We start from the raw sequence: 144,179 nt of genomic DNA, 5'->3' as shown, positions 1-144,179 counted from the left end.
TAGTAATGGAGAGGCGTCTATAAGACACCCCCATTACTAACCCCATAGTCAAAGTTAAAAGAAAACACAAACACCCAGAATAAAGTCCTTTAATTGAAATAAAGACACAATTCTTTATTGTTCTAAATTAAACCATACTTACCATCACGCCCATTCCAGCTGAAGCCAACGATCTCCTGCAATAAAAGTAAAATAATAAAGCAACCTCATCCTTACCTTTCCATGGTTCCCAGGACAGCTCCAGCTCTGCTACATCGAGATGACAGGCTGGACCGCAGCAGAACGCTGCCATCCAGCCTGTCATCCCGCAGACACTGAGAAGCGCAGGCATGCTTGCGCTCCTCAGTGTCTCTCTGTGACGTCATCCAGATGAGCCGAGTTCATGTCCAATGAACTCAGCTCACCTCATGCACGTCACTGACAGCGTGGGAAAATTCTCACGCTGAAGTGCTGAGTGCAGGAGAATTTTCCCACGCTGTCAGTGACGTACATGAGGTGAGCTGAGTTCATTGGACATGACCTCGGCTCATCTGGATGCCGTCACAGCCAGACACTGAGGAGTGGAAGTATGCCTGCGCTTCTCAGTGTCTGCGGGATGACAGGATGGATGGCAGGGTTCTGCTGCGGTCCAGCCTGTCATCTCGATGTAGCAGAGCTGGAGCTGTCGTGGGAGCCATGGAAAGGTAAGGATGATGTTGCTTTATTATTTTACTTTTATTGCAGAAGATCGTTGGCTTCAGCTGGAATGGGCGTGATGGTAAGTATGGTTTAATTTAGAACAATAAAGAATTGTGTGTTTATTTCAATTAAAGGACTTTTTTCTGGGTGTTGTGTTTTTTTAAATACTTTACTAGAAATTCATGGTGGTCATGTCTAATATTGGCATGACCCCATGAATTTCGGGCTTAGGGCCAGCTGATAATGCCAAGCTGGCCTTAACCCCTTTATTACCCAGTGAGCCACCGCACCAGGGCCCTGGATGAGTTGGGTACAGCGCCAGAAGATGGCGCTTCTATGAACGCGCCATTTTCTGGGGCGGCTGCGGACTGCAATTTGCAGCGGGGGTGGCCCAGAAAGCTTGGGTCTCCCTGCGCTGCGGATTCCAGCCCCCAGCTGCCTAGTTGTATCTGGCTGGGCACAAAAATAGGGCGAAGCCCCACGCATTTTTTTTTTAAATTATTTCATGAAATTCATGGAATAATTAAGAAAAAAAGGGCTTCCCTATATTGTTGTGTCCAACCAGGTACAAATAGGCAGCTGGTGGTTGGGGGCAGCCCATTCCTGCCTGCTGTACCTGGCTGGACACAAATATAGTGCGAAGCCCCACATCAATTTTTTTTTAATTATTTCATGAAATAATTTTTTTAAAAAAGGGCTTCCCTATATTGTTGTGTCCGGCCAGGTACAAATAGGCAGCTGGTGGTTGGGGGCAGCCTGTTCCTGCCTGCTGTACCTGGCTGGACACAAATATAGGGCGAAGCCCCACGTCAATTTTTTTTTAAATAAATCCTTTATTTTAACACTAAATGACATTTGAGGAGTTAATAAAGATGCAGTCCCTAAATTATTATTTATTTTTTAATTAATTTTTCCCAAAACTTTTGACGTGGGCTTCGCCATATTTTTGTATGCCAGCCAGGTACAGCATCCAGCTTCTATGAACGCGCCATTTTCCGGGGTGGCTGCGGACTGCAATTTTCAGCGGGGGGGCAGAAAGCTTGGGCCTCCTTGCGCTGCAGATTCCATCCCCCAGCTGCCTAGTTGTACCTGGCTGGACACAAAAATAGGGAGAAGCTTCACGTATTTTTTTTTTTTAATTATTTCATGAAATTCATGAAATAATTAAGAAAAAAAGGGCTTCCCTATATTGTTGTGTCCAACCAGGTACAAATAGGCAGCTGGTGGTTGGGGGCAGCCCGTTCCTGCCTGCTGTACCTGGCTGGAAACAAATATAGTGCGAAGCCCCACGTCAATTTTTTTTAAATCATTTCAGGAAATTCATGAAATAATTAAAAAAAATTGATGTGGGGCTTCGCCCTATATTTGTGTCCAGTCAGGTACAGCAGGCAGGAACGGGCTGCCCCCAACCACCAGCTGCCTATTTGTACCTAGCCGGACACAACAATATAGGGAAGCCCTTTTTTTCTTAATTATTCCATGAATTTCATGAATTAAAAAAAAAAATACGTGGAGCTTCGCCCTATTTTTGTGTCCAGCCAGGTACAACAAGGCAGCTGGGGGCTGGAATCCGCAGCGCAGGGAGGCCCAAGCTTTCTGGGCCCCACCCGCTGCAAATTGCAGTCCGCAGCCGCCCCGGAAAATGGCGCGTTCATAGAAGCGCCATCTTCTGGCGCTGTACCCAACTCATCCAGGGCCCTGGTGCGGTGGCTCACTGGGTAATAAAGGGGTTAAGGCCAGCTTGGCATTATCAGCTGGCCCTAAGCCCGAAATTCATGGGGTCACGCCAATATTAGACATGACCACCATGAATTTCTAGTAAAGTATTTAAAAAAAACACAAACACCCAGAAAAAAGTCCTTTAATTGAAATAAACACACAATTCTTTATTGTTCTAAATTAAACCATACTTACCATCACGCCCATTCCAGCTGAAGCCAACGATCTCCTGCAATAAAAGAAAAATAATAAAGCAACCTCATCCTTACCTTTCCATGGCTCCCACGACGGCTCCAGCTCTGCTACATCGAGATGACAGGCTGGACTGCAGCAGAACGCTGCCATCCAGCCTGTCATCCCGCAGACACTGAGAAGCGCAGGCATACTTCCACTCCTCAGTGTCTGGCTGTGACGGCATCCAGATGAGCCGACAATGAACTCGGCTCACCTCATGTACGTCACTGACAGCGTGGTTGAATTCTCCTGCACTCAGCGCTTCAGCGTGAGAATTTTCCCACGCTGTCAGTGACGTGCATGAGGTGAGGTCATGTCCAATGAACTCGGCGCACCTCATGCACGTCACTGACAGCGTGGGAAAATTCTCACGCTGAAGCGCTGAGTGCAGGAGAATTTTCCCACGCTGTCAGTGACGTGCATGAGGTGAGCTGAGTTCATTGGACATGACCTCCGCTCATCTGGATGCCGTCACAGCGAGACACTGAGGAGCGCAAGCATGCCTGCGCTTCTCAGTGTCTGCGGGATGACAGGCTGATGGCAGCGTTCTGCTGCGGTCCAGCCTGTCATCTCGATGTAGCAGAGCTGAAGCTGTCCTGGGAACCATGGAAAGGTAAGGATGAGGTTGCTTTATTATTTTACTTTTATTGCAGGAGATCGTTGGCTTCAGCTGGAATGGGCGTGACTGTAAGTATGGTTTAATTTAGAACAATAAAGAATTGTGTCTTTATTTCAATTAAAGGACTTTTTTCTGGGTGTTTGTGTTTTTTTTAAATACTTTACTAGAAATTCATGGTGGTCATGTCTAATAATGGCGTGACCCCATGAATTTCGGGCTTAGGGCCAGCTGATAATGCCAAGCTGGCCTTAACCCCTTTATTACCCAGTGAGCCACCGCACCAGGGCCCTGGATGAGTTGGGTACAGCGCCAGAAGATGGCGCTTCTATGAACGCGCCATTTTCCGGGGCGGCTGCGGACTGCAATTTGCAGCGGGTGGGGCCCAGAAAGCTTGGGCCTCCCTGCGCTGCGGATTCCAGCCCCCAGCTGCCTTGTTGTACCTGGCTGGACACAAAAATAGGGCGAAGCCCCACGTATTTTTTTTTTTTAATTATTTCATGAAATTCATGGAATAATTAAGAAAAAAAGGGCTTCCCTATATTGTTGTGTCCGGCTAGGTACAAATAGGCAGCTGGTGGTTGGGGGCAGCCCGTTCCTGCCTGCTGTACCTGACTGGACACAAATATAGGGCGAAGCCCCACATAATTTTTTTTTAATTATTTCATGAATTTCCTGAAATAATTTAAAAAAAATTGACGTGGGGCTTTGCACTATATTTGGGTCCAGCCAGGTACAGCAGGCAGGAACGGGCTGCCCCCAACCACCAGCTGCCTATTTGTACCTGGTTGGACACAACAATATAGGGAAGCCCTTTTTTTCTTAATTATTCCATGAATTTCATGAAATAATTAAAAAAAAAAAAACGTGGAGCTTCTCCCTATTTTTGTGTCCAGCCAGGTACAACTAGGCAGCTGGGGGATGGAATCTGCAGCGCAGGGAGGCCCAAGCTTTCTGCCCCCCGCTGAAAATTGCAGTCCGCAGCCGCCCCGGAAAATGGCGCGTTCATAGAAGCTGGATGCTGTACCTGGCTGGCATACAAAAATATGGCGAAGCCCACGTCAAAAGTTTTGGGAAAAATTAATTAAAAAATAAATAATAATTTAGGGACTGCATCTTTATTAACTCCTCAAATGTCATTTAGTGTTAAAATAATGGATTTATTTAAAAAAAAAATGGCGTGGGATCCCCCATAATTTTAGTCTCTAGCGGAGGTTAAGCAGACGGCTGGGGCAGATGTTTGAAGCCTGGGAAGGGGGTAAAACCCACGGAGCTTCCCAGGCTACTAATATCAGCCCCCAGCTGAATACCTAGCCTTTACTAGCTATTAAAATGGGGGACCCCCCCAAAAAAAATGACGTGGGGTCCCCCGTATTTTAATAGCTAGCAAAGGCTAGGCAGACAGCTGGGGGCTGATATTAATAGCCCAGGAAGGGTGCCATGAATATTGGCCCCCTCCCAGGCTAGAAACACCAGTCGTCAGCCGCCCCAGAAATGGCGCATCCATAGGATGCGCCAACTCTGGCACTTAGCCTCGCTCTTCCACGCTGCCCTGGTGCGGTGGCAGGGGGTAATAGTGGTGGGGTTCATGTCAGCGCCAGCTGCCATGAAGCCCAGGTTAGTAATGATGGGCGTCTATAAGACACCCCCATTACTAACCTACAAAGTGTTAGAAAGAAAAAACACACTACACCAAGAAAAAAATAATTTATTTGAAATAAAACACACAATTTTATTTAATTCTTAGTTTACTAAAAATAATAGTTACCTGTCCACGTTCCTGCGCTGATCTCCCATGCACAGCTGTCACATCTGGAGATGGTGACAGCTGTCATGGCTGCTGTAAGCTCACGCTGCCGGGAACACGTCCGCTCCCGGCAGCGGGAGCCACTGACTGAGGTCACCGGAGTGCATTCAGGCAGCGCAGCTCCGGAGACCTCCTTTACGGCACTGCTGTACCGTGGGAATTTCTCACGATACAGCAGGGCCGTAAAGGAGCTAACCGGAGCAGCGCTGCCTGAACTCCGGTGAACCCTTACGGCCCCGTCATTCTAGCAGCGGCAGCGGTTCAGAGCGGTCACATTCTATGTGGCTGCTCTGAACTGGAGATCTTCGTGGGACACTTGTGGACTGCTACGGAGGGGTAAGGATAAGGTTGTGGTTTATTATTTTATATTTTATTACAGGAGATCGATGGCTTCGGGGAATTAGGTGTCTTGGTGAGTATAGGTGTAGTTTATTATTTTTTACTTTATTTTAGGAGGCGATCGGCGGGGACAGGTAATGTATGAACTAATTTATTTTAGGTAACCACTGGCCACCAATGACATGTATCTAACATTTATTGGGGACACAGTAGGGCAATTTAAATAGCAGGATCAGGCTGATGGGAACTACTGCTCCCATCGAGCTGATCCTGCTGGCAGGAGTGGACGGGGGACAGACATAGGCCGATGGGAGTAGTAGTGTCACATCGGCCTATGTCTGCCTGCACGCACACACACCGCACACACCCGCACACATCGCACAGACACCGTGCACACCCGCACACATTGCACACACACCCGCACACACACCCCGCACACACACTAATCATGACGGGTCTGGGAGGTGAGGCTGACCTGTGCGGCCGTGGGAAAGTTCATGTGAGTTCATGCAGTCAAGCATGAACTCACATGAACCCTCTGAGGGCAACGCGGCGACTTCAAATGAACAGCTGATCGGCATCACCTGATACCTCAGCTGTTCATTTGAAATAACCGGCGGGAAAGCGCAGCACAGAACGGGAAAGCCGGCGGTGAAGTCTTTTCACTGCCGGCTTCCCCGCCCGGGTCCTTCACTCCCCGCTCCTTGGAGCTGCGCTCCCCGCCCGGTCCTAACTTACGATCGGGATGGGAGGTGGCGAGGGGAGCGGAGGATCGGGGTGGGAGGCTGCGGGGAAGCAGTATGGGGCTGTGTGATTGTTTAAAAGCCGGCGGCTTTATACCGCCCGCCGGCTTTTAAACAATCAGGAGAATTCTCCCCCGCTGGGATGGCATTCTGATGACAGGCTGGATCGCGCTGCCATCCAACTTGTCATCCTTCACAGACACTGCAGAGCGCAGGCATTATGGGAACTTCCGATTCCGGTATCCGATATTGTAAAAGTATCGGAATTAAGTATCGGAATTCCGATACCGCGAATATCGGCCGATACCCGATATTACAGTATCGGAATGCTCAACACTACTTGTAATATGTCAGTGTTTGGAAGCCGTCCCTTTAATTGCTCACTTCATAGCCACACACACTATATTATATATATATATATATGCATGTATATATACACACATTGACTTGAAAAAGTATTCATACCCCGTGAACTACACCCACAAACTTAAATGTATTTTATTGGGATTTTATGTGATATGCTAACACAAAGGAGCAAGTATTTGTGAAGTGTAGAGGAAATTATACATGGCTTTCTAAGTATTTTAAAAATATATATCTGAAAATTGAGACATGCATTTGTATTCAGCCCCCTGTAGTCTGATATCACTTAATAAAATATGGAGTCCAGAAGACACATAATTCATAAATTGAGTCCACCCATGTGTAATTTATTCTCAGAATAACTACCGCTGTTTTGTGAAGGCCTCAGAGGTTTGAGAACATTAGGGATCAAACAGCATCATGAAAACTGAGGAACACACCAGACAGGCCAGGAATAAAGTTAGGAGAAGAGTAAAGCAGGGTTAGGTTATAAAAAAAAATACCCCAACATCTCACGTAGCACTGTTCAATCCATCATTCAAAAAGGGAAGGAGAATAGCATAGCTGCAAACGTACCAAGACATGACCATCCAGATAAACTGACATCCCAAGCAAGGAGGCACTAATTAGAGAAGCAGCCAAGAGACCCATGTTCACTTTGTAGGAACTGCAGAAATCCGCAGCTCAGGTGGGAGAATCTGTCCACAGGACAACTATTGGGCCACAGCCCCACTATCAGTATTTGGTCAGTATTTTTTCTCAGAAGTGGGAGCCAAAACCAGGTGAGGAACAATCAGAGAAAATGTATAATAGAAACAAGAGCACCAATTCTGCAGCTTTCACCCACTCCTGGTTTTGGCTTCCACTCCTGAGAAAAAATACTGACCAAATAATGATAGTGGGGCCGTGGCCTTAGTCTTATACTCCACAAATCTGGCTTTTATGGAAGAGTGTCAAGAAGAAAGCAATTTTTTAAATCGAGGCATAACAAATCCTGTTTGCAGTTTGCAAAAAGCCATGTAGGGGCACAGCTAGTATGTGGAAGAAGGTAATTTGGTCAGATGAGACAAAGATAGAACTATTTGGGCCAAATGCAAAATGCTATGTGTGGCAGAAAACTGACACTGCACATTACTGTGAAAACACCATCCCTGCCGTCAAACATGGTGGTGGTAGCATCATGCTGTGAGGAAGCTTTTCTTCAGCAGGGACAGGGAAGCTGGTCAGAGTTGATGGGAAAATAGACAGAGCTAAATATAGGGCAATCCTGGGGGAAAATCTGTTTGAGGCAGCTAAAGACTTGAGACTGGGGTGTAGGTTCACATTCCAGCAGGACAACGACCCTAAACATCCTGTTGGAGCTACAATGAATGGTTTAGATCAGTGGTTCTCGACTCCAGTCCTCAAGGCCCACCAACAGATCATGTTTTCAAGATTTCCTTAGTATTGCACAGGTGATAATTCCATCACTTGTGCAATACTAAGGAAATTCTGAAAACATGATCTGTTGGTGGGTCTTGAGGACTGGAGTTGAGAACCACTGGTTTAGATCAAAACATATTCATGTGTGTGAATGGCCGAGGCACAGTCCAGACCTAAATCCCATTGAGAATTTGTGGAAAACTTGAAAATTGCTGTTCACAGACACCTCCATTCAATCTCACTGAGCTAGAGGTAATCTGCAAACAAGAGTGGGCTAAAATTTCAGCCTTTAGATGTGCAAAGCTGGTTGAGACATACCCCAAAAGACTGGCAGCAGTAATTGCAGCGAAATGTGGTCCTACAAAGTATTGCCTCGGTGGGTCTGAATATAAATGCACGTCACAATGATCATATTTATATTTGTTAAATATTTAGAAAAACAAGTATTCTTTCCTTTACACTTCACAAATACTTGCTACCTTGTGTTCGTATATTACACAAAGTCCATTTAAATACATTTAAGTATGTGGGTGTAAAGTGAAAGGATGTGGAAAAGTTCACAGGGTATGAATACTTTTTAAAGGCACCGTATATATATATATATATATATATATATATATATATAGTTGTCAGCTCTATTTCTTTTCCCTTTTGCCCCACGTTCTAACGATGTGGAGGATTTTACACCTGTGCTCTATATAGAAACCTCCGAGCTTATCCTGAGAACTTTAGGTCATAAATTATAGTTTTTGGAAGCTTTTTCTTGATATTCCTGGCTACAACTCCAAGAATCAAGTTCAACAACTTTCACCGATGTCCTGGAAAGGAGGGACGGAGTTATCTTCAGAGAGAAATCTATCTGCGATATTTAGAGCTACCTGTCACTTTTAATAGGCCATGTTCCATGATCTAAACACGAAAATGAGGTGTACGCTGTCAGAGCTTCTACCAAATGATGTACGATTAACACATTTTTTTCCTGAGCTATCTTTCTTGCTCTCCAGAGGAGGACTTCTAATCAGTTTCTGGCGGTCTGGATAGCAGGAACACATCATTCTCGGGGTAAGAGTGTTTACACAGGCCTCGTCCTCCATAGAGGAGCTGGAGATGTGTGAGGGAGAAGGATGACTAGCAGATGGATCTGCTGTGGCTTATGGGCTCACAACACTCATCCATCCCTTGGGAACTATTTAGTCACAGGAAATGAGGTATAAAGTGCAGCAAATGAGGCAATCAGAAATAACAGGTACTTTATTCAACACAATCATTTAATAAAATCTCATTCTACAATTTATGGCCAAAGAACGGCCTGGACTCACCGGGAGAACCAGCAGACGATTATCTTCTTCCACAACTGACTTTAAAATGTAATTTCATTTTAGTTATAGAGTTACCATCATTTTATTTTTTTCCCCCAATAAATCAATAGTACACGTGAAAGTAAAAAAAAATTGTAATATATCTTATCAGAGAAATCTGCTTCTTTCTCCTCCTCAACTGCTCATTAATTCTCAGTTCAAGGGTAAAATGTGTCTTCAGTGAATATAGACTTTCCCATTACTGAGATGGGAGATGACAGTTGGTGCTCATAAAGTTCTATGGAGAACTGTAACTGCCGTTTCAGAAGAACTTGGAGCAGAATGTCTGTGTCGGCCTCTAGCCCCTCTCCCTCTCTATAGAATCTTATGAGCACCAACTGCCATCTATCTCAGTAATGTCAAAGTCTGTTTTCACTGAATGCAGATTTTACACATGGATTGAGGGTGATAAATCAGTCAAGGAGGAGAAAGAAGCAGATTTCTCTTATAAGACATATTACAAAGTTACTTATTTTCATGTGTAATATTGATTTATGAAATAAGAATTAAAAATAATTAAAACAGTTGCACTTGGACTGACCTTCCCTGACGAGTTTCTGCCACTGCTGCCGTTGTCTGGCATTGGCTATGGCACTGTCACGTCGACAGCGCAGGAGTCCAATCAAAGAGCTCAGTGACTCTGCTAATATAGAGGAAACGCCCGGCTCAGAGCTGCTGAGCTCACTGACTGACACTGTGAACTAAGCAGTTGTCATCGCACATGTAAAATGTGAGGGGTATTTTATGTTATATTGGTTTTTATTGAACCGAATAGAATGAAACGCAGGAAAGCAAATGAAATGAGGACATAAGACCACAAAGCACAATAAACAATAACAAGTGAGATGGCAACAATGAGGGAGAACAAAAAAGAAAAAATCTGTCAGATCATTATAATGATCTTGTCATGGGTGTGTCAGGTGTAATAGACAGTCGCTCTGGATCTAGCTGTAGGTCACTGCGCTTGTCATTGCAGACACCTTCTTAATCCTTCTTCCTTTAAGACCCAGCGACGACCTCCCTCCTGCTGCTTTGACACACCCCTGCATGGGAGTTAAAAACCCTCAGTTTGCTTCAGGCAATCGTCGGTGTCAGGGATCACCACAGCGACGACACCGGGCAGATCACACAATATCTCACCATGCCATCACTGTGTCACGGCTTTCGTCCAGAATCGCGAGCACATGGTCCAGACTACTCGCTGCGTAGGTATCGGCAAGCGACCAGTGAGCGTATGGCGTCACACCTCTGGGTTCCAAAGAATGGAATACGTCTTTACGCCCTCCGTACGGTCACTGTCAGCTTCACGATAGCCTGATTATTAATATTATTCGCTGCAACCACCGGCCGAGTTTAATATATAATACAGGCCTGGCCGGACGCCTGCGTTTTGGTAGCGTATATGGCTTTGGGGAAGGGAACGATTACAGGACAAAAGAAACAGAACTATTAAATTTTATATTTAATCCAAAAGGGAGGCAGCGTTTAAGAAAAATATATACAGGGATGTTACAAAAGAGACATTAAAATACATAAGCAGTTACGCAAATAAAACAGGATAAAAAAAAAGAGAAACTTACACTATAAAGACCGCTGTGATTATTCAATATAGGTGGAGAGGAGGCGCTCCGTTTAAACTGTTATTGAACAGGGTCCTCCGCTATGATAGACATATAGTCCTGGGCAAATAACACGGCTTCAGCCTCAACAAACTATTTTATGCTGAAGGGAGAGACCCCCCTGTGATTACATCACAGGGGCTGGACTCCACCCTTCAGATTTCTATTAAAAACCTGTCTTTTGGGATAACTCATCGCGCGTTGATCCCAGAAGCCCAAAAGTGATATCATATTTTCTATTATGATTTTACCTTCATGTAGAGACCACACATTGCATAGCTGCAGTCTGTTATTCTGGTGTTTTTGCGCTACAGCTCCCTGATTCTGCTTACAGCCATGGAAAACTATAGATACATTCCTTGGCTGTCCCTGCCACTAAAAATATAATTCCCGTTATTGTCAGACGTATGAAACTTACAATATTTCATATTTCGTTTCGGAGTCGAAGTGTCTATAAACTTCTTTTTGAAGCTCGGGAAACCAGCTTTCCCAGTTACATACAAATTATGGCAATCCTGCATTTTAATCACCCCCTGCGTCTTCCAGGGACAAGATGCTCGCATTTTAAGTAGCTTGGTGACACCTCTTGGCTGCCATTTGTTTATGTAAGCTCTTACTCATGGCTGTGTTAATTGGGGCTTTGTGCTGGGCAAAAGGGGAATGAGGGAGAAATAGTCAATATCTATGACAGACTTTCAATATTCCTCAATATTTCCCTCACAGTCGGTGATACTTCTATGTTCGCTTGTGCATGCTTGGAGCACTAGCTGTTGGCTGGCTTCTTCTCTGGTGCCCTTGGAGGACACTTGGCGTTTCTCCTCTGGTGTCTGCTCAAGCTAAGTTAATCCCCTTTGTTTGTATCCCTTGTTGTCTTTAGTTTGTAGTGGGGCATGACCAGTGCTCACCCCTCCCTATCTAGGGCAAAGCTCTAGGGATATACAGGGTTTAGGATCCTGCTCGGCGATTGTTGTGGAACCAATATAGGGACAGTAGGGTAGGCAGGGGGTTATTAGATCTGCTTAAGGGTCTCCACTCCCTCTTTCCCTAGTGTTTGGGCTTCCTCCCCTCTTCCCTTCGTGTGCACTTAGTCTTTCCCACACCTTGCGTGACATTATCACTGGCCGTGCAAAAATAGAGGGAAAAAAAAAAAAAAACTGACTCGTGGTTTTGTGTGTGTGTTTTTTTTTTTTTCTTTCTCCCTTGGTTCATGGATTCTGTTGCAGAGCTGGCAAAGCAGCTGCACAAGCTGTCTCTAGAGGTGACTGACCTCCGCTATGAGGTTCAGCAGCAGCAACTGCAGGTCCCTAATGTTGGGGTCTCTGCGGGTTGGCCGGTTCAGCTTGAACCCAAGGTTGCCCTCCCGGACAGGTTTTCAGGAGGTAGGGACAAGTTTTTTGTGTTCAAGGAGGCTTGCAAACTGTATTTTAAACTTCGTCCTTACTCATCTGGAGGTGAGGAGCAGTGAGTAGGGATTGTGATCTCACTACTGCAAGGAGATCCTCAATCCTGGGCTTTTTCTTTGCCTCAGGGCTCGGTTTGTCTCCAGTCTGTGGAAGTTTTTTTCGGGGCTCTAGCCCTCATCTATGATGACCCTGACCGAATCTCCTTGGCTGAGTCCAGGTTGCGTCGCCTTCATCCGGGCAGTCAGTAGAGACGTACAGCTCCGAATTCCGCAGACGGGTAACTTATACAAAATGGAATGACCCAGCTCTCAGAAGCCAATTTTGGCAGGGCCTTACTGAAAGGTTGAAAGATGCGTTGGCAGTGTATGAAACCCGACTCCTTGGAGGCTGCCATGTCTTTGGCCATACGTGTTAATAGACGCCTTCAGGATAGGTGGGTGAGACCACCTTCTCTGGAGCCCTCTTTTCGGGGTAATTCCCCTTTCCCGAGGTAGCGGTCTGGGGGTGAACCAGTACTGGGAGAGCTGGAACAACCCATGCAGTTAGGGGGTGCCTCTGCATCGTACGTTTCCCAGGAGAGCCTCAAAAAAAAAAAAAAGGGCGCGTTTTTTTGTGGAAAAAAGGGACATTTTATTGGGGCCTGTCCCTCGATTCCTAAGCAAAAGGAGACCTGATTAACCCTTGGTAGTCTGGAGTTGGATAATCAAAGGGTGTGTTTATCATCAACCTACAGTTCTCGGTTTGTCCTGACATCAGAGGTGGTGCTAGAGAGCAAGATTGAGAAAATTTCTGTTTGTTGACAGTGGAGCTGGAATCAGCATGGTTGATGCAGAGTTTGTGAGAACTCTTGGTCTTGCTTGCTGTACTTTAGCTAAGCCCATTCCCATCTTCGCCATCGACTCAGCGCCACTTGCACAGAAAGCTCTAACTCAGATTGTACATAATGTAAGACTGAGGGTGGGGTCAGTTCAGTGTGAGATAATCCCTTGCTATGTCCTGGACAGTCTTTCCACTCCAATTGTACTTTGTCTACCCTGGTTGGTGAAACATATCCGTTGGTGAATTGGCAATCCAGAGAGATCATTGAGTGTGGAGATTACTGCCATGATAACTGTTTAAACATATTCCTTTCTACAGTCTCTACAGCGACCTTACCTGCGTTTTTGTCTGGTTTTGAGGTCTTTTTTTCTGAGAGGGGTTGCAGGATTTGCCTCCTCATCGTGCATATGACTGTCCTATTAACCTCACCCCCGGAGCTCAACTACCAAAGTCCAGACTGTATAATCTTTCTGGCCCTGAGAGACAAGCCATGAAGGATTTGATTACGGAAAGTCTGGAGAAGGAACATATCAGACCCTCATCTTCGCCCCTGGTGGCAGGGTTCTTCTTTGTGAAGAAAAAAGATGGCGGTCTACAGTGGGTACGGAAAGTATTCAGACCCCTTTAAATTTTTCACTCTTTGTTTCATTGCAGCCATTCGGTAAATTCTAAAAAATTCTTTTTTTTTTCTCATTAAAGTACACTCTGCACCCCATCTTGACTGGAAAAAAAACAGAAATGTAGAAATTTTTGCAAATTTATTAAAAAAGAAAAACTGAAATATCACATGGTCATAAGTATTCAGACCCTTTTCTCAGACACTCATATTTAAGTCACATGCTGTCCATTTCCTTGTGATCCTCCTTGAGATGGTTCTACTCCTTCATTGGAGTCCAGATGTGTTTAATTAAACTGATAGGAATGGATTTAGAAAGGCACACACCTGTCTATATAAGACCTCACAGTTCACAGTGCATGTGAGACCAAATGAGAATCATGAGCTCAAAGGAACTGCCCAAGGAGCTCAGAGACAGAATTGTGGCAAGGCATAGATCTGGCCAAGGTTACAAAAAAATTTCTGCATTACTCAAGGTTCCTAAGAGTACAGTGGCCTCCATAATCCTTAAATGGAAGAAGTTTGGGACCACCATAAGTCTTTCTAGACCTTGCCGTTCAGCCAAACTGAGCAATCATGGGAGAAGAGCCTTGGTGAGAGAGGTAAAGAAGAATCCCAAGATCACTGTGGCTGAGCTCCAGAGATGCAGTAGGGAGATGGGAGAAAGTTCCACAAAGTCAACTATCACTGCAGCCCTCCACCAGTCAGGCCTTTATGGCAGAGAGGCCCGACGGAAGACTCTCCTCAGTGCAAGACATATGAAAGCCCGTATAGAGTTTGCTCAAAAACACATGAAGGACTTCCAGGCTATGAGAAATAAGATTCTCTGGTCTGATGAGACGAAGATAGAACTTTTTGGTGATAATTCTAAGCGGTATGTGTGGAGAAAACCAGGCACTGCTCATCACCTGCCCAATACAATGCGAACAGTGAAACATGGTGGTGGCAGCATCATGTTATGGGGGTGTTTTTCAATGGCAGGGACAGGATAACTGGTTGCAATTGAAGGAAACATGAATGCGGTCAAGTACAGAGATATCCTGGATGAAAACCTCTTCCAGAGTGCTCTGGACCTCAGACTTGGCTGAAGGTTCACCTTCCAACAAGACAATGACCCTAAGCACACAGCCTAAAATAACAAAGGAGTGGCTTCAGAACAACTCTGTGCCCATTCTTGACTCGCCCAGCCAGAGCCCTGACCTAAACCCAATTGAGCATCTCTGGAGAGACCTGAAAATGGCTTCCCACCAACGTTCACCATCCAATCTGACGGAACTGGAGAGGATCTGCAAGGAAGAATGGCAGAGGGTCCCCAAATCCAGGTGTGAAAAACTTGTTGCATCATTCCCAAGAAGACTCATGGCTTCATGGCTGTATTAGCTCAAAAGGGTGCTTCTACTCAATACTGAGCAAAGGGTCTGAATACTGATGACCATGTGATATTTCAGTTTTTCTTTTTTAATAAATTTGCAAACATTTCTACATTTCTGTTTTTTTCAGTCAAGATGGGGTGCAGAGTGTACTTTAATGAGAAACAACATGAACTTTTTATAATTTACCAAATGGCTGCAATGAAACAAAGAGTGACAAATTTAAAGGGGTCTGAATACCTTCCGTACCCACTGTACGTCCCTATTTAGATTTCCGGGAATTAAATCAAATTACCATCCTTTCCATACCGTCTTCCTCTGATTCCAGATTTGTTCAGCTAGGTTGTGGGAACTAACGTGTTCTCCAAGTTGGATTTAGGGGAACATACAATCTGGATAGAATCAAAGAGGGGGATGAATCGATAACAGAGTTCAATACCCCATAAGGGCATTTTGAGAGTCTGGTTATGCCTTTCAGTTTGACCAATGCACCTGCGGTGTTCCAACATTTCATTAATGATATTTTGGATCATTTGGTGGGCGGGTTTGTGGTGGTCTATCTGGACACATCGCGGGCATGTTAAACAGGTGCTTCTGATATTAAGGGATAACAAACTATATGCCAAACTAGAAAAGTGTGTTTTCGCCATCCAGAAGGTGCAGTTTTTGGGGTAGCTGTTTTCATCTTTGGGTTTTTGGATGGATCCAGAGAAGATCCGTGTTGTCCTTGATTAGGACCATCCCGAGAACCTGAAGGCTCTACAGCGTTTTCTGGGCTTTACTAATTTTTACCGGAAATGTATCCAAAATTATTTGGTAATTGTGAAACCCCTCACTGACATGACAAGGAAGGAGTCTGATCATTCTAAATGATAGGATGCTGCCTTGCAGGCTTTTTCCTCCCTAAAGAGCAGTTTTGCCACTGCACCTTTACTCAGTCAACCAGATGTTTCCCAATCCTTTACTGTAGAAGTTGATGTGTTGGAGGTGGGAGTTGGGGCTGTGTTGTCTCAGGGTCCGTCCCTTGGTAAATGGAGTCTGTTTGCTTTCTTTTCGAAGAAATTATCTTCAGGTGAGAGAAATTATGATGTGGGAATAGGAAACTTTTGGCGATTAAATTGGCGTTTGAAGAATGGCGACATTGGTTGGAGGGGTCTGTCCATCCTATTACTTTTATCACAGACCATAAGAACCTGTCATATCTTCAACAGGCTAAACGTCTCAATCCTAAGCAAGCTAGATGGTCCCTGTTTTTTACTAGGTTCAATTTTGTTGTCACTTTCCGTCCAGGGGTCAAAAACGTCAAGGCTTATGCTTTGTCCCAGAGCTTCCCTGGTGGTGGTGACCATGAGAACCCTGCCCCAATTTTGCAGAAGGGGGTAGTCATTTCGGCATTGTACCCTGAACTGGAGGGCGAGGTGTTGGAGGCTCAGGGGAACAGCCCTTCCTCCTGCCCTTCAGGAAGGTTATTTGTACCATCTAATCTGTGCTGCAAAGTAATTAGTGAACATCACAACTCTGAGTTTGCTGGTCATCCAGGTGGTAAGGCAACTGCGGACCTCCTTTCTCGTCGTTTTTGGTGGCTGGGGTTGCGTCAGGATGTGATTGCTCGCGTTCTAAAGTATCGCATACCCATCCGTCTGGTACTCTTGTTCTGCTACCTATTCCTAGCAGGTCATGGACACACTTGTCCATGGATTTTATTACTAACCTACCGGTATCTGCAGGCAAAACGGTGATTTTGGTGGTAGTAGATAGGTTCAGTAAAATGGTTCACTTTGTCACATTACCGGCACTTCCAAATGCCAAAACTCTTGTTCATGTGTTTATAAGTGAGATCGTGAAGCTTCACGGGGTTCCCTCTGATGTGGTGTCAGATCGGGGGACCTAGTTTGTTTCAAAGTCCTGGAAGGCATTCTGTTCTCGACTGCAGGTGCAACTGTCCTTTTCCTTAGCCTTCCATCCTCAGTCAAATGGGTAGACCGAACGCATTAAGCAGAATCTGGAGACTTACCTCAGGTGTTTTGTCTCCGAAAACCATGAGGATTGGGCGTCTTACTTACCGCCAAGACTCTACCTGCAGGTCGCAGTTCTTTGGTGCATACGGTTTCCATCCACAGTCTGGTACTTTCAGTGGGGGAGGGGCTTCAGGAGTTCCTGAGGAGGAACATTTTGCTTGATCTCTCTCTCTCTCCTCTGTGTGGCGGGGGGGTTGAGTAATTTGAAGATCATGGGAGACAGGATCAAATGTATGGCTTGCAGGAAACGCTCACCAGGTCCGGACCTCAGTGTGAATGACTTTGTGTGGTTGTCTACCAGGAATATCAAGTTGAAGGTTCCTTCCTGGAAGCTGGGACCTAGATTTATTGGTCCCTATAAAATAACTGCCGTCATTAACCCAACAGCGCTTCGTCTTGAGATACCTCAGGTCCTTAAGATCCACAATGTCTTTTACAGGTGTCTGCTCAAGAAATATGTAGAACCTCTTGAGTCCTCTCCCCTACCGCCACCCCCAATCATGGTTGATGGTAATTTGGAGTTTCAGATTTCGAGGATTGTAGATTCTCGTCTCCAACGTCGTTCCCTACAGTACTTGGTGCAGTGGAAGGGTTATGGTCCAAAGAAAAGGAGGTGGGTTTCAGTATCAGAAGCGAATGCCCCCAGGTTGGTTCGTGCATTTCACACCTCTTATCCTGAGAAAACTGGTCCTAAGTGTCCGGAGGCCACTAGTAGAAGGGAGGGTACTGTCACGGGTGTGTCAGGTGTAATAGACTGGATCTAGCTGTAAAAGGTGTCTGCGCTTGACATTGCAGACAACTTCTTAATCCTTCTTCCTTTAATACCCAGCGGCGACCTTCCTCCTGCTGCTTTGACACACCCTTGCATGGGAGTTAAGGAGTTAAAAACCCTCAGTTTGCTTCAGGCAATCACTGGTGATACTTCTATGTTCGCTTGTGCATACTTGGAGCACTAGCTGTTGGCTGGCTTCTTCTCTGGTGCCCTAGGAGGACAGTTGGCGTTTCTCCTCTCGTGTCTGCTCAAGCTAAGTTAATACCTTTGTTTGTCTCCCTTGTTGTCTTTAGTTTGTAGTGGGGCCTGAGCAGTGCTCACCTCTTCCCCTCCCTATTTGGAGCCAAGCTCTAGGGATATACAGGGTTTAGGTTCCTGCTCGGGGATTGGTGTGGAACCAATATAGGGATGGTAAGGTAAGCAGGGTGTTATTAGATCTGCCAAGGGTTTGCAAACTCCCCCTTTCCCTAGTGTTTGGGCTTCCTCCCCCTCATGTGCACTTAGTCGTTCCCACACTACTGCGTGACAGATCTGAAGGAAGGAAACAAGACCCAGTATAACAGGCCATAGTGTACCCAGAGTCCAGACTATACCAAGGGTTAAAGCGGCCTAGACTTGATTATACCCTGGGAATATTATGGCCTAGGCCATTTTATACCCCCTCATGCCAGATTATGCCCCCTTGATATCAGCAGCGTTTAGTGATATACACAGTTACTTAATTTTTCAACATTCAAGTTATGTGAGAAGTTAACTGACTTAACCCCTTACTGACGTATGACCTAATAGTACGTCATGGTGACCTGGGCCGATTGGACCAATGACGTATTATTAGGTCATACGGCGATCGCACCTGCACACAAGCAGTGCGGGGCGATCGCCGCCAGGTGTCAGCTGATTGTCACAGCTGACACCCGGTGCTATGTGCTGGGAGCGGTCCTGCACATTAACCCCCTCAATGCTGAGATCGAAGTCGATCGCAGCATTGCGGTGGCAAGGGGAGGTGATTGGGATACTCACCTCCTCTTCCGGCCTCCAGCGCTGTCCGCTGCGGCTTCCCGGATGTTGCCATGACGATCCGATGTCGTCATGACATCTGGGTCACCAGACAGCAGGAAGATTCTTTGGTCATGCGCAGTGCATGACCAAACTATCTTCTCCCTGTGCAGCGCTGACTGCCTGTATAGCACAGGAATGGTGCAGCATTCCTGTGCTATACAGGCGATCAGAATAAAAAAAAGTGAAAGTCCCAGAGTGGGACAAAGAATAAAAGTCCAAAAAGTGTTAAAAAATGAAAAAAAAAAATTGTAAAAATATTTAAAAAAATAAATAAAATAATCCAATGTACCCATCAATAAATATTATGAAAAAAAACAAAAAAAACAATAAAAGTACACATATTTGGTATCGCCGCTTCCAGAACGACCTGACCTATAAAACTGTCCCACTAGTTAACCCCTTTAGTGAACACGGTAAAAAAAATAAAATAAAAAACCAAGCAAAAAACAATGCTTTATCATCATACCGCCAAACAAAAAATGAAATAACTCGCGATCAAAAAGACAAATATAAATAAAAATGGTACCACTGAAAAAGTCATCGTCCCGCAAAAAACAAGCTGCCATACAGCTCCATTAGCCGAAAAATAAAAAAGTTATAGCTCTCAGAATAAAGCGATGCAAAAAAATATTTTTTCTATAAAATAGCTTTTATTGTGTAAAAGAGCCAAAACATAGAAAAACGATATAAATGTGGTACCGTTGTAAACGTACTGACCCTAAGAATAAAGCTACCTTATCAATTTTACCACAATTGCTGGTTTTTGTTTATTCTGCCTCCCAAAAATCAGAATAGAAAGAGATCAAAAAATGTCAAGTGCCTGAAAATGACACCAATAAAAACGTCAACTCATCCCGCTAAATACAAGCCGTCGAATGACTCTGTCTGCCAAAATAGGGAAAAATTATAGCTCTCAAAATACGGCGATGCAAAAACTAGATTTTGCAAAAAAATGCGTCTTTTAGTGTGTGACAGCTGTCAATCATAAAAACCCGATATGATTCTGGTATCGCTGTAATCGCACCAACCCGAAGAATAAAGTCGTGTAATCACTTATACCGCACGAGGAACGGCGTAAAAAATAAACTCTAGGGTTAGGGTTAGGGATTTTTTTTCAAAAGTAAAAAAAAAAAGACGATCTGGCGACTAGTGTTGAGCGCAAGCGCTCGCTACTTGAGTTTGCATCGGGTGCTCAGGAATGCACGGAGTATCGCGGGTGCTCAAGTGACATGCTCGAGTCTCCACCCCATATGCTTCGTGGCCAAAAAAACCTCGCGTGGATTGCCTGCCATGCACTAGCGTTCCAAGCATGGTTTTTTTTTAGGTGTCTAATAACCATGAAACATGCAGGTGGGGACTCGAGCATGTCACTCGAGCACCCGTGATACATGGTGCATACCCGTGTACCTGATGCAAACTCAAGTAGCGAGCACTTGCACTCAAGACTAATGACAACTTATTAAATATGATGACCTAATGTTATGAAATTCTGTGTCGTACCTCTGGATTCAAAATGTTCACTATACCCCTTGATAAAATCCTTGAGGGGTGTAGTTTCCAAAATGGGATCACTTGTGGAGGGGGGAAGGGGGGGTTCCACTGTTTAGGCACATCAGGGGTTCTCCAAATGCGACATGGCGTCCGCTCTCTATTCCAGCCAATTTTGCATTCAAAAAGTCACACAATGCTCCTTCCCTTCTGAACTCTGCAGTGCGCCCACACACTGTATTTTCCCCACATATGGGGTATTGGCGTACGCCGGAGAAATTGCACAACAGTTTTTGAGGTCCATTTTCTCCTCTTACTCTTGTAAAAATAAAAAATTGGGGCTAAAACATTATTTTTGTGGAAAAAGTTTGATTTTTTTATTTTCACAGCTCCATGTTATAAACTTCTGCAAAGCACTTGGGGGTTCGGGGTGCTCACCACACATCTAGATAAGTTCCCTGAGGGGTCTAGTTTCCAAAATGGTGTCACTTTTGGGGGATTCCACTGTTTGGGCACATCAGGGGCTCTCCAAACGCAACATGGCGTCCGCTAATTATTCAAGCAAATTTTACATTCAAAAGTCAAATGGCGCTCCTTCTCTTCCGAGCTCTGCCGTGCGCCCAAACAGTGGTTTTTCCCCACGTATGAGGTATCTGCGTGCTCAGAGAAAATTGCACAACAAATTTTGGGGTCCATTTTTTCCTGTTACCCCTGTGAAAATAAAAAAAATTGGGTCTAAAGTAACATTTTTGTGAAAAAAGTTAAATGTTCATTTTTTTCTTCCACATTATTAACCCTTCAGGTGCTTCACAGGAATTTTTGTAAAGTTCTTGAATGTGGTTTTGAGCACCTTGAAGGGTGCAGTTTTTAGAATGGTGTCACTTTTGAGTATTTTCTGTCATGAAGACCCATCAAAGTGACTTCAAATGTGATGTGGTCCCTAAAAAAATGGTTTTGTAAATTTTGTTGGAAAAATGAGAAATCGCTGGTCAACCCTTATAGCTCCCTAATAAAAAAAAATTTTGGTTCCAAAATTGTGCTGATATAAAGTAGACATGTGGGAAATGTTATTTATTAACTATTTTGTGTGACATATCTCTCTGATTTAAGGGCATAAAAATTCAAATTTTGAAAATTGCTAAATTTTCAAAATTTGCCAAATTTCCGTTTTTTCACAAATAAACGCAAGTGATGTCGAAGAAATTTTACCACTATCATGAAATTGTTTTTCGTGACGTATTGTATTTCATGATAGTGGTAAAATTTCTTCGACATCACTTGCGTTTATTTGTGAAAAAACGGAAATTTGGCAAATTTTGAAAATTTAGCAATTTTCAAAATTTGCCAAATTTCCGTTTTTTCACAAATAAACGCAAGTGATGTCGAAGAAATTTTACCACTATCATGAAATACAATACGTCACGAAAAACAATCTCAGAATCAGCGGGATCCTTTGAAGCGTTCCAGAGTAATTACCTCATAAAGTGACAGTGGTCAGAATTGTAAAAATTGGCCTGCTCATTAACGTGCAAACCACCCTCGGGGGTAAAGGGGTTAAATCTTAAAGTTCTAAACACAGACTTTTATTAATTGAACCAGAAAAATAATAGACTTACACAACGATATGAGGTAAAGAATAGAGATGAGCGGTGTTCGACTAGAACTGTTCGCCAATCTCAAATTCGAGCTGTTTTGGGTGGTGTTCGAGTTGTTCGACGAACCCGAACGATTTGCAAAAAATTCGGCTGTTCGAGGTTATGTTCGATAACTGTTCGTGCACCAAAAGCGTGTCCTGCATGTCTGGCGCTATTTAGAGCACCAATCATGCAGGGATTGTCTGCCACTCACTGTAATGTCACGGCCATGGTGGTTGTGGCATTACAGTGATTGCCCAAATCGATGGGAACAGTGCTCACAGTGAAACATGAAAAGCCGGCAATTCAGCAGCGGCATACACCGGTACCCGACAATTTAGAACCGAAAGAATAGAGCTTCACACATAGATTAGATAGATAGAAACATGTCAGTCACATATATATGAAGTACTGTGACAGTGTTGCTTACTGTACTTGTCATTTACTGCAAAGGATTTATTAAAAAAAATAATAGTGTTTTCATGCACCGTCTCTTTAAAAAAGCCGGCCGGCAATTCAGCATCTGTACCCGACAATTTATAACAGAAAGAATAGAGAATCACACATAGATTAGGTAGATAGAAACATGTCAGTCACATATATATGAAGTACTGTGACAGTGTTGCTTACTGTACTTGTCATTTACTATTAAAATAAAGGATTTATTATTAAAAAAAATTGGCGTGGGGTTCCCCGTAATTTTAGTCTCTAGCGGAGGTTAAGCAGACAGCTGGGGCAGATGTTTGAAGCCTGGGAAGGGGGTAATACCCACGGAGCTTCCCAGGCTACTAATATCAGCCCCCAGCTGAATACCTAGCCTTTACTAGCTATTAAAATGGAGGACCCCCCCCCAAAAAATGACGTGGGGTCCCCCCTAATTTAATAGCTAGCAAAGGCTAGGCAGACAGCTGGGGGCTGATATTAATAGCCCAGGAAGGGAGCCATGAATATTGGCCCCCTCCCAGGCTAGAAACACCAGCCGTCAGCCGCCCCAGAAATGGCGCATCCATAGGATGCGCCAATTCTGGCACTTAGCCTCGCTCTTCCACGCTGCCCTGGTGCGGTGGCAGGGGGTAATAGGGTTGGGGTTGATGTCAGCTTATAATGCCAGCTGACATCAAGCCCAGGTTAGTAATGGAGAGGCGTCTATAAGACACCCCCATTACTAACCCCATAGTCAAAGTTAAAAAAAAAACACAAACACCCAGAATAAAGTCCTTTAATTGAAATTAAGACACAATTCTTTATTGTTCTAAATTAAACCATACTTACCATCACGCCCATTCCAGCTGAAGCCAACGATCTCCTGCAATAAAAGAAAAATAATAAAGCAACCTCATCCTTACCTTTCCATGGTTCCCACGACAGCTTCAGCTCTGCTACATCGAGATAACAGGCTGGACCGCAGCAGAACGCTGCCATCCAGCCTGTCATCCCGCAGACACTGAGAAGCGCAGGCATGCTTGCGCTCTGCAGTGTCTGGCTGTGACGGCATAAAGATGAGACTAGTTCATGTCCAATGAACTCGGCGCACCTCATGCACGTCACTGACAGCGTGGGAGAATTCTCCTGCACTCAGCACTTCAGCGTGAGAATTCTCCCACGCTGTCAGTGACGTGCATGAGGTCAGCTGAGTTCATTGGACATGAATGAGCTCACCTCATGCACGTCACTGACAGCGTGGGAGAATTCTCACGCTGTAGCGCTGAGTGCAGGAGAATTTTCCCACGCTGTCAGTGACGTGCATGAGGTGAGCTGAGATCATTGGACATGAATGAGCTCACCTCATGCACGTCACTGACAGCGTGGGAAAATTCTCCTGCACTCAGCACTTCAGCGTGAGAATTTTCCCACGCTGTCAGTGACGTGCATGAGGTGAGCTCATTCATGTCCAATGAACTCAGCTGACCTCATGTACGTCACTGACAGCGTGGGAGAATTTTCACGCTGAAGTGCTGAGTGCAGGAGAATTCTCCCACGCTGTCAGTGACGTGCATGAGGTGCGCCGAGTTCATTGGACATGAGCTTGTCTCATCTTTATGCCGTCACAGCGAGACACTGAGGAGCGCAAGCATGCCTGCGCTTCTGAGTGTCCGCGGGATGACAGGCTGGATGGCAGCGTTCTGCTGCGGTCCAGCCTGTCATCTCGATGTAGCAGAGCTGAAGCTGTCGTGGGAACCATGGAAAGGTAAGAATGAGGTTGCTTAATTATTTTACTTTTATTGCAGAAGACATTGGCTTCAGCTGGAATGGGCGTGACGGTAAGTATGGTTTAATTTAGAACAATAAAGAATTGTGTGTTTATTTCAATTAAAGGACTTTATTCTGGGTGTTTGTGTTTTTTTTAAATACTTTACTAGAAATTCATGGTGGTCATGTCTAATATTGGCGTGACCCCATGAATTTCGGGCTTAGGGCCAGCTGATAATGCCAAGCTGGCCTTAACCCCTTTATTACCCAGTGAGCCACCGCACCAGGGCCCTGGATGAGTTGGGTACAGCGCCAGAAGATGGCGCTTCTATGAACGCGCCATTTTCTGGGGCGGCTGCGGACTGCAATTTGCAGCGGGTGGGGCCCAGAAAGCTTGGGCCTCCCTGCGCTGCGGATTCCAGCTCCCAGCTGCCTAGTTGTACCTGGCTGGGCACAAAAATAGGGCGAAGCCCCACGCATTTTTTTTTTAAATTATTTCATGAAATTCAAGGAATAATTAAGAAAAAAAGGCCTTCCCTATATTGTTGTGTCTGGCCAGGTACAAATAGGCAGCTGGTGGTTGGGGGCAGCCCGTTCCTGCCTGCTGTACCTGACTGGACACAAATATAGGGCGAAGCCCCACGTCAATTTTTTTTAAATTATTTCAGGAAATTCATGAAATAATGAAAAAAAAATTGATGTGGGGCTTCGTCCTATATTTGTGTCCAGTCAGGTACAGCAGGCAGGAACGGGCTGCTCCCAACCACCAGCTGCCTATTTGTACCTGGTTGGACACAACAATATAGGGAAGCCCTTTTTTTCTTAATTATTCCATGAATTTCATGAATTTAAAAAAAAAATACGTGGGGCTTCGCCCTATTTTTGTGTCCAGCCAGGTACAACTAGGCAGCTGGGGGCTGGAATCTGCAGCGCAGGGAGGCCCAAGCTTTCTGGGCCCCACCCGCTGCAAATTGCAGTCCGCAGCCGCCCCGGAAAATGGCGCGTTCATAGAAGCGCCATCTTCTGGCGCTGTACCCAACTCATCCAGGGCCCTGGTGCGGTGGCTCACTGGGTAATAAAGGGGTTAAGGCCAGCTTGGCATTATCAGCTGGCCCTAAGCCCGAAATTCATGGGGTCACGCCAATATTAGACATGACCACCATGAATTTCTAGTAAAGTATTTAAAAAAAACACAAACACCCAGAAAAAAGTCCTTTAATTGAAATAAACACACAATTCTTTATTGTTCTAAATTAAACCATACTTACCGCCACGCCCATTCCAGCTGAAGCCAATGATCTCCTGCAATAAAAGAAAAATAATAAAGCAACCTCATCCTTACCTTTCCATGGCTCCCACGACAGCTTCAGCTCTGCTACATCGAGATGACAGGCTGGACCGCAGCAGAACGCTGCCATCCAGCCTGTCATCCCGCAGACACTGAGAAGCGCAGGCTTGCTTGCGCTACTCAGTGTCTGGCTGTGACGGCATCCAGATGAGCCGAGGTCATGTCCAATGAACTCAGATCACCTCATGCACGTCACTGACAGCGTGGGAAAATTCTCACGCTGAAGCGCTGAGTGCAGGAGAATTTTCCCACGCTGTCAGTGACGTACATGAGGTGAGCCGAGTTCATTGTCGGCTCATCTGGATGCCGTCACAGTCAGACACTGAGGAGCGCAAGCATGCCTGCGCTTCTCAGTGTCTGCGGGATGACAGGCTGGATGGCAGCGTTCTGCTGCTGTCCAGCCTGTCATCTCGATGTAGCAGAGCTGAAGCTGTCCTGGGAACCATGGAAAGGTAAGGATGAGGTTGCTTTATTATTTTTCTTTTATTGCAGGAGATCGTTGGCTTCAGCTGGAATGGGCGTGATGGTAAGTATGGTTTAATTTAGAACAATAAAGAATTGTGTCTTTATTTCAATTAAAGGACTTTATTCTGGGTGTTTGTGTTTTTTTTTTAACTTTGACTATGGGGTTAGTAATGGGGGTGTCTTATAGACGCCTCTCCATTACTAACCTGGGCTTGATGTCAGCTGGCATTATAAGCTGACATCAACCCCAACCCTATTACCCCCTGCCACCGCACCAGGGCAGCGTGGAAGAGCGAGGCTAAGTGCCAGAATTGGCGCATCCTATGGATGCGCCATTTCTGGGGCGGCTGACGGCTGGTGTTTCTAGCCTGGGAGGGGGCCCAATATTCATGGCTCCCTTCCTGGGCTATTAATATCAGCCCCCAGCTGTCTGCCTAGCCTTTGCTAGCTATTAAATTAGGGGGGACCCCACGTCATTTTTTTTGGGGGGGTCCTCCATTTTAATAGCTAGTAAAGGCTAGGTATTCAGCTGGGGGCTGATATTAGTAGCCTGGGAAGCTCCGTGGGTATTACCCCCTTCCCAGGCTTCAAACATCTGCCCCAGCTGTCTGCTTAACCTCCGCTAGAGACTAAAATTACGGGGAACCCCACGCCAATTTTTTTTAATAATAAATCCTTTATTTTAATAGTAAATGACAAGTACAGTAACCAACACTGTCACTGTACTTATTATATATGTGACTGACATGTTTCTATCTATCTAATCTATGTGTGAAGCTCTATTCTGTCTGTTATAAATTGTCGGGTACCGCTGCTGAATTGCCGGCCGGCTTTTTTAAAGAGACGGTGCACGAAAACACTATTATATTTTTTAATAAATCCTTTACACTAAATGACAAGTACAGTAAGCAACACTGTCACAGTACTTCATATATATGTGGCTGACATGTTTCTATCTATCTAATCTAGGTGTGATTCTCTATTCCTTCTATTCTAAATTGTCGGGTACAGATGCTGAATTGCCGGCCGGCTTTTTTAAAGAGACGGTGCATGAAAACACTATTATATTTTTTAATAAATCCTTTACACTAAATGACAAGTACAGTAAGCAACACTGTCACTGTACTTCATATATATGTGACTGACATGTTTCTATCTATCTAATCTATGTGTGATGCTCTATTCCTTCATGTCTAAATTGTCGGGTACCGGTGTATGCCGCTGCTGAATTGCCGGCCGGCTTTTTTAAAGAAAGCGTCTTCTGAGCAGTTTGTCAGCTTTTGGACACCTTTGAAGGTGTTTTCTATGTGTTCCTATGTGTTTTTGTTTGCCTGCCATTGGTTTTAACGGTGTTCGACGAACAGTTCGACGAACAGTTCCTCGAACATCCCGGTGTTCGACGAACCGAACCGAACCCGAACACTACGGGGGTGGCTCAACACTAGTAAAGAATCCTACTGCACTTCTCAGTAGTTACATATTAAAAGCAGCTGTGTCTGAGTATGATAGAAAGAGATCTGCACACTTTTTAACCAATTAGACACCAGTGAAGTGATAAGATCAAGTTACAATTGCATTCCAAGGTTTTTAATTTAATGTGTAAACACTACTGAGAAGTGTGCTACTCATCTTTTATCTTTGTGGAACTGTAACATCTAAGTCATTACAACAAACATCACACATCTCAGATGTTAGACTTCCACAAAGATAAAAAATGACTACCACACTTCTCTGTAGTATTTACAAATTAAATTAGAGGGTCATAGTTTGGCCCATGCAATTTTACACCCCCAGGTATAGTTTGGCCTAGGACAGTTTATCCCCCAGGGTATACTCGGGCCTGGGACAAACAATGCCCGGGTTTAATCTGGACAGGAGTTAATTTGGCCTATTACACCAGGCCCCGAAATGTGTATTTGTTGCGTTGTTCATGATATGAGGATTTAGCTATAACATTTGATAGGATAAGACCAACGACTCGGCAACACGAAGTCGTATTACTATATATTAGAATCTCCTACACCCTGATCTTCTTCCATAAATTTAAGTATAAGTAGTCACCAGACAATAAAATGAAAAGAGCAGGATAGAGAAGAGAGATAAAGGAAGAGTAAAGAATAGAAGAAAGGACTAGGAAGCAAGAAAGGAAATGTGGAGAGTATTCCTCCGATTCCGAACTCTACAGGGAAAGCACTTGACTGAATGGCCCATCAGTTCACTGCAATCCCATGCTCCAAAAATTGGATCCATGGTAGCCTAGTCTTCTCAAACAAGGCAGCCCTATCTAAGAGGATACTTCAGAGCTTCTCACCACTGATGAGCAAATTTATTAGAGTGGACCTGAAGTCTACTACAATTTTACAAAAATTTCTATTCTCCAGATCAGATTTTTTTTGCAATTCACGCTGACAGAAGATTTAAAAAAAAAAAAAAACAAATACAAAAGACTAATACCTCACTGCTTACATCTCAGGCCACCTCTGCTGCTTGTTGTCCCCCACAGGGTCCTCGATGCCTCTTATCGGAGCTGCACGCTGAAACCCAGGGCTTCTTCTTGTTAGGATGGGACATCTCTGCACCTGCGCGTTTAAAGTCACAATTGCACAAAATGCACCCAGCCTTACAACACACACTCAAGACCGGGCATAAAGAGGTCCAGAATGGTGGCACAAGGATCGTATGGGGGGGAAGCGACGTATTAGTTTGATTTTTCTATAATAAGAAACATTCAATTCACAGAGAATAAATCTGCTGAGAACCAACTTTCTCAGTAAAATCTACATGAATTGGGAAAATTCAAAGCATATCAGAGGCACCCTCATCTCTACTTTTCATTAACCCTGAGCCATGAGTTTCAATTTTACTCAAAGTTAATCGAAGATGATCAGCAATTGTGATTCCGGCAGAAAAGAACATACAGTGCATTGTGAAAGTATTTCGCCCCCCTTGAAATTTTCTACCTTTTGCCACATTTCTGGCTTCAAACAAAGATATAAAATTCAAATTTTTTTGCGAAGAATCAACAAATATTGGATATTTTAAACTTTTTTTAACAAATTCAAAACTGAAAAGTGGGGCGTGAAATATTATTCGGCCCCCTTGAGTTAATACTTTGCAGCGCCACCTTTTGCTGCGATTACAGCTGCAAGTCGCTTGGGGTATGTCTCTATCAGTTTTGCACATCGAGAGGCTGAAATTCTTACCCATTCTTCCTTGCAAAACAGCTTGAGCTCATTGAGGTTGGATGGATGGCGTTTGTGAACAGCAGTTTTCAGCTTTCCACAGATTCTCGAAAGGATTCAGGTCTGGACTTTGACTTGGCCATTCTAACACCTGGATACGTTTATTTTTGAACCATTCCATTGTAGATTTTGCTTTATGTTTGGGATCATTGTCTTGTTGGAAGATAAATCTCCGTCCCAGTCTCAGGTCTTTTGCAGACTCCAAAAGGATTTCTTCCAGAATGGTCCTGTATTTGGCTCCGTCCATCTTCCCATCAATTTTAAAAATCTTCCCCGTCCCTGCTGAAGAAAAGCAGGCCCAAACCATAATGCTGCCACCACCATGTTTGACAGTGGGGATGGTGTTTTGGAGGGTGATGAGCTGTGTTGCTTTTACGCCAAACATATCGTTTTGCATTGTGGCCAAAAAAGTTCGATTTTGGTTTCATCTGACCAGAGCACCTTATTCCACATGTTTGGTGTGTCTCCCAGGTGACTTGTGACAAACTTCAAACAAGACTTTTTATGGATATCTTTGAGAAATGGCCTTCTTCTTGCCACTCTTCCATAAAGGCCAGATTTGTGCAGTGTACGACTGATTGTTGTCCTATGGACAGACTCTCCCACCTCAGCTGTAGATCTCTGCAGTTCATCCAGAGTGATCATTGGTCTTTTGGCTGGATCTCTGATCAGTCTTCTCCTTGTTCGAGATGAAAGTTTAGAGGGACGGCCGGGTCTCGGTAGATTTGAAGTGGTCTGATACTCCTTCCATTTCAATATGATCGCTTGCACAGTGCTCCTTGAGATGTTTAAAACTTGGGAAATCTTTCTGTATTCAAATCCGGCTTTAAACTTTGCCACAACAGTATCTTGGACCTGCCTGGTGTGTTCCTTGGTCTTCATGATGCTCTCTGCACTTGAAACAGAACCCTGAGACTATCACACAGCAGTTGCATTTATACGGAGACTTTATTACACACAGGTGGATTCTATTTATCATTACCAGTCATTTAGGACAACATTGGATCATTCAGAGATCCTGCACTGAAAGTAAAGGGGTCAAATAATATTGCACACCCACTTTTCAGTTTTGAATTTGTTGAAAAAGTTTAAAATATCCAATAAATTTTGTTCCACTTCACGATTGTGTCCCACTTGTTATTGATTCTTCCCCAAAAAATAGAATTTTATATCTTTATATTTGAAGCCAAAAATGTAGAAAAGTTCAAGGGGGCCAAATACTTTCACAATGCACTGTATAATGAGGCTAGTTTTTGGGTGCGTTTCGGGATATCAGGTAGAAATCTGATGAGTAACTCCTCCGAGCAAGATTGGGAAAGGGAGACAATGGTGACTAAGGTGTATAAGGTAACAAAAGCGAATCCAAAAGCGTTGTACACCAAGACCGGACCATCAGATGTCCAATAGCAAACCCTCACTCTAGTCTTTCATAGATCTATACGTTATAATATACCCTGCGTTGAGTGACTGCCATCCTATCCCGACTTCAAAAGGGATACAGCATTAAAAACTGGGCGAAGATTGACCACAGCTTATCTGTGAGGTATAAAACTCATCTGATTGGGATGAATACACTTCGATATAAAGGAATTCAAACAAGTTGCAAATATTTTGGCACAGATTTTAAAATTGATAAATAATTAAATTGGCAGATCATTTTCTGCAGTTATTACTAAAGTAACAAAAGCGCAAGAGGCGGTGAAACGCGCGTCGAGGTGCATAGCAGCCTACATACCCCCCCCTCTCACCATGGCCACAGGTAACAGATATAATTACTAAATATTTCATACTTATGGGTCACCCGTGTGGTGCATGACAGCACATATACTTTCTCCAATTTTGGCTACAAGCAATATATACTTTAGTAATTAAGTGTGCCATTTTCACAATATACCTGTGTGGCCATTTAGGTGATGTTGACTAACATTCAGTAGTCTATGGGAAAATGTAACTTCATGCTACAATAACTTTCCTATTATGCTACATAATAACATTTTTTTTGGTATCTTATGCAGTATGGATATGGTTGATCATAGAGTTATTTTATTACTATTTAGGATTTTGTGCAATTTAATCCTGATCATATACTGCATGAAACCCATATGATATTATATACATGATTGTTATTGGGGTGTATGGATTTTTTTTTTGTTCTGTGTATCTATGTCCCACAATATGTAAGTGATTTTATTGCCACAATAGTCTTTTCTACTGTGACTGGTTATTATATATTTACTCATTAATAACATTTCTGTTTTGTATACTCTTGATCTCATTGCTCCTTCATGGTCGCTGTAGGTTTATATCCTTATTGCGAAGGGATCCTTCTTCATTTTTTTGAGAAGAACTATTTTTTATTTCATACTTAGGAAACTGGAGCCTGGTGAAGGCCAGAGTCACTGCCATCATTGCACTTTTTTGATAGATACTGAAGTAATGCAACATATTGTACCAGTGATGAAACAATCGCAGGTTCAAGTTCCCCAAGAGGGTTATAAAACAAAAGTGAAAAGAAGAAAAATAGTTTAAAAACATTTAAAAATGTAAAGAAAAAAAAACTACATGTTCAAATTATCTTCCTTTTCCAAATCTAAAAGGAAAAACAAAACAAAAACAAACCAAAAGCATATTTAGTATCGTCATCATTTTTCTAAAAGATAAAAACAAAAAAAACCCCACAAACTGTGTTTTAAAGAGAATCTGACAGCATGATGTAGGGACAGATACACTGATTTCAGCAACGTATCACTTACTGGGCTGCTTGCTGCAGTTTTGCTAAAATCCTTGCTTTATCTGCTGCAGAGCTGTCTATAACCCCACCCAGCACCACTGATTTCTGTGTACATTGACAGAAAATTGCCAATCAGTGCTGGGGGCATGGCTGGACTAGGAGACACCTAGTCCTGTAGTGATAATAGTCTGCTGATAAAACACTGATTTTATTGAAAAAACAAAACAGACCAGTAAGTGATACATCACTGGTATCAAGGCTTCAGCTCCTACAATGCGCTGCTCTCAGATTACATCGTAAAAAGCTGCCGACAGATTCCCTATAAGTGGCTTAACAAACGGACACTTACACATACATAGTTTACAAAAGTAAGTGTGAAGGCAGCCTTATGAGCTGTTGGGGATGTCACTGTAAGGCTAAGTTCACACGACCATTTTCAGTCTGAGTTCTGTCCATGACACAATTGACAGCACTTGAACCAATGTTATTCAATAGGACTGTTCAGATGAGTGGGTTTTTTTTTTTTTTTCTCAAGCCAATTGCATGGAAAAAAAGCAGCATGCACTAGTCTCTTCCTTATGTCGGATGAGACTCATTCAAGTCTGTAGGTGCATAAGAAAAAAAAAAAAAAAGAATCTAGCATGGATCTGATTTTTACAGATAAAACGTTGTAATGTAAGGCTATGTTCACACATGTTTTTTTTTCTGCAGCAAAACCTGATCTCTTGCCAGGAGGTTGTTCAGGATTTTTCTTGCCTTTTTTGTGCATTCTGGGTTTTGTCACAAAAAACACTGAAAAACCTGACACGTCTTTGGTGCATTTTTTCCCACCACCCATTACTTCCAATGGGTGAAAAAACACTGAAAGAAGTGACCTGCTCTATTTTGCAAAAAAAAAAAAAAAAAAAAACATGGTGTGCATGAGATTTCTGGAATCTCATAGACTTTGCTGATACTGTAAAACACAGCTGAAAATTTGCATAAAAAAATGCTGTGTGAACATAGCCTAACACTGGAAACTGTACTTTGTTTTATAAATTTTAATAACTGCTCATCTATGAAACAGAGGCCATATGGATGACGATACAGAGGAAAAACGGTCCACATTTTCTGGATGAAACTTGGCCAATATTTTTTCACATGTGTGTGAATTAAGCCTTACAGGGGCGCTCTGTTACCGATATTCTCAAAATATAAGTTTGCCATGCTAACTCAACCCTCTGACCACACTTGGTAATGTCAGAAGGGGGTGAGACATCAAGTCCACAACCTGTGACTGAATTACATCCTATACAGGGATTGAATAACCACCAAATGTCCCCCGATCTTGGTCCAGAAGTAAAGAATATCCATTACACTAAACATATAGACATGACACCCCAAATAATGATCTAAACATCACTCAGCTACAATACAGTGGCAATTAAGGGCTTGGGCAGAATTTGTAAAACAATGGCCACTTTTTTTCCCCCCAAAAAATAAATAAATAACCCCACAGCACTACACGGTCCTCAGGTTGTGTTTCATATTGCAGCTGAGCCCCATTCACTACAATGGAGCTGGGCTCCAATACCAGACAATCCATGGACCCTATTCTTCTCCAGCTCATTGGTGGTCTAGGCATAGAGATGAGGCTTTAGAATAGGGTCCCATCTAAGTGTTTTCTTGCTGCTGGTAGATGGGCATACGGGATCTGATCAAAATGTCTGCAAAGAATCTCGTGATTTTACATATGTAGCAATAGTTGAATTCATGTATAAAATGTTTGCGAAGTGCTAACGCATAGTGTGAATTGCAGCCACAAAATAATTGCATGTGTTCTGTACATGTTAAAAATAACTTTAAAGTTACAGGAATCTACTACTGATAAAACTACAGCAAGCAGCCCAGTTAGTGACACATCCCTGGAATCAGGGACTCTGCCCTTATATCATGCTGCTCTCAGATTACATGACAAACCTGCTAACAGATTCCTTTTAATTTGGGCCTGGAAATGATTAAGTTTGGTTTGTCCAGTAGTTGACAACTCCTTTAATGCTGCATTCACACAGCAAAGGTTTTCCAAAATTAGCTGATTTTGGAAAGGTATCGCAAAACAAAAAACAACCCCAAAACATAAAGGAGGATGGTTTTTACCATGAAAGGCATTTATCACCTATCCATAGGATGATAAAGGTCTCAATGTTGAGAGCCAAACAGGTGTATATATTCAGGATTGAAAAGAATAGCAGCGATTATCTGCAGCACCATTCAGTGTCCATGGGACTGATTTAAGTAGCTGAGCATAGTGCTCCGCTATGCCCATCAGATCCACAGATGCATGAAGGAAGCTGTGCCCCCTCATTTCATTTGTAGGTAGATGTGCTCCCAGTGGATATTCTCACCTAACACAGGAGCTGTCAGGAATATGGAGGTAAGAAGAGGCTGCTCACACTGCTGTCCACCCTGTCTATCTGCTCTAATACTGGAGATACCAGGGGTGGTATTGTAAGTAGAGGCTGTTCACCCTGTCTATCTGCTCTAATACTGGAAATACCCGTGGTACTGAGATATAAAGAGGCTGCTCACACTGCTATCCACCCTGTCTATCTGATCTTATACTGGAAATACCAGGGGTACCGAGGTAAAAAAAGAGGCTGCTCACACAGCTGTCCACCCTGTCTATCTGTTCTAATACTGGAGATACCAGGGGTGGTATTGTAAGTAGAGGCTGTTCACCATGTCTATCTGATCTAATACTGGAGATGCCATGAGTGCTGAAGAAAGAAGAGGCTGCTCACACTGCTGTCCACCCTATCTGAATGCTGAGCGTCTGCTGTAACCTGGAGATAAACTATATCATGTACGGTCACAGCAGCAGAGCTTCCTACTGCACATGCTCACAGGCACCTACGTACTGTCATTCTAGTGCCGGTCCCCATCTGCGCAACAAGACAGAGGTAAATTAAATGTTCCAAAGTGATTACCTCCCAAAACTATAAGATTGATTTGCTAATTAAAAAGGGATAAATGATTTATGACTCTTTTTTTTTCCTTTTCCCGGAGAACCACTATAAGCACTGGCAGTAGTTTTTTGGACAGCATGGTCTAAAATGAATGACAGCTGTGAGAATATGCATAAATGATGATTGAAAAGTTTTCTTTATTGGCTCTATTGTAGTAAAGAGAGCGGTACAAGGGCTCAGAAAGTTCAATCCTCCGATGTGTACATGAGGAATAAATATTATAAAAAGACTTCTGGACAGTGATGGGATATCATTTCTTGCCCCATTCCTCCTTTTCTTTCCTCTCGCGGACTACTTCTCTAATGTATGGCTGCAGATATGAAACATCCTATTGGGGGAAAAAAAAACAGAAGTTGGTAAATAAAGGAACTTACCCTGCAATACATGAGATACCGGACAGAAGTCTCAAATGACGACCGTAACATCAGCCAGAAAATGGAATTAGGTCAAATGGATAATAAAACATCGGAAGTAAAAGGGTAAGGGCTCTTTCAGACGTCCGTGATCATCGGTCCGATCTTGGATCGCAATCTACAGACTGGATGAGAGTCTCCCAACCTGAGCACAACAGCTTCATATATTTCCTTTGCATAGCGATCTTACATCGAACTGATGATCATGAACATCTGAAAGAGCCCTAAAAGATTTCAAACGGAGCTTCACCGGGCGCTCATGTCCTCTGTTCTCGTAATTGGTCAGGGTGCTCTCCAAAATGTACAAGTGCTTCTCACAAAATTAGAATATCATCAGAAAGTTAATTTATTTCAGTTCTTCAATATAAAAAGTGAAACTCATATTATATAGAGTCATTACTAACAGAGTGATCTATTTCAAGTGTTTATTCCTGTTAATGTCGATGATTATGGCTTACAGCCAATGAAAACACAAAAGTCATTATCTCCGTAAATTAGAATAATTAACAAAAAACACCTACAAAGGCTTCCTAAGCGTTTAAAAAGGTCCATTAGTCTGTTTCAGTAGGCTCCACAATCATGGGGAAGACTGCTGACTTGACAGATGTCCAGAAGGCAGTCATTGACACACTCCACAAGGTCCCAGAGTTCCCATTTTCATTTGGAAATCAAGGTTCCAGAGTCTGGAGGAAGAGTGGAGAGGCCACAATCCAAGCTGCTTGAGGTCTAGTGTGAAGTTTCCACAATCAGTGATGGTTTGGGGAGCCATGTCATCTGCTGGTGTAGGTCCACTGTGTTTTATCAAGACCAAAGTCAGCGCAACCGTCTACCAGGAGATTGTAGAGCACTTCATGCTTCCCTCTACCGACAAGCTTTTTGGAGAAGGAAAGGTTATTCTCCAGCAGGACTTGGCACCTGTCCACACTGACAAAAGTACCAATACCTGGTTTACACACAACAGTATCACTGTGCTTGATTGGCCAGCAAACTCGCCTGACCTTAACCTCATAGGGAATCTATTATAGAGAATCTATGGGATATTGTCAAGAGGAAGATGAGACCCCAGAGCCAACAATGCAGACGAGCTGAAGGCTGCTATCAAAGCAACCTGGGCTTCCATAACACCTCAGCAGTGCCACAGGCTGATCGCCTCCATGACACATTGCCGCATTGATGCAGTAACTGATGCAAAAGGAGCCGCGACCAAGTATTGAGGGCATTTACTGAACATACATTTCAGTAGGCCAACATTTCGGATTTTAAAATCATTTTTCAAGCTGTTATAAAGTATTCTAATTTACTGAGATAATGACTGTGTTTTCATTGGCTGTAAGCCATAATCATTAACAGAAATAAACACTTGAAATAGATCACTCTGTAATGACTATATAATATACGAGTTTTACTTTTTGTATTGAAGAACTGAAATAAATTAACTTTTTGATGATATTCTAATTTTGTGAGAAGCACCTGTATATCCCTAGTGTGGTAAATGCACCTAGATCCTTAATTAAAAAGTAAACATGCCCTAGGATAAACCGAAATAGTACAGCACCGGACAATGGAGAAAACAAACATTTTTATAAAGAAAAAGTTCAAGAGATTGCAAAACTACTATCAAAAAGTCCTCATGCAGCCTCATTGATCGAAAAAATTAAACTGTTATGCGTCTCGGAAAATGGCGGATTTTTTAAACACATGTATCAGTTTGGTATTGCTGTAATTGAACTGACCTAAACAAACAATCTTTTTGCCAGATCAAATTAAATTTACCATAAAATGAACACTGTCAAAACAAAACCCAAAAAGCAACTGCGTGCCCCCCCCCCCCCACCCCTGTTTTCCAGTACATTGAAAGGTAAATTAAATGCTGTAGTTCAAATTTGCAAATCCGCCTGCAAAATGCAAGCCCTCATATGGTTATGTCCTCATCACAATGAAAAAGGTCATAGGTCTTGGTGGAAAGGGAAGAAAACAAAAAACATATAAAACGGGAAGGGGTTAAACAACAAAAAAAATAGCACAAGGATGTATACAGCGGATGTGTGACGGCAGCCTTGGTCTATATACATCTTAAAAGCGGCAAACTGGGCAGCATACAGCTGTGATTCTTGCAGTAAGGTCCTGTGCACACCTGCACCATAGACCCATCACACATTGCAGAGCAGTGATAATTAGTACTGAATAGATGGGAGTATAAACTGTGTATAGTTCCCTGTATGTGCCAAAGCTGTGTATTATTGCTGCAAGTCCAAGGTTCCTGTTCAGACCAGGATTTATCATGAACTTATGCATGTGTAAAAGTGCTAAAATTGATCCATAATTACGTTCCCGTAAAACTAAGCTGCTCCATGACGAGTGCATTGGACGCCTACACGGTATATGAGCAGAGACCGGGTGACTACATGACTGGGTGCACAGCGAGGTGTCCTCACCTCTTCATATTTCGTCCACTGCTCCTTAGGGAGGATGGTTTTCTTCATGTCTAGGTCCAGGGCTCTCTTGATGCGGAACATCCGGTCATCGTATACTTTAGCTGGCAGCCTCCTGATCGCCTCTTCTACATCGGGGGTTTCATATATTGTGTCATCGCGCATTAAACCTATGAAGTATAAGCCAATATTCATCACTCCTGTCTGCACTAGAGCAATTTACCAGGCGGTACATAACTTCACTTTACCTATTTTGTTGAAGCCAGCGAGTCCATAGTACCATTTGCGTAAAGATTCCATAAAGAGGCCTGAAGCCTGGACTGGAAGAAAACACAAGTCAGAGACGGAGACCCACAAAACCAACACCACATATTCATCTGTGCAAGACACATGCGGGAACCTCGAGCCTCATCTACAAGTCAGCAGGTACCAGCACTGAATCAGAGCACTTAAAGGGAACCGGTCAGCAGCTGTTCAGACCCTAGACTAACAATCTATGTAAAGCATCTAAAACGTTGATTAAGTCCTCACCTTTGTATTCTAAGCCCTTTTTCTAGAAATCAATCAGCGACTGTTTATGCAAATGAGCTCGCAAGTGGGCTGGCAGGAAGCAACATCTCTCTCGGCCTCTCTCTCCTCCACCGACCTCCTACCTCTTGGCTGTGACCTGCTCCCCCCACCCGAGATCTCACGCAGGCTTCGGTATTCCCGGGGGCGGCACATACTCAATAAGGTCCTGATGATGTTGCACGAGCCAGAATATCGATCTACGCATGTGTAGCCCTCCAGGAATGACAGCACCAGCGTAAGATCTATGGTGAGGGGGGAGCCTGACCTGTCAGTCAAAGGCAGGAGGAGAAAGAGGGAGAGAGGCCGGAGACCTGTAAGGTCAGGCCAAACCTCCTGCACCTGCATAAACATTTGCCAATGAATTTCTATAAAAAGGAGAAAGAGGTATAAACATAATCAGCGTTTCAGATGCTTTACATCCGGGGTCTCAAACACGCGGCCCAAGGACCGTATGAAGCCTGAGGCTCTATTGTGCGGTCCGAGGGCCCTTGAGACAATCGCATCAGTGCTTCTTTTCAGGGACACACATTCAATTGAAATGTATTGCGGTACAGAATCCGACTCTCTGCGGCGCAATGCCAATACCACTCACCGGCCAATCAGAGGCCAGCAGCTGACGTCAGCGTACCGGCACGACTGCACATGACATCACTGCTAAGTGCCCCGGCTGTGGAGGAGGAAGAGGACGCTGTTCGTAGAGTGAGTGAGGTCAAAGGAGAAGAATTACTAGAAGATGGGCCTAGGATGGGGATATTACTATAAGATGGGACCAGGATGGGGACATTACTACAGCACAGCAGACATTATTACAGGATGGGGGACAGAATTACTATATGAGGCCAATTGTAAAACTATTACTGTATGGGGCCAGTTAAGAGCAAAAAAAGCAAAACATTTAAAAACAAATGAATGAAAAAATAATGGAATAATATTTGGCCACTAAAAATGCTGTTTTATGTAAAAATGTAAGTAAAAGACGACCTGTAAAAAAAAAAAAAAAGTAATGGTATCACTGAAAACGTTTTCTTCTCCCTCAAAGAATGTGGCCCTTCATATTCAATTTTTTTCACTTAGCATCCCATTTACCCAGCTGAGTTTGAGAACCCTGCTTTACATAGATGACGTTAGTTTAGGGTCTATAATGCTGACAGGTTCCCTTTAAAGAGTAATTACCTACTAGATTATAAGCATTTTCTGAATATATAAATTCATAGTTCTCTGTCCCCACAGTAATCTGATATCAGCACATCTTGAGGTTTAGGATTCCAGGTGGCGTATAGATACCTATTGTGATGAGGATTTTCTCAGAATGGTAAGTGTAGGCATATTACTAGTGGGATGCAATCACTTCCTGATCTGTGGGATCTGATGGACGGGAACCCCTAACAATCTGGAGGATGAAGAGCAATTGGTGGTGGGGAGCGCTGCGGCTCAGGATGACTGGAGTGGAAATCGGTCCCTTCGTTTTTGAGATCCTGATGCTTGAATCTTCACTAATTGGAAAATGATTATCTTAATAAGTAACAATCTAAGGTGAGATTACCCCCAACATGTGGTATATATGTAGGTCACACGTTAGGTGCAGGTGTATGGAGAAGACTCAGGCTCTGAAGCTGCTCAATACAGGGCAGGTGCCAACTGTGTTACTCAAGAGGCACCGGCCGGTAACACCACTGACCGGAACCACCAGCGCTATTTAATTCACCGTACCACTGAAAGATTACAGTCACATGGAGCGACCATTACAGTCCTGCGCCCCTTACCCCCGTCACAATCTTTGTATAATAATAATAATAATAATAATAATAATAATAATAATAATAATAATAATAATAATAATAATAATAATAATAATCTTTATTTTTTATATAGCACCAACATATTCCGCAGCGCTTTACATACATCATCATTGCTGTCCCCATTGGGGCTTACAATGTACATTCCCTGTCAGTACGTCTTTGGAATGTGAGAGGAAACCGGAGAACCCGGAGGAAACCCACACAAACACAGGGAGAACATACAAACTCCTTGCAGATGTTGTTCTTGGTGGGATTTGAGCCTGGGACCCCAGCGCTGCAAGGCTGCAGTGCTAACCATTGAGCAACGAAACCTCAGCTCGAGCTCATTGGAGACCTTCATTTCCATTACAAAATGCAACACCATAGTATCCCTGTATAATATCAGCCATCACAAGTGCCACTCCCCTAAAGCTAAGCAATAAAAACGTTCATTGAAATATATAAGCCTTTCTGGTTACACATCACACGCCTGTTTGGCATCACAGTATCCAGAGAAGTCCAATGTATGAAGATTGATGAATAGTATGTACAGTAAACGCCAAAAGGTTTAAAAGCTAAAATCTAGAAGACACAATTACAGGATTACTGTCCGTCAGGTGTTGAACTTCCGGAAAAAAAAGGGGGAAGATAAAGTCCTATGTGCCCCAAATGCTGCCAACAACAGTATCAGATCTCCGCCGACAACCGGGTCCTGTCCATTATCAGAGGTCTATGACCCCCTGACCCCACAGCCCCCCTGCAGGTCACATGACACAGTCTAATGCTGCAGGGACCCCACCAGTGACCGTGTCCCCCTCGGTATGCGCCCCCTAATACTGCAGCACTGCCATGTTATCAGTGACACCAGCCCCGGGTCACCTGGAGGACAAACCGGACGTGTCCTCCATCCTCACTGCGAGAAGCTGGGGCTGCAGAGAGACCACGCCCGGGCACGGCACAGCCCTCACGGGTCCCCTCTCTGACACCCAGCGCCACTACATTACATTACACGGTCACTCGTCCTTACCTGGTGCCCTCGCCGCCATCTTGCTGAGACCAGAGACAGATCTTCGGACGCAACTAGCTGTGCGACGAGTGACGTCATCAGCGGCGTAAAGGCGGAAGCTGCAAAGAAGCACTGGCGGAAGTGCCTGTCACGTGTCTTGCTTTTAACTCTGGCGCAAGCGCAGTGCGGCCGGCGCGGCCTTCTGCAGCAGTTTGTTACTACGAAAGTAAAAAGTCAAAAGGACTCAGCCACGTGCCAGCCCAGCTCTCACAGGAGGGAGGTTATAGGGCATGTTCATATAGTAATAACCACACCTGTGAATATCCCCTTAACTAGTTCATGATTGGAGAGTTTCTACTCTGGAAATAAAAAAAAAAACACTGTTTCAACACAGCCTTAAAGGGGTAGTCCCATCTCCAAGATCCTATCCCAATATATAGTAGGTGTAATGATAATTATATTATCAAATACCTCCAATTAGAAATGTAGTATAGTTCTAATGATTAGCTATGTCACTTACCCCATGTGCAGGCATTGCAGGAGCTTAGGTATCCATAGTTACGACCACTAACAGCTGTCACTATATCAGTGGCCATAAACATGGATACCTACGGTCTTGCAGTGCCCTGTACATGGGGTAAATGACATAACGAATCAGAAGAACTATACTAAATTTCTAATGGAGGTATTTGCTAATATTATTATTAGGGTATGTGCACACGATGCAGAAATGAAGCAGAAAATTTCTGCATCATTTCTGCATCTCCCTGGCAGAAAAAACGCATGCAGATTGTGCATGCGTTTTTCCTGCAGAATACATGCGGATCCACATGCAGATTCACATGCGTTTCCGCATGCAGATTGACAAGCGCTTTCCAGGCGATTTTAGCATCACCTGGAAAGTGCTTGACAACTAGGTCACACTATATAAATCCATGCAAACAGCATGGATTTATATAGTGTGACCCGAGAGAGTGTATATACTTACCTCCGATGGCCCGCGCTGTCCTGCTTTACAAAGTTCCCGGCAACTTTGAATTGAAAGACCTGCCGACGTCAGCGTCACGTGACCCGTCACATGACTCTGACGTCAGCGCAGGTCCTACAACTCACTGCAAGTGCCGGGAACCAAGCAGGAGCGCTGCGCGGGCCGACAGATGGTAAGTATATATATATATATTTTTTATTTTATTCTTGTTTTACAGCTTTTTTAATGGTACCTGGGTGTGGATGAGACTCTCCTCTCCTCCACACCCAGGTACCATCCGCATATTAGAACGCGCCAATAGCGCAAGTACAGATGCTGTCTTGCGGAATTGGCGCGTTCTAATGCAAGTCAATGGCGGCGAAATCGCCGCGTTTCCACAAAATTAATTGACATGCTGCGGATTTTTGACCGCAGCGTTCACGCTGCGGAAAAATCCGCATCATGGGCACAGCACATGCGGATTTCCATTGGGGAACATTGCTTCCCTTCTACCATGCGTTTTTCATGCGTTGAAATACGCATCGTGTGAACTCAGCCTTACATCTACTACATAGTGGGATAGGATCTTGTAGAGGGAAAAGGCCCTTTAAGGGCTCGCTCACAAGTGAATAATTCGGACGAGCGCAATCCGATAAAAAAATCAGATTGCACTCGTCCCAGTGTTATCAGATCTCATGCCAGTTCGGCTTGAGAAAACAATCGCAGCATACTGTGAGAATCGGACCGCACACACCTATAAGTCTAGGTGCATGTGAAACACCGCACTGCACTCTGATATCACCCGAGTGCAGTGCGATTCCCTTGGATGGCGGCAGTGGAGGAGATGGAGAAATGACTTTCTCCATCTCCTCCGCAGCTGTGCTGCGATTCTCGCATGGGAGCACAGACACTCGGCTCACACTCGCAGCAGAGCAGGAGCCCAGTGTCATTAGCATATCACACCCGATGCCCTCATATTGGATGCCATACACTAGTGTGACTCCGGCCTTAGGCATATACACACATCTTTTAGACGCCGGCGTATCTGCACCATTTTTCATGAGGGGTCTTCTGTGATATCTCTGTCACCGCCGTCTGTTTTTTTTTTTTTTTTACATTCTATATATATGCACGTGTCCTCTTCAGCAAAGTGTCCTATTCGACAAGTGTCTGACAGTCATTTCAATGGCAGTCACTCAGGGCAGGAGTCAGGTAACCCACACTTTGTACTCTCTGATAACTATGTACTTTATTCCTGCATCCATATTCCTGTTTGCTTTTTTCATCCACAATCACCGCCCTATCCCCCCTCCATCATCACTCATCCATATCTGCCCCTCATTCCTTCCCTCTCCCATGCTCTTTTGAACTTCCTGACAAATCTCACTGTCTTATCCAAAGGTATTGCACAAGAAACCACGTCACAAATCCAAAAACTATCTGCTCTCTCTTTTTACTGCTGCTACTCATTTCTGGGGATATCTCTCCTAACCCCTGTCCACCCTCCACCTCACATCGAAACCCTGCTAACCTCATTAACATCAGCTGTACTCCTTCATCTCCCTCCTTCAATTGTGCACTGTGGAATCCACGGTCTGTATGCAACAAGCTTCCTTTCCTGCACAATTACTTTCTGACCAACTCTCTCAATCTGCTGGCCCTCACTGAAACCTGGAATCAGGATTCTGACACTGTCTCCCCTGCTGCTATTTCTCATGGCGACTTGCATTTTTCCCATTCCCCGAGACCTGCGAACAGACTTGGTGGTGGAGTCGGCTTACTCCTGTCCCCACAATGCACCTTCCAGGTATTCCCCCCCAGTTCCATCACTCTCATTCCCTTCTTTTGAGGTCCGCACCATCAGGCTCTTCCATCCCCTCTCCCTCAGAGTAGCGGTCGTATACAGTCCCTCAGGCTCACCAACCCAGTTCCTTGACCATTTTTCTGCCTGGCTGCTGCACTTCATGTCCTCAGATTTACCAACTCTTATCCTGGGAGACTTCAACATCCCCATAAACAGCCCCACCTCCTCATCCACATCCCAGCTTCTATCTTTAAGCACTTCTCTTGGCCTCTCACAGCTTTCAACCTCTGAGACACACAAAGATGGAAACACCCTTGATCTGGTCTTTGTCCGGCTTAGTTCAATCCCCCACCTAAATAACTCCCCTCTTCCCCTCTCTGATCATAACATTCTTTCCTTCAAGCTCACAAATCCACGCCCGCCCCAGCACACTCCTACCTATCACACATTCAGAAACCTACAAGCCATTAACCCTCATACACTTACAGACTTCCTTCACTCATCACTGTTTCCAATCTCCTCTCTGTCCTGTCCTGATCAGGCTGTAAACCACTACAATGACACTCTCAGAAGCACGCTGGACCAAGTAGCGCCCCTCACCCTCAGAACCTCCAAACACAGAGTAAAACAACCCTGGCTCACACCGCAAACCCGATTTCTCCAGCGATGCTCTAGAAGTGCCGAACGCCTATGGAGGAAAACTCGCACACTAGAAAACTTTATCCACTATAAATTTATGTTAAAAACCTATAACTCTGCCCTTCACCTCGCCAAACACACCTACTTCACCACCCTGGTCTCTTTGACGCGCCCGGGTGGAGGAGAGGGTCGAATGGGAGTAATACGTCCGTGTTGGTTTGACTAGGGGACGCCTCTCCTTCCCCGCTCGCTAGCCCACCCTGAGAGTTGGGGTACTCGGAAGCCGGGCCACTGTGCAAGGTGGATGTAGTTGCGGCCTAGGCTCGGTCCATGCCCAGGGTTGTCACATTAAAAAGTTAAGGGCTAGGAGGAATGGTGACAGTGGTTCGAGTTGTGAGAAAGACTACGCCACCTGTGGTGTCTGGTGATGGCCACCAGCGCTGTGGCAGTCCTCTGAGGCGGGATGTAGTGGCAGCTTTGGATGGTGCTACTCCCCACAGGCGGAGCAGAGCCTCAGGGCAGGGACGCGGATGGAGGGAGTAGTAGTGAATTCTAGTGCAGTGCTGTGCAGGAATAAAGGACCGGAGGCCATAGGGGTAGTCTTCCAGGTTTTACTCACGGTAGAGCATGCAGCTGCAAGGCTTCTCCCTGCTCCTCACGGCGCTCTGCGGCCACCAGGACCGGGGGTCCAACAACCTCCGGGTAGTTCAGGACCCCTCACCAGAGTGTTCCTAGACTTTCCACTAGGTTCTCTCCTGTCCGTGTGTGGTGCGTGTACGAACGCCAGGTCTCCCTCTGGACTATGCTCAGAACAAGGGTACGTGTGGCGACTCCGCTCCGTCCGTTACCCGGTGGGATCCTCTGAGCCTCCGGGCTTGTCCGACTAAGACTTAAAGTGACAGAGTCAGATATCGGGGGCCGGTACCCCTTTTGCAGCAGGACTCCCTCTGAGTAGGCCAGAATAGTGAGGACAGGTGGCGTATACCGCTCCGTCTGCATCCTCCTGGGATCCTTTTGACTGTGGAGCTTGTCTCCTCTGCTCCCCTCCAGGACTTCTTAAGTAGGGACCTTGACCGGGTAGAGACAGAAGTTAACCCTTGCCCGCTCCTCGACTCAAGGCCAGAGCACGAGGACCGTGTCCCCATCAACTGCAGGTTCACACAGAAAGCCACGTTCAGTGATGAAGATCACAATCAAAGACCTTGAACCTAAGATGGCCGTTTATTAAATATGAATTTTGTGGTGTAACCTAAAGTGCGTCCTCCACCCTCACCCACTACATGGTCCCCCCCCCCCCATCTCCTCTTATCCTGGCTGGGGCAGCACCCTGGTGCATATAAGCCCCCCCTCAGGTGGGAGAGGTGTAGTGTTGGATGCAGAGGTGGGGTCCTGACAGCTGCACCATTGTTACCTCGAAGGAGAGATACAACACCTCATTAAAGAGATGCAGTACCCCTGTGGCGACGGAACCCTCAGGGGCGCCACATCTTCACTATCCAACAACCCCAAAAAACTCTTCGACACCTTTCACTCCCTCCTCAGTCCTAAAGCCCAGGCCCCCATCACGGACATTTGTGCTGCGGACTTGGCCTCCTACTTCACAGAGAAAATAGACACCATCCGTCAGGAAATCAGCTCTCAGCCACCAAGTGCCGTGACTCCCATCCCTCCCCACATCCCCTCTGGATCACTCTCTACATTTGACCCAGTCACAGAAGAAGTCGTTTCCAGGCTCCTCTCCTTCTCATCCCACTACGTGCACCACTGACCCCATCCCCTCACATCTACTCCCGTCTCTTTCTTCAGTCGTCACTACTCATCTAACTAAAATCTTCAACCTCTCCCTCTCTTCTGGTATCTTCCCCTCCTCCTTCAAACTCTCCATCATTAAAAAAACCCTTCCTTGACCCTTCCTGCACAAACAACTACAGACCAGTCTACAATCTCCCCTTCATCTCTAAACTCTTGGAGTGCCTGGTCTACTCCCGCCTTACCAGTTACCTCTCCACTCACTCTCTTCTAGACCCATAACAGTCTGGCTTCTGCCCCCTACATTCTACAGAAACTGCACTCAAAGTAACCAATGACCTTCTGATAGCAAAACGTAATGGTGACCACTCTCTGCTCATTCTTCTTGACCTCTCTGCAGCTTTTGACACCGTTGACCACCACCTCCTACTCTCTATGCTCCACTCAATCAGCATAAAGGACACTGCTCTTTCTTGGTTCTCCTCCTACCTATTTGACTGCTCTTTCAGTGTATCGTTCGCTGGCTCCACTTCTTCCCCCCTTCCTTTCACTATTGGGGTTCCTTAGGGTTTAGTCCTTGGCCCTCTTCTCTTCTCTCTCTACACAGCCCAAATTGGACAGACCATCAGCAAATTTGGTTTTCAGTACCATCTTTATGCTGATGACACACAACTATACACCTCATCCCCTGACCTTACCCCTACTGTACTACAGAACACCAGTGACTGTCTGGCCGCAGTTTCTAACATCATGTCCGCTCTCTATCAAACTCAACCTTTCCAAAACTGAACTTCTTCTGCTCCCGCCGTCTACTCACCTCCCCATATCTGACATCTCCCTCTCCATGTGTGGCACCACAATAACGCCGAGCCAGCAGGCGCATTGTCTGGGCGTTGTGTTTGACACCAATCTTTCCTTCACCTTCCACATTCAATCTCTTGCCCGCTCTGGTCACTTGCACCTGAAGAACATCTCTAGAATCCGCCCCTTTCTCACCTTGGAAACAACAAAAACCCTCACTGTTGCCCTGATCCACTCCCGCCTTGACTACTTTAACTCTTTATTAATTGGCCTCCTCCTCACTCGACTTTCCCCTCTCCAGTCCATCCTTAATGCTGCAGCCAGGGTCATCTATTTGGCTAACCGTTACTCAGATTCCTCCGCTCTGTGCCAGTCATTGCACTGGCTGCCCATGAATTATAGGATACAATTTAAATTGCTAGTTTTCACCCACAAAGCTCTCCACAGCGTGGCACCCCCTACATCTCTTCCCTCATTTCTGTTTATCGGCCTACCTGTTCTCTACGCTCCGCAAGCGACTTTCGACTAACATTCGCACTAATCCGTACCTCTCACTCCCGGCTTCAAGACTTCTCCCGAGCTGCACCTATTCTTTGGAATGCTCTACCCCAAGAAATTAGGATGAACCACAACTTACACAGTTTTAGGCGCTCCCTAAAAACACACCTGTTTAGGGTGGCCTATCACGTTCCCTAATCAAAGTCCTTTTATATTCTTACAGCCCATCCCTTATTTCTCTACACATAAGTCTCCACCGAACCAAAAAGCACTACAGATACTGGCTGGGGATGAGCTCATGCAGCCTTTATCTATCCCTCATCCCCTCAAGATGGCTGGACCATCATTGTAAATAAGCCATTGTACTTTGTGTCACCCCCACCTCATTGTAGATTGTAAACTCTTACGAGCAGGGTCGTCATCATTTTTGCTTTAATTATTGTACTATCTTTAGCTATGTTACTTATGACTGCTGTATATGAACCTCTGAATTGTAAAGTGCTGTGGAATATGTTGGCACTATATAAATAAAGATTATTATATATAAAATATTAGCGACTTCCAATCCACCAGAACTGTCCGGTCACCGCTTTTAGCCGCTACACAGCTGTCGACGTCTGAAGGGGTTAAAAGAAGTGAGAAAAGAACAAGACGTGCACAAAGTCATTCTGACATTGCTGTGCACTATGTTCTTTCTTTCTTGTTGGGGGGTAAGTGCTTTTTTTGTTTTTTGGCGAGGTTCCAGGCAGAATCCACTGAAAAAAGAAGCAGTGTGCACACACTCCAAGCGTTTTTTTTTTTCAAGGTAATCAAGAATGAGTTTCCAAATAGCAACCACTCCAGGAATCACCCCTTCTTTTTAAAGTTATTTTGAGGAGTCTCTTCATTGAAATTTTTTTGTTGAGTTTTTTTTTTCTTCCTGAAGCATTTTTTGCAGCTTTTTGACTAGTTTGCAATGTTTTCAAGGCAGGAGAAGCTTCAAAGCAATTTCTTTTCTCCCACTTAGGGATTTTCAAAAGCTTAACATATGACCATCATGTTGTTTTAAATCAGAAATTAATGGGAAGAATCTTTCAAACGTTATTGAGCGATTTTTCAGAGTTGATCTGCTTAAAAAAAAAAAACACTCCTCAAAAAACTCTGCGCACATACTGTACCTGTAGAGTTCAACCTTCTAATTCTCCGCTGCCTTTAAGAACTTAGGTCCCGATTCATAAAAACTGAAAGGTCCACTGGAATAAGATGCTCCAAATTCATTAAGAGGAGCGCACCTTTGAATTGATGCATTTTTCCTCTGCTGTGTACCAGTGTAAGAAATGCGCTCCTGTTAAGGACTGGAGGCCATTATTGTTGTAATTTAGGATGTATTTGATGACTGCCCTTGGCACGCTCTTCCTTGCCAAACTCTGCCCACTGTTCTAATAAATTCTAGAGGTGGTGTAAGAATGACAAAAGTTGCAAAAAATTTTGTGGAACCACGTGTTTCACAAAATTTTGCAATAATTCTATGACAGAAATCTGGTGAAAAAGGATTCATTAATTGGCCCTTAGTTTTTATTACATTACAATCCAAATTAAGAAGCGTTAGGGTTCATGCAGACGTGCGTGAAACTCTGCCCGAGCACGGCCCATAACGCACGGACTGTCTGTGGATCTCCTGACCGGAGTTCGGCTGCCTTATAGGCATATGTAAAGCCATTGAAGTTGGGGAGACTCGCAGACAGTCCGTGTATTGTGGTCTGTGCTCTGACATCGTCTGTGCTCTTACTCCAACAGTGCAATTACTACCCAAATCTGCCCCAATATCTGTGTTATGTGGAATTGCTTGCCTATAGAAATAAGAGATGTCCTCTCCCCGTAAGATTCAGTGAGGATTTACATGACTAGTCATGTAACAGATGAAGAATGGACACGAGTCCTGGAGACTCCCAAACTTCATTATACTGAAAGGATCACTCCACTTTTTTCAGCAGAATACTCGACATCATAGATTGCACCGGTATGGGAGGAAAAACATAAAAGTAAGGCTATGCCACAGCGTGAGTGTGGGTATCACAGAGCGGATATGTGAGTGTCACAGTGTACGTATGTAATTGTAAAGGCGCCACAGTGTGTGTGGGAGTCAAGAGTGTGTATATGTGAGTGTATGGATGACACAGCCATATGTAAATGTCAGAGGTCGTGTTTGCGAGTGTATGAATGTCAGTGTATATACAGTATGTGTGTATGTATATAAACGGTACATGTTGTGTATATGTATATATATATACACACACACATATATATATATATATATATATATATATATATATATATATATATATATATATATATATATATATATATTATATGCATACACACTACATATACTGTATATATGTTTGTTGGTGATGAGAAAAATGCCTACAGAAAAAAGCCCACAGTCATGAATGCCCATGCAAAAGTTGCCCACATGAACAAAATAACAATAGTTATCACCTCCCTCGACCTGTAATATGTTTAATTGCTCTGGAGTCTGTGTACAGTGCGACCCCGGCTGTACCGATATAATGTTATCAGCTACCCCGACCTGTAATATGTTATATCGCTCCGGCACCTGTATACAGTGTGACCCCGGCTGTACCGATATAACGTTATCACCTACCCCGACCTGTAATAGACTATATCGCTCCGGAGCCTGTGTACAGTGTGACCCCCGGCTGTAATGGTATGTGTCCAGTTTTCCATGTGTGAATACAGCCTTAGTCTTTTTTAATAAACTGTTATTTTGTCCGTGGCAATTTCCATGGAACTGTATGAATGTATTGTTGCAGTGTGCACATACTGTATACGTGTCCTTTTCTGCATGTTTCGCAAAGCTTCCTCCTTTTACAAAATCTTGCGTATGACTACGCCCCTCAAATATTATTTACAAAAGTGATCACTTATTAATTTATTTTAGATTAATTCTTGCTAAATAAATAATCACAGCGTCTGATACAAAACATATAAAGGCAATATAACCAGAATAATAGCGATTTCAGTCGTTTCTTCACAAGGTTTTTTGGAATTGTTCAAAGTCCTGTGTGGAAGCCTTGGCGATTTCTTCACAGAAGGTTTGGTCAGGCATGGACACCAGTTTATCTAAGGAGACATAGTTGGGTTCTTTTGGGTCATAGATTCCTCTTCCAAGAAATGTCAAAAATTCATGTCTTTCCTTAAGTTTCAAAAGGCTGGTATTAAACACCTGGAAGGCAAAAATGACACGGATAATGCTAGATGTTGTACATGGATGGAGCAAATGGAGACCTGAAAGTGTTTTCGCCACAATGCTAGTGTAAAACACATTGAAAAGTTGTATTTTTTTTTTTTTTTTTTTACACAACTAGAAGTTGTGCACAAATTGTGACTTTTACCCTTTTCATGCCAGTCCTGGCCAGATCCGCCAAAGTGGGCAGAGCATGGATGGAGCATGGTGAAGCCCGCCACACGAATTCTTTAAAAGTTCAGCCACTTTAGTGATGCAACTTACACCAGAAATGTACTAGTACCACGAGGCGCGCTCCACTGAGAAGATGTGATTAATGCATTAAATGGTTGGCGCCTCTTAATGAATTTGGCACATTGTACTCCTGCACCACCCTTCATTAAGGCTAGCATAGAGAATGTCAGTCGTAATGAATTGGGCCTTACGAGTTTATTATATAGAATCTGTACAATTCAAAAGTTCTACACAGCCAAAATTAGAGATGATCTCCTAATTAATTAGCAGATCTGATCTGAATATAAACGACTCCAATTGCTGTAAAAAGGGTTAAAAAAACAAAATTATATATATAATTTTTTTAATTATTTTTCAACCCTTTCTTTATAATATATATATATAATCTGTATATATCTCTATACACACACGCATATGCACACCTTTCCATATTAGTCATGGTGCCGCTACCAGAGCTCGGGTCCTACCTACCCGTGAAGTCTTTTTATCTCGGTGGTCTTGTCGTTTCATTCTGGCACCCAAGGCGGATCTGACATCTGTGATTGTCTCATCAGTCCCCTATGTGACTGCAGACGGCTCATCACATGCTTCAGATTAGCCTCAGTGCCAGGATGGAGCAGTGTAAGAAAAAAAACAGACAAAAACCAGACTGGAATGGAGTAAGGGAGCTGTGGCTGATGAGGAATGGCAAATACAAAGGGTTTTGTTTGCTTTTTTTAATAATTTCTTGGCCCTCAAAAGAATCAAGCAAAGTGGTGGCTGAATTTGTGGAACTCAAATTCCCCCCCTCCAAAAAAAAAAAATCAGATTCTGGCAAATCTATGTTATATGTGAAATTCAGAATAAATTCAATATCTTATACAATACATGTATAAGGCTTAAAAGGGTTGTCCAAAGAATGGACCTAAAAAACTAACAGGCTGACTACCTGCCTGACCTATTTGGTGATGGCTCAGAGCGGTCACCGGTTCCTTCTGCCGATTCAGCTGCTCCAAGTCAACAGAGCAGCTCTTCTTCTTCCGAGCTGCTCTGTGGATGGGGTGTGACTGGTGGCGCCATGCTGATTGACAGCCGGCTCCCTGCAGTTAAGCAGCGGGGAGCTGGCTGTCAATCAGCATGACGCCGGCCATCAACAGAGCCAAAGAGATGCTTGTGTTTTCACTTCAGCAGAAGCCAGGTGGAGGTGTTGGTCTGCTTCTTTCAACAAAATGTTTTTTTTTTAAGGTTATCCCCCCCAGTACCCTCCCTTATCTTCCCTTCTTTTGAGGCCCACACAGTCAGACTCTACCGGCCCTTCTCCCTGCGAGTGGCGGTTGTCTATCGCCCTCCAGGTCCCTCCCATCAGTTCCTGGATCACTTTGCTGCCTGGCTTCCAAATTTTCTATCCTGCGACATCCCCACGATAATCATGGGAGATTTTAACATCCCAACTGACGATCCTCTTTCCCCATCTGCCGCTCACCTTTTAGCACTAACCTCCTCCTTCGGCCTTTCACAGCTTGCTAATTCTCCTACACATGAGGACGGGAACACATTGGACCTGATCTTCTCCCGGTTTTGCTCAGTACATGACTTTACTAACTCTCCCCTTCCACTCTCTGACCATAATCTTCTTTCATTCTCTGTCAAGAACTTTGACTCTACTCAACACCCCCCCCACTTTCCACAGTTATAGAAATTTACACGCCATTAACACCCAGAAATTTATGAAAAAGTTGCAATCATCATTAGCCCCAATCTCCTCCCTCTCATGTCCCAACTCTGCATTGAAGCATTATAATTAAATAATGCTATGCGCCCTGGATGAAGCCACACCTCCTATACAAAGAACAATTCGGCATAGACGGCGACAACCCTGGCACACGCCTCAAACACGTCTTCTCCAGAGGTACTCCAGGTGCGCTGAACGGCTGTGGAGAAAATCTAATCTGCCCGAAGATTTCCTCCATTATAAATTTATGCTGAAAACATATAACTCTGCCTTCACCTCTCCAAACAAACCTACTTTAACAACCTCATAATCTCACTTTCCAATAATCCTAAACGACTCTGACACGTTTCATTCTCTCCTCAATCAAACAACACAGGCCCCGATCACCGACCTCAGCGCTGACGATCTGGCCAATTATTTCAAAGAAAAAATTGACCATATCCGACAGGAAATTTTCTCCCAATCCCCAAATGTTATGCATGCTCTTCCCCGCCACATTGTATCTTGCTCACTTTCTGACTTCGAACCAGTCACGGAAGATGAAGTGATCAGGCTTCTTGCATCTTCTCGCCCTACCACCTGCACCAGTGACCCTATTCCCTCACATCTCCTTCAGTCCCTTGCTCCAGCTGTCACCACTCACCTAACTAAAATTTTCAACCTCTCCCTCTCATCTGGTATCTTTCCCTCTTCTTTTAAACACGCCAGCATACATCCATTACTTAAAAAACCATCCCTTGACCAGAACTGCACGGCCAACTACAGACCTGTTTCCAATCTTCCCGTTATCTCTAAACTCTTGGAACGCCTGGTCCATTCCAGTCTAATCCGCTATCTCTCAGACAACTCTCTTCTTGACCTTTTACAATCTGGTTTCCGCTCTTTACACTCTACTGAAACTGCCCTCACTAAAGTCTCTAATGATCTACTAACCGCTAAATCTAATGGTCACTATTCCCTGCTGATTCTCCTGGATCTCTCTGCAGCATTCGACACTGTGGATCACCAGCTCCTCCTCACTATGCTCCGCACTATTGGCCTCAAGGACACTGTTCTCTCCTAGTTCTCCTCCTATCTCTCTGGCCGCTCCTTCTCTGTGTCTTTCGCCGGCTCCTCCTCCTTTCTCCTTCCCCTTACTGTCGGGGTTCCTCAAGGATCAGTCCTAGGCCCCCTTCTTTTCTCCTTATACACCGCTCCCATTGGACAAACAATCAGCAGATTCGGTTTTCAGTACCATCTCTATGCTGATGACACCCAATTCTACACCTCTGTTCCGGACATCACCCCTGCATTACTACAAAAGACCAGTGATTGTCTTTCTGCTGTGTCTAACATTATGTCCTCCCTCTGTCTAAAACTGAATCTGTCAAAAACTGAACTACTCGTATTTCCTCCCTCCATTAACTTACCTGTGCCCGATATTCCCATTTTCGTTTGTGGCTCAACCATTACTCCCCAGCAACAAGCCCGCTGTCTTGGGGTCATTCTTGACTCAGATCTTTCCTTCACTCCTCACATCAAATCACTCGCTCGTTCATGTCATCTACACCTCAAAAACATCTCAAGAATCAGGACTTTTCTCACCTTTGACTCGGCAAAAACTCTTACTGTAGCTCTTATTCATTCTCGTCTGGATTACTGCAACTCTCTACTAATCGGTCTCCCTCTTACTAAACTCTCCCCTCTCCAATCCGTCCTTAACGCAGCAGCCAGGATCATATTCCTCGCCAACCGCTACACCGATGCCTCTTCCCTGTGCCAGTCATTGCATTGGTTACCCATCCAATATAGAGTTCAATTTAAACTTATCACGCTTACCCACAAAGCGCTCCATGCTTCAGTACCCCCCTACATCTCCACCCTTGTCTCAGTCTACCACCCTACACGTGCCCTCTGTTCTGCCAGTGACTTAAAACTAAAATCCTCCATAATCCAAACTTCCCACTCCCATCTCCAAGATTTCTCGCGTGCTGCGCCAATTCTTTGGAATGCACTACCCAGGACAGTTCGATTAATTCCCAATACCCAGTGTTTCAAGCGGACCCTAAAAACCCATTTCTTTAGACTGGCGTATCGCCTCAACACACTATCTGTACATCCCAGTTGTCCGTCCTAGTTTTCCCCCATATTAAAATCTTCTTTAATTTCAGGTTCATACCAACCGTGCACATAATAGCCTCGGTAAGGACTGCACACATACTGGCAGGCGACCAGTCAATGTATTATTTATCCTATTTAGTATATCAAGGCTGCATTATACAATATATGTACATTCTACCTTTTGTGTCTCCCCCATTTCCTCATAGACTGTAAGTTTGCGAGCAGGGTCCTCACTCCTTTCGATATGAGATATGCTTATTCTGTATTGTCTGTATAAGTCCCCCCTAAAATTTGTAAAGTGCTGCGGAATATGTTGGCGCTATAAAAATAAAAATTATTATTATTATTATTATTATTATTAAGCCACTGAATTACTGGCAGGAGAGGTCAGAGATGAGCGTCGGGCACAACAGGCAGGTAGTTAGCAACCACCTACCTGTTAGTTCTTCGGCAAGTTGTAAAAAAAAAGTTTCATATAACCCTATATCTTTTTTTAAAATTAATTTATTTATTTTTTAAGAGCCCTGAAAATATCTCTTTGGCTAAACTCACAAGACCAAAATGCAGCCATTTCCAGCTTGTTGTAGACGTGATGTCAATGAAACAGCCATGGTAATCACTCATTCATACCATTCTCATGTATGGAACTGATGGTTCGTTTCAGAATTTTTTACAACAAATCAACCGCGTGTGAATATACCCCGATACACATTCTTACGATTCCACGTGATGCGAATAGAGATCTTGGTCGGGTAAAATTACCTGTGGGAAATGGGTGATCATGTGGTGAGGAATCCCCATGGTATTGTGCACATAATCAAAGGTTTCGGTAAGTTTCCTCTTGTTGCCGGCTAACATCTTGGGAACCTTTAGAGCAATGTGTTGTATTTCATTTTTACGAAATCCAAATTCTATTTCGAATACCTAGAAAAAAACAATAGAAATAAATAATTTAATAAATGTTTTGGCTTACAGATACTGATGTAAAATACTGAACGTGTGAACGTGGCCTTACACGAATCCTCAGAATTAATGGCAGAGTCTGAACCGCAGAACTGATGAGAATAAGGCGTGTTCGGAGTCTCACCGACCGGAGACATGGACCCATATTAAAAATATAAACGTGTGTACGGCTCAATAAAGCTCCATGGGTCACTGTCCTGTCCGAGGAAAAAAAAAACGGATAGCAAACGGCTGTGTGAACGTAGCCTTAACAGAATTAAATATCTACATACAGAAATGTAATGGTGCTCTGTGTGGATAGTTTTAAAGGAAATTCATCACAACTTGTATTATTTTTAATTAATCGTGGGTATCTGTCGCTTTTTAGATATAAAATCCAGAGACCAGATGGGCGTTGGATGGTTATCTCGGTGCCCTGCCCACATATAGCAAAATATCTTTCTGCCAATCTGACAAAAGAAGAGATACTGTAGGGGCAACGATCTGATGCCAGGCTGGTATTGTTTAGATATTAGAGGATGCCATATTAATTAGATTAGCTCATATTAATAGTCAGATGATTGCCTTCGGCAACTGCCCCACCCATGTACGATCAGCTTCTCTTCTGCCCAGTCATGCAGAATGGAGAAGTGCAAGACAAGTGCTAAATACCAGAAAAAAATATATATATATTTTTGCTTGTAATTTTTCACAATTTTGTAGCAGTTGCCTTTCAGCTGCACCCGTAAACATGCAGGATATATAAAAGGGTTTGTAATGTGACGCAGCTAAACTCAGCTGTGCTGCCTCTGCCCCACCATGCAGGAAGTCAGAGCTGTATCCTTACATCTCACACACTGAGAAATCAGCTCTCAGCAATGGTGGGGGCGTGTTATACTTTCCTTTGAATCATAAGCCTGCTTATGATTGGTCAGCATCATACAGGGGGAAGAAGAACACACCCCCAGTGAAAACTATCTTATAATACCCACTTAAACTTGATGAACATTAGGGGAAAAATACTTTGATAGCTGATAGCTTTGCAACAGAGAGGTGAAATTAGCTTTTGGCTCAACAGGCAGGTAGTTAGCAACCACCCATCTGTTAGTTTTTAGGCCAGTAGTAAAAAAATGAAATGGTCCTGGATAACCCCTTTAAATCCTACTATTCTAACCATGCCGAAATGATGTCCCCAACTAACAATAACTTATAACTATTATTATTTTGCTACCTATAAGATGTTTTGAAACCTCATCCGCCTCCCAGAAACTGATCTACTGCTGCAGAAATGAAACGAGAAGTGAAAAAAAGAATTGAAAGTCGCCTCCAATACCTTAAGATTCTCTCTTATAGGTTCCAGGCTGCCGGTTATCATCCTTGGAAGACGTGTCACTAATTCTCGAGTCTGCAGAAAAGGTAAAAGAAACATACAGAACTTTCATCATATTTTATTTGAAGAAAAAAAAACAGCAAAAGGAGTGGAATTGATTATGCCGGTACTGAAAAACTCTGAGTATTTCATGCACCAGATATGCGAAGTAAAATGTGCAGCAAAAATGCCATGTGTGTACATACCCCAAAACTGTCATTCTACTCACCAGTTTTTGGGAAAGGTGCGCTGGAGTAAGTTGCCCCGAAATTTTTAAAAATCGAGTGCCTCTTAATGCATTTGACGCATCTTTCAGCTGCCATGGAGAACATTTATGTTGTAATTTAACACATTTTTAAGGTGCAAATTATGATGAACTGCCTGGCTAAGCAAAAAACATTGGGAGGGATTAGAGCACACATGTCAAACGCTTGCCCGTGGGCCAAATCTGGCCCTCAGGGTTCCCGCAACGCCAAATGGAGAAATATGTGGGGCCCATTATACTGTATGGAGAACTATGTGAGGCCCATTATACTGTATGAAGGACTATGTGGGGCCATTATTCTGTATAGAGCACTATGTGGGGCCATTATACTGTATGGAGGACTATATGGGGATCACAGTTGGGGCATCATACTGTGTTGGTCACCATACTTTGCCAGGGTAGTTAAGGAGGAGTACAGTAGGGTCATCATGCCATACGTGTGGAGGAACTCACTGTGGGGGTATCATACTGTGTTTGGGGGACACTGTAGTTGGCTTCATACTTTATGGGGGCTGTCAGGGAAATATTGAACATATTCTTTCTTTCTTTCCCTGAAGCCCCCTCACCCCTCCCTTATCCACCACTTGTAAGTACAAGAGCTGTCTCTACGTAAGTCTCAGCACAAAACCCCAATTAGCACACTCATGAGTAAGGCCTTGTACACAAATGCTGGCAAGATAGGGGTCACCAACCTAATTAAAATGTGAGGGTCTTTCTCCCCTCGAAAAGGCAGGGGATGATTAGACGCAGACTTGCGATAATTTACGTGTAACTGTTGAAGCTTGCTTCCCGAGCTTCAAAAGGAAATCCATCGTCAAGCTGGCACCGATATGAATATGGAATATTGTAAGTTCCATAATTCCGATAATGATGGGACCTATATTTTTAGTGGCAGGGACAGCCAAGGAGCTATATGCTTATTTTTCCATAGCTATAAACCCCTCCGTGGAGCTGTAGCGCAAAAGCACCAGAATAACGGGTAGCAAATACGCGTTGAGTGGTCTCTAAATGAAGGTAAAATCATAACGGAAAAAATGGTGTCGCTTGCAAGCTTCTGCAATCAACGAGCAAAAAGTTATTGCAGAAGTTAGCGTTTTGAATAAAAACATGAAGGGTGGAGCCGTGCCCACATGTCATCACAGGGGTGTGTGGGCAAATCTCCCCCTTCGGCATAAAAGATCCGACGATTGATTGATCCATTCTCATTGCAGGGAGCATAAGTATCATAAGTAAGGGGTCACGTTCCGCCGAACAGTCATAAGGAGAGCTCCCCTCCGGCTATATTGAATCGTCACAGCGATCTTTATAGAGTAAGTTTCTTCTTTAATCCTTATTATTTTGTGCAACTGCTATGTATTGTAATGCCTCCTTTGTAAAATCCTGGTATATATTTTTCCTAAACACTGCCTCCCCTTTGGATTAAATATAAAATTTAACGGTGGTGGCAGCGAATAATAATAATAATTGGGGTATCGTGAAGCTGACAGTGACAGTACGGGACGTAAACACATATTCCATGCGTTGGAAGCCGGAGGTGTGACACTATACTCTCACTGGTCACTTGCGGGTAGTCAGTAGTCTGAATTGTGTGCTCGCGATTTTGGACGAAATCCGTGACATAGTGACGGCAACAGTGAGATATTGCGTGATCTCCCTGGTGTCGTCTCTGTGGAAACCCTGATAGGAGCAATGAAAGGGTAATCTAGGAGCTTGCATAGGAGGAAAATTACTCTCCAAGGGCTGCAAAGTTGTGAGAAATGCCCCTCTGTGAGCCCGCTGAATATTAAGGTGTTTTGTTTTTTTTAAATAAATATCAAGGTTGGCCCGCAAATTTGTGTATTTGAGTTTGACGTCCCTGGATTAGAGTAAAAAAAAGATGACAAAAGTCATAAAGTCTCTGTGCAGCTACAAAGCACACAAAATATTTGTGAAAATGTAAGCAGTTTTACGGCAGAATTCTGGCAAAAACATTTTGATGAATACATGCCTGGCTACAGTCACAAATGAGAGCTGAACTTTACACCTCATTTAGTAATTAGCAGGTGGGGGGGGGGGGTCTCAGCACCTTGACCCCCACTGACTCAAACTCCGAACATCTACAACATGTGAAAAGTTTTGTTAAACTATAATTACCACATTTTGAGTAGCAATGGTAAAAATGGTGGGAAATGTAAAATGTTGCTTTTAAGTAATTATATGTTTTATACACCATTAGTATAAATAACATATAATGCAAGACAGGACGGACAATGAACGGTTTATTTAATGTCAGTAAGCAGCGATCTTTAAAGCTTAAGGGGTGTTAGAAAAGGGATAACTTTTCATGAGTCAATGAACAACTGCAGGAAAATAAATAATTTAGAACCACTTTTGACATGTGGGCATGAGGGGCTTGAATTTTCCACACCGCTTTCTCCCCCAATTATTTTTCCAGGTATTCTGGGATTGCTGTAGGTGGCGCCATTCACCTTAGGAGAAGCTAAGGACAGGAAAAGCAAATACCCGGCGTACGGCAAGCCAGCACGTTCTTACCTTCTCACCGCTGAGTCCCAGCTCCTTCTGGAAGAAGCCCAGGCGGTTATCCAGTCTTTCCACGGAAAAGTTGAGTAAATAAGGGGCGCGGGAGACAAGTCTTGCAATCGCATGCCTGCTGAATTTCTTAGAGCTCAGGTAAGCCACCCTACAGCAATAAGACATTAGCTAGTAAACTCTAGACAGGTGTGAGAAGAAGCTCGCTGCTCAATGAAGACGTCTTACCCCTGATAATAACAAATGTATCTGGTTTCATGTTGTGAGCAGAAAACAATTACAAATCCATGTGCACAAGGATGTATGTGTATTTAAAGGACCTCCGACTTAAAGTATGACAAAGGTCTGATATATAACTTCCAGCTTTCATGTTCCGATAGGATGTGACATTATGGAGATATATGGAATATTGCAGAAGGGGGGCTATATAAAACATGTTGGGTCATTCAAGGAGGTGAGACTTAGTCTAGAGAGGGCCACAAGTCCATACGTTTCCTCCAATAAGCCGTCCTACCTGCTCCGTATCACAGGAGTAATAGGACCCTATAAGATGATACTAAACTGAAGTGAAGGGTAGAAGAGGACAGAAAAACACCTTAATTCCTAGCGCCACAGTCTAGATACAGAAACACTGCAGAAGGAGTTCCTTTATGCAGTATATACTGAATGGTCTATGACCCTTACGACAGTCTATTTTGCGTGCAGCAGCCTGAAAAACTGAAGTGCCAAGTGCTTTACAAAAGGAAGGGCGGGGGGCGCCAGGTTTAAAAGGTAACTACAGTCCTCTTACCCATGTGCTATGATGATGCTCCTGCATCATGCCACTGCCCCAACGCGCGTTTTGCGTGATGCTTCCTCGGGGGGGGGGGGGGGGGTGATGACTGGACTGTGGCATTAGGAATTAAGGGGTTTTTCTATCCTCTTCTAGGCTTCCCTTCTACTTTATTGGGGAATACTGATGGCTAAGGTACACAACTGTAAGACAGAATCTTTAAAAAAAATCCAGAAAATCACATTGTAGGATTCTTACATAATTAATTTGCATTTTATTGCATGAAATAAGTATTTGATACAGTAGAAAAACAGAACTTAATATGTGGTACAGAAACCTTTGTTTGCAATTACAGAGGTCAGAAGTTTCCTGTAGTTCTTGACCAAGTTTGTCCACACTTCAGCAGGGATTTTGGCCTGCTCCTCCACACAGATCTTCTCCAGATCTTTCAGGTTTCGGGTCTGACAACACTGAGTTTCAGCTTCCTCCAAAGATTTTCTATTGGGTTGAGGTCTGAAGACTGGCTAGGCCACTCCAGGACCTTGAAATGCTTCTTACGGAGCCACTCCTTAGTTGCCCTGACTGTGTCTTTCAGGCCACTGTCATGCTGGAAGACCCAACCATGACCCATCTTCAATGCTCTTACTGAGGGGAGGAGGTCATTAGCCAAAATCTTGTGATACATGATCCTGTGACGCCTCATGCTCGAAAAAGCCCTTTAGTTTACCCTGGGTGATGGGGGACTCTGAGTCGGGTCCTGTGATGGAGAGGTGGGATGCAGCCGTGGCCCGGACCCGACCCGTGCTCAGGGCCATCACATTAAAAGAGCTGGTGTGGGCTCATCCGGGTTGAGTGGCTGATTTAACGACTACGCCACCTGTGGCACCTGGTGAAGGCCACCAGCTCCGCCGCAGTCCGCTGAGGCATGGTGTTATGGCGGCCAAAGTTATTACTACTCCCCACAGGCGGAGTGAGGCCTCAGGGCAGAGGGACAGGATGGAGGGGGGTAGTAGTAGAGGAAGACGGGCGCCGCGTCGTGCGGTGTAGCGCAGAATAAACAGTCCGGAGGCCAAAGGGGTGAACTTCCAAGGCTTTACTCACTTTAGAGATGGCAGAAGGAAGGCGACTCCCTGCTCCCCGCGGAGTCCTGCGGTCACCAGGGACGGGGGTCCGACAACCTCCGAGTAAGTCCAGCGTTCAATCGGGACCCTACACCAGAGTGTTCCTGAACTACAGACCGAATCCTTTCCTGTCCGTGTGTGTGTGCGAATAGGCCAGGTCTCCCTCTGAACTCCTCTCAGAACTAGGGCACGGGTGGCAGCTCCGCTCCGTCCGATACCCGGTGGGATCCTCAGGGCCTACCGTGCTTTCCCGACCAGGACATAGAGTAGCAAGGTTGGGTGTCGGGGGCCGGTACCCCTTTTGCAGCCGGAGTCCCTCTGAATATATCAGCATGGCGAGGACAGGTGGCGTACTCCACTCCGTCTGCATCCTGCCTGGGATCCATTTGCTGTGGAGCCACACTCTTGAGCTCCGGGCCTTCTTGGTCCTGGTCATTGGCCAGGTTGACACATTCCTGGTCTGCAACCTGCCCCTCGTCCCAAGGCTAAGGTACGAGGGCTGTGTCCCTTGCCGCTGCAGGCCCACACAGGATCTGCGCTCCGGGAGGGAGGTCACATTTTCACACAGTATATGATAGCACAGAGAACAGCCGAAAGCCAGACAGACCAACCAAGACCAAAGATGGCTTTTTATTAAATATGAAATTTAAAGTGTAACTAACTTGTAAGTCCTCCACCCTCACCCACTAACTGGTTCCCTTAACTCTTGGTTCCCCAGTCTCCCTGTAACCAGCGGAGCAGCACCTAGTGCATACTAGCCCCCTCTGGTGGAGAAATGTGGTGTTGGATACAAAGGTTGGGTCACGACTATCACACTGTTCTTACCTCTGAGGAGGAACACTACACTCCATTAGAGAAGTGCAGCATCCCTGTGGCGGTCGAACCCTCAGGGGCGCCACAATCCCATCCATCCTTCCTTCAATACGGTGCAGTCGTACTGTCCCCTTTGCAGAAAAGCACCCCCAAAAGTATGAGATTTCCCCCACCATTCTTCACGGTTGGGATGCTGTTCTTTGGGGTTGTACTCTTACTTCTTCCTTCAAACACGGCGAGTGGAGTTGATACCAAAAAGTTTTATTTTGGTCACATCTGACCACATGACCTTCTCCCATGCCTCCTCTGGATCATCCAGATGGTCATTGGCAAACTTCAAATGGGCCCAGATATGTGCTGGCATGAGCAGGGGGACCATGCGTGCCCTGCAGGATTTTAATCCATGACAGCGTAGTGTGTTACTAACGGTAATGTTTGAGACTGTGGTCCCAGCTCTCATTAGGTCATTGACCAGGTCCTCCTGTGTAGTTCTGGGCTGATTCCAGATCTTTCTCAAAATCATCCTTCCCCCACGGGGCGAAATCTTGCATGGAGTCCCACACCGAGGAAGATTGACAGTCATCTTGTGTTTCTTCCATTTTCTAATAATTGTGCCAACAGTAGTGTTGAGCGAGTATGTTCTATTAACCCCTTCGCCGAGTATGCTCGAGCCGAGCTCCGAGTATTTATAGCTGCTCGGTGATCAGGTTAAATCGCTCCTGTGTGCATGATTTGCAACTGTTTGACAGTTTTATTTAATGTGAGGAATGTCTATTTCTTACACATTCCTCCCATGTAATAAAGCTGTCAAACAGTTGCAAATCATGCACACGGGAGTGATTTAACCTTATCACCAAGCAGCTATAAATACTCAGAGCTCGGCTCGAGCATACTCGGCGAAGGGGTTAATAGAACATACTCGCTCAACCCTAGCCAACAGTTGTTGCCTTCTCACCAAGCTGCTTGCCTATTGTCCCGTAGCCCATCCCAGTCTTGTTCAGGTCTACAATTTTGTCCCTGGTGTCCTTAGACAGCTCTTTGGTCTTGGCCATGTTGGAGTGATTGGAGTGTGATTGATTGTGTGGACAGGTGTCTATTATACAGGTAATGAGTTCAAACAGGTGCAATTAATACAGATAATGAGTGCAGAGTAGGAGGGCTTTTAAGATTGTCATTTTGGGCGGGGCTGAACAGCCCCTTTACAGGTCAACTTTTTTTTTTGTCCTTTCCACACGCCTGCAATCAGCAATTGGCCAAAAAAACAAGTTTGTAGATAAAGTTACAAAGAATTAATAGATCTAAGAGATTGAAGTTTGACCGGGCACCTATAATATTAAAAATCTCACATTAAGGTTATGTACACATAGAGGTTTAGAGGAGTTTTTGAAGCAGAAAACCCTTGTTACCCACCTTCAGTGTTTTGTTTTTTTAACCCTGTACTTTACTTACTCCGCTCCACTCACACCACTGTTTCCAAAGCCGAGTTTCCGCCACTGCTCTCTGTGTCCGTTATTGTCTGCAGTGCTGACGCTCCGTCAACAGCACTGCAGCCAATCAGTGAGCTCTGAGCCGCTTCGCGCCATCAAATAAGGCATAGACGCTTAGTTATTGGTTGCAGAAATGTCGATGTGACAGCAGCACTGCAGACAATAATAGACACCGAGAGCAGCGGCGGAGAATCAGTGCTGGACCTGGGGAAGGCGAGTAAAGCATTGTTTGCTTGATAATTATTATTTTTTTTTAAACAAACTGCAGCCAGAGTACAGTACAAACCGTGAGAACATCATGTCATGGTTTCAAATACTGGTACTTAGAGGATTTCCCTTTGACCAAGTAAGTGTTAAGAAGACTGACTAGTATTGCCAACTTATGAGATTACTCCAAAATTAATTCCATGGACCAGCAAAGAAATCGTATAAATGTGAAATATGAGAAGAAGTCTCACTAAAAGGAATATAAAATGTCTCCGTGTAGCCGGAGCGCTGCTCTGGGGGAAGAGAATGGTAATGAGCGGAGATAAGCCTGTGTGTTCATGATCTACCTGCGAGCACACCCTGACATGATTGTGAAACCGGCTGTTGGATATCACATCGTATAATCACTCCGTACAACAAGCAGCTTTGTGTAAATTTTGGCAGGGATTCTGATGGAGCGCGCACACAAACATTTGTCCGGACTTGCTTCGAGTGCACCGTCAGAACAGAACAGCTTATACGACAAAGAAACACGGCGTACCGGCTTCCACCAAATTCTGCGGCCAGTCATCTATAAGCCACTGTTCAAGGATATCAAAGATCACATGCTAGAGAGATAGGGACACACAGGGTCCTTTACCAGGGATAATGGGATAGAAAACATCCCATGTATTTTAGGGTCAGAGCTCGCGGAATTCTTCCTGTCGCGATCATTCATTGCAGCTGCCATAAAGCGCTCACATCCCGCTGCACTGCTCATGCAGACAATGGGGGAAATTCATCATGTGAGGCCACATCTGGAATTTGGGATCCAGTTTTGGGCTCCACATTTTAATAAGGATATTTAGAAGTTAGAGGCAGTTCAAAGGAGGCAACTAGATTATTACAAGGGATGGAGGCCTCTAATATGATGAGAGGCTGGAAACGTTGAGCTTGTTTAGCTTAGAAAAACGACATCTCAGGGAAGATCTCATTTACACGTATAAATATGTGTGTGGTCAGTATAAAGGACTGGCACATGACTTATTCCTTCCAAAGACCAAACTAAGGACCAGGGGGTGCTCATTACAGGAGGAAGAAAGGTGATTCCAGCAGCTAAACAGGAAAGGGTTCTTTACAGTCAGAGCAGTCAGGCTGTGGAATGTCGACCACAAGAGGTGGTGATGGCCGACACTATAACAGCTTTTATACAAGGGCTGGATGATTTCCTCAGTACACATAACATTGTGGTTTATATTTAACTTAAACAAAATTGACAATTGGGGGAGGAAGGTTGAACTTGATGGACCTAGGTCTTTTTTCAACCTATGTAACTATAAATCCGTAGGTAGCACAAATGAGAAACTTCCCATGGGGGGGGGTCTACCTGATGGGACCTCCGTAATATCTAAAATGAGGAATCTCACTGAAGATCTTGATCAGTGAACGTCCCACCAGGACTAATGTGGTGCTACTCGATGTATGGGAGTTGGGGGACCGCACACCCGGGTGCATCCATACCTCCCTTTGGGTTGTATGGAGAGGCATCATACAGATGGGAGAAGATACAGGACACCAATGAATTCTTTCACATATTTTCTTATTTATTCTTTTATTTTTCACAAGACAAAAAATACACAAAAAAATAAGTAAAACTGTGATCCAAACATTGCATTAAACTTGCTCAAACGTCCAGTAGAATAAGATGAAGCTGAACTTCTCCCTTACATTACAGAGCGAGCATAAGACTACACACCATGGACGTCAGCCGGCGAGGACTACTACTAGCCACATAGATAAGACGAGACTACACCACATGGCAGTTGAAAATAGGTAAGTTACGTGATGTGTTATGTCCCTGTTAGTTTTATTAGAAAAAGTATCAAAGAAGTTTTCCCACCATGAGAAATGAGGATGACAGCGGTACCTCATGGCTTCCTGACTGATCCCTGTAGCCTCACACTGAAGGACTGTACAGAAGAGGTCAGGTTTTATCTTGGTTACTTTGTGTTTTAGAGATAAAGACCTAGTAAAGTGCTGATCAATCACATTACAGCATCTGTGGAAACGCTAGAGAAACCATGTCCAATCCATGGAGGTCGCACCTCGCATCCTACTGGACTTAAAGGGATCTGTTGCCAATGTCTTGGTAGCATAGCACGACTTCATATATTATGGAGTCTAAGCCAACAGCTGTAATAGCCATCCGCTCACAGAGGTTGTCACATAAACAAGAGACATGATTAATAGACAATCACTTGGGGTCCCCATTGCTGCCTCCAGCCCAAATCATAAGGATTGAGGTCACAAATCCTCCCTTGTGATTTAGACAGTAGCGAGCATGTGCGACCGCTCCCCCCGCTCACTGCCTGGGGCCGCTCCCCCCGCTCACTGCCTGGGGTCGCTCCCCCCGCTCACTGCCTGGGGCTGCTCCCCCCGCTCACTGCCTGGGGCTGCTCCCCCCGCTCACTGCCTGGGGCTGCTCCCCCCGCTCACTGCCAGGGGCTGCTCCCCCCGCTCACTGCCAGGGGCTGCTCCCCCCCGCTCACTGTCTGGCAGCCCCTCCTCCCACTCAATGTCTGGCGGCCCCTCCTCCCACTCACCGCCTGGGCCGCTCACTGTCTGGCAGCCCCTCCTCCCACTCACTGTCTGGCGGCCCCTCCTCCCGCTCACCGCCTGGGGCCGCTCACTGTCTGGCGGCCCCTCCTCCCACTCACTGTCTGGCGGCCCCTCCTCCCACTCACCGCCTGGGGCCGCTCGCTGTCTGGCGGCCCCTCCTCCCGCTCACCGCCTGGGGGCCGCTCACTGTCTGGGGCCCGCTCACTGTCTGGGGGCCGCTCCCCTGCTCCCTGCATGGGGCCGCTCACTGTCTGACGGCCGCTCCTCCATTCACAATGGGGACTCTGGTCCCCACTATCTCAGCAATCATATTCTTCAAATATCTAGTCAAACATTTATTGGATGGTCCCTTTAAATCTTCAGGTAGCTTTAAATCCAATTTCCATTAGCCATAGAGGTGTGGGCTAAAGTTACAATGGTCGTGCTGGAATCAATTAATATTGTAGGCTGTGTGCCCACGATGCGTTTTTTAAGCGTCTCCGCAGTGGCAAAGAACGCATGGTAGAAGGCCTGCCATGTCCCCCAATGATAATCCGCTTGTGCTGTGCACATGCTGCAGAAATTTCCGCTGCGGATTATCATTGCGCTACCAATTATTTTGCGGAAGCGCTGCGTTTTCGCCGCCATTGACTTGCATTAGAACGCACCAATTCCGCAAGACTGCATCTGTACTTGCGTAATTGGCGCGTTCTAATGTGCGGATGGTACCCGGGTGTGGAGGACAGGAGACTCCTCCGGACCCAGGTACAATTAAAAGCTGTAAAAAAAGAATAAAATAAAAAATAAAGATTATATTCACCTTCCGACGGCCCCCGGACTCCTTCCCTGTGCTGGCTGCCGACAGATCGCGCAGGACTGAAGGACGTGCGGTGACGTCACAGTCATGTGACGGCAGGTCCTTCAGTACAGCGTACCGCGATCTGCCGGCAGCCAGCACAGGAGCGCAGCAAGACAGCGGGGGCCATCAGAAGGTAAGTATATAGGTTTATTTATTTATTTTTTTTCACATTCTCTCGGGTCACAGTATATAAATCCAGGCCGGTTGCATGGATTTATATAGTGTGACAAAGTTGTCAAGCACTTTCCAAGTGATGCTAAAATCGCTTGGAAAGCGCTTCTCAACCCGCATGTGGAAATGCAAGTGAAGAACGCTTCACTTCCGCATGTCCCTGGCAGGAAAAACACATGTACACTCAGCATGTACACTCAGCATGTACACTCAGCATGTACACTCAGCATGTACACTCAGCATGCATTTTTTTCTGCCAGGGAGATGCAGAAACGCTCAGGAAAAAATCCGGAGCATTTCTGCATCGTGGGCACATAGCCTAAAGGTCAAACTTTTTTTGATCTTGGAAAAGTTGTTTGTTTGGCACTGAAACGCGTAGTTAAATAAAATAACTTTCTACTACTACAGAAGCAAGAACTGTTTATCAAGCCGCACAGCCTATTTTTAAAGTGTTTCTTTTTTTTCCTATTGGTGAACATTGTAAACGTGACAGATTATTACACCGCCCCATCCTTAAAGTCTCCCAAAATAAACTGCCGGGGGATCATAAGGAGGCCCCCATACACATTAGATGGTCAGTTGATCCTCCAAAAAAAGTCCAGCACTAGGCGCTTAACCTGGTGAACAGACTATTTTTTAATGCATGTTTGAAGGCAATGGATATCTTACATGTGTAAATATTTTTTTTCTGTTTGTGCACTTTTATTAACTAAAAGTTAACCACTACGTTTTAGACTGCAATCTTCATTCATTTTCGGAGCCCTTGATATGCAGTTTCAGATTTTTTTTCCCTTGTGGGAGTATTCCTCCCAGTAATATAGGTTGGATGTGAGGTCTGTGTGTATCCAGGGTGCTGCTGCTTTCCACCTTATCTACAGCCGGTTTTCTCTATTCTCGCAGATACTCCACCCCCACACCAACCAATGCAGATTTGTATACGGTTTTTCCCCCTTCTCGCTGCTCTCTAACACTTAGAAATGGGAAAAGAAAGCAGAAGCATCCGAAGCGCTGGATATAAACGATGACAGCACATGTCAATGAAAGGAGGGGCCCGAAAGGGACCTCAAAATGGAAAATAAATGCATCGGATTGGTTTGCGGGTTCAAAAGTGGGACGGCTAGATACCTTTAATTTTTTTACTTTGTGCCCAGAAACATCCTTTAAAGGGCAGGTGGGTCCCCTGCGGCTTCTCCCCGCCCACTTCCCTGGAGTGACAGGTCTCTCCCTGAGTGTCTTTAGGGAGAGACCTATCATTTAAGGGGAGCGGGTGTTGAGAAGCCACAGGGGACCCACCTGCCCGACTAGTCTCCCATGCAGCTTGGTCCTCGGCGGCTATTAAACTATGTTTTTTTCTGAAACATCTTAGTGCTCAAGAATTAAAAATACTTGGCTGAAATTCTACAGTTACAATCTGATACATGCTGCCCGATGAACTATCAGCATGTATCAGCTGTCAAGTTTCCTTTAAATGCATGTAAATAGGGCTAAAAATCATTGGGTTGCATTAAAAATTTGCATCACGTGCTTTCTGTAGCCTCCATTTTGCTCTATTGCTGAATGAGTTAACTGAGAATCTGTCAGTCAGCCCACTATGGCAGTCTGATGGGGAGTTTGTAACTCTTATTCATCTTTTTCCTAAGCTCCTCTCAGCTGATTTATGACCAAAGACCACATTGAAGCTGAATGTGCAAAATTTTTAATGAATCCCAATTGCAAAAATGATTTTTAGCCCCAAATACAAACATTAAAAAAATCCCTTTATCCCATGAGTGTTTTTTGATGGTGTGCGGCGTAGCTCTTATTGTTAGCGCTCCCTATTGCTCTACTGGGAATGGAAACTCTTCCAATCACAGGGTTTCAACTGCTTTATCGAAGGTCCATGACTATGGCGGGATCAAATTATACTGCCCCCCATTTCTATTGGGTAGCTTAATCAGAAATAGGCTGATCCTTCTACAGCAGGGGTGGGCAATTAATCTTCCCAAGGGGCCACATGAGAAGCTTTGACTGATATGGAAGACCGAACCTTCCGTACGAACTTAATTCTGATTATTATTATTGTTTTATATGAATTTTTATCATTTGATATTGAGCAGAATTAAAGTATGTTGACTCGAGGTTACCGTTCATACATATTACGTTAGGGCTTATTATAAAGTGCTCTACAGTCATCCCTGTTAAAAAGACGGCCTTACCCCAACAGCAGTCTGTGTCAGAGAAACATATGGGCCAATTCATAAAAAAGGTGTTTACACCAGAATTCTGCAGTAAAGTGCACACAAAAATGAAAAAAAACCCTCAATTTTTGTGCAACTCGAAATTTGAGCAAAATTTTGTGACTTTTCGTGCTTTCACACCAGTCCCAGTCAGCTACAGCTAAATGGGCATGGCAGAGCATAGGCGGATGGGGATGAGGCTCCCACCCGTCTAATTCATGAAAAGTTGGCACCTGCACGCAGAAGTGGTGCGGGCACAATCGCCACTGGGTGTCAGTTGATTCTGACAGATGACACCCAGCATTCAGTGCCCGCACCGCTTCCGGCACTCAGAGCCGCTACTTCCGGCACTTTAATCCCCTAAATGCTGCGATCGCAGCATTTAGCAAGCGAGCAGAGGGACAAAATCCCCTCTGCTCTTGGGTCGGAGACCATGCGACGTCATCGTGGGGTCCCGATCGTTGCCATGGTTGTCATGACGACATCCGGGTCACCAGGCACTAGCAAGGTAGTTAGATCATGCGCAGTGCATGATCAAACTATCTTGTGTCTTCAGGGCTGACAGCTATAAGGTATAGCAGTGATCAGACTGCAGACACATACTGTACCCATAAATAAATATTATTATGAAAAAAAAACAATAAAAAGTACACATATTTGGTATCGCCGCGTCCGAAACGACCTGACCTATAAAACTGTCCCACTAGTTAACCCCTTTAGTGAACACGGTATATGAAAAAAATAAAAAAAATCAAAAACGAAGCAAAAAACTATGCTTTATCAACATACCACCGAACAAAAAGCCATGAAAGACGAATGTAAATAAAAATGGTACCGCTGAAAACGTCATCTTGTCCCGTAAAAAACAAGCCGCCATACAGCTCCATCAGCCGAAAAATAAAAAAGGTATAGGTCCCAGAATGCAGCGATGCAAAAAAAATATATATATATTTTTTCTATAAAATTAGTTTTTTATTGTGTAAAAGCGCCAAAACATAAAAAAAACTATATAAATGTAGTATCGCTGTAATCGCACTGCCCGAAGAATAAAGCAGCTTTACCACATGTGGAGTGGCATGAAAAATAAAAATAAAACAATTCCTGAATTGTTGGTTTTTGTTCATTCTGCCTCCCAAAAATCGGAACAGAAAGCGATCAAAAAATGTCACATGCCCGAAAATGGCACCAATAAAAACGTCAACTTGTCCTGCAAAAAACAAGCTATTACATGACTTTATTGGCCAAAATATGGAAAAATGATAGCTCTCAAAATATGGCGATGCAAAAACTAGTCTTTGCAAAAAGAAAAAACATTTTTTAGTGTGTGACAGTTGTCGGTCATAAAAATCCGATATAAATCTGGCATCGCTGTAATCGCACCGACCCGAAGAATAAAGTCGTCTAATCACTTATACAGCAAGAGGAACGGTGTGAAAAATAAATAAAACCAATTCTTCACCAGCAGCTGATTTGTTCATTCTGCCTCCCAAAGATCGAAGTAAGGCTCGGCTCACATTTATCCTGCGCTCTATGCTGAGCGCTTACACCGGGATTTCCGTGTAAATCTCTGAAATAAGTGATTCAGGCGGAAACCCCGGCACAAGATTCCATATAATGAGGCAGATGGAGGCACCGTGGACGCCGCCTGGCCAGTGATTCCACAGTATCTGTCTTTTTATTAGGAGTGCATAAAAGTACAGTTGGCCAGTTTTTGTGAACCACTGAAAAACAGACCACCGCTGAACAGAGGCCAGACAGAGTCAAGAGTAACGCCGATTTCACACCTGATATTTCCGGTACCAGAGAAAACAGTACCGGAGATATCAGTGTCCATGTGTACCTGTGTGCCGCATCAGGATCACACGTATTGGCGCCTGGGAATCAGCGGTACATTTAGCGCTGTTCCCAAGTGCCGGGTCCTGAACGCTCTCCTCATCATTGTCCCCTGCCTGCACTGCGATCAGTGCGAGCAAGGGACAATGTTGGGAGTAGTATTCTGCTCCCGCTGTGTCCTGGTATAAAAAAAAGAATAGAAATAAAAACATCCTTATACTCACCTATCCGAAGATGTCTCCTGCTGTAACCCATCTGACCGCTTACGCCAAGGAGCTGGGGAGAATGACTCGCTCGCTGCGCTCAGTGAGCGGTGTCGTGTCACTCAGTGAGCTCAGCGGAGGTCCGGGCCCGCTCGTTGGAGCGAATCCTTCTCCACGGCTCCTCTGTGTGAGCGGTCAGGTGGATTACAGCGGGGGACATCATCAGACAGGTGAGTATTAGGATTTTTTTTTTAATTTTATTCTTATTTTTACACCAGGACACAGCAGGAGCAGAATACTACTCTCATCATTGTCCCTTGCTCGTGTTGATCACAGCACAAGCAGGGGACAATGATGAGGGCAGCCTTCAGCACCCGGCACTTGGAAACAGCGCTAACTGTACACTGATTCCCAGGCGCCTGTACGCGTCACACTGATGACACACGGATATCATCCGTGTGTCATGAGTGTGGGGCATTTTGCAGCCTGTGCAGTTCGAAAAAACTGACATGTCAACGTGTTTTGCCCACGGACACATGGTCTGTGGAAACACACTGACATGTGCACAGACAAATTAATTTGAATAGGTCCACGTTTGTATGTATGGAAACTGTCAACACACGTACCGGACACACTGACGTGTGAAGGAGCGCTAACTCTGCTGCCTTATTACAGTGAATGTATCCCTCAGGGGTTTCATCTGAATTACGTCACTCAAAGATTTAAATTGAAACCTCGATATCAGTGCTCAGCGTAGAGCTCAGGATAAATGGGAACATTTTACATAACATTCTGGATCACAATAAAAGCTTCAACTCAATCCACAAATAAAGCAAGTCCCCACACAGGTCCGTCATCTGTTAATGGAAACGTAGGGGGCTTCCACGTTACTAGTAGCACAAGGGCTCTGGAAAAGCGAAATGGCCCTTGCCCCCCAAAAGAAATTCAGCAAATTCTCGGCTCCCAAATACAAATACCCACCTCCCTTTTGAGCCCCACAATGTGCCTAAACAGCAGTTAGCGTCTACATGTTTGTCATTTCTGTAGTGATGAGAGCCCACCTAATTTACAGGTACATGTCTCCAGAAGCACAAGCTGGGAATAACGTACTGGTCACTACAACGGCAGTTTGCAATTTTCACTCAGCAACATCCACTGCTGCTTGCTTCTGGAAAACACCCATGAAGTCAAAATCAGGGCAGTGAAGTCGGAGTCGGAGCCCATTTTGGTGGAGTCGGAGTTGGTATAAAATGGACCGACCCCAACTCCGACAATATATAATAAATTGGGTACAGTAGTTCAATGCAGTTTGTGGGGAATATTTTTCTCATAAGAATTTGGGAAAGTTATGAAATGTCCTATAAATGTCTGTCCTATTCCTGATCTTAGGGTCTAGACTTTTAGCTGAGATGAATCTGTGCTACAGTAAATTTATCACTTAAATATGAGCCATGTATGGGGGAGTCTGAGTTCTGGTTAAAATCCTCACCACGCCTGTAGATAAATTCACAATGGGGTATCATTTCCAAAATGTGGTCATTTGAGGGGAGATTCTGCTATTCTAGCCCTTAGGGTCTCTGTATATGGAGTCTGCAAATTATTCTAGGAACATCTGCGCTCCAGGAGGCAAATAGCGCTCCGTCCCTCCCGAGTGTCGCCGTGTGGCTAATCAGTAGAACCACATATGGGGTATTTCTACATTCAGCAGAAAATGTGGGACAAATTTTGGTGCCAGTTTTATCCATTTCCCAGTGAGAAAATGTAAAATCTGGGGCTAAAACAAAACTTTAGCGAACATGCATAGATAGCCTGTTCGCCAGGCTATCTCTGCATGTGTCACAGCTGACTAACAGCGGTGACACTTGCAGGCGTGGCGACAATGACTGAAATGCCGAGCACGCCAAAATACTCGGTGAGCACCCAAGCGTGCTCGCCAAAAGGGTTAATGATGCATACTCGCTCATCACTACTCACCACACATCTAGATAAGTTCACTGAGGGGTCTAGCTTCCAAAATGGTGTCACCTGTGGAGGGTTTCCACTGTTTAGGCACATCAGGGGCTCTCTAAACGCGACATGGCGTCCGCTAATTATTCACGCAAATTTTACATTCAAAAAGTCAAATGGCGCTCCTTCCCTTCCGAACCCTGCAGTGCGCCCAAACAGTGGCTTTCCCCCACATATGGGGTATCTGCGTGCTCAGGAGAAACTGCACAACAAATTTTGGGGTCCATTTTTTCCTATTACCCCTGCAAAAATAAAAAAAATTGGGTCATAAAGGCCCCTCCAAAGTCCCTTCAAATGTGATGTGGTCCCTAAAAAAAATGGTTTTGTAAATTTTGTTGTAAAAATGAGAAATCGCTGGTCAACTTTTAACCCTTATAAGTTCTTAACCGAAAAAAATTTTGGTTCCAAAATTGTGCTGATGTAAAGTAGACATGTGGGAAATGTTATTTATTAACTATTTTGTGTGAGATATCTCTCTGATTTAAGGGCATGAAAATTCAACGTTTGAAAATTGCAAAATTTTCAAAATTTCTAATTCTTTAAGTAGTGTGCGCTTAATGAACTAGGCGCATCTTACTCCCTTCATTATGACTGACATGTAAAATAGTGGTCTTTATGAACTAGGCCCCAAAGTGTAAAGTTCTAGCATTCAGAAGTTTGCAAACACAAGTTGACGCCTAAAAGGATTCCAAAACAATTTTAGAAAAAAGTAACAAAAAAACCCCCAAACATCATTATTTGGTCTAGAATGTATTTTAATACCAACCATAAAAAAAAAAAAAAAAAAACCCAACAAAAAACTAAAGCGTATTAAATGTCAGCATAGTGACCTGAAGAATTAGGTCACTTCACTAGTGTATTCATTGAGACATAAAAGATTTTGAGGGATGTTCTGTATATAAATTAATTTACAAGCAACAGCAAGAAAAAAAAACAACACTTCCTTTTTCAAAAAGAAAAAAGTTCAATATTTTAAAATCATAAAAGGTGTGCAACATTTGATGTTGTAAAAATTGGAAAAAAATTAAGAATAAGGATGAAAAAAAAAAAAAAAATTGAATAAATAAGTCATAACTAATAGTACAGTGTTCATCCCATTAAAAGTGCATTATAAGTACAACGCTTGCAAAGAGCTATTAAAGCGAAGATTAGAGATGACTATTTGCAGAGCAGCAGCTGCTAAACTCCACAAAAGACAGGAGTCAGTCCCCAGAGAAAAGTGAGGAATGACTGCAGCGCCTGAGCGGCCAAGGTCGCCTGATACACCGATTCTATAGGTCGTTTCCATTTGGGAAGTGAATTCATACGATATAGTCAGGGTGGTGTGCGGGAGCCTGTCAGCAGCTCTGAACACCCCCCTTGTGCAGCTATAAAGAGCAGAGTGCCTGTTATCTGACTTCAGTGTTGTCACTGGAATCCCTTTGAAGCTCATCGAGATTTTCCCTTATTAATTAGCGGTTATAGGGGACACTGTGATGAGAACCACCGAGAGCATCTTATAAAAGAACATGTCAGAGTCATCCTGACACTGTGCACAGGTTACCGGAGTTCACCTAACCGCCAAAAGCATCTTATAAAAGGACACATCAGAGTCATCCTGACACTGTGCACACGTTACGGGAGTTCACCTTGTTCAAACCTGAAATAACAAAAAGGAGGATCTGTAAAGCACCCCATACACCTTAGAAATATGTCGGCTGAACTATGGTGATCGCCCCGACAGCTATGTCGCCAAGTCTCCCCTACACATGAGCGCTCGCTAAGAGAGAGACGCCGACAGACATTACTAGAGGTGGCTTATCTAATCGGAACAAAAGGATCGACAGTCTGAAAACAGACACCCTTGATCCTTATATCTCCTGACATCATCGGTTAGCGGGCCCCATACACAATGGATTGTCGGCAGAACCTGTCAATATCGGTGCAGTCAAGGCAAGCTTAATGTGTATCTACTCACATTTGCGTAGGAAGCGCTGCTACAGATCTGGCAGAGAAGCAGAACACAAAACCACAATGCAAATGTGAATACAATTAAAAATAAAAATTGCGGAATCCTAAATTGTTTCCTGCTAGCTCCGTGTGTCCGGAGAGAATTAAACCCAGCATTTTGTATTCCAATACTGATATACAGTCCACTGGGTTAAGATACTCCAAATGTATTAATATTTGTGCGCCTCTTACATTACTGGTATAGTTTGTGGTGTAAATTATAATGAATTTGTTGGATTACGCCCCTTCAACTAAGTTTCACTCACTTTGTGTAAAGATGGCCGACCTGGCGTAAAAACAGCAAACTAAGTATTGCACAAACATTTAGCAAAATTTCCAATATTTTGACGTTACAAAATGTTTGATGGATTGAACCCCAAGTACTTTGAAAGATTTATGGGAACTTAAAGCACTGATGGCCTAAACTCAATAGTGCCATACAATTGGTACTGGTTGCAGCAGATAAATGTCTGATAGCTGACATGGGTCCACATCTGGGACTTGCACCCATCTCTAAATCAAAGGTGTTAATAAATAAGTGACAGCACCTATGCAGCGCTCGATCTGCACTTCCGATAATGGCCAGGCACTGCTGGCTCTTGCATCTATAAGATATTTATGGCACGTTCTGTGGATTTGCCATAAATGTCTGTAATTTGTAATAAATGAGATGAATACCTTTTATGCAGATTGTCCAGATCTTCGCTGAGGATAAATGGATTTGTAGTCAGGAAGGCTCCCAGCTGATTGTCTTCTACACCCACATCTTTCAGGAAAAAGAGGATTTTACTGATATCCTTTTCAAAGTCCAACTTCAAGAGAAACGTTCCCACATTTGGTCGCTTTTCTAGCTTTGATAAATCCACACCTGGGAATCAAAATATGTGTTTTCATTCCAAACCAATGAACATCAACATAACAAGGATCCTTATTCTGCCCCATCTCGCATACATCTATGCTGATGTTGTGCCACAAACATGTGAGATAACATGTGAGTTTTAGGCAGGTGTGGAAAAATGCTGCAAAGTAAGAATACTTAAAAAAAAAATAGAAGTGTTAATTTTTTAGTTTATATTTATTCATTACAGGGAATTTGTCAGGTTTTTGCTACCTCATCTGAGAGCAGCCTGATGTAGACAAAGAGAACCTGAATCCAACGATGTATCACTTAGAGTACTAGGTGCAGCCATTCTGACACCATCAGAGCAATTAGATTTAGCAATACAGCAGAGCTGAGGAAGCTAACCCCGCCCACACCAGGCTCTGTATATACAATGTCCATAGACAGTAAGGTGCCTATCACAGGAGGGGGCTTGTGGGACGAGCATGCACGTGCTACTGTGTCCCAGCAATGATAAGCTCCTGGTGCAAAAAAAAAAAAGTCACTCCAAGCAGGCAAAACCGCAGAGCTTGATGAGAGGCATCACTGAAATCTTTGTTTTAACCCCTACCTCATGCTGTCTTCGGATTACATAGAAAATTCTCTTTAATAAAATGCAATGTGAATGAACAAAAGAGAAATCGAAATCACATTCGGTGTGACCGCCCTTTGCCTTCAAAACTGCATCAATTCCTCTAGATACACTTGTACAAAGTTTTTGAAGGAACACAATAGGGAGTTTATTCCAAACATCTTGGAGAACTAACCACAGATCTTCTTTGGATGTCACTTGCACGAATCCTTCTGTTTTTTCCTATAATCCCAAACAGATTTGATGTTCAAATCAGGGCTCTGAGGGGGCCATCTCATAACTTCCAGAACTTTGTTCTTCTGTCTTATCACAGGTCATACACAATGGCAAGAATGAGCACAGCAACAGACAGGATAGTTATACTGCAACAGCAAGACATCTCCTAGGTAAAGATTTCAAAGCAGATATGCTGTTCAAGGCTCTTTTGAAGAAACACCAAGAAATGGGCAATGCTGAGGACTCTAGACACAGTGGTCGGCCAAGAAAACCTAGTGCAGCAGATGAGAGTCACATCATGCTTACTAACTTTCGAAATCTGAATATGTCCAGCAGTGCCATCAGCTCAGCTGGCAGCAACCAGCGAGACCCAGCTACACCCATCTACTGAGAAGTCCGGCTACTAGTGGTCTTCATGGAAGAATTGTGGCCAAAAAAGTAATTACTTCGACATGGAAAGAAGGCCAAGTGACTCAACTATGCACGAAAACATAGGAACTGGGGTGCAGAAAAATGGCAGTGGATCTGGATTGACTAGTAAAAATGTGAAATATTTGGCTGAAACAGAACATAGTTTGTTGGACATATAGCTGGTGACAGATGAATGTCTGCAGGCAACAGTGAAACAGGGTGGAGGGTCCTTGCAAGTTTGGGACTGAATTTTAGGAAATGGAGTTGGGGATCAATGGTGTCCTCATTGATGAGAAACACAGGCAGATACTAATCCATCTTGTAACACAATCATGGAGGCATCCGCTTAGCTCTAAAATTTATTCTGATCCGAAACGTACAGTCAATGTCATTAATCAATGTATGATCAGCCAGGGTCCCGCACGGGGCACCCCCGCCGATAAGCTGTTATCGGTGCTGGCGGCGGTGGCCGCCAGCCGGAAGTCCTTACCAGCGGTGCATGGCCGTCAAGTTGTAATGGCCGGCGCTTGTTAATGCACATCTGCCTCCCATTCAATTGAATGGGTGGCGGATGTGCAGTACCCCGCTGCGGCCACAGCAGGGTTGCCGCTTGTGGGACCCCGGCTGATCATACATTGATGCCCTATCCTACGGATAGGGCAATGTCAAAGTAGTGGACAACCCCTTTAAGAACGATCTTCAGTGTAAAGAACAACAAGGAGTCCTGGAAGTGATGATCCGGCCCCACAGAGCTCTGATCTCAGCATCATCCAGTCTGTCTGGGATTACATGGAAACAGAAGGATTAGCACAAGCGACATCCATAGAAGATCTGTGGTTAGTTCTCCGAGATGTTTGGAACAACCTCACTGCCGAGTTCTTACAAAATTGTGAACAAGTGTACAGAGAAGAATTAATAAAGGAATAGGGCGGTCACAGCAAATATTGATTAGATTTAGATTTGTCTTTTGCGCAATCACTTTGCTTTTTGTTAATTAATAATAATAAAAAAAAATATTAAACACTTCTATTTTTAAAGCTTTCTTAGTTTGTAGTGTTTTTTCTACACCTGCCTTAAACTTTTGCACAGTGCTGTATATCAGCATCACATCACTGAAGTTTCCCTGGTTCTCAAAGCCGTTAAATAGTTTGAGTGCAAAAACCACAATGTAATTTACTGTGACCTACATAGTGGAAAGACGTGCACACTGCATTACACAACTGTCAGGCCATATTCTTCTCTTATTTTCCCAATTTTATGATAAGAAGGCATTTAAAGAAGCAGAATGTCACAAAAAATATTGGCGGTAACAAAGCAAAAATATGTTTTCCTTATACCCCAGGCAAATTACTGAGCACCAGAGTGTCCCATTACCAGTTAGAAAGGTGTTAGGCTAAATTCAGACTATGTTCAGTGTTTCCCCCAGTCCCACCAGACACGTGCATCTGTATATCTACATATTTGCCACAGATCGACATAAACATATAGCCAGCAGTATACGATTTATGTATACAGTTGTATTAAAGTAATAGAGCCACGAATAAAGAACATTTTAATCAATAGATCTTGGAATAAAAATAAGTTCCACAATTGGATGTGTTAATAAAAATAAATGTTCCTGTGCTGAGCTAAATCGTATAAATGTGCCCCTGCTGTGTACTGAGTAATGGTTGTCTGACCGTGCAGGAACATGGTCTGATCATACCACATCTCCTGGGCAGGTAAAGAAGGAAAAGAGAGTATACAGACAGGACAGAATGGGTCTGCAGCTGCTGCTTTCTGTGAGGTAACATTTCCCTTCCTGTTTTATCACAGCAGCGAGTGTTTCTGCAGCTTTTCCAGCATTTGGAGCTCACCATAAATCAAGTTAGTGACATATGAGCTCAGCAGCAGCCAGAGTGCTTACCTTATTGACGTAATTTATGATAAGCTCCAGAAGAAACACTCGCTCCTATGATTGTTTCTTCTGCATCTCGTCCCAAGCTGATCGTAAATCAAGTCAGTGAGGTAAGCGCTCCGGTTGCTGCTCAGCGCATATGTTAATGACTTGATTTATTTGCTTGGTACTGGAGTTGCGGAAGAAACACTTGCTCCTGTGATAAAACAGGCAGGGAAATGTGTTACCTCACAGAAAGTAGTTTCTATGTCGTCTGTATAATCACTTATTATTCCTCCCCTGGCAAGGAGATGTGCAATATGCAGTCCATGTTCCTGCATGGTCAGACTCAGCCGTATATAGCAGGGGCACATTTATAAGATCTCCGCACAGAAACTTTTTTTTTAACACATCCTATTGCGGAACTTATTTTTATTCCAACATCTATTGATTAAAATGCTCCTTGTTCATGGGACAACCGATTTAATTAACTACAAATGTCATGATCTATCCCAGCAGAACATCTTTTTGTCATATTTCTGCTAATTGTAGAGTCTGTCAGCACAAAATGACTGTTCAAACCAAGCACAGGCGCTCAGTACAATCTTTCCTTCTATCTCTGACTTCAGGGTCCTGTAAACCCAGAGCGGTCAATCAAAAATAAGTAGGTGGGAAAGTGCACTGAGCTGCTTGGCCACCCGAAGGTGCAGAGAGCACTTGTGAATGGTCTGAACAGTCTTTTTTCTGCTGACAGACTTCCTTTCAAACCCATGACCATGTTGGTGCGTAGGTCACAACATTTTCTGGTATCTGCTGTATATATGCGCATGTATTGTGTGGCATTGTACTATTTTCTACACTGGCAGTATGTATGGGATGCACATCTATACAGCGGATAATGTCGGAAAATATTCCTGCTTTAAAACAAAATGTGAATAGAGCCTTAGAAACTAGAAATCGTGCTGAGAATATCAGGGCATTAGCTGTAGATAGCGGGTGCCACTCACCAAGCAGAACTAGCTTCTGTAGAGTTTCTGAACTATCCACATAGTCTCGAAGTGTAAAGGAAGATGGAGGGATTGGAGGAACTGGCATCATCGCCGTAACTTCATCTTCTGTCATAGCATCCAGTGGAGATAAAGAAGGAATATCCTCCAGTGCTTGGAAAGGAAAAAAGGACAAGAAAAGTCAGACGCTTCTACGAGCTATTAAAATAAATACCGTATATATTCAAGTATAAGCCGACGAGTATAAGCCGAGGTACCTAATTTTACCCAAAAAAACTGGGAAAATTTATTGACTCGAGTATAAGTCTAGGGTGGGAAATGAGCAGCCACTGATAAATTTCCCAATCCTGGTATGCATGGCCCCTTCATCCCCCAATCCTGGTATGCATGGCCCCTTCATCCCCCAATCCTGGTATGCATGGCCCCTTCATCCCCCAATCCTGGTATGCATGGCCCCTTCATCCCCCAATCCTGGTATGCATGGCCCCTTCATCCCCCAATCCTGGTATGCATGGCCCCTTCATCCCCCAATCCTGGTATGCATGGCCCCTTCATCCCCCAATCCTGGTATGCATGGCCCCTTCATCCCCCAATCCTGGTATGCATGGCCCCTTCATCCCCCAATCCTGGTATGCATGGCCCCTTCATCCCCCAATCCTGGTATGCATGGCCCCTTCATCCCCCAATCCTGGTATGCATGGCCCCTTCATCCCCCAATCCTGGTATGCATGGCCCCTTCATCCCCCAATCCTGGTATGCATGGCCCCTTCATCCCCCAATCCTGGTATGCATGGCCCCTTCATCCCCCAATCCTGGTATGCATGGCCCCTTCATCCCCCAATCCTGGTATGCATGGCCCCTTCATCCCCCAATCCTGGTATGCATGGCCCCTTCATCCCCCAATCCTGGTATGCATGGCCCCTTCATCCCCCAATCCTGGTATGCATGGCCCCTTCATCCCCCAATCCTGGTATGCATGGCCCCTTCATCCCCCAATCCTGGTATGCATGGCCCCAGGATTGCCATGCGCTCTCAGACGCTGATGTGAGCTGCCGACATATTCACTCCTCTCCACGCCGGGACAATGGGAATGGAGAAGAATAAATATGCATTCTCTTTAGTAGCGGGCACTGTCAGCAGGAGCCGCGGCTCAGCATTCCTCTATGCCTGCTACTTAAAAGAATGAATATTCATTCTTCTCCATGCCCATGGGAGTAGAGAAGAGGGAATATTCATTTACCTTTAGCAGGGGGCACACGTGGTAGCTGCAGCAGCCGGCTACTGCTTGTGCCCCGCTCCTCTGCCACCGCAACCCCTCCCTCCCACTATCCACCAACGGAATTTCTATATACTCGAGTAATATGTGCTGAAAAACTCGGCTTATACGTGAGTATATACGGTAAATAAAAAAAATCTAACATTATATAGGGTTATCATTATCTTAGACATTAATAGCATATCCTCTCAGCTGACTCCCATAGAAGTGAATGGAGAGAGCCCTAAACATGCATGGCCACCTTTTTATTAAAGGGGTTGTCCACTACTTTTTCATTGATGACGTATCCTTAGGTTAGCTCATTCGTCCACCTTTTTGTCGTCAATTCCAGAAAAATATTCACGTTTTGATTTCCATGTACCCCACAGTTTTTAGGGGTGATTAGAGCTTTTGTACCTTCTGGATCGCTTTCCACTCGGGGTATTACATCGGTCTCCTGTTGCTTTTGGCTGATGACAGGCAGATGATTGGTTTTTGGGTGAGGGACCTTTACGCCGTCCTCGGAGCTGGATTGTGTACAGATGGCCCAAGACTGGAAAATACTTCTCCTCGCTGTGGTTTGTAAAATATAAAATGGAAGTGATGAAAAAGGATCATCTTTCTTCAGCTGCCTGGGGGCCGTGACGGGCAAATGACGCAGAGCGGAAAGTAGACAGCGAGCGCTCCTCCGACACAAGGTCAGAGCCATCCTCCACCGCAGAAAATCTAGGGAAACAGGAAATATTACATTAACCTTTTCAAGACCAGGAAATTTTTCTTTTTTGCTTCCTTATTTCAAAAGCCGTAACTTTTTATTTTTCCTTGGACACAGCCACCATTTGTAATTTGTGAATGACACCATTTATTTTACTGTATAATGTACATAAAAAGATTAAAAAAAAAAATTCAAAAATTGAAGTGAAGTGGCGAAAAAAAAAAAAAAACGCAATCCCACCATTAGTTTTTGGGTTTTGCTTTTACAACGACATTATGTAAAATTGGTAATGCCAGGTCATATTCCCATCTCAAAGTTAAAGTTTTATTTATTTATTTTTTAGATCTTAGAAGTTGAAAAAGTTCTGAAGCTTGTAGAAAAAAAAAACAATTTTGACTTGTGTCGCCATTTTCTGAGACCCGTAACTTTATTTTTTCATACATGGAGCTGTGTGCGGACTTATTTTTTTTGTGTGTCCCAAGCTATAGTTTTTTATTAAAACAAATTTGGGGTACATACAGTGCCTACAAGTAGTATTCAACCCCCTGCAGATTTAGCTGGTTGACACATGCGGAATTAACTTGGCATTGTGACATTTGTACTGTAGATCAGCCTGGAAGTGGGAAATGCACTGCAGCAAATTTTTTTTTTTTTTTTAAAACGTTAAAAGTTAATTCAGAGTGTCATTTATTATTCAACCCCTCAAACCACAAGAATTCTGTTTGGTCCCCCTAAAGTATTAAGAAGTAGTTCAGGCACCAAGAATAATGAGCTTCACATGTGTGGATTAAAGATCTCTTTTGCCAGCCTTTTCTGACTATTTAAGACCCTCCCCAAACTTGTGAACAGCACTCAGACATGGTCAACATGGGAAAGACAAAGGAGCATTCCAAGGCCATCATAGACAAGATCGTGGAGGGTCACAAGGCTGGCAAGGGGTAAAAAACCCTTTCCAAGGAGTTGGGCCTACCTGTCTCCACTGTTGGGAGCATCATCCGTAAGTGGAAGGCTTATGGAACTACTGTTAGCCTTCCACGGCCTGGACAGCCTTTGAAAGTGTCCTCCCGTGCCGAGGTCAGGCTTGTCCGAAGAGTCAAGGCTAACCCAAGGACAACAAGGAAGGAGCTCCGGGAAGATCTCATGGCAGTGGGGACATTGGTTTCAGTCAATACCATAAGTAACGTACTCCACCGCAATGGTCTCCGTTCCAGACGAGCCTGTATGGTACCTTTACTTTCAAAGCGTCATGTCAAGGCTCGTCTACAGTTTGCTCATGATCACTTGGAGGACTCTGAGACAGACTGGTTCAAGGTTCTATGGTCTGATGAGACCAAGATCGAGATCTTTGGTGCCAACCACACACGTGACGTTTGGAGACTGGATGGCACTGCATACGACCCCAAGAATACCATCCCTACAGTCAAGCATGGTGGTGGCAGCATCATGCTGTGGGGCTGTTTCTCAGCCAAGGGGCCTGGCCATCTGGTCCGCATCCATGGGAAGATGGATAGCACGGCCTACCTGGAGATTTTGGCCAAGAACCTCCGCTCCTCCATCAAGGATCTTAAGATGGGTCGTAATTTCATCTTCCAACAAGACAACGACCCAAAGCACACAGCCAAGAAAACCAAGGCCTGGTTCAAGAGGGAAAAAGTCAAGGTGTTGGAGTGGCCTAGTCAGTCTCCTGACCTTAACCCAATTGAAAACTTGTGGAAGGAGCTCAAGAATAAAGTCCACATGAGACACCTAGATAACTTGGAGAAGATCTGCATGGAGGAGTGGGCCAAGATAACTCCACAGACCTGTGCCGGCCTGATCAGGTCTTATAAAAGACGATTATTAGCTGTAATTGCAAACAAGGGTTATTCCACAAAATATTAAACATAGGGGTTGTATAATAATTGACCCACACTTTTATGTTTAAAATTTAATAAAATTCAACTGAGCAACATAACTTTTTGGTTTGTAAGATTTATGCTTCTGTTCATAAAACCTACTCTCGTTTGCAGTTTGAAGGCTCTAACTTATTTGCATCTTATCAAACCAGCTAAATCTGCAGGGGGTTGAATACTACTTGAAGGCACTGTATGAAATTTTGATCACTTTTTATTTAATTTTTGGAGGGAGACGTATGGAGACAGAAAAATTCTGGCATTTCATTTTTTTTTGGGGGGGGGGGGGGGCGCTTAAAAGGTAGTTTTAAATAATTGTATATCTTTATATATATACGACTTTTACAGACACAAGGATACCAGATATTTTTATTTTTTTCTTTATTTTTGAAAAGAGGGGCGATTTAAACATATATATATATTTTTTCCATTCTATAAGACTTCTGAACTAGCTCCGATGGCTGTACGACACCGGCAGACGCCGGCTGTGCGACACCGGAAGACGTACGACACGAAGTCGTACATTTTTTTTTTTATTCCCCGAGGAGGTTCTGATAAACACCTGGTGGGAAAAAAATGTGTGTCACTTCCTTCAGTACCTACTTCAAAGAATTTGCTCCAAACTAAGGACTGTTCAATCAAAAAGTTGCAAAATACACTTAACCCCTTAAGGACCGAGCCAATTTTTACAATTCTGACCACTGTCACTTTATGAGGTAATACCTCTGGAACGCTTCAACGGATCCCCGATTCTGAGACTGTTTTTTCAAGACATATTGTACTTCATGACAGTGGTAAAAACTTTTCAATATCACTTGCGTTTATTTGTAAAAAAAAAAACAAAAACGGAAATTTGGCTAAAATTTAGCAATTTTCAAACTTTGAATTGTTATGCCCTGAAATCAGAGAGATATGTCAGAAAATAGTTAATAAATAACATTTCCCACATGTCTACTTTACATCAGCACAATTTTGGGGGAAAAAAAAAAAATTGTTAGTACCGTATTTTCCGGCGTATAAGACGACTTTTTAACCCCTGAAAATCTTCTCAAAAGTCAGGAGTCGTCTTATAAGGCGTATAATTATGGTAATTTATAAGCCCTCCCTGTCTCCAAGACTATCAGAGCGGTAGCGCATCCCTCTGGCCCGCCCTTGTATCCTATTACCGGTACCTCCTTCTCTGCCTCTCAGACCTCGCTCCTGAGGACTGCAGGGAAGCGCCACAGGCGCGTATATCCTAAACTCGGATATTTTAACTGGAAAAGTTGGGGGGCATCTTATACACCCAGTCGTCTTATACTCCGGAAAATACGGTAAGTTATAAGGGTTAAAAGTTGACCAGCGATTTCTCATTTTTCCAAAAAAATGTACAAAACCATTTTTTTTTTTTTTTTGGGACCACATCACATTTGAGGTGACTTTGAAGTGTCTATATGACAGAAAATCCTCAAAAGTGACAAAATTCCAAAAACTGCGCCCCTCATGGTGCTGAAAACCACATTCAAGAAGTTTATTAACCCTTCAGGTGCTTCACAGGAACTGATGCAATGAGGAAGAACATTCAACTTTATTCACAAAAAAATATATTTTTTTTATTTTCACAAGGGTAACAAATAAAAATGGACCCCAAAATATATTGTGAAATTCCTCCTGAGCACGCCGATACCCTATATGTGGCGGAAAACCACTGTTTCGGCCCACGGCAGGGTTCAGGAGGGAAGGAGCGCCATTTGACTTTTTAAATTCAAAATTAGCTGGAATAATTAGCGAACGCCATGTCGCATTTGGAGAGCCCCTGATGCGCCTAAACAGTGGAAACCCACCCCACAAGTGACCCCATTTTGGAAACCAGCGTCCTTAAGGAACTTATCTAGATGTGTGATGAGCACTTTGAACCCCCAGGTGCTTCACAGAAGTTTATAACGTAGAGCCATGAAAATAAAAAAACACAAAAATGTTCTTTTAGCCCCAAATGTTTTATTTTCACAAGGGTAACAGGAGAAAATTGACCTCTCAGTTTGTTGTGCAATTTCTCCTGAGCACGCCAATACCCTACATGTAATTGGTAACTACTTTTGAGGTACAGTGCAAAGGTCAGAAAGGAAGGAGCACCATATTATAGTACAGATTTTACTGTTGTGGTTTGAGGGTGCCATGACCCACTGGAAGAGCCCCTGAGGTGCCATAACAGCAGATTCCCCCATAAATGACCCCATTTTACAAACTACACCTCTCAATGAACTCATGTAGGGGTGCAGTGATCATACTGACACCAAGGGTGGGTCACAGAATTTTATACCATTGGGCAGTGAGGAAAAACTAAATTACATTTTTACTGCAAAAATTTTGTTTTAGCCCCAGATTTTACATTTTCACACTGGTATAATGGATAAAAATGGCACCAAAATTTGTCCCATAATTTCTGCTGAATGTGGCAATAACTCCTATGTGGTTGTACAGTACTGCTTGGCCACACGGTGACACTCTGGAGGGACAGGGTGCTATTTTCCTCTTGAAGTGAAGATTTTCCTAGAATATTTCTCCATATACAGAGCCCCTAAGTGCTAGAAGAGCAGAATCCCTCCCCCCTCAAGTGACCCCATTTTGGAAATTATACCCCTGCCAAACATGTGGACCCTAAATGTGGTTTACACACACTGCGGTGCTCAGAAGGGAGGGGGGATTTGGATTTGGGAGCGCAGAATTTGCTGAATTTCTTTTGGGGAGTGAGGAGCCATTTAGCTTTTCCAGAGCCTCTGTACTACCCGTAACGTGGAAGCCCCCTATATTTCCATTAACACATGACAGACCTGAGTGGGGGCTTTTATGTGAAGCTTTTATTGGGAACATTTTACATAACATTTTAGATCACATTTATCCAGTGCTCTACGCTGAGCACTTACTTTGGGGTTTCCATCTAAATCTCCAAATGACATGATTCAGATGAAACCCTGGAGGGATCCATTCACTATAATGAGATGAGGCAGCAGAGTTACTCTGGACTCCATTTGGCCTCTGTTCAGCGTTGTCCTTTTCAGAGGTGCACAAAACTGTGGCTGACCGTGGTTTTATCTATGCCTAAAAAGATGGACACCGCCAAATCATAGGTCAGACGGCATCCACATCTGCCTCATTACAGGGAATCTTCCGCCGGGGTTTCCGTCTGAATCACATATTTCAGAGATTTACACGGAAACTCTGGTGTAAGCGCTCAGCGCAGAGCGCAAGATAAATGTGTGCCAAACCGTACTGCAATCTTTGGGAAGCAGAATAAACAAATCAGCAGCAGGTGAAGAATTGGTTTCATTTATTTTTTACGCCGTTCCTTGTGTGGCGGTGCGATTACAGCGATACCAGATTCAAATTGGGTTTTTATGATTGACAGCTGTCACACACTAAAAGACGCTTTTCTCTTTGCAAAAACTAAATGTTTGCATCATCATATTTTGAGAGCTATAATTTTTCTATATTTCGGCCGACAGTCATGTAACGGCTTGTTTTTTGCAGGACGAGTTGACATTTTTATTGGTGCCATTTTCGGGCAAATTACATTTTTTGATCGCTTTCTATTCTGATTTTTGGGAGGCAGAATGAACAAAAACCAACAATTCAGGATTTTTTTTTGTTGCCGTTACTTGTGTGGTAAAATTGATAAGGCAGCTTTATTCTTCGCGTCAGTACGTTTACAGCGGTACCACATTTATGTCGTTTTTTTACGTTTTTGCGCTTTTACATAAAAAAGAATTATCTTTGCATCACTGTATGCTGAGAGCTGTAACTTTAATTTTTTGGCCGTTGGAGCTGTACGGCGGCTTGATTTTTGCGGGACAAGATGAGGTTTTCAGCAGTACCATTTTTATTTACATCCGTCTTTTTGATCGTGTTTTATCCCACTTTTTTCCAGCAGTATGATGAAAAGGCATAGTTTCCCATGTGTTTTTTTTTTTACGCTGTTCACTGAAGGGGTTAACTAGTGTGACACATTTATAGATCGGGTCGTTACGGACGCGGCGGTACCAAATATGTGTACTTTGTTTATTTTTTACATAAAAATCTGTCTTTATTAGTATAATATATTTTATTATTTTTTTTACTTTTTTTTTTAGATTTTTACAATTTTTTTTTTTTTTTTACTTTTTTTAAACTTTTTTACTTAGTCCCACTATGGGACTTTCACTTTTTCATAGGTATAATGTACTGCAATGCACTAGCATTGCAATACATTATACCTATAGTGAAAGCTCCTGAGACCATGCTGTGCCATGGCAACGGTCGGGCCCCGTGATGCCCCAGGTCACCATGGAAAAGGTCGGACCCCCGCGATGCCGTCACGGGGGTGCCGACCTGAAGGCAGAGGGAGCTCCTGTCCCTCTGCCTGCCTCCTGAACACTACGATGGTGCTCGATCGCAGCATTCAGGGGGTTAACAGCCAGGGGTGGCGCTCAGCTTCTCCTGTGTGATCATGCTGTGATCGGTCAGTTAGATTGACTGACCGATCGCAGGGATCTGGGTGCAGGGACCGCCGGCATGGGTCCCTGCACCCCTTCTCGTGCCGCTCAGCTGTCGGTACTGAATTGTCACTGCGTGTTTACATGCAGTTACAGTTCAAAGTCATGATGGGGATAACCCGTCATGGTGCGCGAACGTGCATCCAGCCATGACGGGTTATCCGCATCATTGGTCGTTAAGGGGTAAAGGGAAAAAAATACACAACTCTTCCAAAAACTGAAGTGTTTCCTGAAGTGGTTTCCACTTGAAAATATATATGTATATATAAAAAAAAAAATCTGTTTTAACATAGCCTTAACAAAAAATAAAAAAAATTGGTCGGCATTGCCGGCAGGGCAGTTGGAGTCAGTAAGCCAAATCTCCGACTCCTCAATTTCCATGACTCCGGCTCCCTCATACATGGCTCATGTTTAAGTGATAAATTTACTGTAGCACAGATTCATCTCAGCTAAAAGTCTAGACCCTTAGATCAGGAATAGGACAGATATACATAGGACATTTCATAACTTTCCAAATTCTTATGAAAAAATATTCCCCACAAACTGCATTGAACTACTGTACCCAATTTTAGGAGTCAGAGTCGGTCCATTTTATACCGACTCCACAGCCCTGATTGCTCTATCTCGAGACGTTATAACATATCCATAGGATGGGTTCCAACTTTCTGATTGCCGGCGGTTTGGCTGCTGGGACCACCGATCCCAAGAATACGGCTCTGGAACGCCCAGTGGGAATCCATAGCTGCCTGCAGCTTTGTTGGTTAAACAAGTTATTTTTACGTTTAGACTCCAGTATATAACATAAGGGATAACCTATTCTCAGCTGTTGGCTAAGCCCGATTGCGATGCCCCCAGCTGCAGCCTCAGCTTGTCAGGACATGGGTAACAAGTCCGGATCAGATTACTCAGACCATCCCATGCACCTTCTCTTATTAGGACTGCCAGAAATAGCTGCGCTCTGTAATCAGCTATAAGGCCGCGTTCAGACTGCTTTATTTCCCTACGGACCAGTCCACAACGCCCAGAGTGCTATCTGGACTCATGATCTAAACTCACAACATGAAATTAAGGCGTATGAGGCTGAAAATTCAGGTCAGGAGTCCCAGTCAATCCAGACATAGTGATCCATATGCAGACTGTGAAACTAAGGCGTCTGAACCAGGTGTAATGGCCAATATAGATGAGAATGTGTAGGCCGAGTTGGAAAAAAACAGAAGATCCATAAGTCTACTTCTATCCAATGAGTATGACTAGCCTTAGACTATGTTCACACGTTGCATTGTTGCATGCAAAAAAAAAAAGCTGCATTTTACAGTACCAGCAAAAGCTATGAGATTTCAGAAATCTCTGCACACACACCGGATTTTTTTTTCGTAATTGAATTGGAAATCTGCAGCATGTCCCTTCTTTCAGTGTTTTTTTTCACCCATAGAAAGCAATGAGTAAGTGCAAAAAAGCAGGTATCAGGTTTTGCTATGTTTTTAGTGAAAAAAAAGGTACAGCAGTATGTGAAACACATTTATTTTTGTGATTTTCCCAAGTTTAAACCATAATGTCTTGGTCTCCTCACCTGAGATGGAAGTGATGTACCGTTTAATTAAATTAGGCTATGTTCACACATCATGGTTTTTTCAACGTTTTTTTTCTGCAGCAAAACCTGATCTCTTGTCAGGAGGTTGTTCTGGATTTTTCTTGCTTTTTTGCTTGTTTTTTGGTGTGTTTTTTTCACTGTCCTTTTGTCTCTTATATGCATGTACATAAAGTTCAGTGAAAAAAAAAAAATCTCATTTTGGTTTAGGCACAAAAAACGCTGAAAAACCTGACACCTGCGTTTTTGGTCAGTTTTTTTCACCACCCATTACTTCCAATGGGTGAAAAAAAACGCTGACATGCTGTATTTTGCAAAAACATGCAAAGCACAAAATCCTGAACAAAAAAAAACATGTGTGCATGAGATTTCTGGTATCTCATAGACTTTGCTGGTACCGTGAAATGTAGCTGAAAATTTGCATTAAAAAAAAGCATCAAAAAACGCTGAAAAACTATGATGTGTGAACATAGCCTTAGTGATATTCACAACGTAAACATTGGCTGACTAAGGTGTGAAATTGAACAATACCTGACCAACTCAAGAGCCGACCAAAGTATGAAAGTAATCGGTGTCCTACAAACTCAATGCTCTGCCAATGTCTTAGGTAAACTATTCCCAACCAATTCACCCCCCCTGCTGTTACATTTGTAATTGTGCATTTTTTCAAGACATATGAACTTTTTTGTTCAAAATAGTCACTATTTTTTCAGACATAAAAAATTTTTGCCACTAAATAATTTGATCAAATTTCCCTTTTTTCCAAAAATGGTTTCACATATGTCTTGCATTGGTGACCTGTGTTCATGCTTCTCTGGTGGAAGCAAAACTGAACTTTGGGATCCTGAAAAACGCAGCAAAAAAACGCATCAAAACCTACTTTTTATAAGCAGCTTCTTTACTGCCAAGAGCAGATTTAGCCTGCAGAAAAAAAAAGCAGCAAAAACACAACGTGTGAACATAGCCTTACGTATATTTTTATTGCATCCTGCCATTGTCTAATCTGTGTATCAATTCCTCTTGGTTTTAAAGATCTCTGCTTGCTGAGACTGAATATCAATCTTGATTATTTTCTACGAGAAGCTGAAAGGTCGATCCTACCCATGCGATGATTTGGGGTTTGGCATTACAAAATAAGTCACAAAATTCAGAACATAATTCTGCAGGAAAAAAAAAGGACACGCACAGAGCTGTATTTGCAGATTTAATATTTGCAATGGAATTTGTTGGCGTTTGCTTGTAGAATGTCACCTAGAAGCTCATGAAGGACACTCACCTCCTACATTGCACAGGAAATACTTTTGCGTGGACATGTAAACCATGTACGTGCTGCAAATTTTTTTTTCCCAACCTGTAAAAAAGCCACTTTGTGTTTTGATCGCATGTCCAGGACAGATCTGCAATCTCTCCAAGTAAAGAATTGATGGGTTATTCCTAAGATGGAAGGTTGTCCCCATCTATAGTCCCAGCAGTCAGGAGAATGATGCTCTGTAGCTCCACGTCTTGAATGGAGCGGAGGTGGACACAGCCAGTGTTAAGTGACATTCGTTGTCTATGGGACTGCAGGAAATGGGCGACTGCTGCACTTTCTCCATAAGTTACACAGACAATGAATGGAGTAGTGGTCGAGTGTAAGCTCCTCTGCTCCACTCAGTAGGATCTCTGCAAGGGCTGGCTCCTGGCTTCTAATGGTTCTCGTGATCACAAGGGCTCCCGACAGTCAGGACACCAGTGATCAGTATGTGTTGCCCTTTCCTATGGGCTGCAGATAAACTATCTTGACAATAACCCTTTGTAGTTCAGATTTATCAGCAGCAAGCAGAGATCTTATGACAACTGTGCAGGTTTACCAAAGTTTTCATCAAGCCAAAATTATCCAGCTTCTGGTACTTGAGAAGAAAATGAGCATTGCTTCCACATCACATACCAGGCTACCTTAATTACCAAAAAAACCCTTGTATTGCACTGTCCAACACAAGGGAGTCTGCGGGGTCCTCATGGTATAAAAGGTTTCTAATGTATATGGTGGCAAAACTCCTTCTGGGATCTGGTAATCCGGGTTTTGTGATTGCTGGACGCTTGTTTCGTGGCATCGTTTATGATCATCTTATGTTGTCCCCCTGGAGAAGCATCAGAGACAGGAATTATATTACATTTAGCGGCTTTTGCCTCGGTCTCGAGACATGGTGACCTGATGGATGAACGATCTGAAGGAAATTGATCTTGTACAAGCCAAGATGGGAACTGTCACCACACGTACCGGACACACAGACGCGTGAAAGAGCCCAAATAAAAAGCTGCGCCCAAGTCTAACTGCTGCAATCGAGGCTAGTTTAACCCCTTAGACGCCACTGTTAATACCGACATCAGCATTAAAGAGGTTGGGAATGGGGTGCCGACGTCATCGTCACCGATACCAACTACAAAAACCATCACAAGGGCACGTAAAACCGCTGACGCGTTTCAGACGACGCGCATCCTTACTCACAGCCATCTTTTAGTATTAGTATATATAAAAAAAATTAAAAAAGCTGATAGTACATGTAAAGGCGGCTCATGATGAAGGACTCGTATCGACTAAAATGCATAGATTTACAGACATTTTTGAGATTTTGTGTGTGACAAGTACAGAGCGGTTTTATACCGAAGCAACAGAGACGGCATTTTTTTTTCTGATATATTAGAGTTTTGCAGCGCATATAGCAGGATCGAGGCTGGGGAGTAATAAAAATAAATAAAAAAAAAAACAAAAAAACATATATATATAGAAAAATGTAAACGGCAGTGTTACGTTTTTGTTTTTTTTTTATCCACCTCCTCCCCCAAAAAATGGAATAATACTCCGTAAGAAGGTGATAAAGACATACAGACACGAAATGGTGATAAACTGCATCTGAAATTGACCAGATAGGAAGTCTGCAGCTCTAAAGATGCTGAAGTTGGTTTCTTATTCGACAATTTTTGTTTTGCTGTTTTTCACAGGTTTAATTACAAAAAATAGATAAATAAATGAACAAATATATTGCAGCGAGGGGCCCTGATGTGAAAACGCTTAAAAGCAGCTACGAATGTCATAAAACTGGCACAAAAATGACCTTCAAAGTGGGCACTGAAGGGCGTTACTGAAAGGTTTAAATGACTTTGTGTCACTAATCTCGTACCAGTATTTCATACAAAGTGATGGCCCACATCAAATTCAGGTTCCTCCAGCCTGGCCCAAATGGGTTCCGGTCATCAAAATGGGCATCAAAGCGGGCAAATAGCCACTTTTCACACATTTCAATAAGTAACTGGTGTTTTTCAGGGTTTAAAGAACTTTGGGCCACTAATCTCACACTGCCACTACATACATAGTGATGGCCCACATCAAATTCAGGTTCCTCCAGCCTGGCCCAAATGGGTTCTGGGCATCAAAATGGGCATCAAAGTGGGCAAATAGCCACTTTTCACAGATTTCAATAAGTAACTGGTGTGTTTTTCAAGGGTTAAATGACTTTTGCCCACTGATCTCATACTAGTATTTCATACATAGTGATGGCCCACATCAAATTCAGGTCACTCCAGCCTGACCCAAATCGGTTCTGGGCATCAAAATGGGCATCAAAGTGGGCAAATAGCCACTTTGCACAGATTTGAATAAGTAACTGGTGTTTTTCAGGGTTTAAATGACTTTGGGCCACTAATCTCACACCACCACTACATACACAGTGATGGCCCATATCAAATTCAGTTCCCTCCAGCCTGGCCCAAATGGGTTTTGGGCACAGAACAGGCATCAAAGCGGGCAAATAGCCACTTTTCACACATTTCAATAAGTAACTGGTGTTTTTCATTGATTAAATGACATTGTGCCCCTGATTTCATACCAGTATTTCATACATAGTGATGGACCACATCAAATTCAGTTCTTTCCAGCCTGGCCCAAATGGGTTCTGGGCATCAAAGTGGGCAAATAACCACTTTTCACAGATTTCAATAAGTAACTGGTGTGTTTTTCAAGGGTTAAATGACTTTTGCCCACTGATCTCATACTAGTATTTCATACATAGTGATGGCCCACATCAAATTCAGGTCATTCCAGCCTGGCCCAAATGGGTTCCGGTCATCAAAATGGGCATCAAAGCGGGCAAATAGCCACTTTTCACACATTTCAATAAGTAACTGGTGTTTTTCAGGGTTTAAATGACTTTGGGCCGCTGATCTCACACTGCCACTACATACATAGTGATGGCCCACATCAAATTCAGTTCCTTCCAGCCTGGCCCAAATGGGTTCTGGGCATCAGAATGGGCATCAAATTGGGCAAACAGCCACTTTTCACAGATTTGAATAAGTAACTGGTGTTTTTCAGGGGTTAAATGACTTTGGGCCACTGATCTCACACTGCCACTAAATACATAGTGATGGCCCACATCAAATTCAGGTTCCTCCAGCCTGGCCCAAATGAGTTCTGGGCATCAAAATGGGCATCAAAGTGGGTAAATAGCCACTTTTCACAGATTTGATCCCTTTTTTCCCTTAGCCATAACTTTTTTTTTTGGGTCAATATGGCCATGTGAGGGCTTATTATTTGCAGGACGGGTTGTACTTTTGAACTACATCAATGATTTTACCATATTGTGTACTAAAAATGGGAAAAAAATTCCAAGTGTGGTGAAATTGCAAAAAAAGTGCAATTCCACAGTTGATTTTTTTTTTTACAACGTTCACTGAGTGCTAAAACTGACCTGCCATTATGATTCTTCAGGTCTTAACGAGTTTGTAGACACCAAACATGTGTAGTTAATTTTTTATTTAAGTGGTGAAAAAAAAAACAAAGTTTGCATAACATAAAAAAAATTGCGCCATTTTCCGAGACCTGTAGCTTCTCCATTTTTCAGGATCTGAGGCCGGTAAGGGCTTATTTTTAGCGCGCTGAGGTGACGTTTTTATTGATACCATTTTCGGGTAGATTTGATGTTTTGATCGCCCATTATTGCATTTTATTGCAATGTTGCGGCGACCAAAAAAATTTAATTCTGGCGTTTCGATTTTTTCTCTCGTTACACCGTTTATCGATTGGATTAATTATTTATGTTGATAGATCGGGCGATTCTGAACTAGGCGATACCAAATATGTACATGTTTTATTTTGTTTGGGGCAAAAGGAGGGTGATTTAAACTTTTATATTTTTTATATTTTTAAAAACATTTTTTACACTTTTTGCTTGATTCTATAGTCTCCATGGGAGACTAGAAGCAGCAGTTGCTTGATTGGCTCTGCTATATACAGACAATGAACAGATGGCCTGTGTGTAGCAGATTTACTCACTTGCTATGAGCGCCGACCACTGGGCGGCACTCATAGCAATCTGGCAATGACAACCCATCGGTGACCTGTGATCATGTGACTGGTTCACCGATGGGTGGGGCCTATGACGCGCGGAGATAAATGCCGCTGTCAGAGATTGACATTTAACATTTTAACAGCCGCTGGTGGATCGCGATTCCACCCGCGGATGTTGCGGGCACATGTCAGCTGTATAGATCAGCTGACAATTGCCTGTAAAGGTGCGACTCAAAATGTGCACCAAACAGGGGGTTATGACGTGTGTCGTACTATTACGGCACATGTCATAAAAGGGTTAAAGTACAGTTATATATAGTGACTTACAGCTGACGTTCTTTCTGGTGGAGTTGTTCACTTTTTCCATATTTTCTGGCCCAAACCGACATGACACCTGACTTCTCACATTTCAGGCAGCGTCTCCATTTATCTCCAAGCTGCACAAACTCCTTATCCTGCTGATACCCCAATAATGAGCTGCTGTCATATGTGCCCATACTACTGGTACTGTGTGCTCTCCTACTGAACCCCACCCCTCAACTGTCCCGGAAAAGTATGGTGACCCCAACACAGTATGATCCCCCAACTGTGCCCCCACACAGCACTCCATGCAGTATAATGGGCCTACATACAATATAATGGCCCCCACCTCTCCACACTATATAATGGCCCCCACACAAACCTTCACACTGTCCATACAGTATAATGCACCCCCATAGTCCATACAGTATAATGCATCCCCATAGTCCATACTGCATAATGCACCCCCATAGTCCATACTGCATAATGCACTCCCATATAGTATAATGCACTCCATAGTCCATACAGTACAATGCACCTCTATATAGTATAATGCACTCATGAGATCAGTGCCCGATAAGTAACACTTATTCAAATCTGTGAAAGGTGACTATTTGCCCACTTTAATGCACAGAACTCATTTGGGCCAGGCTGGAGTATCTGAATTTTATGTGGGCCATCACTATGTATGAAATACTGGTGTTACATCAGTGGCCCAAAGTCATTTAACCAATGAAAAACACCAGTAACTTATTTAAATCGGTGAAAATTGGCTATTTGCCAACTTTGATGCCCATTTTGATGCCTAGATCCCCAGGCTGGATGGAACTGAATTTGATGCGGTCCATCACTATGTATGAAATACTGGTATGAGATCAGTGACCCAAAGTCATTTAACCCAAGATTTGAATAAGTCATAATTACTTATTCAAATCAGTGAAAAGTGGCTGTTTGCCAACTTTGATGCCAAGAACCCATTTGGGCCAGCCTGGAGTGACCTGAATTTGATGCGGCCCAATGCTATGTAAGTAATGTTCGTGTGAGATTAGTGGCCCAAAGTCATTTAACCCCTGAAAAACACCAGTTACTTATTCAAATCTGTGAAAAGTGGCTATTTGCCCGCTTTGATGCCCATTTTGATGCCCAGAACCCATTTGAGCCAGGCTGGAGTGACCTGAATTTGATGTGGTCCATCACTATGCATGAAATCCTGGTATGAGATTAGTGGCACAGTCATTTAACCCTTTCAGTAACGCCCTTCAGTGCCCACTTTGATGCCCATTTTTGTGTCAGTTTTATGACATTTGTAGCTGCTTTTAAGCGTTTTCACATCAGGGCACCTCGCTGCAATATATTTGTTCATTTATTGCAATTAAACCTGTAAAAAACAGCAAAAAAGAAATTGCCGAATAAGAAACCAACTTCAGCATCGTGCAGCTCTATCAACAGAAAATCTAAAATCTTAACGACGAGAGATGCGCGACCGACCGCCCCACCACTCTGATCACCTGCCTCCTCCGCTCCTGCCCTCGGCGCCTCCGCAGATCGCTGCCCACGTGGGTACCTACAGAGCGGAGCACTTCCTGTTTGGACTGTACCACGCTGTGCCCGCAGGGGGGGATTCCTACTTACCGTCCTTGTACACTGACTAGCTGCTGCTCACAGTGTGGTAATAACTATCAGAGGTCCTGTATAACCATGGAGATGAGCACTGTACACAGCACACGGGGTAGGGGCAGACGTGCCCGAGCTGGGAGCAGCCCCCCCCCGCTCTCTTCCGATTGGTGCGGCCCGCGCTGTGACTGTCGCTTCCTGGGTTGGGCGGAGAGGGCGCTGCAGGGACATGGCGTCCTGTCTGCGCTCCAGGACTCTCAGCAAAGATGATGTCAACTATAAACTTCATTTCAGGATGATCAACGAGCAGCAAGTGGAGGACATCACCATAGACTTCTTCTACAGGCCGCACACCATCACCCTGCTCACCTTCACCATCATCAGTCTTATGTACTTCGCCTTCACCAGGTAAGATGGCTGCAGGGCAAGCTCATCTAATGCCAGCCTACTACAACCCCCAGCAGAGCCTGCAGCTGAGACTTGTAGTACCACAGTGTTAGCTGATTGGTAAATCTACGAGTGTATGTTCGATAAGCATAATCACTGGGCAGAATGACTACTACCCCCATCATGGACCACGAACCTTGTCACTGGGCAGACTACTACTCCCATGATGGACCACTAACCATGTCACTGAGCAGACTACTACCCCCATCATGGACCACTAACCTTGTCACTGGGCAGGATGACTGCTATCCCCATCATGGACCACTAACCTTGTCACTGGGCAGGATGACTACTACCCCCATCATGGACCACTACCCCGTGTAGGTATTACTTTCCATGGGATTATCCCGCTCTTATGACCTGTCATGTGTCTCTGGCTTTTGGAAGAAAGTGAGTAGAAAATAAACGAAAACCCAAAAGTGGAGAATTGCCCAGTTGGGAAGGGGCGAAAAGAGGAAATTTCCGTGAGATGCAGCAACATAGGGCTCTGTTCACACAGCGCAGAGAAGTACCGGTCTGCCAGTAATATCCCATGTTAGATCAGTATCACAGAGAGCACCTAACTACTATAAGTGAATTCATAATATAGAAAATGTCACTGACCGGAGGGGGGGGGGGTTAAATTAATTAAAAAAACTTTGTTGAAAATAATTATTATAATTATATTATTAATATTATAAATAAGGGTTATTTTTGATCAGTGTAGTCCACCCGGGTCAGTGACACATGTGAGATCAGCACTCAGCAGCCTTTCTACAGACGTATAGATAATATATTGTACAATCCACATCCTGAACTCTTCTTTCTCGGAGCAGAAGGTGAGTGGCGTGCCGGGGTGCGGCCATCAGTCTGCAGGTCAGGTAATGGCTGATCAGTCATTCAGTGAACACTATTGTAGGAGTTAACTTCTGCACAAATGGTTTTCCACAGGAGCAGAATGTGATTGGTGACATTTTATTATTCCGAAATCCGACAGTGGATACAGATTAATGGTCGGCGTGTGATCCGATTCTTTGGGATGAGGAGAAGATGGAGAAGTTTTTTTCTACATTGTATCAGTGCGCGGAAATCAGATTGCACTCAGATGTCAGCCAATTGCAGTCTGATGAGTTCCATGGACTCATTGACTTGCATGGACGAGTGCGATCCGAATATCAGATCAAACTCGGACATGCAGCATTTTTTTTTTCCTTGAATACTCTTACCATGTTCATGGCCCCATAGAATATCATTGATCCAAATGCGATCCGATGTTTTGTCAGATCGCACTCAGGCCAGTAATACGGTTGTCAGCACGAGCCCTTAGATCAGGGATGTCAAACTCAAACACACAGAGGGCCAAAGTGAAAAACTTGGACAAAGTTGCGGGCCAACCAATATACAGTATACAGAATCCGTACAGAATAATGGGCCCCACATAGTCATCCATACAGAATAATGGGCCCCACATAGTCCGCCATACAGATTAACGGGCCTTACATAGTCCTTCATACAAAATAATGAGCCCCACATAGTCCTCCATACAGTATAATGGCCCCACACAGTCCTCCATACAGTATAATGGCCCCACACAGTCCTCCATACAGAATAATGGTCCCCACATAGTCCTCCATACAGTATAATGGCCCCACACAGTCCTCCATACAGTATAATGGCCCCACACAGTCCTCCATACAGTATAATGGCCCCACACAGTCCTCCATACAGTATAATGGCCCCACATAGTCCTCCATACAGTATAATGGCCCCACATAGTCCTCCATACAGTATAATGGGCACCACATAGTCCTTCACACAGAGTAATGGGCCCCACATAGTCCACCATACAGTATAATGGGCACCACCTAGTCCTTCACACAGAGTAATGGGCCCCACATAGTCCACCATACAGAATAATGGGCATCACCTAGTCCTTCATACAGAGTAATGGGCCCCACATAGTCCACCATACAGAATAATGGGCATCACCTAGTCCTCCATACAGAGTAATGGGCCCCACATAGTCCACCATACAGAATAATGGGCATCACCTAGTCCTCCATACAGAGTAATGGGCCCCACATAGTCCACCATACAGAATAATGGGCATCACCTAGTCCTCCATACAGAGTAATGGGCCCCACATAGTCCACCATACAGAATAATGGGCATCACCTAGTCCTCCATACAGAGTAATGGGCCCCACATAGTCCACCATACAGAATAATGGGCATCACCTAGTCCTCCATACAGAGTAATGGGCCCCACATAGTCCACCATACAGAATAATGGGCATCACCTAGTCCTTCATACAGAGTAATGGGCCCCACATAGTCCACCATACAGAATAATGGGCATCACCTAGTCCTCCATACAGAGTAATGGGCCCCACATGTGGTGACCATAATACTGTATGGCGGATTATATGGGGCCATTATTCTGTATGGAGGAGTATATGGGGCCATTATTCTGTATGGAGGAGTATGTGGAGCCCATTATTCTGTATGGAGGAGTATGTGGGGCCCATTATTCTGTATGGAGGAGTATGTGGAGCCCATTATTCTGTATGGAGGAGTATGTGGGGCCCATTATTCTGTATGGAGGAGTATGTGGGGCCCATTATTCTGTATGGAGGAGTATGTGGAGCCCATTATTCTGTATGGAGGAGTATGTGGGGCCCATTATTCTGTATGGAGGACTATGTGGAGCCCATTATTCTGTATGGAGGAGTATGTGGAGCCCATTATTCTGTATGGAGGAGGATGTGGGGCCCATTATACTGTATGGAGGACTATGTGGGGCCCATTATACTGTATGGAGGACTATGTGGAGCCATTATACTGTATGGAGGACTATGTGGGGCCCATTATACTGTATGGAGGACTATATGGTGCCATTATTCTGTATGGAGGAGTATGTGGAGCCCATTATTCTGTATGGAGGACTATGTGGAGCCCATTATTCTGTATGGAGGACTATGTGGAGCCCATTATTCTGTATGGAGGACTATGTGGAGCCCATTATTCTGTATGGAGGACTGTGTGGAGCCCATTATTCTGTATGGAGGACTATGTGGAGCCCATTATTCTGTATGGAGGACTATGTGGAGCCCATTATTCTGTATGGAGGACTATGTGGAGCCCATTATTCTGTATGGAGGACTATGTGGAGCCCATTATTCTGTATGGAGGACTATGTGGAGCCCATTATTCTGTATGGAGGACTATGTGGAGCCCATTATTCTGTATGGAGGACTATGTGGAGCCCATTATTCTGTATGGAGGACTATGTGGAGCCCATTATTCTGTATGGAGGACTATGTGGAGCCCATTATTCTGTATGGAGGACTATGTGGGGCCCATTATTCTGTATGGAGGACTATGTGGGGCCCATTATTCTGTATGGAGGACTATGTGGGGCCCATTATTCTGTATGGAGGACTATGTGGAGCCCATTATTCTGTATGGAGGACTATGTGGAGCCCATTATTCTGTATGGAGGACTATGTGGAGCCCATTATTCTGTATGGAGGACTATGTGGAGCCCATTATTCTGTATGGAGGACTATGTGGAGCCCATTATTCTGTATGGAGGACTATGTGGAGCCCATTATTCTGTATGGAGGACTATGTGGAGCCCATTATTCTGTATGGAGGACTATGTGGAGCCCATTATTCTATATGGAGGACTATGTGGAGCCCATTATTCTGTATGGAGGACTATGTGGAGCCCATTATTCTGTATGGAGGACTATGTGAGGCCCATTATTCTGTATACTGGCTGGCCCGCAACTTTGTCCAATTTTTTCATTTTGGCCCTCTGTGTGTTTGAGTTTGACATCCCTGGTCTAAGTCTACTATAAAGAGAAGACTTAATGAGAGCAAATACAAAGGATTGACCACACGGTGCAAACCGTTTATCAACCTTAAATAGGGCTAGATTAGACATTGCCAAAAAAAAACACCTAAAGAAGCCGCCCAGTCCTGGAAAAGCATTCTATGGACAGATGAAACTAAGATCAACCTGCATCAGAATGAAGGGAAGAAGAAAGTATGGAGAAGGCTTGGAAGGGCTTATGATCCAAAGCACAGTGCATCCTCTGTAACACATGGTGGAGGCAGGGTGATGGCGCGGGCATGCTTGGCTTCCAATGGCGCTGGGTCACTGGTGGTTATTGATGATGTGACTGAAGATTGAAGCAGCGACGGCTGATTCCTGAAGTGTACAGGGCCCTGCTTTCTGCTCAGATTCAGCCAAAGGCAGCAAGGTTGATTGGACGGCGCTTCATAGTACAGATGGACAATGACCCAAAACATCCTGCGAAAGAAAAGAAGTGGAATATTCTGCAATGGCCGAGTTATCACCGGATCTCAACCCCATTGAGCAGCATTTCACAGGCTGAAGACAAAATGTAAGGCAGAAAGACCCCCCCCCCCCCCCCAAACAACAACTGGTGTCCGCTGCAGTAAAAGCGGCAAAGCCTCACAATGGGGGAAACCCAGTGATGGTGACGTCCATGGCTTCCAGACTTCAGGCCGTCATTGGAAAGGATTCTCTACAAGTATTAAAAATGAACATTTTCTACGGTAAAGTTAATTCGTCCAATTACTTTTGAGAATGGGACTTTTTTTTTTGCATGCTAATGTGAGCGAGTCCTTAGTCTGAGAAGCCGACGGTTCAGAGTAAGACATAGCTGGTTTTGTAATGGCGAAGACGGTCTCTGATTCTCACTGCCCGGAACTTGAGCAGCATCAATCGCCTGACAGGTTTCCTTAAGTCACATTTATAAGTAACACTTGTTCACCTGCCTACAAACTATTCTGGGAATTGCCTCTTTAGAGAGGAAAAGGGCTTGAACTCTGTAGCGCAACCTATTGGAAGCAGAAATCCTACATGTCGCTATCGACCCTTTATCGAGTTGTGCAATATGACTTAGGATAAAAGCCAAAGCAGAATCTCAATTTACAGACACGGTGTTTCGGGCTATGTCACTCTCCACAAGGAGAAACGTTACCCCTTAGACCTCAGTCCAGAGTCTGTCGTCTAGCCAAATCAGTTCTCATACTTTGCACTGATGAGGGCCAACAGCCCGAAACACCGTGTCTGCAAATTGAGATTCTGATTTGGCTATTATCCTAAGTCATATTGCAAGACTCGTTAAAGGGTCGATTGTGACTTGTAGGATTGCTGCTTCCAATAGGTGGCGCTATAGAGTTCAAGTCCTCTTCCTCTCTGAAGAGGCAATTTGCATATTACATTTCCCAGAGGAGCATTGCACGGCGAATAAGCCTCTTTACCTTGGCATGCCAGAGCCCACCTCCTCAAAGCTTTTTCTTGCCAAAAAACTGGTGCAAAATCTTTGAAAAGTTGCACAACTCAGAGTCTTCCCTCGGACTTCAGCAGATAGTCCGTGTTCGGCGTTCAAGCCCGAACAGTGACTGTCCAGTACGAACGCCGAACATTTATGTCCGGGTTGGCCCATCTCTACTCACCACCACCGGTCACCCGACCCTGCAGCTAATCGGTGGCATCAATGGTGAGATCTCTGGTGGTCGTGATGTGATCACTTTCCGGTTCTGGCGGAGACCTTCAGAGCGGCATCGCTGGATTCCTGGGATAGGTATGGCTTCTTTTATCAGGATGGAAGCCCGCTGGTAACTTTCAAGAAAGAACGCGCATCTAATATCAATGATCAGCAGCTCTGTCTGCTTCGCGCTGAGCAGATCGGTGGCAGTGCTGGATATCAGACTCCCATCAATCCCGTGGATAGGTCATTAATATTAGATGCACAGACAACTCCTTTAAGTGTTAAGAAGAGATGATGCTTTACCCATTCCTCCTAAACTTCTTCTGTGTTATAGGGAAGACAACAGCCCAGAAGACAATATATGGAGAGGGATCTTGTCCGTCATCTTCTTCTTCCTCATTATCAGTGTCCTAGCCTTCCCCAATGGTAAGGTATCATTCCTCCGAGAGTCTCATTCATATGCATTTACTCGACGGACATTGAATGTTACAGTATCACAAGAAACAAGAGCAGTGATCAGGTTTTGTTTTGATTTTTCAACCTGGGACCCCCATTCACATCATGGGTATGGTGCCAGAGGCGCCCCCTAAACATCAGAAACGTATCATGCATCCTATGGATAGATGATTAGTTGCAACCCCTTTAACTCCTTCTCGAAGTGTGATGTCATAGTACATCCCACGTCTGGTGCCCAGGAGATGCCGGCTGTGCAAAACACCCAGCATCTTACCGTAACAGCAGCGCCCGACGTCTGCTGTTTAACCATTTAAATGTAGCTGTCAATAACTAACAGAGGATTTAAAATAGGGCGCTCGACGTTGTGTGCATGCGTCCATCCACTCCCATGCCCCCCACTTTCCCAAGATGCAATCTGCTCATGGGTTACCATGGAAACAGGGGGCGCGCTGAAGACCCCAGCTGTATTGCAATATATACATGAAGTATTGATTGAAATGATTGTAGGTTGAATTCCTGTAAAAGGACGAAAAAATAAAAATAATAAAAAAAAAGTAAATATTCAAATCACCCCCACGCCCATTTCCCCTTTAATAATAATGAAAAATTGAAAAAATTGTTTGCTATTGCCTCATCCCTGAAAGTCCAATGTATCAAACTATAAAATTAATTAACCCATACACTAAGACACCGCAAGAGGAAAAACAAAATAAAAAGGTCTATTACAGTGATTTATGTCATTTTTAAAACAAATAGTAAACGAATGTATTAGATTTCTCGGCGATTCTCCTCTGGCATCCAGATGGGTTTGGCGTGTGCCGCGTTTTTGTTATTTTTTTTTTCTCTGCTTTTTTCGGCCTTCCCTTTACACAACACTAAAGCCTCATTCAGACGACCGTGTAATGGTCTGTGACGCACGGATCGCCTGTGGGCCTCCTGGCCTGGACTTGGCAGCCTCATTTATGCCCATCATGCTGTCATATTTGGGTCACAAGACCCGTGGGCAGACCGTGCGTCACAGATCATTACACGGACATCTGAATGAGGCTTTAGGATGTGATTTAAGCCTAAGGCTGAATAGTAAAATCACACTCCCAGATCAGAGTGTATTCACATGTGGCTGATTCTTGGTTCAGAAAATTCTTACTGGGTTGTTTTATTGTGTACAAGCGAAAAACTGTCCTTTTTTTTTTTTCTTCCATCAGTGTGCTGACTTTATTTTTTTTTCCATTTTTGGTCCGTGTCCCCTGTTTAACCATCATTGTGCCATCAGTTGTGTATGCCCAAAAGAGTAATGAGACCACACTTGGATGCAACATGGTCGGTGTCGGTGCGCTGCCTGTTTCCCTGTTTCTTTTTTTATGGATCCATTGACTTGAATTGGCAATTTTGATCGGCAGATCTGGTCAAACTCTGATGCATCTACGTTTTTATTCGCGGACCAATGGTGCAAAAAATTTTTTTACAAAGTGTGTGTATATATTTTTTTACTACTTAGACATTGTCCACTACTAGGACAACCTCTTCTTCATCTAAATGTTTACCCCCTATAAAATAAAAAAGCTTATACTCACCTGCCGTGTCGGCGCTGTTCCAGCGATGTCGGCACTCTCTCCCTTTTTTTATTTTATCAGGACCAAGCGTGGGGGATGACAAAGAGTTGTCCGAGTGGTGGACAACGTCTTTAGGTAGTTTGCATTCAATGAGTGCCGAGATCCTCACACGGCTTGGCCTCCCGTTTGCTCAGGCTCTCTCCATCTTGTGACTGATGACACTCCTCAGTGTGCTCTCTATATCTGTAGATTCTCCTTCTGACTGAGAGGCTTTACTGCTTTGAACCTTTCGAGACCCTTGTATTCTGCTCCGCTCTCCAGGATAAGTCTCCTCACGAGTTTCTCTTGACCTTTTTGCAGGTCCCTTCACGAGGCCGCACCCTGCACTGTGGAGGATGGTATTTGGTAAGTGATACTTGTCAGGACCGTCTGATTACCTAATGTGCTCCTTTACCAGGCACGAATGATCACGTTGTGCCTTATTCTGGAGTCACAAACCCCAGACGTTGTCCTGGGATGACCCCACAGTCTGTGACTTTCTAGGAATATTTTGGGCTGCTGTTCTAGATGAATGTTCACATTTCCAAGATGTGGAGGTGAAGTATTGAGCCCCGGTGGTCATACTGGTATTATTCATCACTGGCCCTGAGGTCCCCGGTGATGACTCAGACATGTCTAACCTCAGCCATGTGAGGGATCACGTACGGAGTGATGTCCGAGTCTTTCCACTTTGTGATCTGCTGAAAATCACAGGGTGTTTAGTAACTGTGGTTAGTTCTTGGTTGCGCACATGTGTTCGGGCATCACTGCGACATGCTCACATTTCTATCCTTAGATTTTCAGCCTTGTTTGGCCTTGTGGCCGCTTTTACTAACTAGATTAGACCTCAGATAATCACAGCCCAACAAAAAAATGTTCATGGCGTGTTGGTTTTTAGTCCTGTTCCTGAGATTGTATGAGGCGCTGATTCAGAAAAATATAGCAGATGGAGCAGATCAGCTCTAGTTTCTTAGCTGTATACTTGGCATCCTTCCATCTCTAGCGCTCAACCTGGTGAAACTATTTGTAAAGGCTTTGAAAAAAGCCGGTTCGTGCATTGAATACACAGCGTTACCTGGACCGACCATGGACATACTGCAGGCACAAATCAGAGACTTTATAAATCATCCACGTTTTATGAAATCAGATCATGTCCCCGGTCTTCATTTGTTCTTGTGAAAAACTTTCTTAGCAACAAGAAAACAAAGAATCAAACACAATTACAGGATCTGCTCTGTCATTGCAGCAGGCTGGACTGTAACGTGAGTGTACAGAGCATTATCTGCAATCACCGAAATCACTTTCACACAGGATCTCTGTGACTTCTAGGGGCTCTGTCTGCACAGAAAGATGGTTCAAAGCAAGTACAGGAGCTCAGTGTACCATGGCGGGGCCAAACATTTCAGTGCACCTTCCCACCTACTTGTCTCCACTATACCTTCTCTCTCACCCTCTACCTTCACTCTCCACCCTCGACCTTCGCTCTCGCCCTCGACCTTCGCTCTCGCCCTCGACCTTCGCTCTCGACCTTCGCTCTCGCCCTCGACCTTCGCTCTCGCCCTCGACCTTCGCTCTCGACCTTCACTCTCGCTCTCGCCCTTCGCTCTCGACCTTCGCTCTCGACCTTCGCCCTCGACCTTCGCTCTCGACCTTCGCTCTCGCCCTCGACCTTCGCTCTCGACCTTCGCTCTCGCCCTCGACCTTCGCTCTCGACCTTCGCTCTCGCCCTCGACCTTCGCTCTCGCCCTCCGCTCTCGCCCTCGACCTTCGCTCTCGACCTTCGCTCTCGCCCTCGACCTTCGCTCTCGACCTTCGCTCTCGCCCTCGACCTTCGCTCTCGACCTTCGCTCTCGCCCTCGACCTTCGCTCTCGACCTTCGCTCTCGCCCTCGACCTTCGCTCTCGACCTTCGCTCTCGCCCTCGACCTTCGCTCTCGACCTTCGCTCTCGCCCTCGACCTTCGCTCTCGACCTTCGCTCTCGCCCTCGACCTTCGCTCTCGACCTTCGCTCTCGCCCTCGACCTTCGCTCTCGACCTTCGCTCTCGACCTTCGCTCTCGACCTTCGCTCTCGCCCTCGACCTTCGCTCTCGCCCTCGACCTTCGCTCTCGACCTTCGCTCTCGCCCTCGACCTTCGCTCTCGACCTTCACTCTCGCCCTCGACCTTCGCTCTCGCCCTCGACCTTCGCTCTCGCCCTCGACCTTCGCCCTCGACCTTCGCTCTCGACCTTCGCTCTCGACCTTCGCTCTCGACCTTCGCTCTCGACCTTCGCTCTCGACCTCGACCTTCGCTCTCGACCTTCGCTCTCGCCCTCGACCTTCGCTCTCGACCTTCGCTCTCGCCCTCGACCTTCGCTCTCGCCCTCGACCTTCGCTCTCGACCTTCGCTCTCGCCCTCGACCTTCGCTCTCCGCCCTCGACCTTCGCTCTCCGCCCTCGACCTTCGCTCTCCGCCCTCGACCTTCGCTCTCCGCCCTCGACCTTCGCTCTCCGCCCTCGACCTTCGCTCTCCACCCTCTTCCACTACCTTCGCTCTCCGCCCTCTACCTTCTCGCTCTCCTCCCCCTTCATGAGTTGGAGGTGCCTCGACGAGACTGTTCGGACCCACACAATATTAAGCAGGTGGTTTTGCTGTACTGTCCACGTCTGCCTTCTCTATATATAGTGTATTACTTTTTTACTGCCTTTTGTAACATTTTTATTCTAATCTTTTTTGCATGTTTTGTCTTCCAGGCCTCAGCGTCCTTTATTTCCTATTTTTAGTGTTTCTGCTCTTCCTGAATTTTGAGCAGGTGAAAGCGGTCATGTACTGGCTGGATCCAAACCTGCGCTATGCCACCAGAGAAGCTGATATTATGGTGGGGAACCTTCACAATCCTGATATTCATAGTAAAGTGTTTTGTGTCACTTCTGAGAATGATGATTATAGGGTGTCTCTTGCACTTAAAGGGAACCTGTCAGAAACGTTAACTCCCCTCTAAATCATTTATAAAGTTGTATAGCCCATCCTATTATGACACCAAAGCGCTGCTCCAGCAATGAGAAATCATATTTTGAAGTTGTTGTCCGGAAGGGAATCGGGACATGATGATGCACTTACAGCTGCTTATCCTCACGCTGTATTTCTTACCTACAAGCATCCTCCCCTGTCTGATCGACAGGTCGTTTGCTCTGGTACACGGCCTCTGACCTCTCAATCAGCTTTGCGAAGGTGATGGTAGGCAAGAGATACAGTGTGAGGCTGAGAAGCTGTAAGTGCATCGTCATGTCCCAATGCACTTCCAGACACAACTTAAGAATGTAATTTCTGGCTGCTGGAGCAGTGCTTTGGGGTCATAATAGGATTCCGGTGACCCGCCGTCATTCTTAAGATCAAAGAGATCTCTACAGATATCCCTAAAAGTTTATTTCTGCTGCCCCTTCTCAACTTGGTCCATACACCCCTGCCCTGTGTATCTCCCACATTATGAAGTTTAATTTTACAAATTTGGAATAGACATGACTATCCCTGAGCATTTTGCGACTCGATCTGCACACGCCTATTACATAGGGGGGGGGGGGATATTTCTTTACTTGGAAAACCTACACATGGAAAACACTGGAGTAAAAGGGTTTTAAGCAGATCTGTCACAAGACAAACTGCATAACTTATTAAATATATCCTTTAGAGCTGATGGGACTGGTGTACTTACTGTGAAAATCTATGTCAACATGGTTGTCTAATTTTGAGATTAAGTCCAGCATTAGGGTAAGTTCACACAAGCGTATAAAAAATATTCCGTGTTTTATCCAGAAAACGGTACACAATTTTTTTCTCATTTGTCATCTGTGTGCAATCTGTTTTTTTACAGCAGCGACTATTAATCATTTACAGTTTCCTATACTACAGAAATGCAATGTATCTGTACATATCGGATGCCATACCGTGGCTCTGTATGGCATCCCATTTTTTATTTTTTTTTCTGCGTGTATCCATCGAGTTGAACGGCTGAGTCTCTTATGATTTACGCAAGAAACTACTTCATGCTGCAATTTTTTTTTAGGCGCTTATTAGTCTCTCGCTACATTGCCCCATTGAATATCATTTGTCTGAATCCATTTTATTTATTTTTTTACAGCCAGCATTCAGACCGAAAATAAAGTTGTGTGAACACAACTATAGAGTGTGAGAGCTCTAAAAACCAAGTATATTCAGTGTCCGCCCACCCATTCTGACTGACAGCTGCAGCTTGCTCTGAGCAGTGTGAGATCTCAGCACAGAGGAGAGACCTTGAGAAGCTGCTTATTAGGCTAGATGGATGAAGATTGTTTAAACTCTCAAAAGGATTAGGGTGCTTCCACATTGCTTTTTGTGTCTCCTTCGGGGTATTACATCCGAAATCCCCCGCAAAACATGGTCCGGATGCATGTGCCATAGACGGGGCCGTAGACTGTAATGGTGACGGGAGAGTGAACGTGCGCTCTGACATGCATAGTTTTTGGGAGTGTACGCATAGTAGACTGTGTCTGAGTCTCCACCTCCTGTAGCGTACACTCCTGAAAAAAGATCACATTCCCTCTGCCGTCACCATTACAGTCTATTGGCTCTGATGGCACATACGTCCGGACAGGATCGGACTGGGGCATCGGGACACTGGAGAATTCTCCGGTGGGCCCTGGTAACCGGCGGGCCCCTGAGCAGGAAGCACAGGGGCCCGCTGGTTAACATGGCTGCCGGCGCACTTGCATCGGGGCCCGAAGTTGGAGGGGGGCAGCGCTTGCAGTGCGCCTGATGAGGGCAATCTGGCCTGCTTATCGGACCCCCAGGCTCCGGGGGGCTCATGGCTAAATTGCCCTCATAGTGTGCCTCGGGCAGGGAGTGATCCCTCCAGCTCGGCTGCTGACAGGAGGAAAATGGCAGTGGGGCTGAGGGATTCGTCCTCTGCTTCCTGCCCAGCGCTTCCTCACACAGGCTCTTGCTGCTTGATGATGACATCATGCAGTGCGCGCCTGTTTCAGGGAGAAAGATGTCGGACAGGAAGCAGAGAACCATGTTGCTGAGGAACGAGCAAAGAGGGTAAGTATTTTTTTTTTTAACTAATACAATGCTGATGGAAGAGGTGGGGGGAGATGAGGGAGAGCAATGGTGATGCAGGAGGTGGGGGGAGATGAGGGAGAGCAATGCTGATGGAGGTGGTGGGGGGAGATGAGGGAGAGCAATGGTGATGCAGGAGGTGGGGGGAGATGAGGGAGAGCAATGGTGATGCAGGAGGTGGGGGGAGATGAGGGAGAGCAATGGTGATGCAGGAGGTGGGGGGAGATGAGGGAGAGCAATGGTGATGCAGGAGGTGGGGGGAGATGAGGGAGAGCAATGGTGATGCAGGAGGTGGGGGGAGATGAGGGAGAGCAATGGTGATGCAGGAGGTGGGGGGAGATGAGGGAGAGCAATGGTGATGCAGGAGGTGGAGGGAGATGAGGGAGAGCAATGCTGATGGAGGAGGTGGGGGGAGATATGGTGATGGAGGAGGTGGGGGGAGATATGGCAATGGTGATGGAGGAGGTGGGGGGAGATATGGTGATGGAGGAGGTGGGGGGGGTTATGGCAATGGTGATGGAGATATGGCATGGCAATGGTGATGGAGGAGGTGGGGGGAGATATGGTGATGGAGGAGGTGGCGGGAGATATGGCAATGGTGATGGAGGAGGTGGGAGGAGATATGGTGATGGAGGAGGTGGGGGGAGATATGGCAATGGTGATGGAGGAGGTGGGGGGAGATATGGCAATGGTGGGGGGGGAGATATGGTGATGTAGGAGGTGGGGGGGATATGGCAATGGTGATGGAGGAGGTGGGGGGTGGGATATGGTGATGGAGGAGGTGGGGGGGAGATATGGCAATGGTGATGGGGGAGATATGGCATGGCAATGATGATGGAGGAGGTGGGGGGAGATATGTCATGGCAATGGAGATGGAGGGGGTGGGGGAGATATGGCAGTGGTGATGGAGGAGGTGGGGGAGGATATGGCAATGGTGATGGAGGAGATATGGTGATGGGGGAGATATGGCATGGCAATGGTGATGGAGGAGGTGGGGGGAGATATGGCAATGGTGATGGAGGAGATATGGCAATGGTGATGGAGGAGGTGGGGGGAGATATGGCAATGGAGATGGGTGGGGGAGATATGGCAGTGGTGATGGAGGAGGTGGGGGGAGATATGGCAATGGGGTTGGGGGAGATATGGTGATGGAGGAGGTGGGGGGGGATATGGCAATGGTGATGGGGGAGATATGGCATGGCAATGGTGATGGAGGAGGTGGGGGGAGATATGGCAATGGGGTTGGAGGAGATATGTTGATGGAGGAGGTGGGGGGAGATATGGCAATACTGATGGAGGAGGTGGGGGAAGATATGGCAATGATGATGGAGGAGATATGGCATGGCATTGGTGATGGAGGAGGTGGGGGGAGATATGGCATGGCAATGGAGATGGGAGGGGGTGGGGGAGATATGGCAGTGGTGATGGAGGAGGTGGGGGGAGATATGGCAATGGGGTTGGGGGAGATATGGTGATGGAGGAGGTGGTGGGGATATGGCAATGGTGATGGGGGAGATATGGCATGGCAATGGTGATGGAGGAGGTGGGGGGAGATATGGCAATGGGGTTGGAGGAGATATGTTGATGGAGGAGGTGGGGGAGATATGGCAATACTGATGGAGGAGGTGGGGGAAGATATGGCAATGGTGATGGAGGAGATATGGTGATGGGGGAGATATGGCATGGCAATGGTGATGGAGGAGGTGGGGGGAGATATGGCAATTGTGATGGAGGAGATATGACAATGGTGATGGAGGAGATATGACAATGGTGATGGGGAAGATATGGTGATGGAGGTGGGGGAGATATGGCAATGAAGATGGAGGAGGTTTGGGGAGATTTGGCATTGATGGAGGAGGTGGGGGAGATATGGCAATGATGATGGAGGAGGTGGGGGGAGATATGGCAATGATGATGGAGGAGGTGTGGGGAGATATGGCAATGAAGATGGAGGAGGTGTGGGGAGATATGGCAATGAAGATGGAGGAGGTGGGGGGAGATATGGCAATGAAGATGGAGGAGGTGGGGGGAGATATGGCAATGAAGATGGAGGAGGTGGGGGGAGATATGGCAATGAAGATGGAGGAGTTGGGGGAGAGATATGAAGATGGAGGAGTTGGGGGTAGATATGGTAATGATGGAGGAGATATGGCAATAATGGAGGAGGTGGGGGAGAGCAATGATGGAGGTGGGGGAGAGCAATGATGGGGAATTATTTGGATGCTATATGCTGTTAATGTCTGGTCTGGTCATGGTATGGTGGTATTTTCCCCTTGTATATGGTACTATTCGGTCACTTTGTGGTGGTAATATGTGGTCTGGTCATGGGTGTCACTGTATTTCTCTCTTGTATGTAGTATTATTCGGTCACTATGTGGTGGTAATATGTGGTCTGGTCATGATGTGGCTGTATTTCTCCCTTGTATGTGGTACTATTGGTGTTGGTATAGTGGATTGTGTTGTGTATGGTAGTCATTTGATCTCTCTGATATTAATTAGGAGAAGATTCTTTATTTCCATTAGTGATTAAATACTTGGAACAAGATGCACTTACAGGGGTTCTCCGGGGAAAACAAGTAATCACCTCTACACAGGATAAGTGATAAATTATTGATTAGTGGGGATCTGACTGCTGGGACCCGCACCGATTGGTAGAATGTGGAGTTTTTATCCCCATTAGACTGGAGCTCATTTGCGACTTGACCACTGATCCATTCATTCCCTCAGTGGCTGTTCTTGTTTTTTTCTGGAAGCCACAAAGAGAAAGAATGGAGCTGCAGTCAGACGTCCCACCTGCTGCTGCATTTTAAAATGGGGATAAGTGTCCTGACAGGGATAAAACTTCCCCATTCTTCCGATAGGTGCGTTTTCCAATGTTCGGGCCCAAACGAACCATAAGTTATCACCTATCCTGTGGAGCCCATGGATCGGTGATAACTTGTTTTAACCAAAGAACCCCTTTAATGCAAACTACCGTAATTGTACATCCCAGTTATAGTGTGTTCACAGTAGATGTGCAGGAGCCGCCTGTGATTTACAGTCGACGCTCCACTATAAGGGGGATATCCGCTAAAAGGTATTTGCATATAGCTGTAGGGTGGGCCCCAGACACCCCAGTCCGACACTGCGTGCGGACACTTTTTGCAGGGGATTTCTGACGTAATGCCCTGACAGCGCCACCGAATGCAATGTGAAAGCACCCTTATACAACCATTTTTACACGACTTTATAAAGTAAGCACACTAGTCTCATCAGGTCCAAGAGATCTGTTTACTAGTATAAGAAGTTTGTTTTGTAAAATCCAGGCAATGTTTAGGATCCAATCATCTGAGATTACAAAGCCAGATGGTACTCACACTCACCCGGTCCAGTGCTGGATCTCTGCCGCTGCTCTGGTCTCAGTATTTTGGCTGCAGCGGTAATGTCACGTCAGCAGCACACATCACCGCTGCAGCCAATACCTAAGCTCAGCCAACTTCCTTAGCTAAGCCGCTGAGCTCAGTGTTTGACTGCCGCGGTAATGTGTGGTGCTGACATGACGTCACCACTGAGCCAAAACGCAGAGACCGCAGCAGCGGTAAAGAGACCCCCACTGTACCCCCCGGGGAGGGTGAGACTTCTGATTTTGTTATTTTAGGTAACATTTGAGGTCCAATTTTTAGAAATAGAGAACCCTTTTAAGGACTTTACAAATCTGCTTTATTTAAAAAAATGTTTCAATTAAAAAAATTAAGAAAATGTAAAAAAAAAAATAATAATAATAATGGCCGTGTCTTCTTCTCTGTTTTATCCAGGAATATGCAATTAATTGCCATGTAATCACCTGGGAACGCATCCTCAGTCACTTCGATATCTTCGCTTTCGGCCACTTCTGGGGCTGGTCCATGAAGGCCTTACTGATCCGCAGCTATGGCCTCTGCTGGACCATTAGCATCACGTGGGAGCTGACGGAGGTACGTGCTCCACAGGTCACAAAATCGCCCTCGTTTTACCATCTTCTCACTTTCCTGTTGACCGCAGGCTCCTTGCACTATTGTATGCACTTGGAAAGTTCCTGGTTATATGATACAGATCCTTAAATGGAGGAATTTGGCCTCCGTTCAGCATCATTTCGACTTTGCTATTCCGTATAGTGGCATCTAGGAGTTAAGACTATGTTCACACAAAAGTTCAAAAACGGCATGTTTTTAAGGGGAAACCACTTTAGAAAAAAGCTTTTATTTTGGGGAACTTTTGGAGAAGATTTTCGACTCCTGAAACAGTTTTGACCTGGCAAACAGTGTTTTTGGAGCGGAAACACTCCACATCTCAAAACTTTCTGCTCTGAACACTCAGCAAAAAGAGTTTTAGGCTATGTGCCCACGAAGCAGAAATGCTCCGGATTTTTTCTGCATCTCCCTGGCAGGAAAAACGCATGCGGATTGTACATGCGTTTTTCCTGCCAGGTATGCGGGTTATCAAGCGCTTTTCCAAGCGATTTTGCTTGACAACTTGGTCACACTATATAAATCCATGCAACCGGCATGGATTTATGTTGTGTGACCAAGTTAATAATTAAAAAAAAGAATAAAAATGGTACAAAATAAAAAAAAAAAAAACATTCTACTCGCCTTCCGATGGCCCCCGGACTTCTTTCCTGTGCGTCCGGTCGCATGACATGTCACATGACTAAATAACGTCATGGAAGGTCCTTTTACACCATCGCGAGCCGCCGGGACTCACCGTACGGGAGACCGGGGGACATCAGAAGGTGAGTATAATGTATATTTTTTATTTTAAATTCTTTTTTTTACAGGTGCTATGGTACCCAGGTCTGGAGAGAGTCTCCTCTTCTCCAGACCCGGGTACCATCCGCACATTGAATCGCTTAATATCCGCATGTGCTCATGTAGTCATGTGGATATTAAGCGATTAAGTGCAAGTCAATGGCGGCAATTACGCCACGTATCCGCAAAAATAATGGACATGCTGCAGATTTTTCCGCATTGATAATCCGCAGCATCATTGGGGACCATGGGGCACGTATTACCAAGCCTTTTTTAAGTGCGGAAATTCTGCAGCAAAAGCGCTTGAAAAACGCATAGTGGGCACGCAGCCTCAGGAGCGTTTTTTTTTTTTTTTTTACTAAAGCGTTTTCTGCAGCCTTCTGATTGGACAGTACCTCGTTTGGAGCAGATTCCTACAATAGCTGCTTCAAAGAAGCGACATGTACTTTTTTTCCCACCATGCATCGTTAAAACCTCTTTAGGAAGAAAATTGCTGAATAGGAAGAGTTTTCCAAGCATTTTTGAGGAGGATTTTGGAGCCGATTCGCTCCCCAAAAAAAACCCTCCCCAAAAATCTGTGTCAACATAACTTTTAAAGGGGTTTCTTCTAGGACATGTCTGTTATGAAGATGCTGCAGCTGTGATCTCTATCCATCCGAAGACTATGGGAGCCTTTTTTTCATGGGGTGATGTGGGGTCAGCCTTTTTGTCTGCACATTTACATGTCTGCTGTTATTAAAGTGCACCATCACTGACACATATCCTCCATATTGCTTCGGTCTCGGCTGGTGCACTAATCTGGATACTTAGGTTACAAAAGATCATACATAGACTTATCTGATACACTTGGGGATCTCTTTTGTTGGTTTGCTCTTGTAACCTGTTCTCTCCATCTTGTTCCCTCAGCTGTTTTTTATGCACCTTCTTCCTAATTTTGCCGAATGTTGGTGGGACCAAGTCATCCTGGACATCCTCTTATGTAATGGAGGGGGCATCCTTCTGGGCATGGTGGTCTGTCGCTTTTTGGAGATGAGATCTTATCATTGGGCAAGTTTCAAGTAGGTGCCAACCCGGGGGACAGTCTTTTTCTCTGCTCATTTACTTCTCTTCTGTTATTAGAGTGCACTGTCACTGACACATGTCCTCTGTATAGCTGTGGGGTCCGAAGAAGGGGCCGGTTGCGATCCAGCTCCTTATATTTCCACTTTATATATCTCCTAACATATCAGAATGTTTTTGTGCATTTTAATTACTTTTAAAAGTTGTCTATGAGCCTCAGGTTGGGTATGAAAAATAAAAAAAAAAATCCTAAACTCTCCTCCTGGAACGGTGACACTTTCTACTGTGTCCCCCGGAGCACCAGTAGAACCAACATCCAGAGGGGGCGTCACGTAACCATAATCAACAGCACTAGATTGGCTGCAGCGGTCACATGCCGCCCTTCCTAGATGCAGATGGTCCGAGGCTGGCAGGGGACAGAGCAGTGAGTGCAGAGGAGCCGTGCTCCAGGAGGTGAGTATAGGATTATTTTATGGGAATGCTCAGCGACCGCCAATATTTGTCTGAATGTTCTTTCTCATTTAGGGACATTCACACGACCACCGGGAAAATAAAGAGGGCCGTGTTACAGTTTACCCCCGCCAGCTGGATCTACGTGCGCTGGTTCGACCCTAAATCCTCATTTCAGAGAGTGACTGGAGTCTATCTGTTCATGATCATCTGGCAGGTAAGTGCGTCCGTCTGTGCCGATATTGGTGCCTCTTACTGATTGTGTTACCAGCACAGCGCCCCCTCTGGTCACAATACTGCTGATCTTTGCTGCTCCATATTCCCAAAAAACATATCAGACAGTCCAGAAACCGGAGGTTGCATCCAGTCAGCAGGGTCCGTATACAGGTAAGATGCCAATATGGCCGCCGTCCACCCGCTGATTGGCTGATCGCTTGTTCTGCAATATTTGGACTTGTCCTACAAGTGTATAGGGTCGCACATAAGCAGCCCACCTGCGGAGCGAGACCTGGTGCTGTTCCTGAGATGGGTACATATCCCAGAATTGGGATTTCCCTTTATCAGACATTTGTGAGTACGTCAGAGCCGCGAATGCCCATTGGAGAGCTCAGCAATATTAGCCGCCTCCAATGGTCGCCCCCATATTAATATAATGACTGGGGGCTAATGCATTGCAGCCTTCTTCTGTAGGAACCTGTGCCGGAAGACTTCTCTATGGGGTCAGACACCGCGAACAGTCACTGATGGATATTACATCACGGTGATGTAGGAAGTCGGTGCCCGACTCAGACCTGAACGTGATTCATGACTGCCCAGCGAGACCCCGTTCACACTGTATCTATGCAGCGTGTCTATCACTCTGCCGGGGGTTCTGTCTGAATCCCCCAAAAAACGGATGGAGCTCCGTCAGAGCTGCAATGACACAAAGGGGGCTCAGATGGACTCCATTTCTCCATCTTTTCAGATAGGCACAAAATATAGCAGATTACATTCTTATGCCGGTCAGAAAACCGAGAACAGAGCTGTGAAATGCCCCAATCACGGTCTATGGGACGGCGCTGCAGTAATCCCATAGACAGGGAATGACCTGTGGCTATCCTAGAAATTGGACCCCTATTAATCAGCAAAGTATAGCTTATACTGTGGACAGCCCCTATAAGCCCTAAGCTTAGACTATTCTCCCATCATGGACGTTAAACGTACAAACACCCCACGGAGGGTAATAACGTGTCCTTATGGTTTCTACCAGCGTACGCCAAAGAAAAGGTAAGGAACAGCACAGTAGAGTACACTTTTCCGTGGAAAATGACATAGTAAATAAATGTAGCTTTTTATGCGACAGACGACGTATATTATCAAATACCTCCAATTAGAAATGTATAGTTCTTCTGATTCACTATTTTGCTTACCCCATGTGCAGGGCATTGCAGTAACTTAGGTATCCTTGGTTACGACCACTAAGAGCGAACTACCAGGGATCTTTCTGGTAACGGATTTCCTATAAGAGACTTTTAGTTCTGGCAATGCCATGGAGAGAAGAGAAATAGGTGCAGGCAGAAACCCATGCGTATTGGAGAGGCGGATGTGTGACGGCCGGGGGGGGCTTCATGTTCGTTCCCGTACGCGGAGGATCACCTTAAAGTGTTTTCCTTTCTTTCTTAGCTGACGGAGCTGAATACCTTCTTCCTGAAGCATATCTTTGTGTTCCAAGCCAGTCACCCGCTCAGCTGGTGCCGGATTCTCTTTATTGGGATCATCACGGCTCCGACAGTCAGGTAATGGACGAGATGGATGGTAGAGGAAATGTATCAATTCTTACAGGCTTCACCTCCCCGACCTAGAGGTCCTAAAATGACCAGATCGTATCTCAGTTTATTGAAGGGGTTCTCCAGGCACATCCTCAGAATAGGACAACGATATCCGATCAGCGGGAATCCGACACCAACCACCGATCAGCTGTGAGCAAGAATAGGAGGTGTTTTGCAGCACCCGGCAGCAGCGACTACAGTACATGTAGCTGCAGTGTTCTGCTCTGATCGGTAGTCATATCCCGCCGGCGCTAATGACAGCTGATCGTTAGAGGGATGTTGGTGTCGGATCCCCACTGGTCTGACATTGACGACCTATCCTAAGGTTAGGACATCAATAACATGTGACCGGAGATGGAGGTTTATTACATTTTTTCCAGTTTTACCCCTCTTGTACCCTCCTACCCCCCGTTATATACCTCCAACTCTGAGCCGCACTTACCCTCCATCCTCCTTTATTTTACAGGCAATACTACGCATATCTTACAGATACACAGTGCAAAAGAGTCGGCACCCAGTGCTGGGTGTTCGGGTGAGTACATGGATGTGTGCAGCCTTTTACATCAGGACCTTGCACTGAGCTGTCCCTCTGTTATTCCTCCTGGCACTGTATAAATGAGGTAACAACCAGGCATGGCCATTACTCTTGCTAATAGGACTTGCTCCTTCCAGTCAGTACTGATAGTATCTGTGGGCAGGAACACAAGCCACTGACAGAGGCGAGTGCAGACAGCAACGTAGGCCATTAATAGGATGAGGCAGGAGGGGGATGGCCATGACCAGACATGTTGTCAATGACTTCATTACATCATATGATTCAAACTATTGCTTTCCTGACCCCATATTTTCTCACCATGAATTATAACTTAAAGGGGTATTCCCATGTCCAAGATCCTATCCTAATATTTCCTAGGTGTTATAATTATAATAGTAGCAAATACCTCCAATTAGAAATGTAGTATAGTTCTTCTGATTCGCTGTATCTCTTTCCTTATGTACAGGGCATTAGTTATCTATGGTTACGACCACTAGCAACTAACTGTCACTATATGAGTGGGCGTAACCATGGATACCTAAGCTACTGCAATGTCCCGCACATGAGGAAAGAGACATAGCAAATCAGAAGAACTATACTAAATTTCTAATTGGAGATATTTGTTAATATTACTGATATTACACCTACTACATATTGGGATAGGATCTTGAATATGGGAATATCCCTTTAACACCCACTTAAGTATTTGCTCCCTTAATATCCCTATGAATATCTAAAGTCAGCCAAACCGACTACTTTTCGCCCAGCCATTTAGGGAAGAATCGTTTTGTTCTCCTGTGAGATAAGCTGCCGCCCAAAATGTCTGAAACTTTAGTTCTTAGATAACAAGGATAGCACAGTCTACAGTGTGACACCTGCCGCCATATATACCCAAACCACGATGGACCTTAATAAGGAGGGAGTCCGCTACTAAGATACCGATGGGCTATCCTTAGGACAGGTCACCGGTGTCAGATTGGTGGGGGTCCGACTCCCGGCTCCCCCACTGATCAGCTGTCTGTAGGGGCGGACAAATGTAGATTGTCTATGGAGCTGGTAAAGCTCCACACCTTTACACTTTGTAGTGAATTATCTCCGTAGCAGACAACTCCTATAGAGTCAGTGGGTTCTGTCCGGATTCGCCAGTTTGTATCTGAACACGGGTCCAGAAAAGTTTTGGATATAACAAAAGCTGTGACACCAGTGCGATCCCAACCAAGGCTAGGACATCAGTGGTAAGAGCCATCACCTGCCAACACGTAAGAGCCATCATCTGCCAACGCTCAAAGCTTCGGGAAGGAAGAATCTACTGAGAGTCTCACGGAAGAAAGAGCAAAGTGGTGTCCATGCTCCATAAGTGAGTTGGGGTAATGTTCTGGGAGAAGAGGACAACCCAATAGGGACATCTTACCTTCAGCCCAGTGTGGCCGTGCGAGACTGAGACATTGTTCTGCTTCTTTGGGAGCTCAAACTTGTCATCATCTAAGGTCCCATGGACTCCACCTGGGGATAGAAGAACCGGCAATGTGTATGACCTATTAGGGCAAGCGGACCTCACAGAAGAGGGTCTCCCCTCCGGGACCACGTGTTATGAGGTAGAGCGTAGTGATGCCTACCTACCACCAGAGCTGGAGTGCACTCAAGCAGTAGACGCTGGATATATACGTAAATGGCAATATTAAAAATAATTATTTTGCTCTCTGTTTGCTTGAGGTTTATGAGCGGCCAATCAAATTGAAGGGGTTGTCACTGTAATGTCCTCCACTCATTGTCACCAAGTTGGAAATAGGGGGCAGAACTGGTTAAAAACCACTTCTGCCTTCTGGTTCCAAAATCTGGAGCACGGTTCTGAGATGTTGGTCATTAAGAGGTTATTATATTAGGGCAATATCTATTAATGAAGAGACGACAATGAACTTTCCATGTACAATGTCCTCCTGACTCAACCTTTTGTAATTTTTACAGAGCAATTGCCTTCCTAGAAGCCATCGTGTGTATTAAGTTTGGGCAGGACCTGTTCTCCAAGACCCATCTGCTGTACGTGGTGCTGTGGCTCCTGTGTGTGGTAGGTCATCTGATGTGTATGAAATGGCAGATAATTCTACTAAATAATACACTTTATGGCTTAGACGTGCCCAAAGGCCGGGATACGGCGCCCCTCTGGTCGTCCTGGCAGCCCCACTACAGTATCGGTCACAAGACAGAAAGGGAGCGTCCCCCTCTTCTGTAACACATCGTGACGGGGGCTGGCTCTCTCATTATAGTAGCCAAGCCAGCCCCCTTGTGTCACAGCTGATGGGGCCTCGTGCCATACATGTCATGGTGCAGAGGGCATTGATTTTCTGCATTGGTCAGGTGTGTAGATGACAACTGCAGTGAGTAAACCGAGACCGTCTTGGAGCCCAGAGCGGCAATATCGACTGCGGCAGCTATGCTACTATACAATGCTTTATCACTGTTCTCTCACCTGGGTGGAAAATGCAGTTTAAACAAATGCCTGAATTTCTGCTTTTTTTGTCATTTCGTTTCCCCAAAAAATAGAAGAAAAAAATGCTGAAAAAGTTTAAAACTTTCAAAAAAGCAAAAAACAGCTTTATGGAAGGATTGGAAACAGAATAATCTTGGCAGAAAGGAGTTAAACACAAGGAGTTCTAGATCCGTCCTTGTTACGTGCTCCCCGTCCTCTGCTGACCCATCCTGTGAAATTGTCTGGCTTTGCCGCAGCTGCCTGGCACTGGTCCTTCACTGCTGGTTTCCAGTAATGTTTTCTCGTCCTCGGGACATAACGTGATCTTAGCCTCCATTTCCCACTTCTCCTCTTCCGGTGTCTCTAGATACAATGGATTGGTGAATGTATGAAATTGCTTTGGCTATTGTTGTGTCGCTATTGTGGATACTGAATGTGTTTTCTTGATGTCCATTGCAGGCGATTACAACGTTCCTCTGCCTCTATGGGATGGTGTGGTACGCCGATCACTGTGGACAAAGACAGAAGGTAGAGATGGCCTGGCAGAAGGTTATATCAGCTGGAGATCCTCTTTAACCCATTTACCCTTGATAACATAATCATATGTTATGGGGAGGCTGGAAGTATATGGACAGATACAGGCTGTGCTATACAGCCAGCACCTACCTCCTGACATCAGCGACCAGAGCTAGCTCCGATCACTGTTGTTTTATTATTTAAAGGGGTAGTCCACTACTTAGACAACCCATTCATAAATGCTGTAGTCCCCCGTGTAAAGTAAAGCAAAAAAAAAACTGTACCCTCCTTCCTCACCAGCGCCGAGTCTTGTGATGATCGCGGGACATTGTTACGCCACGTTAGCACTGCAACCAATCAGCGTCCACTGATTCGCTCACACTTCCATTGGACATCCGAGTTTTGTCGGAGGGAAGTGTAAGCACTACAGCCCATTAGTGGTTGCTGATTGGTTGCAGCATATCAGTATGGCGTAACAATGCAAGCATCACAAGACCTAGTGCCAAAATCACTGGAACTGTGCCAGTAGAGGGGAAAAACAAAGGTTTTTTTTATGTGTTTTGTTTAGTTTTTTTTTTTTTTTTTTTTCAGGTGGGTTGTTTTTTTGTTTTGTTTTTTTTTGTAGTCAAAAATTACAATACAAAGTGATCAAAACATTGTATGTACCACATAATTGTATCAATAAAAATTACAGCTCGTCCCACAGATAACGGAAAAATAAAGTTACGGGTCTCAAAAGATGCGAAATTAGCCACATTTTTATTTTTACAAAGTTAAAAAATGCAAGTTTGGCCTCGCTGAAGAATCAAGTCAGTGGACTTGAAGTGAACTAAAAAAAAAACAACGTTGGAAGGGCATTTTATTTGTTTTCACCATTTCACCTGATTTGGAATTTTATTCCTGATATTTTTCAGTACTTTATGCAGTAAAATTAATGTGTCCTTTAAATCTACAACTTGACCTGCAAAACAAAACAAGCCCTCGTACGGTTATGTGGATGGAGACATTTTACAAAGAATAGTTATGGGAGGGAAAAAATAGGAAAAGGCAAAAAGAAAAATTTGGCTCCAACAGGATGGGGTTCACTGGGAGTCCTGATGAGATGGATGGGGTTCACTGGGAGTCCTGATGAGATGGATGGGGTTCACCGGGAGTCCTGATGAGATGGATGGGTTTACTGGGAGTCCTGATGAAATGGGGTTCACTGGGAGTTCTGATGAGATGGATGGGGTTCACTGGGAGTCCTGATGAGATGGATGGGGTTCACTGGGAGTCCTGATGAGATGGATGGGGTTCACTGGGAGTCCTGATGAGATGGGGTTCACTGGGAGTCCTGATGAGATGGATGGGGTTCACTGGGAGTCTTGGTGAGATGGATGGGGTTCACCGGGAGTCTTGATGAGATGGATGGGGTTCACCGGGAGTCCTGATGAGATGGATGGGTTCTCTGGGAGTCCTGATGAGATGGATGGGGTTCACTGCGAGTCCTGATGAGATGGATGGGGTTCACTGGGAGTCCTGATGAGATGGATGGGGTTCACTGGGAGTCCTGGTGAGATGGATGGGGTTCACTGGGAGTCCTGATGAGATGGATGGGGTTCACTGGGAGTCCTGATGAGATGGATGGGGTTCACTGGGAGTCCTGATGAGATGGATGGGGTTCACTGGGAGTCCTGATGAGATGGATGGGGTTCACTGGGAGTCCTGATGAGATGGATGGGGTTCACTGGGAGTCCTGATGAGATGGATGGGGTTCACTGGGAGTCCTGATGAGATGGATGGGGTTCACTGGGAGTCCTGATGAGATGGATGGGGTTCACTGGGAGTCCTGATGAGATGGATGGGGTTCACTGGGAGTCCTGATGAGATGGATGGGGTTCACTGGGAGTCCTGATGAGATGGATGGGGTTCACTGGGAGTCCTGGTGAGATGGATGGGGTTCACTGGGAGTCCTGGTGAGATGGATGGGGTTCACTGGGAGTCCTGGTGAGATGGATGGGGTTCACCGGGAGTCCTGATGAGATGGATGGGGTTCACCGGGAGTCCTGATGAGATGGATGGGTTCTCTGGGAGTCCTGATGAGATGGATGGGTTCACCGGGAGTCCTGATGAGATGGATGGGGTTCACTGCGAGTCCTGATGAGATGGATGGGGTTCACTGCGAGTCCTGATGAGATGGATGGGGTTCACTGCGAGTCCTGATGAGATGGATGGGGTTCACTGCGAGTCCTGATGAGATGGATGGGGTTCACTGGGAGTCCTGATGAGATGGATGGGGTTCACTGGGAGTCCTGGTGAGATGGATGGGGTTCACTGGGAGTCCTGATGAGATGGATGGGGTTCACTGGGAGTCCTGATGAGATGGATGGGGTTCACTGGGAGTCCTGATGAGATGGATGGGGTTCACTGGGAGTCCTGGTGAGATGGATGGGGTTCACTGGGAGTCCTGGTGAGATGGATGGGGTTCACTGGGAGTCCTGGTGAGATGGATGGGGTTCACCGGGAGTCCTGATGAGATGGATGGGGTTCACCGGGAATCCTGATGAGATGGATGGGGTTCACCGGGAGTCCTGGTGAGATGGATGGGGTTCACCGGGAGTCCTGGTGAGATGGATGGGGTTCACTGGGAGTCCTGGTGAGATGGATGGGGTTCACCGGGAGTCCTGGTGAGATGGATGGGGTTCACCGGGAGTCCTGATGAGATGGATGGGGTTCACCGGGAGTCCTGATGAGATGGATGGGGTTCACCGGGAGTCCTGATGAGATGGATGGGTTCACCGGGAGTCCTGATGAGATGGATGGGTTCACCGGGAGTCCTGATGAGATGGATGGGGTTCACCGGGAGTCCTGATGAGATGGATGGGGTTCACTGCGAGTCCTGATGAGATGGATGGGGTTCACTGCGAGTCCTGATGAGATGGATGGGGTTCACTGCGAGTCCTGATGAGATGGATGGGGTTCACTGCGAGTCCTGATGAGATGGATGGTGTTCACTGGGAGTCCTGATGAGATGGATGGGGTTCACTGGGAGTCCTGATGAGATGGATGGGGTTCACTGGGAGTCCTGATGAGATGGATGGGGTTCACTGGGAGTCCTGATGAGATGGATGGGGTCCACTGGGAGTCCTGATGAGATGGATGGGGTCCACTGGGAGTCCTGATGAGATGGATGGGGTTCACTGGGAGTCCTGATGAGATGGATGGGGTTCACTGGGAGTCCTGATGAGATGGATGGGGTTCACTGGGAGTCCTGGTGAGATGGATGGGGTTCACTGGGAGTCCTGGTGAGATGGATGGGGTTCACCGGGAGTCCTGATGAGATGGATGGGGTTCACCGGGAGTCCTGGTGAAATGGATGGGGTTCACTGGGAGTCCTGGTGAAATGGATGGGGTTCACTGGGAGTCCTGGTGAGATGGATGGGGTTCACTGGGAGTCCTGATGAGATGGATGGGGTTCACTGCGAGTCCTGATGAGATGGATGGGGTCCACTGGGAGTCCTGATGAGATGGATGGTGTCCACTGGGAGTCCTGATGAGATGGATGGGGTCCACTGGGAGTCCTGATGAGATGGATGGGGTCCACTGGGAGTCCTGATGAGATGGATGGGGTTCACTGGGAGTCCTGATGAGATGGATGGGGTCCACTGGGAGTCCTGATGAGATGGATGGGGTCCACTGGGAGTCCTGATGAGATGGATGGGGTTCACTGGGAGTCCTGATGAGATGGATGGGGTTCACTGGGAGTCCTGATGAGATGGATGGGGTTCACTGGGAGTCCTGGTGAGATGGATGGGGTTCACTGGGAGTCCTGGTGAGATGGATGGGGTTCACCGGGAGTCCTGATGAGATGGATGGGGTTCACCGGGAGTCCTGGTGAAATGGATGGGGTTCACTGGGAGTCCTGGTGAAATGGATGGGGTTCACTGGGAGTCCTGGTGAGATGGATGGGGTTCACTGGGAGTCCTGATGAGATGGATGGGGTCCACTGGGAGTCCTGATGAGATGGATGGGGTCCACTGGGAGTCCTGATGAGATGGATGGGGTTCACTGGGAGTCCTGATGAGATGGATGGGGTCCACTGGGAGTCCTGATGAGATGGATGGGGTCCACTGGGAGTCCTGATGAGATGGATGGGGTCCACTGGGAGTCCTGATGAGATGGATGGGGTTCACTGGGAGTCCTGATGAGATGGATGGGGTCCACTGGGAGTCCTGATGAGATGGATGGGGTTCACTGGGAGTCCTGATGAGTTATTCTAGCTCATGGGTCATCCGGGGCCAAGTCCAGAGCGGTCGATGGGAACCAAAGGACTTGTGGACGTCCCCTATACTCTGTTTTGGCTTCTCTCTCTGACATTTCCCTTATGTTCTTTATTCTTTCCAGAGCTTTTCTGAGTGTGAGGACAGCACGTATAACACCGATGTTCCCTGGCATCACATAGAGAAGACGGGTAAGTGATATTTAACAATGTCTCTATCACTTGCCAGAAAATATAATACAGGTTGCTTTAAATGGGTCCATAAACATACATGAAAAAGTAATAATGAAGATTCTAAAGGTTTTTTTTTTATTATTATTATTATTTTGGAGCCCTTTTCATTTCCCCTAACTGCAATAGAAAAAAACTAACAAAAAAAAATGGTGCATTGTTTCCCCTACCCAGGTCCTGCGCTGAGTGTCCGCAGCTGCTTCCGATGTCTGCAGCTTTGACGTGACATTGATACCACTGCAGCCAATCAGTGAGCTCAGCTGCTCTGTCCGCGTTGACTGCATCAGCCACTCAGAGCCGCTGAGCCCACTGATCGGTTGCAGTGCTACCAAAGTGGCGTAAAAGCTGCAGACAATAACAGACACCAGGAGCAGTCGCGGACACTTAGAGCTGGACCTGGGAAGGGTAAGTCTTGCCATTTTTTCTGTTTTAAAACAAACTGCATCTAGAGAACAGGAATTTTCCTAAACCAGGAAACCAGGTTGAAATAACTACCTAAGGTAACAATAGACCGGGCGTCGGTGTCGTTTTGGAAGGTGAATAAAATAGTGGTGAATAGTAATTATACTACAATAGAATAATGTCTGATTCCATGATGCCTGTATGCCCTTGTGTCACTTACATGAGGTGTTGTTTCTGTGCCACTAGATGGCGCCACAGACCCAACCTAAGACTTTTCTTTCTATAATTTGCAGCAGTTTTCGATTTTTCGCCCAGTTTTCGGCTGTCGCCTGTGACCAGTCCACACATTTCCTTCCTTTTTGTGAATATCCGCACTGTAATTCCTTTTTTAACAGATGTTCCAGTGAGACACAATGAAGGCACCACGACGTCCAGGAGAAAGAATCGCAGGGGGAAAGTCACCAATGGCGTCGGAAAGAAGTAACCGTGAGACTGAAGGCAAAACTTTCCTACCGGTCCGCGGGCTGAAGCTGCTGACGATAACCTCTGAGTACTCCGGTCATCCATTCACAGAGCATGAAGAAGGACGGACTGGTCATCAGCAAGGCTGCGACTCCGGGGGGCTCAGGACCCCAAGTGACTGTGAATTTCCAAACCATTCACCTTTTCTTGCCATTCTGACCCTGCTGTCCTCTTCTCCCCTGGCGGTCGGTCTCCAGCCTGGCCAGCGGCGGCCCCATCTCCGTGCTGCCCGGCGGGGACGATCCGTTCGCTCTCTGACTTGCAGACCTTTTGTGATGCGCTGCTTATTTTTGACATTTCTTTCTGCCCCTCGGCGGCTTTGATTCCCGCCGGTGCTTCCCATATATTTTACCGTATAGTGTGATCTTACCAATGATTTAGCTGCTTTTTTTTAGTAATTTTTACATGCCGGCTCTGAGACAAGTCCAGCACAAATGTCCTGCTTGTAATCTATGTGAATTAAGGATTTATTTTTTAGGGACCACCTAAGATTATGCTGCCATGACTCCATTGCTATGTGTCCAGACTGCAGACCACACCACTTCTGCATTGCGTTACTCCTCACCTCCATATTTATAGGTGCAAAACTCTGTCCTGATTATCCTGATATATCATTATAACGATCAGAGATCTGCTCCAAAAGCTCCACTTCCCCCAGTATAGACTAATTTAAGAGTAACATGGTCACTACCTGCAGTCACCACTAGAGGGAGCTCACTGCAAACAGGGCTGTGTTCGCTTTTAACCCCTTCCCGCTCTCAGCACTGTGTTAGTGCAGTGTTTGTGTATGGAGCCAGCTCAGGAGCAGATCCCACTCCATATACAGGGCAGGTGTCGGCCGCGTTATACAGCTGCCACCTGCCTCTAATAGCAGCGACTGGAGCTTGCTCCGATTGTTGCTTTTTAACCATTTAAATGCAGATGTCAATTGCTAACAGCAGCATTTAAACGTCTCGATCCCGGTAAGGACACTTTACTAATCGCAATGGCATCGCTTATTTTCCACTTATGCAAACATGTGGAAGCGGATGGGGTACCATGATAGCTGGCGGGCTGTTCCTCTTGTGAAGATTTCATAGGGGAACTAATAGTAGTGTTTAAAAAAATATATACAAAAAAATGTAGAAAATGTAGTACATTCCCCTTACAACTAACATATACATGTGTGTAGTTATATATATATATATATATATATATATATATATATATATATATATATATATATATATATATATATATATATATATATATATATATATATATATATATATATATATATATGTGTGTTTGTGTATATATGTGTGTGTGTATATATATATATCTCTTTATAGATAGGTAGATAATATACGTGTGATTGTTGGTCGCTACATTTCCACAGAAAAACGTTCCAAAATGTAATCAAAACTTTGTGTCTGCCCCAAAATGACAAAAAAGAAACTAAAAAAAAAATATTGGTCACAGAATATATTTTTCTTTCTTTTTTTTTTTTTTTTTTTTTTTTTTTTTTAACATATTTGTAATGTTTTATTACACACTTAAAATAATAATAATAAAAAAGTAAAAAAAAAAAATTATATATATACATACATACATATATATATATATATATATATATATATATATATATATATATATATATATATATATATATATATATATATATATATATATATATATATATATATATATATATATAAATATGAGATATAAATTTTCGCTATGTCGTTAATCGTACTGACTTGAAGGAGTTTAGTCTAGTCGTTACGTGACCCCCGCTCCCGGCAGAATCCTGACAGCGTGCAGTGCGCGAGCTGAGAGAATTCACAAGTCTGCAGTTACATAGAGTGTCTGCAGTCTTGAACTATAAGCCTGGACCACACCTTTAGGCCTCAAAAATATGTCGGAATTGTGTTTTTATTTTTGACCGCACTTGGAATTGTTTTCCATTTTCAGTATATGGTAAAATGAATGGTTTCACTAAAAGCTACACTTCGTCCAATAAATCCTTGCACAACTATATCTACAAAATTAAAAAAAAAAAGTTATGTTTTTTGGAAGAAAAGAAGTAAAAAACAAAAGCGCAAAAAATAAAAAATCTAGATGGGGGTTAATGCGTGCAGTGAGAGCCCTCTAGTGGCGGCTGCAGGAATCTTTTAGATTTGATCTCTGCAGTGGATTTGGAGCTTCTGTATCAGGAGAAACAGCTCTGGCCAGTAATAATGTAGATTAAGGAATTATTCAGGACAGATTTTCTTACCTTTCTAGATAAATGGCGTTCAATATCGGACTTGAAGTCCTGATAGTCTGTGGACTGCAGAAGCCAATGTTTCCACAGTGTCCGGCGTCTGACCGCCGAGGAGGCCAAACCTCATCCCATAGTATTAAGTGTCTCTATTTCAATCAGTCACTTGTCTGTTTACAGCTCACGTCTGTTTTGTCTTGGATATTAATACATTTCTGCTCGCTCAAGCAATAGCGTATTCTCCATCTCCAGAGAACAGGCTGGTGGGAGAAATCCTGATTCAGTTGCCAAAACGCGTTCCAGAAGCGGCCGTACAATCCCGGCTATTACAGTCATCACACGGCTGGAGTGTGTAGCAGCTGCTGTATGTCGGCCTCCATCCGTGGACTAAACTTGGAGGTACAGAATAAACTGTTGTTAAAAAAAAGTGCGTCTGTCCCGTCATTCCCCCTGCACCTTGGGCTTCGTTCATACATTCGTTTTTCATGTACAGTCGTGGCCCAAAGTTTTGACACTGACACAAATTCTGGTTTTCACAAAGTTTCAGTTTCTTTTAGTCAGAAGTTTTTGCACTTTTACTGATTTAAATCAAGTTTATACCAATTCTCAAAACTTTTAGTGTTGTCCCTTATTTCTGAAGATTTCCGCCCCTCGTGCTGGCGGCTGGATATCCGCTTATCCTGACTGATGACCGACCATTCTTGTCTAATCAGGGCTTGGAGTTTATCATCATTTCTGTGGTTTGGCTTGTCCTCCTGCTTTTTTGAGGATTGTCCACAAGTTCTCAATGGGATTGAGATCTGGGGAGTTTCTAACCATGGACTCAGAATTTCATCGAGCCACTTAGTTGTCTTTTTTGCCCTGTGACTTGGTCTCCATCATGCTGGAGAAAGCATTGGTTATCTCCAAATTTCTCCTGGATCGTTAGGAGTAGTGGCTCTTGGAGGATGTTTAGATCCTATTCTCAATTCCTATCAGTGTTCTTAGGAAAAATTGTGAGTGAGCCCCCTCCATGGATGAGAAGCCACCACACATGAATGGTGTCGGGATGCTTTACTGTTGGCATAACAGGACTCATGGTATTGGTCACCTTTTCATCTCCGGACAATCATTATTCCAGATGTCCCAAACAGTCTGAAGTCATCAAAGAAAATAAGTTTGCATGAAGTACAGAGAATGGAGTGCAGAGGACTGGGGGAAAGTTTTTTTTCTCTGATGAAGCCCCCTTCAGACTGTTTAGGACACCTAGAAGAATGAATCTCCAGAGAAGAAAAGGTGAGGGCTACCATGAGACCTGTGTCATGCCAACAGTAAAGCCTCCTGAGACCATTCATAGGTCGGAGTTTTCTCATCCCTGGAGGGGGCTCACTCACAATTTTGCCTAAGAACACTGCCAGGAATAAAGATTGCGATCTAAACCTCCTCCAAGAGCAACGTCTCCCAACGATCCAGGAGGAATTTGCTGATGAACAATGCCTTCCCAGCATGATGGAGACCATGTCACAAGGTAAAAGTGAATACGAAGTGGCTCTGTGAACAAGACATTGAACTTTTGGGTCCTTGGCTAGGAAACTTCCCAGATTTCAATCCCATTGAGAACCTGTGGTCAAACCTCAAAAGGCAGTGGACAATCGAAAAACACAGAAATTGTGATAAACTCCAAGCATTGATTAGACAAGAATGGGCGGTCATCAGTCAGGATTTGGCCCAGAAGTTGATATCCAGCTGCCAGAACGGAGGACAGAAGTCTTCAAAAATAAGGGTCAACACCGAAAATATTGACTCTTTTACATAAACTTGATGTATTTGTCCAAAGTGTAAAAACTTATGAAATTCTGAGAATTGCGCTTCAATAACCACAGAAACATCCGACTGAAACATCTAAACCATGAGGAAGAAAACTTTGTGAAAACCCCTTTTTTTGTTGTGTGGGGTTTTTGTGGGGGTTTCCTGACTTCCCAACAGGATATTGAGTGGTGACATTAAAGCTGCTTCTGAGTTTTAATATCCAGGTCTAAGCTTTAATATTCAAGCCGCAGTCATTTAAAATCATGAATTTGTCATCGGAAGCGAAAAGGTTAAACGAATCGCTATTCTGAAATGACTATGATACTCGGTTATGAATAGTGTGACATGCGGGTGGCTCTCCGCATCAGAACTTTCCACCCTTCCTGCAATCATTTTCCTACAAGAAGAGCAGACTCCGCACATAAGGTGATGATCTGACAAGATCTTAATATGTGTAGACATAAGATCTTACCCTCATGTCCCGGGTGCCATGATGAAGCGTCGGCTGATGAGCCCTTTGCGCTGATCCGGAAGGTCCCAGAATGCTGATTCTGCCATCGTCAGTGATGGGGAAGAAGTCAGAGGATCTTTCCATTCTCAGGAAGATGTTATTGGGATGAGCGGATTTTATACACACAGAGAACAAAGTAATAAGAAAAGAGGACGGTTCCTCTAATCAGTATTGTGCTTCGGGGGTACGGCAGCCGGAACCAATGCTGAGCGTCCTAGGCAGTCCCATGTAACACCGTTTAATAAAATGCATTAACCTCAGAGCAACCCGGTATTGTTTTATTAAGGTAACTGGAAATCAAGTATGTGCTTAAAGTTATTAGAAAAGTATATGAGCTATCACAACAGTCTCTTAACTTTTTGGAAGTACAACGGACATGGATTTTGCCCCTAGTGGTCCACCGAAGTTCACGGAGATCAGAGGATGTCATCTAGTGTCAGTGAACCTCGTGTAATTCTTGGTCATCAACATTTAATTCCCTCGGCAAAGATAGGGGTTGCCCATCTCGGGAGACTTTTTTTTCCCTAACTGTATATATTTGGGGCTAAAAATAATTTTTGCAATTCTATTTCATTACTACTTTTGCCCCCTTTTGCTGTTAATATCTCTTTCTTTCTGTGCACATTCAACTTTGATGTGGTCATAAATCGGCTGACAGGCGCTCAAAAAAGACAAATAAGAGTTACAAATTTTCCCATTGGAACATCAGAATGGGCTCACTGACAGATTCTCACTTAACTCGTTCTACAGTAGGCTGTGCAACACAGAAACTTATAGATGGTAATTGGTGCAACATTTTTATTGAAACAACCAATTACTGAAATTATTTTTGTTAGCTAAAAATACATCCATTTAAGTAAGAAAATAATTGTCCCCCCAAAGGGTAGGGTGGGGTAATTGTTTTTTGTTTTTTTTCTTAAATGCATGTATTTTGGGCCAAAATATAATTTTTGAAATTGGGTTTCATAAAAAAAAATAAAAAATTGCAGCCACTGCCTTTTTAGCTTCTGTGTTGTGCTGCCTGTCGCTGACTAACAAAGACTTTATTGGTGAGCTGATTTATGATCGATTCAGATTTTCTAATGGATCCAGCAAGCAAAAAATGGATCCATTAGAAATGGGAGAATAATGGATGGCTGATTAAGGATCCGTATTCCATAGACTTCAATGTTAAAAACAAACAAAACAAAAAAACGGATTTAGCAGTGATCAGTTTATGAAAAAAGGACTAAAAAGTTGTGCCTGCAGAACTTTTTTGCCAACAGATTTCTGCTGGATCCGTTCTATCGGATCATTACTGGACATGTGAACATAGCCAAAGAGGGGACTTCCATTACTTTCTCCCTGCTGCTATCATATGCAGTACCATATGTAGTTGACAGATAAACAAGCTTGGATATCTTGCTAAGGTTATGTGCACACAATGTTTATTTCAGGCGCAATCTGCATGAAAAAGCCCGCAAGAGATGAACATAATGCACAGCAATGTCAAAGTGACACCGCTGTGCTGCGCATGTTCTGTCCTATGTGATTTCTTTTAACTGTTTCAGGGTTTAGAAACTGTGAAGCATTTTTTTAAAAATAAAAAAAGAAAACTGCTCATTGTCCGGGAGCCGCTCAATACTACAGTGTAGAGTATAGAGAAAAGTCGCCAGGCAGGAAAAAGAGCACCGGTGCTTCCCTGAAGTAGTTTCACCATGACTCAGACACTGCCTGTACAATTGCAGCCAGGTATATATATACTTCTCTGAAATACTGCGACATTCCCAAGAAAATATGGTTTGAAAAGGCGTCCATGGACTGTACGTAGAGACGTGACCAGGGGCGTACATAGGAATCATGGGTCCCCATAGCAGAAGCTCTAATTGGGCCCCCCCCCAAAAGAAAATGTAAATAATAGTCGGGGTCACCAAAGATCAGATCTCACAACTTTTTATCCTTTACATAGTAATTTTCCTCCTGCTGAAGTCCTAGATCTCTCTTTCATTGCCCCATAAAGTGTGATGCCAATAAAAGGGCCCCCCAAACACAGTATGATACCCCCATGGTGAATTCCTTCACATACGCAGTATAATGACCCTACTGTACCTCACCTCAACTCCCAGGGCAAAGTATGATGACCCCAACACAGTATGATCCCCCAACTGTGAGACCCTAGAGCTAGAGAGGATGGTACATAATAAGGGAGGGCGTTATACATAATAAAATAGGAAACTATATAACTAAGGATGGCGCTATACATAATAAGTGAGTACACTATATACTAAGGGACTGTGCTATACATAATAAGTGAGTACACTATGTACTAATGGACTGTGCTATACATAATACGGCTACATTCCTGCATCTGTGTGCAGTGTCAGTTTGCTGCCCTGTTTTACAGACGCATTGAGCATGTCCTATTCTAATCCTCAAAATCGGATCAAAACAGGACATTCTCTGACCCTCACAGATCTCATTCTCAGATCCGTGATTTTCATGGATGTGTGAATGGATCTATAAAACTCTATAAGTACGTGGACCATCCGATAAAAAAATCTGGCAGCACACAGACATTTCACACAAATGTGAGAATGTGGCCTAAGGGATTTTACAGATAACATTATCACTCCAAGTCACACAGCGCAGATACAGAATAATATTTACATCCAGGCACTTACCACTGACGTCTCATCTGATCAGAGTCGGTTTCTGCTGTTTCTTCTCCATCTGGTCAGACCTTCATGTCCACATCTCCCAGCTACGACTCATCTAGCCACGATGATCTCCAGCCTTGAAAATAACAAGGTCACATATATTGTATACATACATGTGTCTCCCCCACACTGCGCCCCTGAATACAGATATGTACCCCCCCCATTAATATACTATTAGCCACTTAGTAATCAAAATATAAAGTGATAAGCAGCACTGTGCCCCCCATTAACTATAATCTCCACCAGCCAATAATATAAATTATTCAGTCTCTGTGACTCTCCCCAATTAACTGTAAGGCTATGTGCACACGGAAAATATGCAAGGCTTCACAGTACAGGCAAAGTGAAACCCATAATTGCTCTCTCCCAGCACCCCCATCATTGCTCTCTCCCACCACCTCCATCATTGCTCTCTCTCAGCACCCCCATCATTGCTCTCTCCCAGCACCCCCATCATTGCTCAGTCCCAGCCACCCCATCATTGCTCTGTCCCAGCACCCCCATCATTGCTCTGTCCCAGCACTCCCATCTTTGCTCTCTCTCTGCACCCCATCATTGCTCTGTCCCAGCACCTCCATCATTGCTCTCTCCCAGCCCCCAATCATTGCTCTGTCCCTGCAACCCCATCATTGCTCTGTCCCAGCACCGCCATCATTGCTCTCTCCCAGCCCCCCTATCATTGCTCTGTCCCAGCACCTCCATCATTGCTCTCTCCCAGCACGCCCATCATTGCTCTCCCCAGCCCCATTATTGCTCTTCCCAGCCCCATCATTGCTCTTATTACCAGCCCATCATTCCTCTCCCCAGCCCCATCGGCCACATTGCTCTTCCCAGACCCATCAACCCCATCATTCCTCTCCCCAGCCCCATCATTGCTCTACCAAGCCCCATCAGCCCCATCATTGCTCTCCCCAGCACTATCATTTCTCTCCCCAGTCCCATCAGCCCCACTATTGCTCTCCCCGGCCCCATCCGCCCCATCATTCCTCTTCCCCGCCCTATCAGCCCCATTATTCCTCTCCCCGGCCCCATCAGCCCCATTATTGCTCTCCCCAGCCCCATCATTGCTCTCTCCAGCCCCATCAGCCCCATTATTGCTCTCCCCAGCCCCACCATCCCATTATTCCTCTCCCCAGCCCCATTATTTCTCTTTTGGCCCCATCAGCCCCATCATTCCTCTTCCCGGCCCTATCAGCCCCATCATTCCTCTCCCTGGCCCCATCAGCCTGATTATTGCTCTCCCCAGCCCCATCATTCCTCTCCCCAGCCCCATAATCCCATCATTCCTCTCCCCAGCCCCATTAACTCCATTATTCCACTCCCCAGCCCCATTATTGCTCACCCCAGCCCCACCATCCCATCATTGCTCTCCCCAGCCCCACCATCCCCATCATTGCTCTCCCCAGCCCCCGTCATTCCTCTCCCCAGCCCCATCATTGCTCTCCCCAGCCCCACCATCCCATTATTCCTCTCCCCAGCCCCATCAACACCATCATTCCTCTCCCCAGCCCCATAATTCCTCTCCCCAGCCCCATTATTGCTCTTCCCAGCCCCATTATTGCTCTCCCCAGCCCCCATCATTCCTCTCCCCAGCCCCATAATTGCTCTCCCCAGCCCCACCATTCCATTGTTCCTCTCCCCAGCCCCATCAACCCCATCATTCCTCTCCCCAGCCCCATTATTCCTCTCCCCAGCCCCATCATTCCTCTCCCCAGCCCCATCATTCCTCTCCCCAGCCCCATCAGCCCCAATATTGCTCTCCCCAGCCCAACAACCCCATCATTCCTCTCCCCAGCCCCATCATTCCTCTCCCCAGCCTCATCAGCCCTAATATTGCTCTCCCCAGCCCAACAACCCCATTATTTCTCTCCTCAGCTCCATCATTCCTCTCCCCAGCCCCATTATTGCTGTCCCCAGCCCCATCATTCCTCTCCCCAGCCCCATCAGACCCATTATTGCTCTTCCCAGCCCCATCATTCCTCTCCCCAGCCCCATTATTGCTCTCCCCCCACCTCCCCTCCCCAGCGTTTCAGTAAAAAAAAAAAAAAACAACTTACCTCAGCTCGCTCCCCTGCAACATCCTCCTGGTTGCCGACAGCTTTCTTCCTGACCCAGGCGCGCGCTGCATGATGACATCATCAAGCTGCGCGTGCCTGGGTCAGGGAGGAAGCAGTGGACGAACCCTGCAGCTCTGCTGCTATTCTCCTCCTGATAGTGGCAGAACTCCAGGGATCGCTCACTGACCGCCACGTGCAGGGAGCAGCTGCACCTTGCGGGCCCTTGGTGCAGCCACATGGTGGGGACCCGACGCAGCTGCACCGACGGCGGTATGTCCACCCCTGGACTGCTATGGGGCCCCCCCCGGCTCACGGGCCTCATAGCAGTCGCGTGGTCTGCCGCCATTGGCGGTACGCCACTGGACGTGACTAGTCTGATCACATCCCCCGCCCAGCTTCTACCCGCACCACTATAATTGACAAGTCTCTTTCATGTGTATACATAGGGAGAGATCTGTCAATAAGCTGGAGTGGTGCAAGGAGAGGCCAGTCAGGAACATCATTGGCAAAAAGTGTTTATCAGGAGCTTCCTGACATGGGTTTCCATGGCTGCGCAGCTGCATGCAAGCCTTACATCACAAGCACAATGACAAGTGTCGGATGGAGTGGAGTAAAGCCGCCTCCACTGGACTCTGGAATGACAAATCACACTTCTCTATCTACCAGTCTGATGGACGAGTCTGGGTGTAGTGAATGACAGAAGAACATTACCTGCCTGACTGCATTGTGCCAACTGTTTGGTGGAGGAGGGATAATGCTATGGGCTTGCTTCTTGGGGGTTGATCTGGGCCCCTTAGTTCCAGTGAAGATAAATCTTATTGCTTCAGCATACAAGACTTTGTGGACAATTGTAGCTTCCAACTTTGTTAGAACAGTTTGGGGAAAACCATTATGTGTACCAGCATGACCTCACCCCACTACCCATACACACACACACACAGTCAAAATTGTTGGTACCCCTCGTTTAATGAAAGAAAAACCCACAATGGACACAGAAATAACTTGAATCTGACAAAAGTAATAATAAATTAAAAATCTATGAAAATGAACAAATGAAAGTCAGACATTGCTTTCCAACCCTGCTTCCACAGAATTTAAAAAAAAATTAAACTCATGAAATAGGCCTGGACAGAAATGATGGTTCTTCTTAACTTCATATTTTGTTGAACAACCTTTTGAGATAATCACTGCAATCAAATGATTCCTGTAACTGTCAATGAGACTTCTGCACCTCTCGACAGGTGTTTTGGCCACTCCTCATGAGCAAACTGCTCCAGTTGTCTCGTGTTTGAAGGCTGCCTTTTCCAGACGGCATGTTTCAGCTCTTTCCAAAGATGCTCAATAGGATGTAAGTCAGGGCTCATAGAAGGCCACTTCAGAATAGTCCGGTGTTTTTAGCTGTGTGTTTTGGGTCATTATCCTGTTGCAAGACCCATGACCTGGGACTGAGACCAAGCTTTCTGACACTGGGCAGCACATTTCTCTCTAGAATCCCTTGATAGTCTTGAGATTGCATTGTACCCTGCACAGATACATCCGTTCACCTTTTCTACGTCGCACAAAGACACGGTGGTTGGAACCAAAGATCTTAAATTTGGACTCATCAGACCAAAGCACAGATTTCCACTGGTCTAATGTCCATTCCTTGTGTTCTTTAGCCCAAACAAGTCTCTTCTGCTTGTTGCCTGTCCTTAGCAGTGGTTTCCTAGCAGCTATTTTACCATGAAGGCCTGCTGCACAAAGTCTCCTCTTAACAGTTGTTGAAGAGATGTGTCTGCTGCTAGAGTAATGATGGCCACTCATTTTTCTTTACTTAGCTGCTTTTTTCTTTCCATAATACAAATTCTAACAGTCTATTCAGTAGGACTATCAGCTGTGTATCCACCAGACTTCTGCACAACACAACTGATGGTCCCAACCCCATTTATAAGGCAAGAAATCCCACTTATTAAACCTGACAGGGCACACCTGTGAAGTGAAAACCATTTCCTGTGACTACCTCTTGAAGCTCATCAAGAGAATGCCAAGAGTGTGCAAAGCAGTCATCAAAGCAAAAGGTGGCTACTTTGAAGAACCTAGAATATAAGACATATTTTCAGTTTTTTCACACACTTTTTTGTTAAGTATATAATTCCACATGTGTTAATTCATATTTTTGATGCCTTCAGTGTGAATGTACAATTTTCGAAGTCATGAAAATAAAGAAAAATCTTTAAATGATAAGGTGTGTCCTTATCATATAAAGATTTTTCTGTATTTTCATGACTTTGAAAATTTTTGGTCTGTACCGTATATAGACACATATGCAGATCTATATACCGAGCAAATCCACACATATATATCACCAGTCTGTTTTCTTCTGTTCAATTCTCCTAGATTTCCGCATGGTAAAGAACCTGGGGGCCCTGGGCAATTTCCCAGTTTTACTCCCCCTAACTCCAGTCCTTTATACAGTATATATATATATATATATATATATATATATATATATGTTACTGTAAAAGTCAGAAGGCCGGTAAAACCTAGGATTTACCGGTCAATCTGGACATTTACCGAGGCCGTCGGTAAAAGCTCAAAATGAAAAGTAAAATTGGACTTTTACCGGTGAAGTCTTGGTAAATCTTAACATTTCTCAACAGCGTTGGTAAAAGTCAGATGTATTCCATATAAACGAACGATTTTGGACTTTTACCTGGGCGAATTGGTAAATCTTTACATTTACCAGCATGTGTTGGTAAAAGTAACTTTGAGTCACAGAATTCTGACTCTTACCAGCAGATGATGGTGGTAAAAGTTAACTAAACGCAATTTCCGACTCTGATGAAGGCCTTAATCGTTAGAAATATTTTTATTCTTCAAAATGCAAATGCAAATGAACAAATACAAATAGGAAAATGCAAATAGAAAACATTTATGTAGGAAAATACTTCTCAAAAATGTCAAATTAACGCAAATACAAGAATAACGCAACTTCAAAACTATGTAATTCTGTAATTGTGACTAGGGATAAGCGGATAGATCCGTCCAGACCCGTTATCCGAGCGGATAACAGGCTGTACGGATACGGATAATCCCGATATCTGTCGGATATATCCGTGCCTTCCGATAATGTATGTTTCATGCATCATCGGAAGGCATGGATGGTGCGAGTGTGCAGGGCAGACAGGTATAAAGCTAAATTGGTACTTACCGGAGGTTTCCCAGGTCTCGTTGTCCGCGTTCTCCTTCCGGGTCACATGACTGCATACGTCACCACGCAAGTGACGCATGCGTAAGTCATGTGACACAACTCGTGTCACATGACTTATGCACCTGTCACTTTCATGGTGACGTATGCAGTCATGTGATCCGGAAGAAGGAGGATGCGGCTGGCCGACGAGACCTGGAAAGCCTCTGGTAGCCTCCGGTAAGTAGTGATCTTTAAGTGGCGGAGAAGGGGGGTCCGGCCAGAGGGCGGGATGACCCTAGTGGGCGGGGAGTTCCTGCTGCATTTAGGATCCCAGCGGTAGTCCCCACTTGGTGAAGTCATCTTCTTTTTTTATAATAATCGCAATGATCGACTTAGGGTCCATTTTTGAACGGTCGACGTCTGGAATTCTGATTCTGATGTTCTGTCCAATGTTAGGTTCGGGTAATTTTTGACTGGAACATTTCAACATTTTCTTGGCCTGTGTTTCAAGTTCTTCTCTTGCAGCTTTTCGAAGTCTTCTGACCGCACCAATTCTTCTATTGATTGTATGCGAAATCAAAACGTCAGGTTGCTGATCATCATGAAGTTCTCCATCTTTCTTAGAAGGCTTTGACTCAACACTTTTTTCTTTTAGGTCTTCATTATTCTTGGATGGCAAAATTGGTGGAGTTTCATATGCTGTTAAGGTGTGCAGACAGTTGGATAAGTCCAAAGCTTCTCCTTCCGTTGTGAACAGCTGATGACAGTTGGATTCATCCGAAGCTTCTGATGCTGTCGGTGCTGACGTGTGATGAAAGTTAGATTCATCTGACCCTTCGGCTTCTGTTGGTGATGTCGGATCACTAGGTTCCTCTTGCAAACCAACAAACATTTTTTCAAGATCTTCTTCTGAAGAGAGATTTCTGATCCTATCACTAGGAATTTTGGAGGTAGCTAGACCCATCTGCATTGGTACTCCGAACATAGTTTGATAGGGCGAGCATTTTATTCCCTCATGGTATGCTCTATTTTTCATTGCTTGTACAAAGCGAAGGCCCTCAGACCACTTGGGTGTCTTATTTGTTTCTATCCACGTTGACAACATGTTTTCAATGTCTTGATTTGCTCTTTCCACGGAGCCTTGGGACTGGCTGCGTCTTGGTTTACCATGCACTATTTTCATATCAGGCCACATCGCGCACAAACTCTGTATGACGTTGTTACAAAATTCCCTCCCATTATCAGAATGCAGAATACACGGGGCACCAAAAGTGTAAAAAATGTCAAGGAGGTGGTACGCAACCTCTTCTGCTCTTTTAGTGCATAAAGCACGAAGAAGAACAAATTTAGTGACGTGGTCTTGATAGACGAATATGAACTTGAAATCATTATCACAATTGGATTGCATGTCAATGAGATCGACTTGAGCACGAGAATTCATTTCACTGTGTAGGATGGGTTTCACAACAAGGCCTTTTTTGGTAATCTTCTGTTTTTTCTGGCATGGCTGGCAGAGTCGCAGATAAATAACTATTGACTCCGTTGTGACATTTTTGAACTTACGTTTCACCTCCTTTAGGATCCTGGTCCGCCCTCCGTGGCCGGTACTGATGTGCGCATTATGAATGACACTAAAGAGTTCTGCACACCGAACGTAATGCAACACGTAGTCTTTTTCACACGAGATTGGTGCAATTAACTTTTCATCACTTCCGACGGTCATGATGTCGTACCTCTTCAAACACCTGTAGTGAATACTCTGTTTAGGTACCGCCACCTTAGCCTCCTTCACTTCTTTCAATATATTCTCGTATTTATCGTCCGTGAGATAAAAATTATTATCTCGATTTTTCTCCACCACTTCATTCAAGAGCTCCGAAAAACGATCTTTCATTTCCTCACTCATGATCTGACAATCAGCTAGTGCCTGTGCAGCTTTGACAGGCAGTCGGCTATGCAGCTTTTAGCAGTATGTGCAGCTTGCAAAACACTCAGGCAGTCGTCCAGCATGAGGACACAAACAGGAAGTACACTCATTTACCCACACTGCTTGGCAAGAATCCCATGTTCTTTTGTAATAGGGTTACTCAGCATTGTGTGAAAGACTGTACAACAGCACCATCTACTGGTCTAATACTGCCATTGATGAGTTAGTGATTTTCTTCAGGCAGTGATTGGGCAGCAATCTAAGAAGAGAACCCCAGGAAACTAGGACTTGAGGCAGGAGCTATTTTAGGGAGAGTGAGAGGACTGGTGCTGTGCTGACTAGACTGAGCCCAGACAGGGCTGTTGCGCTGTTTCCTTCCAGCCTTTTCTCAGAATGCGCTGTCTTCCGATTCCCCTGATCAGAGACTACGGTGCTCAGGTGGAACAGACCGTTCATGGCACCCAGCAACTCCGGCTCAGAGCTTATCTGCATATCTTCTGGTTCTACCACATTGGCGCGGCAACGGTAAATCGTGTGAGCGGTGTTAGCATTCACCTTGCAAGGGGCCCTTGGAAAGACTTTGGACTCTGCGCTCTACAGGAAGCTAATTACAGGACAATTTATACACTACTACACCGGCAGCGTGTGTACTTCTTGTAACTTTTTGTGAGAGGGTGCTGCGGAACACTGATACCCTAAGATTCATAGGACGTTCTCTTTTGCATATTTTAGTGTGGGGTTAGTGGTTGTATGTTAGCGGGAAGTGGGCACTTTTTGTATGATCGGAACAATAATCATAGGATAGTCAGGATTGACATCTGTATATATAGAACGTACATACGTTACAAGGTAGCAGATACCTTACAGGGTAGCAGATTTTGTTCATTGTTATTACCATATTTTCCCCATTTACTCTTATTACATTTATAAAAACTTTGAACACTGTGTCCTCCATTTCCTCGCCGTATCTGCCTAATCAGACACCTTTCCCGCGGTGGCTTACACTTTTTATTACACCCTTCTCAGCTACATTTTAATGTGCACATTTACCAACTGCGCTTGGTTAAAGTCAGATGTTTCGACCTGATATTTCTGACTTTTACCACGCTCGACGGTAAATGTTAACATTTACCAAGACTTCACAGGTAAAAGTCC

The 144,179-nt window shown here is 44.7% G+C and overlaps 3 protein-coding genes across 8 annotated transcripts; 1 reads left to right on the top strand and 2 right to left on the bottom strand.

Annotated features, from left to right (window-relative positions):
- Positions 1 to 35,175: 35,175 nt before the first annotated feature.
- UQCRB (ubiquinol-cytochrome c reductase binding protein) lies at positions 35,176 to 41,425 on the bottom strand. Its single transcript, XM_073676777.1, has 4 exons — positions 41,279 to 41,425; positions 38,152 to 38,223; positions 37,907 to 38,073; positions 35,176 to 35,386 (listed from the first exon to the last, which is right to left on the bottom strand). Exons 1-4 carry the CDS (start codon positions 41,295 to 41,297, stop codon positions 35,309 to 35,311), a joined length of 336 nt encoding a protein of 111 aa, XP_073532878.1. The 5' UTR covers positions 41,298 to 41,425; the 3' UTR covers positions 35,176 to 35,308.
- An 8,705-nt stretch (positions 41,426 to 50,130) lies between these two features.
- Positions 50,131 to 98,713, bottom strand: MTERF3 (mitochondrial transcription termination factor 3). 5 transcript variants are annotated; one of them, XM_073679644.1, is made up of 9 exons: positions 98,442 to 98,499; positions 92,584 to 93,427; positions 83,022 to 83,330; positions 81,350 to 81,502; positions 77,046 to 77,235; positions 60,116 to 60,263; positions 57,283 to 57,354; positions 55,770 to 55,931; positions 50,131 to 50,941 (listed from the first exon to the last, which is right to left on the bottom strand). In XM_073679644.1, exons 2-9 carry the CDS (start codon positions 92,762 to 92,764, stop codon positions 50,747 to 50,749), a joined length of 1,410 nt encoding a protein of 469 aa, XP_073535745.1. In that variant the 5' UTR covers positions 92,765 to 93,427; positions 98,442 to 98,499; the 3' UTR covers positions 50,131 to 50,746. The 5 variants fall into 5 exon arrangements, with proteins under 5 accessions (XP_073535745.1, XP_073535748.1, XP_073535749.1 ...); XM_073679647.1 differs by lacking the exons at positions 92,584 to 93,427; positions 98,442 to 98,499 and adding an exon at positions 98,566 to 98,713 and having other exon boundaries at positions 50,132 to 50,941; XM_073679648.1 differs by lacking the exons at positions 92,584 to 93,427; positions 98,442 to 98,499 and adding an exon at positions 94,175 to 94,318 and having other exon boundaries at positions 50,132 to 50,941.
- PTDSS1 (phosphatidylserine synthase 1) lies at positions 60,078 to 131,306 on the top strand. 2 transcript variants are annotated; one of them, XM_073679642.1, is made up of 15 exons: positions 60,078 to 60,253; positions 66,227 to 66,324; positions 98,842 to 98,955; positions 104,835 to 104,926; positions 106,870 to 106,914; positions 109,280 to 109,404; positions 115,415 to 115,573; positions 117,293 to 117,444; positions 117,971 to 118,112; positions 119,558 to 119,670; positions 120,170 to 120,235; positions 122,204 to 122,303; positions 123,165 to 123,233; positions 127,605 to 127,671; positions 128,508 to 131,306. In XM_073679642.1, exons 1-15 carry the CDS (start codon positions 60,227 to 60,229, stop codon positions 128,594 to 128,596), a joined length of 1,458 nt encoding a protein of 485 aa, XP_073535743.1. In that variant the 5' UTR covers positions 60,078 to 60,226; the 3' UTR covers positions 128,597 to 131,306. The 2 variants fall into 2 exon arrangements, with proteins under 2 accessions (XP_073535743.1, XP_073535744.1); XM_073679643.1 differs by lacking the exon at positions 98,842 to 98,955 and having other exon boundaries at positions 60,079 to 60,253.
- The last annotated feature ends 12,873 nt before the right edge of the window (positions 131,307 to 144,179 follow it).

Source organism: Phyllobates terribilis, unplaced genomic scaffold (genome assembly GCF_046119375.1).
Source record: "Phyllobates terribilis strain yellow unplaced genomic scaffold, ASM4611937v1 Scaffold_4__5_contigs__length_816908805, whole genome shotgun sequence".
NCBI lineage: Eukaryota > Metazoa > Chordata > Amphibia > Anura > Dendrobatidae > Phyllobates > Phyllobates terribilis.
Note: the sequence above shows the minus strand (reverse complement) of the source record. Positions and strands in the feature narration are given on the sequence as shown.

Bases quoted from the DNA above. Each gene is read 5' to 3' on its own strand.
- UQCRB (XM_073676777.1), bottom strand. The intron at 38,074-38,151 runs GTAAAGTGAAGT...TATACTTCATAG, and splicing joins CGCTGGCTTCAACAAAATAG to GTTTAATGCGCGATGACACA. The intron at 35,387-37,906 runs GTGAGGACACCT...TTCCCCCAATAG, and splicing joins AGTGGACGAAATATGAAGAG to GATGTTTCATATCTGCAGCC.
- PTDSS1 (XM_073679642.1), top strand. From the start codon at position 60,227: ATGCCTGCTGAATTTCTTAGAGCTCAG. The intron at 66,325-98,841 runs GTAAGTTACGTG...ACTTCATTTCAG, and splicing joins CACATGGCAGTTGAAAATAG to GATGATCAACGAGCAGCAAG. The intron at 119,671-120,169 runs GTAATGGACGAG...TTTATTTTACAG, and splicing joins ATCACGGCTCCGACAGTCAG to GCAATACTACGCATATCTTA.
- MTERF3 (XM_073679644.1), bottom strand. From the start codon at position 92,764: ATGGGGACAACCTTCCATCTTAGGAATAACCCATCAATTCTTTACTTG. The intron at 60,264-77,045 runs GTATTCATCTCA...TTATTGCTGTAG, and splicing joins CTGGACAATCTGCATAAAAG to GGTGGCTTACCTGAGCTCTA. The intron at 50,942-55,769 runs GTAATTTTACCC...TTTGCCTTCCAG, and splicing joins TGATCACCCATTTCCCACAG to GTGTTTAATACCAGCCTTTT.